At 37.2% G+C, this 138264-nt stretch overlaps 5 protein-coding genes and 1 pseudogene across 11 annotated transcripts; 3 read left to right on the top strand and 3 right to left on the bottom strand.

Moving 5' to 3' along the window:
- Positions 1 to 1848: 1848 nt before the first annotated feature.
- Positions 1849 to 19480, bottom strand: LOC103709071. The gene is made up of 9 exons (XM_039124833.1): positions 19149 to 19480; positions 18419 to 18917; positions 18249 to 18332; positions 15188 to 15297; positions 15035 to 15111; positions 4037 to 4109; positions 3286 to 3376; positions 3152 to 3214; positions 1849 to 2909 (listed from the first exon to the last, which is right to left on the bottom strand). The coding sequence occupies exons 2-9, from the start codon at positions 18476 to 18478 to the stop codon at positions 2175 to 2177; spliced, it is 1293 nt and encodes a 430-aa protein (XP_038980761.1). The 5' UTR covers positions 18479 to 18917; positions 19149 to 19480; the 3' UTR covers positions 1849 to 2174.
- Positions 19481 to 24061: 4581 nt separating this feature from the next.
- On the top strand, positions 24062 to 46033 carry LOC120110285 (annotated as a pseudogene).
- Positions 46034 to 59963: 13930 nt separating this feature from the next.
- LOC120110282 (DNA gyrase subunit A, chloroplastic/mitochondrial-like) lies at positions 59964 to 84982 on the top strand. Of its 3 annotated transcripts, none has more exons than XM_039124828.1 (20): positions 59964 to 60524; positions 61335 to 61404; positions 61570 to 61635; positions 63484 to 63585; positions 64450 to 64494; positions 64588 to 64686; positions 64827 to 64913; positions 68768 to 68838; positions 68930 to 69038; positions 69150 to 69212; positions 71901 to 71966; positions 72055 to 72143; positions 73161 to 73209; positions 74654 to 74740; positions 74814 to 74907; positions 77159 to 77229; positions 77342 to 77431; positions 80016 to 80141; positions 80292 to 80449; positions 84923 to 84982. In XM_039124828.1, the coding sequence occupies exons 1-20, from the start codon at positions 60127 to 60129 to the stop codon at positions 84966 to 84968; spliced, it is 1986 nt and encodes a 661-aa protein (XP_038980756.1). In that variant the 5' UTR covers positions 59964 to 60126; the 3' UTR covers positions 84969 to 84982. The 3 variants fall into 3 exon arrangements, with proteins under 3 accessions (XP_038980756.1, XP_038980755.1, XP_038980754.1); XM_039124827.1 differs by lacking the exon at positions 84923 to 84982 and adding an exon at positions 80767 to 81007; XM_039124826.1 differs by lacking the exon at positions 84923 to 84982 and adding an exon at positions 80756 to 81007.
- A 215-nt stretch (positions 84983 to 85197) lies between these two features.
- Positions 85198 to 91238, bottom strand: LOC120110284. Of its 3 annotated transcripts, XM_039124831.1 has the most exons (5): positions 90907 to 91238; positions 90178 to 90676; positions 90008 to 90091; positions 86947 to 87056; positions 85198 to 86870 (listed from the first exon to the last, which is right to left on the bottom strand). In XM_039124831.1, the coding sequence occupies exons 2-5, from the start codon at positions 90235 to 90237 to the stop codon at positions 86765 to 86767; spliced, it is 360 nt and encodes a 119-aa protein (XP_038980759.1). In that variant the 5' UTR covers positions 90238 to 90676; positions 90907 to 91238; the 3' UTR covers positions 85198 to 86764. The 3 variants fall into 3 exon arrangements, with proteins under 3 accessions (XP_038980759.1, XP_038980758.1, XP_038980757.1); XM_039124830.1 differs by lacking the exon at positions 85198 to 86870 and having other exon boundaries at positions 86964 to 87056; XM_039124829.1 differs by lacking the exons at positions 85198 to 86870; positions 86947 to 87056 and having other exon boundaries at positions 89539 to 90091.
- Positions 91239 to 95837: 4599 nt separating this feature from the next.
- Positions 95838 to 128228, top strand: LOC103709070 (probable DNA gyrase subunit A, chloroplastic/mitochondrial). Of its 2 annotated transcripts, XM_039124825.1 has the most exons (28): positions 95838 to 96401; positions 97212 to 97281; positions 97447 to 97512; positions 99353 to 99454; positions 100319 to 100363; positions 100457 to 100555; positions 100696 to 100782; positions 104637 to 104707; positions 104799 to 104907; positions 105019 to 105081; positions 107770 to 107835; positions 107924 to 108012; positions 109030 to 109078; positions 110523 to 110609; positions 110683 to 110776; positions 113029 to 113099; positions 113212 to 113301; positions 115886 to 116011; positions 116162 to 116319; positions 119221 to 119302; positions 119447 to 119611; positions 119708 to 119809; positions 122285 to 122418; positions 122704 to 122824; positions 123512 to 123566; positions 123671 to 123770; positions 127670 to 127775; positions 127814 to 128228. In XM_039124825.1, the coding sequence occupies exons 1-27, from the start codon at positions 96004 to 96006 to the stop codon at positions 127761 to 127763; spliced, it is 2793 nt and encodes a 930-aa protein (XP_038980753.1). In that variant the 5' UTR covers positions 95838 to 96003; the 3' UTR covers positions 127764 to 127775; positions 127814 to 128228. The 2 variants fall into 2 exon arrangements, with proteins under 2 accessions (XP_038980753.1, XP_008792474.2); XM_008794252.4 differs by having other exon boundaries at positions 95839 to 96401; positions 127670 to 128228.
- Positions 128229 to 128866: 638 nt separating this feature from the next.
- On the bottom strand, positions 128867 to 137309 carry LOC103709069 (ADP-ribosylation factor 2-like). Of its 2 annotated transcripts, none has more exons than XM_008794249.4 (7): positions 137172 to 137309; positions 136553 to 136711; positions 134918 to 134988; positions 134608 to 134727; positions 132408 to 132526; positions 129518 to 129599; positions 128867 to 129245 (listed from the first exon to the last, which is right to left on the bottom strand). In XM_008794249.4, the coding sequence occupies exons 2-7, from the start codon at positions 136698 to 136700 to the stop codon at positions 129240 to 129242; spliced, it is 546 nt and encodes a 181-aa protein (XP_008792471.1). In that variant the 5' UTR covers positions 136701 to 136711; positions 137172 to 137309; the 3' UTR covers positions 128867 to 129239. The 2 variants fall into 2 exon arrangements, with proteins under 2 accessions (XP_008792471.1, XP_008792472.1); XM_008794250.3 differs by having other exon boundaries at positions 136553 to 136708; positions 137172 to 137306.
- Positions 137310 to 138264: the final 955 nt, after the last annotated feature.

Raw genomic sequence — 138264 nt, 5'->3', positions numbered from 1 at the left:
TTTTCCGAGTTCGGTGCTGGGGCCCAACTTTCTACGGAAAAACATGTTGGGCTCCAAAAGAAATGCCAGACAAGCTTTGTTGCAGGTCTTGACAAAGTTGCCCACACACTATTCAAAATACTCCCAGTGGTACGATCTTGCTAGGTATAATGGAAGTTTTCAACAATCATTCACAATGTTTCAGAATTTCACAATAACATCAGAAATTTTTTTAATACCTCTTTGGTATCCCTTTTTGCGTCTACAAATATTTATCTTAGTTGTCTCTCTAATTGTTTATGAAATTAGAAGTTTTGCGTATTTGTCATAGGCCTCGTTTGGGATGAGCTTTTGGAGGACCAAAAAGTACTTTCTGGTCCTTCAAAAGCACCTTTAGATAAATAGGGATGTTTGGTAAAATTTTAAGAAATCTGTTTTATAAAAGTTTTTTTTTTTGACCCACTAAATACATGTTAAAGTTCCATAGCACTTTAAAAATATAGTTATCAAACAGTAAACAACTTTTTATAAAAATTCTACTTCCAAAAGCTCTACTGCCAACAGCTATTCCAAACGAGGCCAAAACAATCTCCAATGTTCTAGTAGTTTTTACACACATATCAGACAAAAAGCCTCTGAGATATATTATCTGTCTAGAGTTTGTCTAACCATCTCAATATCCAATAGAACTCCGTGCAATTTACGAGTCAACCATTACTGTGGCATTAAAGGGATGCATTGCAGGAAACATCATCATGTGGTTCTGGCTCTTCGGTCACCAGAATGTTGTAAATGTTGCAAGAATATTTGGGAGGTCGGAAGGGGATGGGAACTCCGGAGTAATACGATTCTGTAGTTCAAGAGCTTGCATGTAGCCTTAACCAAGATCAGATTTTTTAGAGTGTGTATTTGTCTAAAATTGCTGTGGATCATTTTAATATCACAGCAGTTCACTAGTTGGTAGAAAGTTCCCTATTTCAATTTTCATGCCTTGTATGAAGAGGAACGGTTACTCGAGTCCACCGCTGCCTCAGGTGCTGGCATGACTCCCAAGCACATAAGAAAAGTGATGAAAACTCCTAGAAACCTTCTGGATAAATAACTTTCAGAGCTTAAATTTGTTGGTCAAAGTATAGGATTCATATTTGCAGGCCATGTTAATTAGCTCGATCAACGAGATATCGATCGAGCTTCTACCTGACCCTCAAAGATTTTTGGATGGTCCAGTTTGTTATGAAAGGATACCAAGCTAAGCAAAGTTCTGGATGCTGGATTATTGGCCTCTGCATATCCAACTTTTAGACTCTTCTTGGCCAATTCCATCCATATGGAAGATATCAGCTACCATCCTTAACCTCTTCTTTCTGCCCAATTTTATCCATATGGAAAATATCAATTACCACCAAGTGCTTGCTCTGTTGGTATGCTCTCTCTTTGAGCAAGAGATTGGTGATTTGATTCCAAGTGGCATCGCTCCTTGCTTCAATCTCTCATTAGCAAAAAGCCCTAAACCTGCAAACTTCAACTCAATGTAGGCTCCAGTCTAGGTAGGGTTGGGCGGGCACAGGTACCAGATGGGGTTTAAGCCCCTTTGATCTCAAAAAAAATGTGAAAAATATCAGTTAGGTGACATATAACCAAGCATCCATGTAGAGCCCCTTCAGCTGCAAACTTAGCTAGCATGATATGAGACCCAAGAAGAGGAGGATGACGATAAAGCTAACAGAAAGACCATGCCTAGACTCCACTGGACATTCTTGAAACTTGCAATGCCACCATGACAAAAATTAACCATGCTCCATTCACATTTCAGACCAAAAGAGCACACAGATCCAGGCCTAAATCAAACCATACTTAAAATCCAAACAATGAATGGTAACACTCCAATGTTGTATCCATTAGTTGTCCTACACCTCTCCACCTTTGCCCACTGTGCGAAATTACATGTCATAGCTCTGTCTCCTATAAGCCTGAACGATCGTTGCCGACAGGCACCATTCTGCAACACTATCCAACAAGCTAAATAAGAATTCCACTGCAAAACTCAAGCCCTAACTTCATGGCAATTGGCATTCCATGTACCATGGCAGATGCTTCAACAGCATGAGAGGATAGGAGGAAAAAATAAAAAATAAAAACCATCTTTCCAAAACCCTAGTGCAAGATGAAAATTAAGTTATAAAATCATACATTGGCTATTCCAAACTAGGTATCGAATGACTGCATGATCTTGCTTTAATTACTGATCTCTTCTCATCCTGCTTTCCTAGTTCAATAGAATTCTCCTTGTGCATATGGTTGTAACCCACTTCATCCTCATCACTGGCACTATCACCATCATCTTCACTGGATTTGCTTTCTGCTTTGTCACCTTCGCTGGACTCACTTTCTGCCTTGTTAACTACACTCAAATCTTTTTTACATTTGATTTCCTTGATTAACAAATTCTTGTTGGCTCCGGAATCAGCAACATCCACTCTATTCAATGATGGACTCTTCTGCAAACCGATTTCACTCTCCAATCCTGCACCTTTTACGGTAATCTCTGGAAACTCCAAAGGGTTATCATACCAACCATCAAAGAAAGAATTTAAGGTCATAAATCTGAGAACTTGCAACAGCTGTCTCTTGTCTCTCTTTATCTCAGCACTCAGAAGCTTCTGCAGAAGGGTTGGTTCCCTTTTCGTAACAGTGGGAGAAGAATCAGTGAATGCCTCACTTGTCAGATTCGGCTTTTTAGCATTCCTCTTAACCTGACCATTCCTGCCCCTCTTATTATTGTATTTGTTTGGAAATCGCTCAGTCACATGCTGTGTTTTCCTCTCATTTTCATTTTCAGGTAGGTTCTCGGGTTCAGAAAGATAACTGGGAGGTATTTCAGCAACTTCGACACCCAATTCTGCCTGTTTGGCTAAAACTTCCTTCGGTTGCTGCAAAAAGCAAAAATAGGTTGTTCAGCAATAAATTGCATGCGCCCAAAAGTTGTTTGTTGAAAAATAGAAACAGCATAATCCGCATAGGAGAATGAAAATGCCAATGATCACTTCAGTTCAATGGTTGAGCACCATTCCCTAGTAGGAGTAATAAGAATTTTCTAGCTCAGTACAGTGGACTCTGGCTGGCTGAATTAATTTGGGCCACAAGAAAGGTGAAAGAAGATGCATTGGAGTACCTGGCGGCATAGTTTGGCATCACCAGCAGCATCTTCATTACTTCTGCCGCTTCCAGTTAATTGCTGCAACATAAATATACTGTCTGACTGATTGTTTATGATGAAATGCATAATGCTCACTTAGTTTATATTACCTTCTCTATGTTGGCTCTGGTTGGAAAGTTCTTTCTACGTGCTTCACGCCACTGCCGGATTTCATTTTCAGTGTAGTTTACAGGAAGGTGCCTGCAAGAGAACTCATATAGCAACAAACAATTGAGAAAAATGAAAGGAAATATGTATGGTGGTTTGCAAACCAATAAAGGCATATTGAATTGCAAAATTGAAAATGGTATAAACATTAGTCAAGAGTTTGTAATTAAAGAATCAAGGCCTAACAAATGTTTAGCCTTTTGCAAGTTTGCAAGACACACAAACATGCATGTACAGACATGCAGATTCATGCATGCATGCAGTTTGATATGCATGTTCGCACTTGCACATGTGCACAAATGCACACACGCGCACTCTGAGGGAGGGAGGGGGCAATCTATCCACAACCCTGGGAATACTACTCTAACAGAACAGAAAGTAAGAAATTTCCATCACATTTTCCAATTATTTATTGCATATGAAATAATTTTAATTGATGAGCAAGTGTATCATATAATCACATTTCCCACTTGCAACAAGCTACCAGCATCTGCATGGCAGCAAACACCACCCTCTGGTTCGTGCCTCCACCATTCCCCACAACCCCTAATTCCCCACAATCTTTTCCCACCTCAACCTTTCCCCACCCACCTCTCTCCCTCCCTCCCTCTCTGAAATGTGCTAAAACTAGCATAAACAATTCATGGACTTCTTCAGCAATACTGATGAAATTACTAGACAGAAGATTGATACCTTTGGCTTCCAGCCCTAGCTGGTGTATTATAAATTGCAAGATGAGGTTTTCTTTCTCTCCAAGTGTCCTGTCCTGTTCAAAGCAATGCAATCAACAAAAGACAAAGATTTGATGTCAGAGACACTCATAGATAACTAAAACTATCCTGAAATACACCACAATCTGAACTCTCCAAATGTACAGGAAAAGCTTTGATGCAAAATGACAAGCACCACATCTACAGATTAGAACAATATCTTGTTAATGCCTGATCACGGCAACCTGCGTCACCAAGAAATAAGAACAGCAAACAGTTTTAAGTAATTTTGTTTTGTTTGATAAAAATTTAGTTAGGAAAGCTGATATTATTTAGTCCAACAAAAACAGAAATAAAAAGGCTGATACATTAGTTCAATGCTCTTATGTAGGTATATACGGTAAATGGTATTCCAGCAATTTGTGGTCAGTATAAATTTATGATATAAAAGTTTCAATAGTCTCCAGAAAATTGCTAGAACAATTAAATTGCACAGCCTGATCTTACATTATCTCAAGACGGTTCCGGGAACCTATTGGAAAGATAATGCTTTGATCTGATTTTTGACATTCTAAACAGAGCAAGGAAATAAATAAGCAAAAATTCATGCCCCCAAATAATTGTATACCTTAAGAATTCACTTTAGTTGTTTGCACAGCATAGAACATTATTCCACCCAAATATCAGAAGCTCAAAACTTTTCTAGAACTAATATTAGTACTGTCATCTGCGAAGCCAACTAGTCTATAAATGACAGGAATATGGAGAATTATAACAAATGCCCAGAAGGCATTCAATTAAACCCCTGATGCACGCTATCTCCTCTTGTGTGTTAAATTCTTTAAGTACTCTCCAACAAATGGGAACATAAACCCAGTTAGGCTTACCAAAACAAAAATCAACATGACATAGCTAGCTGGATTTTTGAACCATACACACACATGCACACAAGCATACGCACAAAAAGGAAAAAAGTCCTTATTTCCACCACTTACCTCACATCTTAACAGATGGCATCGCAGGAGCATATACTAATATGAAGAAGCTGAACAGCAAAAAATGTTTATCATAATGCATATGTTAGCATGCAAAAATCTAGAACTAAAACTACCCAATTAATCGTCTCTCTCACCTTCATTTAAGCATGATTTAACAGAATATCAAATTAAAATAATCTGATCACCATCCATCTCCTATCATCGTATCATCAGATTTCCTGAATGCTACAAATTTAAACAGGATGTTTTCCTTCTTCAAATTGCATGTGTGCAGTTGGAATGAGAAAACCTGCAGAGTGCAGACAAGGATGTAATTTTGGAAGATTTTCCGGTACCATGCACAGGATCTTATGGGCACATTCATTATCCTTCCCCTAATATTATTTATGTAATGTCCGGACCCAGAACCTACTAGGCCCAATAAGAAATGGGCCCAGTTAAGGGTTGGGCCCAAATTTCACTGTGGGCAGTGCTGTTATCATATTTAAAAAAAAAAAAAGAAATAAAAACGAAGGGATAAGACCGACAGGGAGGGGTGACCCTCACCCCTGCTGACAGCCGCTGCCGGCGCGCCGGAGACAAGGGGAGGCGGCGGCCAGTCCCGGAGCAGGAGGGAATGGAGAGGATGGGACCTCTTAGAGGGGGGTCTCATCCTCTAAATAATCAATTAAGCCTCTGCCGGCAACCCCAAATCACAGACCCCCCTAAACACCGAACGAGAGAAAGAGAGAGAGGGTTTGCCAACCTACTTCCGTCGCCGGAGGAGAGGCTCATGACTTCTTCCAAAAGCTAGGTAAGCCCCCTGCCTTCTCTCCTCCTGATTTATTCAAGATAATAAAGAAAGAAACAAAGACAGAAAGGAAGGGGAAGAAACAGGGCTCACCGCGTGCGGCCGCTCCCTTGGTCTGCCAGCAGCCGACGCCCGCGCCGACGGGATCAGCCGCAGGCGCGGCCGTGGGCTCAGCCGCAGGCGCGGCTGTGGACGCCGCGAGCTCGGCGGTGGCACTGCCGACTGTGGCTCGGCCTTCCCAAACCCCCCTTCTTCCTTCACAGGGGAAAATGGAGAGAGGAAGAGAGAGGGTTTGGGAGTAAGAGAGAGAGAGAATATGGGGTGGTGCCGGAGGGGAAGGACCAAAGAAAAGAAAGAAAGAAAGAAAGAGAGAGGAGGAAGAGGCCGTAGATCCGGCCGGAGGAGAAGAAGAAGACCGGGGAAGCCGAGAGCTCGGCCGCGGGCTCGGCCGGGGATGCCGTGGGGCTTGGCCGCGGACGCCGCCGGTCGTGGCCCGTCCCCCTCCGCTCGCCATCCTCCCCTCCGCTCGCCGTCCGGCCATCGTCGGAGAAGAGAGGAAGGGGGAGATCGGGAGAGAAGGAAGGAAAGAGAGGAGGAGGGGAGGAAGCTTCGGGAAGGAGAAGAAAAGAAAAAGGAGAAGAGAAGAGAAGAAAAGAAAAAGAAAAAGAAAAGAAAAGAAAGAAAATGAGAAGAGAAAAGAAAAGAGTGGGTTAACGGGCCGGAATCGGGTTCGGATCCGAAACACGTTAAGCCCAAATTAAATTGGGTCCGAATCCAATTAAGCTGAGTTGGTCTCAGCATACCTAATTGATTGTAAATCAGGCCCAATTCAAGCCCAATTTAACTGACAGAAGGTCGAATTGACCTTGGGCTAATCCTGACTCAGACCCAAATGAGCCACGTTGACCAAATCAGAGGACCCAATTGGCTAGAAAAGGTTGGACCCAATTATAAACGAGGCCCAATCCTTTAATTAAAAACCCAATCAACCCAGGTGGACCCAATCTGGTTTTAAATCGAATCCCAAAGGCTTCAAATTGGACTTGGGCTAAATCCTTGGATAGGACCCAAGCAAGTAAGTTCATAGTATGATGAACTAAGAAATTTTATAATAAATGAAGGGAGAATAATGTAATCCCTATGATGTTGTTTTAGGTGATTGAGGATTAGTCACCTGGACTTGAGCAATTTGGAAAGCGAATTGAGGTAAGTAATTTGTCTTAATCCTATCGTAGATCTTGTAATACGTTTTATAAGATGAACCAGTGTTTTTTTATACAATTTGAATTGTATGCATGATTAGTGAAGAATGTAAGTAACCTGTCCTAATCCTGTTATGGATCATATTATGTTATTAATGTTTCCTAAGCATTTATTTTAAGTATATATGTTTCATGCCTGATATGTTACAATGCATAAGTAACTTGCATGATCCCAGAAGCTATGGCTATGTATGCGACATGATGATACTGATATTTTAATCATGCATGTAAGTTTATAAAGTCTTAGTTAGCCAAGAGGCACTGTAACGGGCTCAAAGATGCTACTGATCGAATGCAACTGAGCTGGCCTTGCTAGTGGCCGAGAATAACTTCGCTGGCCTTGCTAGTGGCCGAGAATGACTAGCTGGCCCCGCCAGTGGCCGAATGGACTTCGTAGTAGCATCCGAGAGAAAAAGGACCACGGCATGCCGGGGGGCACGGTTTCATATGCATATATTATGAAAATTGTTGTGATTTGCACTACTGCTTTGTTTAAATCGCATACTTATTATGCCATGATGATTATTAGATAAACATGCATGTCAGCTTCTCAAAACCCTGATTTACATGTTTAGTCTACTGGTTGATCCGTTAGGATTATGCAGGATTACTTACTGAGCCGTGTAGCTCACATCTGTTTATGTTTCGCTTTCTTTCAGATCCTCACCACTGATAGCTGCCAGAGACACGTTAATTTGGTATTAGCGCTTCTTTCTTTTGGGGTAAAGCAAGTATATACTTTTGTGTATATAAACTACGTAGAAGCTCTGTATTTGGGTACTGACCAGCATGTTGTACTAGATGAATACACATGAAAAGATTTGGTTGGTTTGACTACCCTATTTCCCAGGTATGAGGCTGCGTGCTATTGTGGGCGGTAGTCGGCAATAGTACGGCCGTGTCACGGATCCGGATCCGGGGCGTGACATTTTCGTGGTATCAGAGCAATAGGTTAACCATGAGTAAAAATTTTAAGCTTTAATAAGGAAATGGGTAGTTAAGTCTCATTTAGTGAGATTCCGCATAACCGGAAAGGAAAGAAAAGATTTTATTGGTCGCATCATCGGTCTGTCACAAAAATTGCTTGACACAAATATTTTGATAGGTGACAAGGAGCAACAAAAAGAAAGATGTTAGGGCTAATACAAAACCATTCTAGGGGCATGATTGTGACAGGTATGGTATCAGAATTTAAGATTTAAGACTACTAAGGATTTTGGTGTTTTGAATCAGAATGCTAGCAAGCCATGCCAAAATAAGAATAAATTATTTTGGAGATTTCTCGATGGAGTAATTTGTATTTTGGATTATGATTAAAGTATATTTTGACTGATATTAAGTGGAGTACTAGCCATGGAATATTAAAGTACATTGTGATTATTTATGTATCAGTATATAGGTGATATTGGAAGTTTAACTTGGTACTGGGTACTGTGGATGATACTTCTAGTTTGAAGTTAATTATTTTGATGGCAGGATAGGGTTTATTCATAAGTTGTTTCAGGCTTGGACAAGGAAAGATATTTTTAATATTCTTCGAGGATAAAATCTGTATGACAAATTATGCAGGCAACTATTATATAGAAAGAAAGTATATTTGAGAAATGAGATCTAAGAGTTTCCCCTTTGTTTACTTGGAATGTGAAATATTAGATCTTTGCAAATTATAATGCAAGATTAATATTTCGATTGGAAGTCATTTAGTAAATTCTGAGAATAATTTTCAATGTTGAAGAATATTTTAGGCTCAAATATTCTACATTGGATAAAGTGCAGTAGTTTGTGATCCTGTGATAAATCAATTAAACAAATATTAGTTGATGTTTTGATAAAAAAAAAAAAGAGAGAGAATGATGATGACATGGGGTCATTAGGAAATGCGAGTGGAATCAGCAATAGAATTGATATGGGAACATGCCCAATAGCACATGATGTTGCAGGAGTTTGTATTTAGTGATCATGTTTGTAAGATTTGAAATAAATTATTTTATCTCTAATAGAGGGGCAATTATTAAATGCTTTCATTTATCACTAAGAAGCAAGTCTAAATTGTTTTATGAGGAAGGTGAAAAAAAAAAATTATGGATGATAATTCCACATATCATCGTCTAGTGGAAAGAGTACAATAGAAGAAGATTTTTAAATAGAGATCTTACAATAAAAGTATACATCCTTTTCTTTTAACGGGGATGTGAGATCCAGAATCACCTTCTAGCAATGCTAAAGTAGGGCAGATTATTGTTCATGCAATTTAAAGATACCTAATATAAGATTGGGATATTGAGAAATAATTTTCAGAAGTTTACACAATTTCGAGCTTAAAATGTCCTAAGATGATTTGAGAGCTTATCTCGTATTAGGAAAGAAGGCTTATTTTCAATGAATGAAGTTGTTGAAAATGTAAAATTCATTTTAAAGCGTTGTCGCTTATTTAAGAGGATCTTATGTTGGGGTACCCTTTCTTTGCTCGCTCATGGAAAAGTAAAAAAAAAAAGAAGTTTTGGCTAAGTAACATACGATCTAGATGGAGGAAAGATTTGAAGTGCAAATACAGATGAGGAATTAAATAGTTCTGTTTGTAGGCAAATAGTATGTTGATCAAAAGTTATTAGTGAATTCAAAGGATTTTGATGTTTTGAATCAGAGTGCGCAGCGAAAATATAGTGGTCTGAATTATTTATCTAAGTTGGTTAGAAGTGCGATTCCTTTAATTCGGAAAGTTTTGATCTGTTTTTTGGTGTAGTAGGATTTTTTCTTGATAAATAAAAAGAGAATGTTCTGATTTTGGATAGCACGGTGCTATCCTAGATTCTCCAGTTTTATGTCGTGCTAAGAAATTCTTAGCATCTTTTGACTAGAATTAATGGATCATCGATTTTGATCTCAGATCTGAAATATGCTGATATGAACCTCCGTCCTTCTAAATGTGAAGCTTGAATTTTTTTTAATTAATATCAACTCTCCATCTGATTAAAAGAAATTGAGGTTATCAGTAGACCATGATGAATTTCAATCAAGAGTGGACTAGAGTTGTTTATGATCCAATCTTGTGATAGATCGGGTAATCGAGAGCAGTTGATACTTTGACAAAGAAACTTGATCTTCTTATTCAGAATTAAGATGTTGATTTTATGAATAATCTGGAGAGAGAGCTGTATAATCTTCACCCGTGAGTTTTTCTATTATTGGTAACTCCCGGGAGAATCTTGGCATCTTAAATTTAGTATTAACGGATTGATGGTGCCTTGGTTGGGCTTAGACCTGAAATGTTCCCTACTCCTAGCTATGACATCTTCGATCTACCTATCTAAAAGGGGTTTGAAGTTTTGCTAGGATAAAAGTTGATCATAAAATTGTAGGCAAGGTTAAGAGAAGAAAGAAGATTATAGATTATGAAAAGTATTTGATGCTAATGCTCTCACCTATTTTTGTTAAGCCGATTACGATCTTTGTGTGGACTTAATCAAAAGCAATTAATTTCTCGGGCCAAGGATTATAGCATCTAAGGTGGGAAGATTAGTCTTCTTTTGGAAGAGATCAAAAGAACTCCTATATCATAAATAGAAGGGATCAAGTTTTGAGGTGCCATGATTTTGCCAAAATCTTATCAGCAAACATTTTAAGAGGGAGACTAACCGAGAACTAGAGGGTGACTCGATGGTTGAATACTTTTAAAGCCTGAACCTTAAGGTATGACTAATTTCGAGGACGAAATTATTTTAAGGGGGGTAGGATGTAATGTCCGGGCCCAGAACCTACTAGGCCCAATAAGAAATGGGCCCAGTTAAGGGTTGGGCCCAAATTTCACTGTGGGCAGTGCTGTTATCATATTTAAAAAAAAAAAAGAAATAAAAACGAAGGGATAAGACCGACAGGGAGGGGTGACCCTCACCCCTGCTGACAGCCGCTGCCGGCGCGCCGGAGACAAGGGGAGGCGGCGGCCAGTCCCGGAGCAGGAGGGAATGGAGAGGATGGGACCTCTTAGAGGGGGGTCTCATCCTCTAAATAATCAATTAAGCCTCTGCCGGCAACCCCAAATCACAGACCCCCCTAAACACCGAACGAGAGAAAGAGAGAGAGGGTTTGCCAACCTACTTCCGTCGCCGGAGGAGAGGCTCGTGACTTCTTCCAAAAGCTAGGTAAGCCCCCTGCCTTCTCTCCTCCTGATTTATTCAAGATAATAAAGAAAGAAACAAAGACAGAAAGGAAGGGGAAGAAACAGGGCTCACCGCGTGCGGCCGCTCCCTTGGTCTGCCAGCAGCCGACGCCCGCGCCGACGGGATCAGCCGCAGGCGCGGCCGTGGGCTCAGCCGCAGGCGCGGCTGTGGACGCCGCGAGCTCGGCGGTGGCACTGCCGACTGTGGCTCGGCCTTCCCAAACCCCCCTTCTTCCTTCACAGGGGAAAATGGAGAGAGAGGAAGAGAGAGGGTTTGGGAGTAAGAGAGAGAGAGAATATGGGGTGGTGCCGGAGGGGAAGGACCAAAGAAAAGAAAGAAAGAAAGAAAGAGAGAGGAGGAAGAGGCCGTAGATCCGGCCGGAGGAGAAGAAGAAGACCGGGGAAGCCGAGAGCTCGGCCGCGGGCTCGGCCGGGGATGCCGTGGGGCTTGGCCGCGGACGCCGCCGGTCGTGGCCCGTCCCCCTCCGCTCGCCATCCTCCCCTCCGCTCGCCGTCCGGCCATCGTCGGAGAAGAGAGGAAGGGGGAGATCGGGAGAGAAGGAAGGAAAGAGAGGAGGAGGGGAGGAAGCTTCGGGAAGGAGAAGAAAAGAAAAAGGAGAAGAGAAGAGAAGAAAAGAAAAAGAAAAAGAAAAGAAAAGAAAGAAAATGAGAAGAGAAAAGAAAAGAGTGGGTTAACGGGCCGGAATCGGGTTCGGATCCGAAACACGTTAAGCCCAAATTAAATTGGGTCCGAATCCAATTAAGCTGAGTTGGTCTCAGCATACCTAATTGATTGTAAATCAGGCCCAATTCAAGCCCAATTTAACTGACAGAAGGTCGAATTGACCTTGGGCTAATCCTGACTCAGACCCAAATGAGCCACGTTGACCAAATCAGAGGACCCAATTGGCTAGAAAAGGTTGGACCCAATTATAAACGAGGCCCAATCCTTTAATTAAAAACCCAATCAACCCAGGTGGACCCAATCTGGTTTTAAATCGAATCCCAAAGGCTTCAAATTGGACTTGGGCTAAATCCTTGGATAGGACCCAAGCAAGTAAGTTCATAGTATGATGAACTAAGAAATTTTATAATAAATGAAGGGAGAATAATGTAATCCCTATGATGTTGTTTTAGGTGATTGAGGATTAGTCACCTGGACTTGAGCAATTTGGAAAGCGAATTGAGGTAAGTAATCTGTCTTAATCCTATCGTAGATCTTGTAATACGTTTTATAAGATGAACCAGTGTTTTTTTATACAATTTGAATTGTATGCATGATTAGTGAAGAATGTAAGTAACCTGTCCTAATCCTGTTATGGATCATATTATGTTATTAATGTTTCCTAAGCATTTATTTTAAGTATATATGTTTCATGCCTGATATGTTACAATGCATAAGTAACTTGCATGATCCCAGAAGCTATGGCTATGTATGCGACATGATGATACTGATATTTTAATCATGCATGTAAGTTTATAAAGTCTTAGTTAGCCAAGAGGCACTGTAACGGGCTCAAAGATGCTACTGATCGAATGCAACTGAGCTGGCCTTGCTAGTGGCCGAGAATAACTTCGCTGGCCTTGCTAGTGGCCGAGAATGACTAGCTGGCCCCGCCAGTGGCCGAATGGACTTCGTAGTAGCATCCGAGAGAAAAAGGACCACGGCATGCCGGGGGGCACGGTTTCATATGCATATATTATGAAAATTGTTGTGATTTGCACTACTGCTTTGTTTAAATCGCATACTTATTATGCCATGATGATTATTAGATAAACATGCATGTCAGCTTCTCAAAACCCTGATTTACATGTTTAGTCTACTGGTTGATCCGGTAGGATTATGCAGGATTACTTACTGAGCCGTGTAGCTCACATCTGTTTATGTTTCGCTTTCTTTCAGATCCTCACCACTGATAGCTGCCAGAGACACGTTAATTTGGTATTAGCGCTTCTTTCTTTTGGGGTAAAGCAAGTATATACTTTTGTGTATATAAACTACGTAGAAGCTCTGTATTTGGGTACTGACCAGCATGTTGTACTAGATGAATACACATGAAAAGATTTGGTTGGTTTGACTACCCTATTTCCCAGGTATGAGGCTGCGTGCTATTGTGGGCGGTAGTCGGCAATAGTACGGCCGTGTCACGGATCCGGATCCGGGGCGTGACAATTTACTTACAGAAGCAGGAAGCCAAGGATATATTATATGGACACCAGATTGGCTTTCTATCCGATGCTTAAACAAAGTTTTGAACATCCAACCTATAATGCAAAGTCAGTTCTATGGGCTGACCACTTCATTCTGGAGGGAGACTCTTCTACTCTGATTAGATGGGTGATGAGGCCGTGGCAAGCTAGAGCTCACCTTCTACTTATGGACATTTGGAGGATGGTCGGGGAATTAGCCTCCTTCCATGCAGATCACGTTTATCAAGAGGCCAACAGTGCTGCAGACTGGGTGGTGGCCTATGTTGCTGAACACACTGAGGCAGTAGTCTAGAAGGGCAACTCCGCTATTCCAGTCCAATTTAGGGATATTCTGCTGTCTGATTTTCTTAAATGAATCTACAGTAAATATGCATGAATCTCTGGCCTACCAAAAAAAAAAATCCAACCCAAAATAGTTAATGATGAGCTTATAAAAAAATCTAAAAAAGTTTACAATTTTGGGAATTAAGTTCAAAAGTTTGGTAATTATGGTTTCATATACTTACTAGAAAAATTTAAATTTTGCTACGCATCTGATATTAGCATGGCATGATAACAGAAGAATCCAAGAACAGGGATGAAAGGACAAGAATTGTAAATGTGATGGCAACCCAAAGTATAAGGTAAAGAGTGACTCTAGCAGATCAAAGAATTTGAGGCTAGTGCAGGAGGAGCAGTGCCACAAAAAAACAGGCAAGGCAAAAAATAGTAAATCAAATAAATTAGGCAGAATTTAAGAGAAGAACCACGAATTCTTGTAGCTTCCAATAGATAGTGATACAATTTAATCTCATATTCAAGAGAAACATGGTAATACAGGGACATCAAGGTTAGTGTTGCAAGTCCATGGTGACATTTCTGGAAAGGCTTAGAAGACCTTTGTTTTGGTCCTCATGATTAGGGTAAAGCTTGAGAGTCCTTCCAAAATCCAAACCATTATGAGTTTCAGTGTCTCTTCAAGGAATTCAAAAATCTTCCAAACTAACTTCCTATTTATCAAGCAGCTCATGAATTTCATCATAATGACTCATCCCACCAGGCACTACCAATCCATTTATTGGAGAACTCTTGGTCTGTAACCCAAGTGCAATTGAGAAAGAGAGGTGAAGTTTTGATCGTTTAAAAGGATCCACCAATGCTTTATGTAATGTAATTCAGGACATGTATATGAGTCCATGTAATTGCAAAAATAAACAATGGCCTGTTGCTACCTCTCGATGCTTGCTCCCCAGGTTCATACAAACTCAACAATACAGTAATTTGACGTTACATATATCATGCTTATGTGATATAACAATTTTGATCAGAAAAGTATCTCGATTAATCTATATTATACTATAAGTGCATGGTTTGAGTATTTCAACAATAGTACCATAGATTAAAAGCTTAAAAGTTTATTACTAAGGAGCATGCAGCATTGTACCATATAAAGTTTACAATCTCATTAGCCCTTCCATCATATTGCTTACACTTGATAGATATTAAAGCAGCATGCTTTGAGATTATGACAACAATTATTATAAAAAATAGCAAAATTAATGTTGCAAAATGCAATAGGAATGACCTCTTCCACCAGGCTTATTAAATGGCCTCTGACTTCCATTTGCACTTTTTGAATGATGAAATTGAGATTTCTGAAATCTGCAAATATTAAGACAAATTTCAGATGGAAGCTCTAGAAGCAACAGACTGAAATAAATCTAAAAGGCAGGTAGACCTCATATATGATGATTCTATTTCTCCATATCCACGTAGATTTCTTGTAAAGTTCTTACGAGCAGAATTTTCGGCGAGGACATTTGTTTCACCATCTTCAGCAGAATTCACCTACAATGGAAATTCACACACAAAACACAAAGATGAGGAAAAATAGAGCTGTCCTGGATATCTACTAGATTTGTCAGCAACCCGATACAGGAAAAACAAAGGCTTAATTCAGCCGAAAGTGACAGCAACAAATTCATAGCAGATTTTTTCACTTAAGAAAAAAGAAATTACAACAAATACAGTGGAGAAGTATATATTTTTTAAAGGGTATAGAAATATGATGCATCATTCCTAATTTGATTATATATATCCACAGTCTTTGTCCAAGCTCTTTGATATTAAAAAAAGATAAAAAATAAATTATGTCTCATAGTTTGTGATGTAATTTGATTATATATATCCACAGTCTTTGTCCAAGCTCTTTGATATTAAAAAAAAGATAAAAAATAAATTATGTCTCATAGTTTGTGATGTGCTCCTCTGCCTCCTTCCAAAATCTTAGGCCTCCAATTGAAATTGAGACAAAGGACATAGTGGTGAAACTCAAAACTGACAGTGGTGAAGAGATAGAGAATTTGCCTTGAAAATAATTTACACGATTGATGATCAATTCAGATTACATATCGTGGATCTCTAGTATAACAACAACTAAGGGCTTAAATCCCCATATCAGCTACCATACCAGTCTAATTCCGGGTCAATATCATGCCAAGAAGCTACTATCCCGACTCTTGGGATAGTTCGGTGTCTCAGTACGATACTAGGATGCATTTTCCATTTTTTATATATTTTTAAACCTTTTCTTCTTCTAAATGAATTTGTAATAAATATTTCAATATTTTTAGTCTTTACACAGGGGCTTGAGTCAATCGTAGGGTATACAGTGCCAAATTTGGGTAGCCTCCTCTCTCTCTCTCTCTAAGTCTAAGACCCTCCTGTGATTGAAGAAGGGGAAAGAGAGTAGCAAGGGGTCCACAAGCTCTCCTTATTTCAAAACAAAGAGACCCAAGTAGGTTCCAGTTGGTAGTGACCAAACTGACTATGGTACCTGCATGTCCTTGTTGGTACCAACTAAGCAAGCGTGATGTCTCGGTTCACACCCAAACTGGTGTCCAGCACCTATTCCATGGACTATCGGGTCCTTGATCCTTGATAACAACTCTAACGGACCTTGTCTAGCCATTCTCCTACGATGTTCGCAAGATGATGGATGATTGAAAACTGATTATGCCTTTGATCGGTTGCCCATCTAATGGTCTGAATTGCAATGGCAAATTATCATGCATTAAGACGATTCCAATATCAAAGAGATAACATTGTTAGCTTTAAACACTCTAATGGTAACTGCGGTGAAAGGATTAAGGCAATATTCAACATGAGTTGACAGTCAGCTACTAGATGAAGATGAGTTACAGGGAAGCTGAAAGCAAAGATGCAAAAGTGGAGAAACTAGAGCCACCTAAATGGCAAACCAGATTGTTGAAAGCTGGAGAAGCTACATAAGAACTGCTTAAAAATTCCAATAGCTTTCAAAAGTATTTAAGAAATGTTTTTTTAAATGAAATTCCCTTACTTTTATGAAACACGCATACAAAATAGGATAGTTGTAAATTCTTTAGGTTAAAATGAATTCATGTTATTATCCTTCATTTAGTAAACAAAAGAAAGTCATCTAAATGAAATAACACGACTAGCATCTAATACCTTGACTAGCATGACAAGCTCTGCGAAAAACAAAGCACTAGGTGATATTAGGAAGAGAGCTCTTAAAAGAAAGAAGATGGGGTCTTAGAAACTGGTTAAGCAAAGGGGATGAATTTTCAAGCCTTAGTTAGCTCTAGCTGAAACTTTTATTGATTATTTTGCTTCTTAGTCTCACTTTGGGATCATTTCTTTGTTTCTTTAAGTATATTTGGGCAACTGGCAAGGATTTAATTACAGATACGTACTGATTCATATCGACAAGTTGCCAATACTGGTATACCCAATGTACCAGTATGGTATCAGCAAATGATATTTAACCTTTACTTCCATATCTTAGCACCAAGAGGCATATGGTGCATTTGTCACTACTGCACTATACCGGTCCGAACGGCACGGATAAGGTAACGACTTTAAAGTTTTACCCTTGTTAACTGGTATTGCTTCTATATCATTTCTTTCATTTTTGAGTCCAAAGGGATCATGACTAGCATTTCTCATTTGTCTGAATTACTCATTTTAGCAATACCATAGACAATCCAAGTCTCATCATAAGTATACCCAAACAAATATTTAGGTTCCAAGTCTTAAAAGATAAGATTAGATGAAGAAAAAGACAACTTCAATACATTTTATTTGTCAATTCAGCAAAAAATCAAGAAAAAGGGAGAATGCTGGAAACATATGATTTCCACATATAGTTGGTTTCACTCTAAATTTTTAAGTACAGGATAGAAATGAAATGCATGTTTATTAAGATGTGGCAAGTAATTGCCTGGAAGAAGAAGTTAAATACTTAAAGTTCTATGTAATTTAATCAAAGAAATTAAAATAAGGTTAACTTTTCCTAGATGTCGATCTTTGGTGTGGTTGGATAAATTTTGTGCAGAGAAAGAAAAGAAAAGAGTTCAGTAACCCATTCCTTAAAGTTCTATGCAGTTTGATCGATATTCAATGTTTAAGTAACAAATTTGAAAGTTTGAATAACAAAGCAATGAACATATTACACACACAAAGAAAAACAAAAAGAAGAAAATTAATTTTATAACAAGTCATGTCACGTTAGCAGTAATATGAAGTTGAGATGGCCAAATTTTACTAGCAAAGTCTTGCAATTTCACATAAAAGGAAAGTTGAACAAAACAAAGAAAAGGGGAGTTTCTTTTCCATTCACCCGGTATTGATGACATAAGAGATAATCAACAGCACAATGAAACAAGAAATTGAGATTACCATATCAAACAACAAATACAATGCTCCTACTTTTGCATTCTTTATTCCAAAATAATCACAGGATAGACCATAACTACCTGCGGCTGCTGGTGCCCACTTTGTTGCATATCCTTCCCATTCTGATGATTCTGCATCGGGCTTCGGGTGATAGGCTTGCCAATCTAATGGACACTATCTTTCTTGGCATCAACAGATAATTTCACTTTACCGATAGTATTTGAAATATTCACAGCCATATGAAGATTACCAACAAAGCCTGGGTTGTTAGAGCCTGTAGGACGAGAGGATGGAGGAATGCTGAGAGCATTGATCCGATTCCTTTGCATCATTAGATTTTGCAAATGAACCTGCTCATTCGGCAGACCCACAATCTGGTTGATGTTCCGAGGCAGATTATTGGCCAAAAAGGTGCTGCCCGGTTGCAATGAAGCAAGAAAGTTCAGATTTTGCTGCCTGAGCAGATGCAATGCCATAACCTGATTCAAAGTTCCCACGGCCTGATTCACACCAAATGGCCCCGGTAGTGGAAGAACACCCATCTGATTATTCTGGGCCAGGGGAGGCACGTCGGTGCCATTCGACAAGGAAGGACAAGGCATCGAAAGAGGCCAGTTCCGCATGCCCATGGGGTTTCCGCTGAAATTTCCCAAATTGGAACTTTGATTATTGAAATTAGCCATCGGTGGAGTTGGAAATCGAGGGTTTAGGCCTTGAGATGGGAATTGAGTAGGGTTTAACAGCATCGCCTGTTTTAATTACAAGAAGGTTTATTGACATTAAAATAAAAGCACAAGACACATCTTTGGGCCAGATTATAGAAGGGCTGATAATTAGTTAATGCAAAAGAAAAAAAAAACACTCTTTTTTGTGATGTCTTCTTTTCTTAGTATATTCGGATAGGTTTCTCTTCCCCTTCTTCCCGCGAAACAGAGAAAAAAGAGAGAGAATGAATGAAAGAAAGACTTCAAAAAGTTTACCTGTTGGACAGGTTGATTGGCGCTTCCATGCGATTGGATTTGATTGGGGAGAGAGGGGAAGAAGGGATGCATCTCTTGTCGGGGTTTCTCTGAGGAGAGGAACAATAACCCTAGCAATGCAGAGTGGCGAAGAGGAGAGGCGAGAGGAAAGGGTAACGGAAGAGTGCTTGTCTTTTTTCTGGTAGAAACCGGAAGGATTGGAAAAAAGAGTCAGGAACTGAGGGTGGAGTTTGGTGGGGAGTTCTTCCTCTCGCGTTGTTGGAAGAGAAAAGTCTAGGACGAGGTCTCCCGCCGGCCGCCGGAGAGAAGCCACCAGGAGAGGTTTAGCGTAGGGTTTTAGAAATATATAAAATTATAAGGTGTTTTATATATAAGCTTCCAAACACTGTTACGTGGAGGTGGTGGTGATTTTAGATCATTATAACTAAATTATTTGGGATAAATTAAATATTTATAAATAATATATTTTGTATTCTACAAAAATTCAAGACCACCCATCATATAATACCCAAACTATTCTTGATAATTTCCATAAAAATATATTTATTAATCATATAAAATATATTATAATAAAATATTAACATATTTATTAATATATTAATTAGTAATATATTTCATATAAAATATTTATGAATCCTATAAATTATTAATCATATAAAACATAATTAATTGTTATCATAAAAATAAAATTTTTATTTATACTTATAGTATATTATTTTGATACTAACATATATTTTGATAAGGAAAATAGGGCAAATAGAAATGATATATTAAATAATTTCATTCATATAAATATAAAGTATAGTAATATATTTCTATTATATTTTTTAAATTATTATTAAATAATAATATGACAATAATATGATTAATAATATATTATAATATAATATATGTAATATCAAAAAAATATAATATAATGTATATAATATTGATATAATATATTAACAGTATATTGGTATACCTATTTTTTTGCTAAACTGAAGGGAATTTTAATCTAAAACCGCCATCTTGGGTGATCTTAGATACCAACTTCAAAGAGAGGTATTTTATCACTAAGTTGATCGGTGATTTAAAGAATGGAGATGATTTGGGATCACTGCCATGTAGAATTATCTACAACTAAATACAGTGGTCTTATTACATCCATCTATATCATCCTTGATCTTTGGACAGTCATCTGATACCAAATTCCCCTTCTAAATACACCGTTACTATTACATTATAATTTTACTCTTCTAATTTCTATAGATTGGAAAAAATAATACTTCCACCTAAATATCCTGCATTTTGGAGTACTTATAAACTATAGACAAATTACGATAGTATTTTTTTTTTCTTTTTTGACAAATTCTTTGTTCGAACTAGCTATCTTAATGTTGAAGGTCACTTACTACAAAAAAATATTGAAGGTCACAAGACAATGATTAGTATCCTCAGACAAGAGTACACTGTTTAAATATTTATTTCGACAGAGGCATTGTTTAAATATTTTACAATTCAAAAAGATATTATAACTGCACATTTTATTCTTTTCTCTTACTCTTTCTCAAGATTTTTAGACTAGGTAAAGGTTCCATATTCCTCGTCACCCTCGAAGCTTTTTCCCTTCCATTTGTTCCTTCTGTATGTCAAATGCTTTAAGGACTTTTAGCAGACGGATGCCCCAAATGAAAAAATATAACGGCTAGATAGATTAGAACTCATGTTCTGGAGACCTGATTTCTGGCATTTTCTTATAACAGTGTCAAGCATTGCGATGATTCTATCTGATCAATTTAAAACCAAAGTACCTATTTTCCTATTTTGAGCCTGTCTGATACAATAGATCACTTCACCAATTGCCACCCAATGACATTTGCAAAGATTTTGATAGAGAAATTCTAGCACCAATGCTTTGTGGAAGTTCAAAGTTTCTCATGCAATGCATGTACTGGCCACAGGGATGAAAACAAGCAGAAGATAAACCAAATAACAGAGTTGCTTTTGACAGCCTCGAGCTGGTTGATTTATGTGGTCAGCTTGCTTTAGTATGCATTTCACGGCAGGGCGTCTGACATTGTGGCACGCTAATCATAAGAGATAGGGAAAAAGCATAGCCTGCTATCTCTATCACAAATTTGCACCTCCTCCGGGGCCATTAACACCCCTTCCATAAGCTCTGATCAGCACTTTGACTACCACAGGTGAGATTTCTTGGATTCTTCTTCCATTCAAACCATTTTAAATCTTTGTCAGTAGTTCCGAAAATGCTTTGCCACCATCCCAACTATTAGAATAATTTTAGAGATCACGCAACAACTTACATTACTCATAATATTTTTCTTTATCAACGTGATTCTGTATAAACCTATATTAATTTCCTTTGTTAGTAGAATCTTCTTAGAGTAATTTTAGAAATTATATGACAACATATATCAACCTATATTATTTTCCATGTATGGAGCCTATACACGAGTATATATAACCCCTAAGATATACGGAATATATGAAAAAGTAATACAGAAAAATAAAATCACTTTTCTCTTTCCCGTTTTCTTTTATCTTCCTCTTCTTTTCCAAATATTTCAACACCAAAGATTGTGTCAGGAGCAAGCCAGAACCCATCAAGAAGTAGGGGCTGCGGCAGGACTTATAAAATTACTCACACCTTGGTGCAGCAATCCCATAAAATTGGCTTTAGTGCACAACTGATGCCTGTTTTTCAATGCAAGTATGACGACAATGAGATGAAGTCATTTGTCACCTCAGGATGCACCTGGAGAATGTCTTCACCAGCACTTCCTCATGCAAAAGTATTGCCACGAAAAGGTGCAACAGGGCCCTGGGAAGGTAAATTCCTGCCAAGATCACTATATCACTTCAGATTTCAGCAAACAGAATTGCTGTTATATAAACCATAAGGATGTCAAGACAGCTTACAGCAACTGAGAACTTGGTGCTTGCCCCGCCACGTATGCCAGCCCTCCTGGAAATGGTGGAAAACCAAGTGATGTTAGAAGCATGATATGCCGCGATTAAAAAGCAGCACTAGAAACTTACCTTCAGCCCAGGAAGGTTCGTAATGTCATGGCAGAATTCTGACTTCTGAGGTAACCGTGGTTGAGCTAAGCCATCGATGTAATCAGTAGGTAACCATGGATTTGGTAAGGCTGCTTCTAAAGAGCTTATGTCCAAGAACTATAAAAGAAACTTTGTTAGGTCCAAGCCTGAATTACTCGTGATGCATTCCACGAGCTCACGTTCAGGACAAGCTTCAGTAACTTAAGTAGTATGTGCATGTAATCAGCCTATGCTGGAACACAGCACTACAGCTGCTGCAATTAAAATCATCGAAGCTGGATTGGTTCTTCTGGATTGGGCATCAGACTGTTGAGTAACTAGAGACGATCTAACACAAGTCTAAGTGAGGACAAATATTCACTAAGAAGTGGTGTATTGAATGAATACTGAGCAGAGAGCACAAAATACAATAAGCTGGTTGGCAATCATTAGAAACGAACAAACAATGGCAAAAATAATTGAAAAAACATCTGCAACAAATTCAAAATTGCATTCAGGAAAACTACTACATCCAAACAAACAAATAAAGGCAAGCAATCAATAAAATACCATAAAATGACCTACGGCCACTACAAACAAGCAATTTGCATTCAAAAACAATAAATCATTTTTTGAGGACAACCTTATAAGGCATTCAGGAGAATCAGCACCGATAGTGACAAAAAAGAAACAAATAAGTAGAAATTTAGAACTTCCTGGATTTTGCTCTTGATTGAGATCTTCTAAAACACTTCCAAGTTCCAACCCCCATGAAAAATAAAAACAAATCCAAAAAAGTTGAAAACTCTCGATGTGGAAAACTAACAATACTAATATATATTTTTTAAAAAAAACTGAAAGTGAAGTTCAAGCATAAGATTGCTGTGATTACAGTTAATCATTATAGAAGCTTAGGATCTAATTATGTCCCTTTGGTGTTTCATGAAAAGCTAATGATATTGTCCATGATATTGCTAAGGTTTGGGTTCGCACTACGGGTCGTGTTTCTCAGGGGTCACCTTTAGGTTGACTAGCACTTGCTACTCTATCTTTGTGATCCTTAATTTCAATCATCTTTCTTTTTTAGATGATATGTACTCTTAAGCACATACTAAGAAATAGGATAAAACGGTTACAAAGAATTCTATATATCTAGCATTAGTATCTACAAACGAAATTCGCCAATATTCAACAAACCGAATTGTTGACTTCCAATTTTGTTTACATGGGAGATCGAAAGGATTTACTGGTTTTTTTGCATGCCTCTCCTTGTAAAACATGGGGAAACAACTTATAACACAGAGCAACATGTGTGGGTATTTACCTCTTATACTAAGCATCCATGTGCCTGTCACCACACGTGTATGAGCACGTTTGAAATTTTATACTAGGTTCGCAACTTGCACATCTGCAATACCTTTGCCGATGTCCTTCATGCTTCATAAGCAAGGGAGGAAAAAACAAGTGAATCTTTCTATTCTCGAGTATGTGTATGCAAGCAAGCAGGCACATACTACATGCATATATACATATACATATACACACATAATGTATATGTGTATGTCTACGCACATATAATGTATGTGTGTGATTGTTGAATGCCTGTTTTTTTGATCTACCAGGAAGAGGAGATCGTCAATATAAAGGTCCTATGGCTAAAGAATGGGGATCAACATACTTTATTTTGCTAGTTTTGTGATTTTTGCGAATACTTATCTAGCTTTAGCTGCTTCTCAGCACAAAAAATTTCCTCCCATTGAATTACATCTCACACGTGCGCGTCGCACGCGAGCAAACAAAAGCCATCCAAAGTAAAACTTGGCGCGCACCCCAAAACCCTAGGGTCTAGTGGGCGCCCCTTACGGATTTCCCCCTCTATTTTGTTCTTTTTTTTTTAAGGACAACGCGCCGCGAAAATCCACGGTAACGCCGCTCGTTGCCCGTTTTCCTCCCAATCTTTCCCTCTCTTGCGTTACAAGAACCCTCTCAAAACCCTCTCCAATGGCGGACGGCTTCTGAGAAAAAAACAGAAAAAACTAGGGTTTCCGTCCCCAAGAATGGCTCTCTCCACGGTGCTCCGCCTCACCTCCTCTTCTCTGGCGCGCTACCGCCCGCCCTTTCCCTCCCTCCGCGCCTCTATCTCTTTCTCCCGTAGCGGCTTCTCCGAGCTCCGGTTCCTCTCCACCGCCCCTGGGCGCTCCGTCCGGGTCGCGAGATCGAAGCGGAGGGATGGAGACGATGAGGTCGGGAGGGCGAAGGAGGAGAAGCGGGAGGAAGGGGGCAATGGGGGCTTGATGGTGAAGGAGAGGAGCAGCGCGCGAGATGGGAGGATCGTCCCCGCTGAGCTCCACAAGGAAGCGACCGAGGCCTACATGGCCTATGCCATGTCAGTTTTGCTCGGCCGCGCCTTGCCGGACGTTAGGGATGGGTTGAAGCCCGTGCACCGGAGGATACTGTTAAGTGTAGCTATTGGCTTTTACTGTTGGTTTTCTATTTTCTTGGGTATTAATTTTGTAAAGTTTATTTTTTTTTGCCGTTGTTTAATTTGATTCACTTCTTTGGCCATTCAAGAAAACTTTCAAAAAGACTAATTTTGACTTGCGATTGCATGTTTCTTGCTGAAAATATTGTGTTCTGTCATATAATGGAGTGTGAGGGTTGAGATTTATATTGCGTTCTGTTTGACGGTTCGTCTGAGATACACGAGGCGATGCAACAATTTTACATCGTGAATTTCAATAATTGCAATTTTTTCAGTAAAGAATAAGGTAAAACTAATTTAAAATTGCTCATAAAGTGTTGTGCAGATGGAATATCACACAGTTTGATGTGCAATATATGAAAAATTTACTTTAATTGTTCTGTTACCTTGTACCTGTTATGAGATGCTGCAGGTGTATATAACTGTTTACTGTTACATATCAGATAAAATATAATGTCATTGAGCATCTCTTTACTCAAGCTATAGACTAAGCAGCTCCTAACACATGTCTTGAATATGATAAACATTGGAGAATTGTTTTAATTTCTACTTCCACTAATTCATCTAGTAGCAAATGTGATGCTGGTACTAATCTACAAGCAAACTATTCTGTGTCCTACCTTGCTGAATTTTGTTAAATTTTCACATAATAATTTCAATTGATCTTTTACTTGAGTTTTTGTTTCCTTAACTTTCACGAAACAATGTTTACAAATGTTCTTCATACCTCTTTGATAGGATTGATATAAATGCATGTGTTTATATCCTTAAATTCAATTACAGGTTTGCAATGCATGAGCTGGGCCTTTCATCTCGTAAGCCTTTCAAGAAATGTGCGAGGGTTGTTGGCGAGGCAAGATCCATAGCTTCGTACTTTCCCAGACTTCATAGAAGTTGCAATCCTTTTAATTATTTTAGTTGTCCATGATTTTCCTCTATATTGCGTAAAGGTTTTCATTGGGCTCTCTTCTTGTTTATTCTTTAGTAATTACTATTTAGAAATTGTATCACTTGCAGGTCTTAGGTAAGTATCATCCCCATGGAGATACTGCTGTTTATGAATCTTTAGTGCGGATGGCACAGGTAATCATAATTTCTCAACCTATTTATTCCGTTCTCATCAATGTTTTGTATGCTTGTGCTTGGTGCTATATAAGAAAATGTTCAAAAGAAACCCTTAGTGATTAGATATAGTGTCTTCATGCAATCTTATATATGCCTAAGGAACATATCTTTTATAGTTTACTATAACAAGTTAGCCATACTTAATGTGGTCATATAAATTGCTGTAATTCTTAACAGAAAGTTCGCCTGAGATGCAAGAAGCTCTACAAGAGCTACAGTTATTTGACCTTAGTTATCAATTTTAAACAGACAAAGGTTTTAATCTTCTTCAGATCTTTTTCCTTGCAGTATTTGAACAATCAAGGTATTTATTAAGATAGGTCCAATTTGACAACAATGGAATGATGTGGCTTTTGTGGCCCTGCAAGTTTTAGTGGGTTTTTTTTCTTTTCTTCCAATTCCTAGGGACAACCTTATTCAAAATGATGTTTTTTTTGACATTATACATAGTTGTGAATATGCAAATAGCCTGCGTTACCTGGGTACTCGCATTTGGCTCCAAAAATCCGTGTTGGTTACATAGCTGAGTTGGATATGTATTAGACGCGTGGATACTTATGAAGTTCTATGGTTGCCCCTATTAGAGATTTGTGGAGAGTTGAACTCTTTCAAAAATGAGTTTGACCCTTTTCATGTTAGAAGTAAGTATTTTAGTGACTGGCCAAGAATATATATATATATATATATATATATATATATATATATATATATATATATATATATATATATATATATATATATATATTGAAATAACTTTGCAAAATGTTATTTTTCTTATTTTCTTAAGTTAAGTTTGAATAAGAACATGTATATTAAAAGATCTTAGCAAACAATACCTTTTTAATGTCTATTTATACTGTTTAAACAAACAATATCTAAAGGTATAAATGTATAATCTAGTCAAAATTGTAACTTATCTCATGTATCCCATATTTCCTTTCCCCCTTTCTGTCTTAGACACTTGGATATGCATTCAAATCTCATTCTCATACATGGAACACTACAAATAACATGCCTTATGTTACTGAAGTTTTTTAAATCACATCACTTATATGGTGAAAGAGATTGGAGAAAGCAAATCTAAATGATTTTTCATGGTAATATTTAATTATCATCTGTATATTGTGTACTTCTATTTGCTCTGTCGAATGTTGATGAAGAGTCTGCTCTTCATGATCTCTGAAGAATCCTATAGATGGTATGGACATTGTTCACCAAATTTGGCCCATGTTCATTTACAACATTACTTTTTTCTCTACTCACTGGATCCAATCTTCCCTAGCCACTACAGTAGGTTGGAGGTACAGTTGGATAGTTATTTCCTGCAAATGGTTGTATTCTAGTATTAAATTCCTAAATATGCGGTAATTTAGTCACCTTCTACACGGGGAAGGGATCATATATGTCCTACAAGAGCTTCCTTCAAAAGCTTCACAGGCACAAAGTGATTTGAAGCAACAATTACTTGTAGGCATGCTTGACTTGCCAAATTGCAATGGCATTCCATGGTCTTTTGCTTGACTTGTCATGTAACTAATCTAATTTTGTTTAGTTCCTTCGCATAAAAAAGTCTGTTGCTTTTTTTTTTTATGGTGAAAGTGGCTCATTCTGTTCCATGAAATCTTATGCTTCTTCTTCACTAACATTGAATAACTGTTATAAGCTCCTTATGCCATTGTTGTTATTGTTCATTTTTTCCTGAGAGAATGCTGGCTTAAGCAAAGTAGCTTTTCACTTATCTATCCTTAAATCAAATATTTGGTTGTGTTATATTGCATTTCCCCCTATTTATTGCTTCTGAATTGTTGCAGGACTTCTCCATGCGATGTCCTCTTATTCGAGGACATGGAACTTTGGATCAATTGATGCCGATCCTCCTGCCGCTATGCGTTACACTGAGTGCAGATTGGACGTATGTTTGAGAGATTCTTTAATTATCATATTTACATCTGATTGTTTGGTTTCAGCTGCCATAAAAAAATATGAGCCCTTCTTTGTGTTTTCGTTGTGGTGTCCAGTGATTCCTTTTTCTTCTTCTCCTTTTTTCCTAATGAACTTTTGTATAAGCACAAGTCCTGCATGCTTATGAAGGCTTTAGCTATCCCTTGTATATGTTATACACCATTCAAGCAGAATGTTTCGATTGCCTTCTTCGTGCCTAGTGACATGATGTTCCTGGAATTTCTTTTGGGAAATATTCTAGTGTTTTTGTAAATTTCTTTTGCTATTTCAATACCAACATACTTTTTAAATTTTGGTGACTTTTAACAAAGCATGATTTTTGTCAATATTTCTTCAAATAACGAAATTCCTGATTTTTGTTGAGTTCTGTTGGGATGTTTCAGAAATTCTTTAATTGTTTAACTCTATATTCCTATGATAGGCTCCTGAAGCTTTGCTGAATTATAAACTTTTGCCCTCAACTAGCTATCCCTTGGCATATTGTCATCATGTTTTTGTGGCTACATAATTCTGTCAGCTATCACTGGTCTAGAATTCCTCTCTGCTGCTACATGATGCATTTAGTATTATATATACTAAACTTAAATTATACATGATGCAGTTTTATAAACTTAAATTATATATACTTTTTAATCTGGGGATTTTAATGAAGTGCCCCCTGATAAACATAGAGTGCAACCCTATAGTAATAGCTTTCTAACAAGGAATTTTTTCGGGCTTACATTTGTATGCATGGAGTGTATTTCTTGTTGTATTCTTATATAATCCTTAATTTCATTGAGGAGTTTGCATTTGTTCTTTTGCCATGTCGCAGGCACTTACTGAAGCCATGCTCTTAACTGATTTAGAACTGAATACGGTTGGTGTTACAGTTCTCTGTATTTCATAGCCACACGTACATGCATTTTTCTTTCTTATCTTTTGATTTTATATTTGGATAATTTATTGACAGGTTGACTTTGTTCCAAATTTTGACAATTCACAAAAAGAGCCATCTCTTTTGCCGGCTCGTATCCCAATTTTATTGTTGAATGGTTCTTCTGGAATTGCGGTATGACCGATTTAAAAATATATATTACAATTATAAGCATTAATTACTATTTTCTTAATTGTAAAGAACTTTCACGTGGTTGACATAAACTATTGTGTGGTACAAAGTTGATATGATATATGCAACTCTTGTACAACCAGGTTGGAATGGCAACAAATATTCCTCCTCATAATCTTGGGGAGCTTGTGGATGCACTTTCTGCTTTGATCCATAATCCTGAGGCTACAGTAAGTATGCTAAGCTCTTTCTTTTTTGAATCTGTATAGGAACATAGGATTTGAATCATTTTTTCCTCCCTTCATGGCCTTCAAGCTTTATATGCTTAATTTGGATTAGGTCTTTGGGCTGTGCATGTCACTGTGATTATTGTTTGCTTGAAAATATTCAACCTGGGCCACATTTAAGCCTTGTAGAATTAGGTTTTATGGTGTCCAGAATGTCAATTTCCAGAAATTAGCAGTTATTTTTAAATAATAAATGTGTTGCCAAATGAGTTGTTTATTGATGTGTGGAAGGAAACCTATGGAAATTTCCATGTGATATTCCCTCCTCCTATTAAGGTTAGATAACGAAATATTTTGCTGGTATCTATCATTTTCAAAACTAACACGTGCCTATCTTTTGTTTTTTGCTGCTGAGTAATACTGCGTCTCGTGCTTTACTGTTTTCCTAAAATGTCTAGAATTTATTGAACACTGTAGATAAGTCATGGTGGGCTCAAGCAATGCTGGTTGCTCTATGCTGGGGTTTGGACCCCAAACACTGCCCCCTCGTCTTTCACATTGTTCAACACATCTTATTTGATCCAAGAGTTTGCTGTTTGTCATGCATTAATATATTCCCTTTAGTCTTAATTCCTATTCCAGCAAGAGGTTTTGCTGGATCATTGACACTAGATGGCACAAAGATCACTGAAAATGCCTGCCCTAACTCCTTGATGTGATAACTTACACACATGAATGCATGCTTGTTGTATTGTATTGTCTTAAAAATCTACAAAATATTTTATAGAAGATTAGGAAAATAATGTTATATGAGATAAAAAATGATTTTCAAGAGAAGCAATATCTCTGACTTTTAAATATGTTAGATGATTAGGTGCTAATGATACTTTACGGAAAATTGTTTTTCAAGAAGAAAAAAAGCATTGATAGATTTGAATGATTTTGAGGTAATAATACTAAAATAAAACAATGTCCTCTTCATTTGGGTAACATTTCAAGGTTTTGTCTCAATATTGAGCTATGTAGTCATACCTTATTGGCATGGTATGGTAAGGTATGGTACAATACTGGAATCAGCAGAACACTTGTTCCTTCTTTTGGTACAGGACGTACCAAGACCCCATGTGAATACTGCAATTTTGCTAGGTCACTATGGGTGGCTACTTTAAAACCTTTTAACATTCACCTATAGTTACTCAAACAATTTATGACAAGTCAGGCATATCTAGACAGGGTAAAGATTTTGACCTTTTAAAGTGAACCTCATATGAAAACTAAATCAAATATCTAATTTCTTTAAATAATTGACAATAGCTTATAAATTTGATAATACACTGTCGTAAACCATAGCATAATATTTTCAAATGATTTGATCATAGAACTTGATGTATATGTTCAATTTTATCTCAGTATTTGTCTACAAATTTAGTTAAGAACCTTTATTTTTGTTACATACTTCAAGTATTGTTCATTCGGGTAAACATTCATGTATATGCTAAAGATTTATAGATTCATGATGGTTGGACAAAGTTTTTTTTTCCTTTAATATGAAATTTGTGGGGGGCAGGAGTGCAAAGGCAGAGCTTTGACTTTTGAAAATTATTGGTGAACAAGTATTTATGGTTTGTTTATGCTTTATTTATATCTGAATTACGTTTTGCTTCATCATAGTTGATAAAACTTAGCACATGATGCTATCAGTTGCCAGCATATCCGTATTATAGCATGTCACACCTAAGACATTAGAGGGGTTTACCATGCACATAAGCTTTAAAGATCCTTGGGTTTTGTACCTACCTTAGCAAAATTGTTTTCTTAAACAAAATTGTATCCGTAATGCCTTGTTGATTCAAAGACGGATGTCAATCGAAGGCACACTTTCGCTTTGTTTGGAAAACTTCTAGAGGTTAATGGTGTGTAGCCTTCTTGCACAAACAAATAGTCACCCATGTACATCTTAAGCATTGCCCTTTTTTAGTCCCCTAAGGGATCAGAAATCTGCCTTTCTAGGCTGGGTAAGTAGTGATCCTTGAGGGTGGATGAGGAGATTCATAATTATTTTATTTATAATATTAATCTTGTTAAGCTTGTTCTGCAAGAGAAGGCTTTTGTTATATAAGTTCATTATCCAGCAAATTCAAGAACCTGTTGTTAATTGACCCTATGATTGAGAAATATTTGGTTAAGAGACTTTATTCAAGCGCCAAAAAAGCAGGAAACTGGTGTTCATTAGTGCTAACCTGTTCTCTACTTTGTTTGAGCTGGGGAAAATCTCTAATCTACATTACTTTTGGCAATAAAGAAACTTAGATACATGTGTATGGGAGAGTAGGGTGATGAGATTCTGTTTGGAGGAGAGGTCCCCTTTGAGTTGATCCTCAGGTAGCCAAGAGCTTCAGGAATTGGATGTCCATGTCGGAGTCCGTTTTGAAACTTATTTATTTATTTCTTTTTCATGTAATTAACCAGCTTAGGGACTTTGAGGTCTCTTTAAATCTGACTTGTTTATTTTCATCTTCTGTTTTGTTTTTAATTTGTTCAGGGGCTTGTAGTTCCAATGGACTTTAGGAACTACTATGGATTTGATTTGATTGGGTTTATAGGGCATTTTTGATTTAGTTATGTTCAAGGACCAAGACCAGCTTGTTCTCCTAACCAATTTCATTAATATGACCCTCTTCTTCTATGTTTTCTATGCTGCTTGCTTGACTTCATGGCCCTTTTAGCCCTTTAACTAATTTGAGCTAGGCTATGCTGTGGGAGACTTGGCCTGATCTTGGCCCATTGCCTTACCTTTTGAGATTTTGGAGAGTTCTAACTCTACTATGGAGTGGCACAGACTCAGGTAGAAGCTTAAAGTTCCATATTAAATCCTGATATTCTGCTGAGAGAGCACCTAAAGCTCTGTACTGATTTGAGGTGGCCCATATCATGAGCAGGAAAAATGGGTGGGGGCTTTATGAAGGAAAAGCTTTGAAAGCTCTGTATGAAAAGCCTTAGGTCTCTTTAAAAGAGCTTTAGATCTGTGAGAAGAGCCCCGAGGCTTTGTAATGAAGAGGAGGAAGAGGTGGGGAGAAGTACCATTCTCTCTATATTAAGCATGAACAACATTTCTTCTCTGCTTGAGTAGTAAGGGGCTTAAGATCAATCAATTCATTGGCAAAAACCTCTTCTTCTATGTTTTCTATGCTGCTTGCTTGACTTCATGGCCCTTTTAGCCCTTTGACTAATTTGAGCTAGGCTATGCTTGGGGAGACTTGGCCTGATCTTGGCCCATTGCCTTACCTTTTGAGATTTTGGAGAGTTCTAACTCTACTATGGAGTGGCACAGATTCAGGTAGAAGCTTAAAGTTCCATATAAATCCTGATATTCTGCTGAGAGAGCACCTAAAGCTCTGTACTGATTTGAGGTGGCCCATATCATGAGCAGGAAAAATGGGTGGGGGCTTTATGAAGGAAAAGCTTTGAAAGCTCTGTATGAAAGCCTTAGGTCTCTTTAAAAGAGCTTTAGATCTGTGAGAAGAGCCCCGAGGCTTTGTAATGAAGAGGAGGAAGAGGTGGGGAGAAGTACCATTCTCTCTATATTAAGCATGAACAACATGTCTTCTCTGCTTGAGTAGTAAGGGGCTTAAGATCAATTCAATTCATTGGGCAAAAACCTCTTCTGTTGTATCTTGATGAGGTTGCTTTGGGGGATTTTATTTGCATCCCCAGAGCACAAATAATTTTGTCATGTGTTGGTCAAAGATAAATTAATTGCCTGATCTTGATGTTTGTTAAAATTGAATATGTTTTTTCATGCTCCTGGCATTTGCTTTAATTCACTGTTTCTATATGGCCTTGATTTTTTTTTTTCCAATGTGCACAAGCTCCAAGAACTGCTGGAATACATGCCTGGACCTGATTTCCCAACTGGAGGAATGATCATGGGGAATGCTGGGTATGAAAAATTTCTTTATTTTTTTCTTGTATTTATTACCAGTTATGTGAGACTTAGTTGTGGCATATATCTTTCTTTGCTTCTTCCAAAGAATCTTGGAGGCGTATAGAACTGGAAGAGGACGCATAATAGTTAGAGGAAAGACTGACATGGAAGTGCTTGATGAAAAACCAAACGCACTGCCATAATAATAAAGGAGGTTCTATCTTCTTCTTTTAGCAATTTTTTTATAGGTCTATGTGATGCTATTTTTTTTCTGATTACTCTTTAACAAACTCAAAATTCATCAATATTATTCACTATATTGCAGATCCCTTACCAAACAAACAAAATCTGCTCTGGTGGAGAAAATTGCTGAACTTGTGGAAGACAAGGTATTTTGATTTGGGTACAGATGACAGGGCTTTGCATTCACTGTATATCCATGCTTTTTTCGTACATTCTAACTCTGTCCAACAATTACCTCCTGAGTTACATTGGGCAAAGTTTGGTGCATACAGTATGATGGCTGAGGGCCACCGATTTTTGAGGCTGTTGCTCATCCTTTTAGCCACCAAAATGTTGAGCTTGTAAGCTTGTAGAATCACATTCTTTGAAGTAGAGCTTTGGTTATTGTAAGTTTTTAGGGATAAACTTAGGGTCGTCACTGCTGGAATCTACAAAGGTCAACTGGGATGGTGTGGCATTCTATAGTTCAGATCACTTTCAAGGATATTTGTTTCTTTTGTGCATCTGGACCATTCATCACACAAGGCACCTTAAAGTCTAAAACTACACTACATCTAAAGGCATCTAACTGTTTTATATATCATAGCTAATTTCTCTTTTTATTGACGTTGAAGATCATTTGGAAGAGCTTTTCAGGCAACCATTCCTTTCATTTTTTAAAGTAAGATCTGTGTTCTATACTCACTAACATATTTTTGATTTGACCTAAATAATAAATAATAAAGGCATCCAAAACAAACTCAGAAACATTAAGCTTATTTCTTCTGATTTGACCTAAATAATAAATAATAAAGCATCCAAAAACAAACTCAGAAACATTAAGCTTATTCTTCCAGGTTCTCATGCATCAAGTACCATTGTCAACTAGATGCTTGCTTCTTTGGACTTCACGCACGATAAAATAAAAAGGGATGAGGTTTGGACTGGCTGGAAATACAAAATCATTTTGTTAAAGAACATAATTATAATGGGTGGACATCTCTGTATAATTATCTCCATATTTTTGGGAATGATGAAGGATCATTTAGTTAAAACTATAGTTGGCAGAACCGTTCTAAACCGAGCGGGTTCCGGCTATTCTAAGCCATACCGGCAGCTCACTGGTACGGTTTTCGGCAACGGAAACGAAAACGTTGCTGAAGGTGGATAAGGAGAAGGAAAGAGAGGAAGAGAGAGAGCGAGCGGAAGAGGGAGAGGGAGAGGAAGCCCATAGTGGGTGGCGGACGCCAATGGAGGGATAATTGGTCAAATTGCATGCCACCCTCTGCTGGCCTCTTCTCTCCCTCCCTCTCTCCCCCTTCTCTCTCTCCCCCACGGTTTGCGTCGGTCTCTCCTCTGTCAGTACAGGTCCGACACGGTACGGCACGGTCCGTACCGACTCGTACCGCCGAAAAACTGGTATGGTGCCCGGAACCGGTTCCATCGACCCTGGTTGAAACTAGTTCAAAGTAGTTAAATTGCATGCACAAACAATTCGCTAACAGTCACTTGCCTATTTGGAGCAGAGTGTAAATGTTCCTCTACCCTGTATCGATTTCCAAATAACATGTTATCCATTCACTACTCTAATTCTTGTTCATATCTATTTATTTGTTTTCTCCAGTGGATGTAAGATAAGATATGAAGTCTTACATCTCTGTAGAATATCTTACCTTATGCTTGACCAACAAGCCTTGTGGCTGTACCATTTTCATTGTTGGCTTCTGGATTAAAAAAATGATAACATCATGCTTGAAGAACTTATTACTGGTGGACTTTAACTTGACATTAGTTCGTTGTGACTTTTGCTGAATCTGTTGAAATGACAACTCTAGACAAGAGAGGTCCTAAACTGAATCCTGAAAAACTAATTGGCAGAATCTTGCTATGCAGTTTTTAAGCTTATGGTAATTTGGCGAAACCCTCTTAGGTTGCCCTGGACTTAAAATGGTCTTGGTAACAAGGTAGATAGTTTATATCTATCGGAGAAAGACTAGATGTATAGTATAAATAGCAGAAGATTGCAAATAAATTACCAATGGAAGCCCAACTAAAGACGCTAACTAGAATTTTTTTTTAACATGCATGGACACATTTACATAAAAGTGTTCCAACACATGTGAACATGCAATAATTCAAGTAAATTGCAGGAATGGCTAATAACTAGAAAAGTAGCTATCTAATATCGAGTAACTCCATGTACTTATAAAATCATTGTGCACTCACGTGTGTGCATGTGCACACACAGACTCTCCTCCATGCACACAGTTTTGCACCCAAACCAGTAGACATGGAGTACATGCATTCTCCCACAATGCGCCTACATATTGACATGATTATTCTGTATCTCAGGTTTTTGGATTTGCTTTTTCTTGTTCTTTTCAATGTTTAACTTGTAAATGGTGAGCATGCCATCAAAAAATATGTATTTATGTCATGTGCTTTGGAAAAAAAAGACTTGTACTACTTGATTTGCCTGTGATAATAACACAAGGTCTTCTGATCAATATGCATGTCATTAGTGGTTTTTTTGCAGTCTACATATGCAATGGCTACTTAATTTCCGTAAAGGTTTTTAGACTTACACTAGTCTAGCTTAACAACTGTGGTACTCCTTTTAGTCTCTCTTTTTCTTATTTATGAAACTCGTAGCTGTTCTAGTCCTCTATCCTTTGTAGGCCACTCAAGACCCATATATCAACCACACATCTTTTTATAAGCAAGAATAAGATCTTCAATCACCTGTCTCTTTTATCATGAAAGTTGTGGTTGTTTGACTGAATGAAATGTATTCTAAGCTTTTTATTTTTATAACAATCTTGGTACAGATTTTAGAAGGCATAAGTGATATTCGTGATGAAAGTGACCGATCTGGGATGCGTATAGTGATAGAGGTTTGTTTGTACCATTCTAATTGTAACATTAATATTTGGACTATAGGGAATTGTAATAATGCTTACTTTACTTCATTCTTCCTATCAGCTGAAAAGAGGGTCAGATCCAGCCATATTCTCAACAACCTTTTCCGTCTTACTGCTCTTCAGTCTAGCTTCAGCTGCAACATGGTAGGGTGAGTATATTCCAACCTATATCTATGTAAGTGCGTAATATTAATACATAGTAGGGCAACATGTTATTGAATCTTCATTAATTAATATCAAATTTGCTGAATAGCAAACGTTCTCTTTTTTGTCAGTGACTCCTGTTCTTAGAGAAAAGTTTCCATTCTTGTGTCTAACATGCTTCTTTTATTTATCATGTCTTCCTCTGTCTTCTACTCGTATATCTGTAATTTCACTCTATGTGTTTGACAAAATTTCATTTCATACTTTGCTTCTGCTTGCTGCTTAGAAGCAGGTTACCAAGATTATGGTGCTTAACTGATTAACCAATTGAGCTCCTGTTTGTTCTTTTGCTCCCCCTGCTGCTGTTGTTTCTAAATTGCTTTGAAGTATATCATTGTTTTTCTTCATATATGGACATGCACTGATGTTGTAGCAGTTGCTGGCAGATTCATGTAAATTACAGCTCAAAACAAAGATGTACACGCATCTGACATCTTGGCGGGTATCATTATATTTATGTCCTATGTCTCAAATTAAGACTTAAACTGATTTATGACATTAGCTGATGTCACACTGATGCTGGTGATCAGAGACCATTCTGGCCTGTGTCTAATATGAGATGCAGTGCCCTGCAGCACTTGAACTGGTCTCAATGCTGTCTTAGGCTGTGCCATTCCTGAAGCTCTTCTGCTTTTGCTGATGAAAGCTGCAGAATTTATGGCAGTGTTGAAGCATGATTGTAAAATGACCTCAAGCCTGGTGCTGTTTGTTTAACTCCGTCCTGCAGCAGTTTCAACAATTATTAGTGGAAGATCCTTAGTTTAGCTGCACTGTGGGTTGTTAGCATCTTATGAGCATTTGATTCGATTTCTGTGCCTTTGATTGGCTTTTAAGTTGCAGATAAGATAGGCTGTTTTCCTTGATTTTATGATTTTACTGTTGTTTGCTTATGGTGACATTATTGCGTACAAAGTTTCTGGCTTAATTCTCTTTGCATTTTTTGTCAGGATTCTTGATGGGAGCCAAAGCTAATGGGATTGAAAGAGTTGCTTCAGGTATCCAAGATCTCATTCATGTTCAGTCATTTTTGAGTAACACTGAACTTTTTGCCATTTCAAGCATCCAACTCCCGTTGTTCTTGCCAGCATTTTCAAGGACCATTAATGACATGAAACAAGACATTAAAGTTTGGCTTTTAGACCTTAAATACAATATATGCCGGTGTTCGGAAGATATATTATTAAATGCAAACTTGATAGACACTGATCCAAATTCTTATTTTGTAAAACTATAGAGGTTAAAAAAGAAAATGAGAAAAGTCACTTGAATTAGTTGTGCTATATCATGTTGTGTATCAATTTTGTGCTGAGAAATGAACGTTGGATAGAGTTAGAGTACTTGGATTTGTTGGTTGATGCAGAATACTCTGCTATGAGAATGGCCTCCTCACTTCATGCTTATTTGTTTTGTTCCTTCAAATGAGAATCAGGATGACGAGCTTTTGAAGGAACGGTGCTAGTATGCTAACTTGCCGAGCAGAGGAATATGCCTTCGCTATATTAGGGTTGGTTGGTATCCTTTAGGGAAGCCAGTAATGTAAGTTTGGTGCCTTGTGGTGGAGACATTCAGTAGGAGGTTGGACAAGTACAATGCTACCGTTTGGGGTAAGATATTGTTGTTTTAGCCATGTGGTGCAGGCGTAAGCCTCTGTTATTTGCCCATTCTTAGCTTACGTTCTGTGGCGGTTGCTAAGGTTAGTAGAGTTGCCGTGACTTTTTGTTGACTGGAGGCTGAGGGATTTAGCGATTCCTTGAGAACTAGAAGCATCAATTTAATAGGCCAAGTTCCTATTTGTCAACCTAAGGCATTAATTTGGTGCAATGGTTCTGACAGATACTTCTATTGTTCTGTATATGTATGTATCTTGTCTTTAAGGTTGATAAGTGTTTCCTGGTCTAGATCAAGGAGCATCATGAAATGCATAATTGTGGATTGTGTATTTGAGTTGGAACTATTAATTACTACTACTATATCTTCATAGTTCATAACATGTGAGTGTGTCTGTGTGTGGTGGGTGGGTATGCGTGTTGCAGGCGAGCTTGCATTAGTGCGCGCGCGCATGTCTGTATAAACTCTAAAATCACTTGAGATGCATTTTTCTTTCTCGTCCTGTATTGTGCTGCCGTATGAAACTTAGCCCCTTGATCTTAGTTGCAATTTAGCTGATTATAGGTTGTAGGGTACTGTTTTTGTGATGTTTTTTCCCTGTTGTTCATTGCTTGAAATTGCAAACACGATGAGGTAAGGGAAACTTATATACTGCTGCATGCATGGCTTGTTTCTTTGATGATATATAAATTGTATTTGCCTTTTCTCTACAAGGGGCTATTAGTGTTCATATCAGCCTCATGGAACAACATGACTATGAATATAATGTTTTTATATTGATCTACTGGTATTAGAGCAATATAATATATAACAACAATGTTTTTTTCTGGTGTGTGTGATGTTCCAGCATTCCTTGACTTCAGATGTTCTATTATTGAAAGGACGTGCAAATTAGCTTTCTCAAGCACAAGAGAGGAAGCATATTAATAAGGTACATTAGCAATTTGTAGAAATTAAGGTGCTTTAAAATGTCTATAATTTATGTTTTCCAATATTTTTTTCAGGGCATCATTGTGGGCCTCGACAATTTGGATGCTGTAATTAATATAATTAAGGAAACCTCAAGTAAGCAATTGCTAAAGCTGCATTAATGAAGGGTAGGAATCGCATCCTTTAATTGATATTCAGTAAACCCATACTGGTATATCTGTCACCAGAGGTTTCTATATTTGATGTTGGCAGCCATGTCACGGTTTATTTTTTCCCCTTTAATCAGTTACTTTTTAAAAAAGGAAAAATGTCTGCCACTTTGACAGCTAACTAAAGTAAACCCATCAATTAATTTGACTGACATATCCTTCTTTTGTTATTTGATCCTATTGAAGCCATTAATTTCTAGAAACTTTAAAGCCTTTCCTCTCAACATCCAAGATTTCTTCTCATTTGCAAATTGCATTGTAGAATCCAAGCTGCCTCCTTCCATGGCCAGTGTCTTGTACTACATGTGACTTCTGTCACTTGGACTTTTATTAGGAGTGTGGGGTTTTCATATATGGACTCGTAAACTGTGTGTCATGCGGTCATGCCTATACCCATGACATGTCATGATATTGCCATATGGACACAGTACCTATTCTATAAGTTCAAATTTGTTCCACTATAATTTTCCTGGCACATGAAATATGTTGAGAGAATTCCTCTTTTGCTAAAAGTCCTACAATTTAAGTTATGCATTGAGGTTTTGTTAATGGTTTCATTTCCCTCGAATCTTAACCTCTTTTTTTTGTGCTTTATGTCAGTTTATACTTATAGTAACAATAGTGCCTGTTCCATCTTCTTCTTTCTCATGTGGTGGTCTCTTTTTTTTTTTTACCCCCACTCCCATGCTGGATTTTGTAATAACCAACTTTTTGGAGGAAATAATTTATTACTTATTTTTTTCTTAGGCTTCTTTGGGTGCATATGCTAGAATTACTAAAGGATTTAAAAGAATGTAGGAATAGAATGATGCTACAAAAGGATTTCATTAAAAAAACTCATCATGATTTTCTCATTTAGTTGCTGTTTGGTCGATTGTCAGAATAGGCAGGAAAATGTTCTACAGCCACAAATAGATAAAAGCTATGTCATAGGAACTAACTTTTTTTATCATTCTATTATAAAAAATATCTCGCTTTTCATCTGCTAAAGTATTTTCTTTTTAGAGAGAGACTTATCCTAAAACATTACAGAGCAACCAGAAAGAATTAAAAGATACAATATTGTGATATAAAATTATGATTTTGTAGATGCTCAATGCACGTTCATGAAAAGATACTAAAAACTTGGTGCCTCCCAATAATGAAGTTCTCGGAGTTTGTTTTTGACCATTATAATAAAAATTACAGCTGTTTATTTACTCGATCAAACCTTTAGTTCAATTTTTTGGTTATAATTAGATAACACTTATAAGGATCATTATAAGTTGTTTAATGAAATACGATGGTTAAACAACAGAATATTTTGGTCATGGTTTATTAGGGAAAAAGGAGGTGTTATAGGTGAGGCTTTACAATATGGTCCTTGCACAGTTCGCAAACCAATAGCGGTTTCTAAGCAAGGTATGTTGAGATAAAGGTGAGCTTACAAACACTAGAGGAAGAGTACTGAATGGAGGCAAGCAAGCTATTCTTGGATTATATTGATATCAAAATGCAAAATAATTACTTGCTTCTCAAAGAGTGAGGGAAGAGCGAGAGATGAGTTCATCTGTTTTGCGCCTTGAGACATCACCCACCGCAAGCACTTGTCCCACACTCCTTCACCATTATCGGGGCCATGGACAGTCTTGACAAGTGGTTTGAGTCCACCCTTAGGCCCTTCATCTCCACACCTTTCCTTCCCCCTCAATGTCAGTCCCTCCTTCCATTATCTCTTCAATCACTATTGTTGCCCACTGTCTTTGATGACCTTGACACGTTTCATCTCTCCACTAACTTCCACAGCCCCATAATAGTCTACCTCATGGATGCTTTCTACAACCAAGGCTACAGGACAATCTGAGTAGAGGAGGGGTGGTTCATAGAGACATTGGAAATGATGAAGGCATGGGTAGGCAGGGGTTTAGAGAGACATTGTGAAGAGCTGAGGCTGAGCTTCATGTGCCTGATGGGAAGGCATATAATTGGAAAATGAAGAAATGGCAAGGGTGAGTTCTTCTGTGAAAGAGGGGGAGGGATGAGGGGACATCTCTCATGCAGAACGTTGGTAAGAAAAAAACACAAGAATTAGTAGATTTTGTTCCCCCAGGGAATCCTCCATTTTCCATGTTATTTTGGTCATTTTTCTCATATTGGTTCCAGTGCACCCAATGCTTATTATATTCTTCATGGCAGCATATGGTTTATCACCTAAATGGCTATTATATTCTTCTTAGCAGCATATTGTTTATCTGAAAAGCAAGCTGAAGCTTTATTGGGACATAACCTTGGAGAAAACTCACTTTACTTGAGGTATAATTTGTATTTCTTGGATTGCACATTTTAAGTTACATATAACAAATTTCCCTTTTGCTTTGGGTTTATCTTCCTGATCATAGTAAGATGCTCTTCCCTGTTTTTGTAGAGAAAGAAGTTTATAGATGAAGCTGAATCCTTATCAGCACAGATTTCTAAGCTGAATGAGCTCTTGTCAAGTAAGAAGCTCATGTTTCAGGTAATCTATTATTTTTAAATGGTAAGAAAATACAAATGACACGTTCTTATGTGTATAGGGATTCTTTTGTTGATGTAGTAATATTTTCTGTACCTCTTTTTTTGAATTATTTTACTTATTAACATTTTTTGACTGCTTTGTGGAAAATTTTTACACCGAAGATCCTTCTTATAAGGCAAGTTTTTTCTTGTCTGGTTTTGTGTGGCAAAGGTTTATTATTAAAAAATGGAGTAGCATGACCCTAGGTGTAAATGAATATGAATTCTGAAGTGGAAAAGTTACCAAGAAGTATGATATGGTCATCTAAATTGGGGAAAAATCTTAGCCAACAACAAACCAAACAGCATAAAGATAACATTATAAAATTTTGAATCAGATTTAATCTGCTAAGTTAGTTCATTCAACATACTGAAACAATTAAAATAGAAACTTCAGCTGAAATCAGTGCTCTATTTGATTTGAGACATTGACTGTGTAGAAGAAAAACCTATATAAAGGAAACAAAGCAGAAAACTGATGCAAAGTTCTTGGTTTGAGTATCAAGAGTCCTTATTTGTTCTCATGGAAGAGAAGGCCTGCTATATGGTTACATTGGTTGTGCTGACAGCTCACCTGATCAGGGACAAGATTATGAACCTTTGTGGGAAGAATAAGTATTTTCTGGTGACATAAATTGAGACCTCGTACATACAATTTATGTGAATGATTTGTTGATGTCCATGTGTGGGGCCCTTTAGTGCTGTTAGATGTTGTGGGAGGACGATGTCAAGTTGACAGTTTGGAAGTGCCAAAAATAAAGTTTTATTATTAAAAAAAACTTATGAGAAAGATACAGCATGATTATTTTTTTGGCAATTCTAGTCAAAGTACAGGGGTAAGGAATGTAAACCAGAAACTGTGGATGAAGAGATTTGCAAATAGAAATGGTGAACAAGATATAACGAAACAACATTCTTCTACTACATTGGCTCTAGTGCACAAGAGGAGCAGCAGATGGATGAGGGCATTGCCTTGTAAGGTGGATGAAGTGGATGCAACGGTTCAGTATCATAGCAATAAAATGGTTATATGACCTGCTTAATTGTATGAGCCAATGTTGGGGAGCAAGGCAGCATAAGTGGGGCTTAAAGAGGGGAGGATACTAAGGTGAATTGATGGTGAAAAAAGAGGGGTATGGTAAGAATAAATACGTCAAAGAAGTTGAGTAGTAGCACTAACATCACATAGTCAGGTCAAACTATTATGATGGTTTTTGAATTGTTTAATGCTTGCTGTAAATACTTTCATGAGGAGGGGATCTTGAATCCAGGTTGGAGGTTCTGAAAAGAAGGGAGACGAAATAATACTTAATCAAGGTAGTGCGAATTCTGGTCCTTCAATTTCAATTGATGAAGCATGTTTCCTAAAGTTAAACCAAAATGTTAAAAAAATAGACTTGTTGCTGTGTACATGCTTCAATTTAAGCCTGCCATACCATGCAACCATACTTTACTGATATATCTATTGCCATATATTTAGCGTACTATGAATATTAATTGAAGAATCATCATTGTAAATGCAGTTTTTACTAGTGCCATGCTAGGCTTCAAATGCTGTGGTATGTGGCATGTCAATCATGAACTGATATAGTATGTCCCATGGCATTTCATCATTTCTACTCATGATTTGATAATGCAGCTAACTCACCATGTTATGGTTGGCTTTTCAAACCTGAGTATTGTGCAATTTTTCAATATGTTTTGCACATCATTCTGGCAAATATGTTTGGTTTTACAACTTGTAGCTAATGTAAAATATGTTTTGCTATGTAATCACTTGACCCTTTATGCATCCAAAGGGATAAACAAGCTGAGACATGAGAGGGATTTAAAAGCCCATAACATCCAGCAACCCTAGCTTTTGAATCGACTGGGAGGATTTAAAAGCCCATAACATCCAGCAACCCTAGCTTTTGATACCATATGAAAATTCACTTGACTCAAAAACAATTTAAGCTGTTAGGAAACGGGTCAACAGTGTATATCAGGTTTAACACGTTTTCCTTTTTGATTTGGTACATGTAGTAGCTGCATTTTCTTCCCTAATCTTTTCATTGTTTTTTCTTATTTTATTTTGTCTATTTATTTTTCAAATGCAATTCTTTTAATTTTTAATTCTGCATTATTTGTATGGGGATGATATGAATTTTTATTCCCTGATCTTTGCATTGTTTTTTTCCCATTTTATTTGTTATCTTATTTTTTTTTACATTTATGCTTCTTTCTCTTAATTTTTTAATTTCTGCATGTTTTATTCAGTGATGGTATGACTATTGATGTACCTTTGGTGCTACAAGATTTTTTTAAAAAATAATACAGCCGTTATAACAGGTTATTTTATGTAGTTTTATAGCATGAAAATGTCGTCCATTCTTCACCCCCTTATTTCCGTTATTGTTTTCGCTTCAGATCTAGGAATTATTTGCATAAGTTAATAATCTGTATAAAAAATCTTATTGCTTTAAGTCTATACTACTATTGCTGTCACTCTATCTTATATACTATCTATAATATATTATCTATAGTATACTGGTTTTCTTATTTCAGCTTATTGAACAAGAAGCAGTTGAGCTAAGGAATAAATTTGGAACTCCAAGGCGTTCTTCATTGGAAGATGCAGGAAGTAGTCAACTTGAAGAAATAGATGTGATTCCTAACGAAGAAATGCTTTTGGTATGAAAAAACAGATCCATTCTTTATGCATATGGTTCTCTTTTCATTGTCTTCTCATATTGGTGTTTGTTTAGCCTGTCCAAACTAGATTCCTTTTGCTTATCTCTGCCTGTTACATCATACGCTAACAAAATTGGTTCCTTTTGGCAGAGTCTCAGTGAGAAAGGTTATGTTAAGCGGATGAAATCTAACACCTTTAATCTACAACATCGGGGTACTATTGGAAAATCTGTTGGAACGATGCGATTGAATGATACAATGTCTGACTTCATTGTCTGTCATACGCATGATCACATCCTTTATTTCAGGTATTATCAATATGACCAAAATACAGATGTCATTTTTATCTTTTACTTTGCTTCAGTGCAACATTATTGCTATTTGCTATATTATTCTCATACTTGAAATATGCAACATTATTACAATATAATTCTTCTCATATTCAAGATATGATCTTTTCATTGATGGTCTTTTTTGTCGGTTTATACAATATATTTGTAGGCCTCATAATAACAAGATCTGCGATATCATTCTTTGCAGCAGTTCTTTTATTAAGGATTGTTATTAAGGATTACTTAATCTATATATAAGCTATCTCAAATTCTTATTTTTAGCTTTCATGCAGATCCCATCCAGAGTTATGTGGCCTTTGCTGTACTTTATTTTACCTTCATGTTTTGCTTCAAGATAAATCTTGAAAGCATAGGTTAAGAAGGGAGTGGTTTTACAATACTGTGCAGTAGTTTCAATCGTTTTTGTTTGCATTGTGAATAAGCCTGTCTCTGCTTTATATAATTCAGCAGGCTTGGGGGAAACTGCCATAGGACTATTGTAACTTTATAAATGCATTCCCCTTTTTTAATTGGAAGACTTCTTATCGATTCCTTTACATAATATTTTGATTGAAAAAAAATCAGCCTCTAAAATAAAATGGAAAAAGAAAAGGTAAAGCACCGAATTAAGAGACCTTTGTTTGAATCAGGCATTGGCATTGCTCCATCACGTACTCCTTTGTCTTGGATCAACCATTTTGCATCATGCATGCTGATTCGCATTTGTCAAGAGGAAAAATATGATGACAGGATAACCTATATGAAAAATTTCAATGGTTGATGGAATCACAATCATTTACCAAATACCCTTTCCACTAAGGGCTGCAAGAGTGTATAGGAGACTGACTAGAGTTCAACCTGTACCCTTGTGCAACCATATCCATCCACAGTATGGGATTTGTCCCACTAAAAATGAACCGGCTTCATCTTAAGTAGTATCCCATTCATTAGATGAGATTGAGTTGGACAGGCAGTGCATTATAGGGACATAAATAGTAATCCTAACTCTTGTTATATCAAATTATATGAGAAGAAAATATACTTTTATATATGCATGCACACATAGATAGACATGCATTTGCAAATCCAGTCAAGCGGAACCAGAAGACAGGTGTCCACAACCGAGCCGTTGAATGCAATCTACTACCTCTAAACTGCTTACATTACCAAAAATCATGTAATTTGGGGACTCATAGCCTATGCATCATGTGGCTAAAAGTGGGCATTGTATCGTGTTAAAGTGTTATTTATGATCTGTAAGTAGTTTTGAGGTGGTAGATCACATTTAACACATGATTGAATCCGACTTAAAATCTGGTCGACTGGATCCTAATCTAGTCTAGATAGATATCTTGGATCGGGTGAGTTGGTCATAGGCTCACAGCCATCTATTAATGATCCTTCCTTCCAAATTAGTCACACATGTGGGTAAAGCATGCAATTCTGTTCTTGGCTAATCTATGCTCAACATCAAGTTCCAAATTACATCAATCCTTCCTTCCAAATTAGTCAACAAATGCCCAGAAGGCATTCAATTAAACCCCTGATGCACGCTATCTCCTCTTGTGTGTTAAATTCTTTAAGTACTCTCCAACAAATGGGAACATAAACCCAGTTAGGCTTACCAAAACAAAAATCAACATGACATAGCTAGCTGGATTTTTGAACCATACACACACATGCACACAAGCATACGCACAAAAAGGAAAAAAGTCCTTATTTCCACCACTTACCTCACATCTTAACAGATGGCATCGCAGGAGCATATACTAATATGAAGAAGCTGAACAGCAAAAAATGTTTATCATAATGCATATGTTAGCATGCAAAAATCTAGAACTAAAACTACCCAATTAATCGTCTCTCTCACCTTCATTTAAGCATGATTTAACAGAATATCAAATTAAAATAATCTGATCACCATCCATCTCCTATCATCGTATCATCAGATTTCCTGAATGCTACAAATTTAAACAGGATGTTTTCCTTCTTCAAATTGCATGTGTGCAGTTGGAATGAGAAAACCTGCAGAGTGCAGACAAGGATGTAATTTTGGAAGATTTTCCGGTACCATGCACAGGATCTTATGGGCACATTCATTATCCTTCCCCTAATATTATTTATGTAATGTCCGGACCCAGAACCTACTAGGCCCCAATAAGAAATGGGCCCAGTTAAGGGTTGGGCCCAAATTTCACTGTGGGCAGTGCTGTTATCATATTTAAAAAAAAAAAAAGAAATAAAAACGAAGGGATAAGACCGACAGGGAGGGGGTGACCCTCACCCCTGCTGACAGCCGCTGCCGGCGCGCCGGAGACAAGGGGAGGCGGCGGCCAGTCCCGGAGCAGGAGGGAATGGAGAGGATGGGACCTCTTAGAGGGGGGTCTCATCCTCTAAATAATCAATTAAGCCTCTGCCGGCAACCCCAAATCACAGACCCCCCTAAACACCGAACGAGAGAAAGAGAGAGAGGGTTTGCCAACCTACTTCCGTCGCCGGAGGAGAGGCTCATGACTTCTTCCAAAAGCTAGGTAAGCCCCCTGCCTTCTCTCCTCCTGATTTATTCAAGATAATAAAGAAAGAAACAAAGACAGAAAGGAAGGGAAAGAAACAGGGCTCACCGCGTGCGGCCGCTCCCTTGGTCTGCCAGCAGCCGACGCCCGCGCCGACGGGATCAGCCGCAGGCGCGGCCGTGGGCTCAGCCGCAGGCGCGGCTGTGGACGCCGCGAGCTCGGCGGTGGCACTGCCGACTGTGGCTCGGCCTTCCCAAACCCCCCTTCTTCCTTCACAGGGGAAAATGGAGAGAGAGGAAGAGAGAGGGTTTGGGAGTAAGAGAGAGAGAGAATATGGGGTGGTGCCGGAGGGGAAGGACCAAAGAAAAGAAAGAAAGAAAGAAAGAGAGAGGAGGAAGAGGCCGTAGATCCGGCCGGAGGAGAAGAAGAAGACCGGGGAAGCCGAGAGCTCGGCCGCGGGCTCGGCCGGGGATGCCGTGGGGCTTGGCCGCGGACGCCGCCGGTCGTGGCCCGTCCCCCTCCGCTCGCCATCCTCCCCTCCGCTCGCCGTCCGGCCATCGTCGGAGAAGAGAGGAAGGGGGAGATCGGGAGAGAAGGAAGGAAAGAGAGGAGGAGGGAGGAAGCTTCGGGAAGGAGAAGAAAAGAAAAAGGAGAAGAGAAGAGAAGAAAAGAAAAAGAAAAAGAAAAGAAAAGAAAGAAAATGAGAAGAGAAAAGAAAAGAGTGGGTTAACGGGCCGGAATCGGGTTCGGATCCGAAACACGTTAAGCCCAAATTAAATTGGGTCCGAATCCAATTAAGCTGAGTTGGTCTCAGCATACCTAATTGATTGTAAATCAGGCCCAATTCAAGCCCAATTTAACTGACAGAAGGTCGAATTGACCTTGGGCTAATCCTGACTCAGACCCAAATGAGCCACGTTGACCAAATCAGAGGACCCAATTGGCTAGAAAAGGTTGGACCCAATTATAAACGAGGCCCAATCCTTTAATTAAAAACCCAATCAACCCAGGTGGACCCAATCTGGTTTTAAATCGAATCCCAAAGGCTTCAAATTGGACTTGGGCTAAATCCTTGGATAGGACCCAAGCAAGTAAGTTCATAGTATGATGAACTAAGAAATTTTATAATAAATGAAGGGAGAATAATGTAATCCCTATGATGTTGTTTTAGGTGATTGAGGATTAGTCACCTGGACTTGAGCAATTTGGAAAGCGAATTGAGGTAAGTAATCTGTCTTAATCCTATCGTAGATCTTGTAATACGTTTTATAAGATGAACCAGTGTTTTTTTATACAATTTGAATTGTATGCATGATTAGTGAAGAATGTAAGTAACCTGTCCTAATCCTGTTATGGATCATATTATGTTATTAATGTTTCCTAAGCATTTATTTTAAGTATATATGTTTCATGCCTGATATGTTACAATGCATAAGTAACTTGCATGATCCCAGAAGCTATGGCTATGTATGCGACATGATGATACTGATATTTTAATCATGCATGTAAGTTTATAAAGTCTTAGTTAGCCAAGAGGCACTGTAACGGGCTCAAAGATGCTACTGATCGAATGCAACTGAGCTGGCCTTGCTAGTGGCCGAGAATAACTTCGCTGGCCTTGCTAGTGGCCGAGAATGACTAGCTGGCCCCGCCAGTGGCCGAATGGACTTCGTAGTAGCATCCGAGAGAAAAAGGACCACGGCATGCCGGGGGGCACGGTTTCATATGCATATATTATGAAAATTGTTGTGATTTGCACTACTGCTTTGTTTAAATCGCATACTTATTATGCCATGATGATTATTAGATAAACATGCATGTCAGCTTCTCAAAACCCTGATTTACATGTTTAGTCTACTGGTTGATCCGGTAGGATTATGCAGGATTACTTACTGAGCCGTGTAGCTCACATCTGTTTATGTTTCGCTTTCTTTCAGATCCTCACCACTGATAGCTGCCAGAGACACGTTAATTTGGTATTAGCGCTTCTTTCTTTTGGGGTAAAGCAAGTATATACTTTTGTGTATATAAACTACGTAGAAGCTCTGTATTTGGGTACTGACCAGCATGTTGTACTAGATGAATACACATGAAAAGATTTGGTTGGTTTGACTACCCTATTTCCCAGGTATGAGGCTGCGTGCTATTGTGGGCGGTAGTCGGCAATAGTACGGCCGTGTCACGGATCCGGATCCGGGGCGTGACAATTTACTTACAGAAGCAGGAAGCCAAGGATATATTATATGGACACCAGATTGGCTTTCTATCCGATGCTTAAACAAAGTTTTGAACATCCAACCTATAATGCAAAGTCAGTTCTATGGGCTGACCACTTCATTCTGGAGGGAGACTCTTCTACTCTGATTAGATGGGTGATGAGGCCGTGGCAAGCTAGAGCTCACCTTCTACTTATGGACATTTGGAGGATGGTCGGGGAATTAGCCTCCTTCCATGCAGATCACGTTTATCAAGAGGCCAACAGTGCTGCAGACTGGGTGGTGGCCTATGTTGCTGAACACACTGAGGCAGTAGTCTAGAAGGGCAACTCCGCTATTCCAGTCCAATTAGGGATATTCTGCTGTCTGATTTTCTTAAATGAATCTACAGTAAATATGCATGAATCTCTGGCCTACCAAAAAAAAAAATCCAACCCAAAATAGTTAATGATGAGCTTATAAAAAAATCTAAAAAAGTTTACAATTTTGGGAATTAAGTTCAAAAGTTTGGTAATTATGGTTTCATATACTTACTAGAAAAATTTAAATTTTGCTACGCATCTGATATTAGCATGGCATGATAACAGAAGAATCCAAGAACAGGGATGAAAGGACAAGAATTGTAAATGTGATGGCAACCCAAAGTATAAGGTAAAGAGTGACTCTAGCAGATCAAAGAATTTGAGGCTAGTGCAGGAGGAGCAGTGCCACAAAAAAACAGGCAAGGCAAAAAATAGTAAATCAAATAAATTAGGCAGAATTTAAGAGAAGAACCACGAATTCTTGTAGCTTCCAATAGATAGTGATACAATTTAATCTCATATTCAAGAGAAACATGGTAATACAGGGACATCAAGGTTAGTGTTGCAAGTCCATGGTGACATTTCTGGAAAGGCTTAGAAGACCTTTGTTTTGGTCCTCATGATTAGGGTAAAGCTTGAGAGTCCTTCCAAAATCCAAACCATTATGAGTTTCAGTGTCTCTTCAAGGAATTCAAAAATCTTCCAAACTAACTTCCTATTTATCAAGCAGCTCATGAATTTCATCATAATGACTCATCCCACCAGGCACTACCAATCCATTTATTGGAGAACTCTTGGTCTGTAACCCAAGTGCAATTGAGAAAGAGAGGTGAAGTTTTGATCGTTTAAAAGGATCCACCAATGCTTTATGTAATGTAATTCAGGACATGTATATGAGTCCATGTAATTGCAAAAATAAACAATGGCCTGTTGCTACCTCTCGATGCTTGCTCCCCAGGTTCATACAAACTCAACAATACAGTAATTTGACGTTACATATATCATGCTTATGTGATATAACAATTTTGATCAGAAAAGTATCTCGATTAATCTATATTATACTATAAGTGCATGGTTTGAGTATTTCAACAATAGTACCATAGATTAAAAGCTTAAAAGTTTATTACTAAGGAGCATGCAGCATTGTACCATATAAAGTTTACAATCTCATTAGCCCCTTCCATCATATTGCTTACACTTGATAGATATTAAAGCAGCATGCTTTGAGATTATGACAACAATTATTATAAAAAATAGCAAAATTAATGTTGCAAAATGCAATAGGAATGACCTCTTCCACCAGGCTTATTAAATGGCCTCTGACTTCCATTTGCACTTTTTGAATGATGAAATTGAGATTTCTGAAATCTGCAAATATTTAAGACAAATTTCAGATGGGAAGCTCTAGAAGCAACAGACTGAAATAAATCTAAAAGGCAGGTAGACCTCATATATGATGATTCTATTTCTCCATATCCACGTAGATTTCTTGTAAAGTTCTTACGAGCAGAATTTTCGGCGAGGACATTTGTTTCACCATCTCAGCAGAATTCACCTACAATGGAAATTCACACACAAAACACAAAGATGAGGAAAAATAGAGCTGTCCTGGATATCTACTAGATTTGTCAGCAACCCGATACAGGAAAACAAAGGCTTAATTCAGCCGAAAGTGACAGCAACAAATTCATAGCAGATTTTTTCACTTAAGAAAAAAGAAATTACAACAAATACAGTGGAGAAGTATATATTTTTTAAAGGGTATAGAAATATGATGCATCATTCCTAATTTGATTATATATATCCACAGTCTTTGTCCAAGCTCTTTGATATTAAAAAAAGATAAAAAAATAAATTATGTCTCATAGTTTGTGATGTAATTTGATTATATATATCCACAGTCTTTGTCCAAGCTCTTTGATATTAAAAAAAAGATAAAAAATAAATTATGTCTCATAGTTTGTGATGTGCTCCTCTGCCTCCTTCCAAAATCTTAGGCCTCCAATTGAAATTGAGACAAAGGACATAGTGGTGAAACTCAAAACTGACAGTGGTGAAGAGATAGAGAATTTGCCTTGAAAATAATTTACACGATTGATGATCAATTCAGATTACATATCGTGGATCTCTAGTATAACAACAACTAAGGGCTTAAATCCCCATATCAGCTACCATACCAGTCTAAATTCCGGGTCAATATCATGCCAAGAAGCTACTATCCCGACTCTTGGGATAGTTCGGTGTCTCAGTACGATACTAGGGATGCATTTTCCATTTTTTATATATTTTTAAACCTTTTCTTCTTCTAAATGAATTGTAATAAATATTTCAATATTTTTAGTCTTTACACAGGGGCTTGAGTCAATCGTAGGGTATACAGTGCCAAATTTGGGTAGCCTCCTCTCTCTCTCTCTCTAAGTCTAAGACCCTCTGTGATTGAAAGAAGGGGAAAGAGAGTAGCAAGGGGTCCACAAGCTCTCCTTATTTCAAAACAAAGAGACCCAAGTAGGTTCCAGTTGGTAGTGACCAAACTGACTATGGTACCTGCATGTCCTTGTTGGTACCAACTAAGCAAGCGTGATGTCTCGGTTCACACCCAAACTGGTGTCCAGCACCTATTCCATGGACTATCGGGTCCTTGATCCTTGATAACAACTCTAACGGACCTTGTCTAGCCATTCTCCTACGATGTTCGCAAGATGATGGATGATTGAAAACTGATTATGCCTTTGATCGGTTGCCCATCTAATGGTCTGAATTGCAATGGCAAATTATCATGCATTAAGACGATTCCAATATCAAAGAGATAACATTGTTAGCTTTAAACACTCTAATGGTAACTGCGGTGAAAGGATTAAGGCCAATATTCAACATGAGTTGACAGTCAGCTACTAGATGAAGATGAGTTACAGGGAAGCTGAAAGCAAAAGATGCAAAAGTGGAGAAACTAGAGCCACCTAAATGGCAAACCAGATTGTTGAAAGCTGGAGAAGCTACATAAGAACTGCTTAAAAATTCCAATAGCTTTCAAAAGTATTTAAGAAATGTTTTTTTAAATGAAATTCCCTTACTTTTATGAAACACGCATACAAAATAGGATAGTTGTAAATTCTTTAGGTTAAAATGAATTCATGTTATTATCCTTCATTTAGTAAACAAAAGAAAGTCATCTAAATGAAATAACACGACTAGCATCTAATACCTTGACTAGCATGACAAGCTCTGCGAAAAACAAAGCACTAGGGTGATATTAGGAAAGAGCTCTTAAAAGAAAGAAGATGGGGGTCTTAGAAACTGGTTAAGCAAAGGGGATGAATTTTCAAGCCTTAGTTAGCTCTAGCTGAAACTTTTATTGATTATTTTGCTTCTTAGTCTCACTTTGGGATCATTTCTTTGTTTCTTTAAGTATATTTGGGCAACTGGCAAGGATTTAATTACAGATACGTACTGATTCATATCGACAAGTTGCCAATACTGGATATACCCAATGTACCAGTATGGTATCAGCAAATGATATTTAACCTTTACTTCCATATCTTAGCACCAAGAGGCATATGGTGCATTTGTCACTACTGCACTATACCGGTCCGAACGGCACGGATAAGGTAACGACTTTAAAGTTTTACCCTTGTTAACTGGTATTGCTTCTATATCATTTCTTTCATTTTTGAGTCCAAAGGGATCATGACTAGCATTTCTCATTTGTCTGAATTACTCATTTTAGCAATACCATAGACAATCCAAGTCTCATCATAAGTATACCCAAACAAATATTTAGGTTCCAAGTCTTAAAAGATAAGATTAGATGAAGAAAAAGACAACTTCAATACATTTTATTTGTCAATTCAGCAAAAAATCAAGAAAAAGGGAGAATGCTGGAAACATATGATTTCCACATATAGTTGGTTTCACTCTAAATTTTTAAGTACAGGATAGAAATGAAATGCATGTTTATTAAGATGTGGCAAGTAATTGCCTGGAAGAAGAAGTTAAATACTTAAAGTTCTATGTAATTTAATCAAAGAAATTAAAATAAGGTTAACTTTTCCTAGATGTCGATCTTTGGTGTGGTTGGATAAATTTTGTGCAGAGAAAGAAAAGAAAGAGTTCAGTAACCCATTCCTTAAAGTTCTATGCAGTTTGATCGATATTCAATGTTTAAGTAACAAATTTGAAAGTTTGAATAACAAAGCAATGAACATATTACACACACAAAGAAAAACAAAAAGAAGAAAATTAATTTTATAACAAGTCATGTCACGTTAGCAGTAATATGAAGTTGAGATGGCCAAATTTTACTAGCAAAGTCTTGCAATTTCACATAAAAGGAAAGTTGAACAAAACAAAGAAAAGGGGAGTTTCTTTTCCATTCACCCGGTATTGATGACATAAGAGATAATCAACAGCACAATGAAACAAGAAATTGAGATTACCATATCAAACAACAAATACAATGCTCCTACTTTTGCATTCTTTATTCCAAAATAATCACAGGATAGACCATAACTACCTGCGGCTGCTGGTGCCCACTTTGTTGCATATCCTTCCCATTCTGATGATTCTGCATCGGGCTTCGGGTGATAGGCTTGCCAATCTAATGGACACTATCTTTCTTGGCATCAACAGATAATTTCACTTTACCGATAGTATTTGAAATATTCACAGCCATATGAAGATTACCAACAAAGCCTGGGTTGTTAGAGCCTGTAGGGACGAGAGGATGGAGGAATGCTGAGAGCATTGATCCGATTCCTTTGCATCATTAGATTTTGCAAATGAACCTGCTCATTCGGCAGACCCACAATCTGGTTGATGTTCCGAGGCAGATTATTGGCCAAAAAGGTGCTGCCCGGTTGCAATGAAGCAAGAAAGTTCAGATTTTGCTGCCTGAGCAGATGCAATGCCATAACCTGATTCAAAGTTCCCACGGCCTGATTCACACCAAATGGCCCCGGTAGTGGAAGAACACCCATCTGATTATTCTGGGCCAGGGGAGGCACGTCGGTGCCATTCGACAAGGAAGGACAAGGCATCGAAAGAGGCCAGTTTCCGCATGCCCATGGGGTTTCCGCTGAAATTTCCCAAATTGGAACTTTGATTATTGAAATTAGCCATCGGTGGAGTTGGAAATCGAGGGTTTAGGCCTTGAGATGGGAATTGAGTAGGGTTTAACAGCATCGCCTGTTTTAATTACAAGAAGGTTTATTGACATTAAAATAAAAGCACAAGACACATCTTTGGGCCAGATTATAGAAGGGCTGATAATTAGTTAATGCAAAAGAAAAAAAAAACACTCTTTTTTGTGATGTCTTCTTTTCTTAGTATATTCGGATAGGTTTCTCTTCCCCTTCTTCCCGCGAAACAGAGAAAAAAGAGAGAGAATGAATGAAAGAAAGACTTCAAAAAGTTTACCTGTTGGACAGGTTTGATTGGCGCTTCCATGCGATTGGATTTGATTGGGGAGAGAGGGGAAGAAGGGATGCATCTCTTGTCGGGGTTTCTCTGAGGAGAGGAACAATAACCCTAGCAATGCAGAGTGGCGAAGAGGAGAGGCGAGAGGAAAGGGTAACGGAAGAGTGCTTGTCTTTTTCTGGTAGAAACCGGAAGGATTGGAAAAAAGAGTCAGGAACTGAGGGTGGAGTTTGGTGGGGAGTTCTTCCTCTCGCGTTGTTGGAAGAGAAAAGTCTAGGACGAGGTCTCCCGCCGGCCGCCGGAGAGAAGCCACCAGGAGAGGTTTAGCGTAGGGTTTTAGAAATATATAAAATTATAAGGTGTTTTATATATAAGCTCCAAACACTGTTACGTGGAGGTGGTGGTGATTTTAGATCATTATAACTAAATTATTTGGGATAAATTAAATATTTATAAATAATATATTTTGTATTCTACAAAAATTCAAGACCACCCATCATATAATACCCAAACTATTCTTGATAATTTCCATAAAAATATATTTATTAATCATATAAAATATATTATAATAAAATATTAACATATTTATTAATATATTAATTAGTAATATATTTCATATAAAATATTTATGAATCCTATAAATTATTAATCATATAAAACATAATTAATTGTTATCATAAAAATAAAATTTTTATTTATACTTATAGTATATTATTTTGATACTAACATATATTTTGATAAGGAAAATAGGGCAAATAGAAATGATATATTAAATAATTTCATTCATATAAATATAAAGTATAGTAATATATTTCTATTATATTTTTTAAATTATTATTAAATAATAATATGACAATAATATGATTAATAATATATTATAATATAATATATGTAATATCAAAAAAATATAATATAATGTATATATATTGATATAATATATTAACAGTATATTGGTATACCTATTTTTTTGCTAAACTGAAGGGAATTTAATCTAAAACCGCCATCTTGGGTGATCTTAGATACCAACTTCAAAGAGAGGTATTTTATCACTAAGTTGATCGGTGATTTAAAGAATGGAGATGATTTGGGATCACTGCCATGTAGAATTATCTACAACTAAATACAGTGGTCTTATTACATCCATCTATATCATCCTTGATCTTTGGACAGTCATCTGATACCAAATTCCCCTTCTAAATACACCGTTACTATTACATTATAATTTTACTCTTCTAATTTCTATAGATTGGAAAAAATAATACTTCCACCTAAATATCCTGCATTTTGGAGTACTTATAAACTATAGACAAATTACGATAGTATTTTTTTTTTCTTTTTTGACAAATTCTTTGTTCGAACTAGCTATCTTAATGTTGAAGGTCACTTACTACAAAAAAATATTGAAGGTCACAAGACAATGATTAGTATCCTCAGACAAGAGTACACTGTTTAAATATTTATTTCGACAGAGGCATTGTTTAAATATTTTACAATTCAAAAAGATATTATAACTGCACATTTTATTCTTTTCTCTTACTCTTTCTCAAGATTTTTAGACTAGGTAAAGGTTCCATATTCCTCGTCACCCTCGAAGCTTTTTCCCTTCCATTTGTTCCTTCTGTATGTCAAATGCTTTAAGGACTTTTAGCAGACGGATGCCCCAAATGAAAAAATATAACGGCTAGATAGATTAGAACTCATGTTCTGGAGACCTGATTTCTGGCATTTTCTTATAACAGTGTCAAGCATTGCGATGATTCTATCTGATCAATTTAAAACCAAAGTACCTATTTTCCTATTTTGAGCCTGTCTGATACAATAGATCACTTCACCAATTGCCACCCAATGACATTTGCAAAGATTTTGATAGAGAAATTCTAGCACCAATGCTTTGTGGAAGTTCAAAGTTTCTCATGCAATGCATGTACTGGCCACAGGGATGAAAACAAGCAGAAGATAAACCAAATAACAGAGTTGCTTTTGACAGCCTCGAGCTGGTTGATTTATGTGGTCAGCTTGCTTTAGTATGCATTTCACGGCAGGGCGTCTGACATTGTGGCACGCTAATCATAAGAGATAGGGAAAAAGCATAGCCTGCTATCTCTATCACAAATTTGCACCTCCTCCGGGGCCATTAACACCCCTTCCATAAGCTCTGATCAGCACTTTGACTACCACAGGTGAGATTTCTTGGATTCTTCTTCCATTCAAACCATTTTAAATCTTTGTCAGTAGTTCCGAAAATGCTTTGCCACCATCCCAACTATTAGAATAATTTTAGAGATCACGCAACAACTTACATTACTCATAATATTTTTCTTTATCAACGTGATTCTGTATAAACCTATATTAATTTCCTTTGTTAGTAGAATCTTCTTAGAGTAATTTTAGAAATTATATGACAACATATATCAACCTATATTATTTTCCATGTATGGAGCCTATACACGAGTATATATAACCCCTAAGATATACGGAATATATGAAAAAGTAATACAGAAAAATAAAATCACTTTTCTCTTTCCCGTTTTCTTTTATCTTCCTCTTCTTTTCCAAATATTTCAACACCAAAGATTGTGTCAGGAGCAAGCCAGAACCCATCAAGAAGTAGGGGCTGCGGCAGGACTTATAAAATTACTCACACCTTGGTGCAGCAATCCCATAAAATTGGCTTTAGTGCACAACTGATGCCTGTTTTTCAATGCAAGTATGACGACAATGAGATGAAGTCATTTGTCACCTCAGGATGCACCTGGAGAATGTCTTCACCAGCACTTCCTCATGCAAAAGTATTGCCACGAAAAGGTGCAACAGGGCCCTGGGAAGGTAAATTCCTGCCAAGATCACTATATCACTTCAGATTTCAGCAAACAGAATTGCTGTTATATAAACCATAAGGATGTCAAGACAGCTTACAGCAACTGAGAACTTGGTGCTTGCCCCGCCACGTATGCCAGCCCTCCTGGAAATGGTGGAAAACCAAGTGATGTTAGAAGCATGATATGCCGCGATTAAAAAGCAGCACTAGAAACTTACCTTCAGCCCAGGAAGGTTCGTAATGTCATGGCAGAATTCTGACTTCTGAGGTAACCGTGGTTGAGCTAAGCCATCGATGTAATCAGTAGGTAACCATGGATTTGGTAAGGCTGCTTCTAAAGAGCTTATGTCCAAGAACTATAAAAGAAACTTTGTTAGGTCCAAGCCTGAATTACTCGTGATGCATTCCACGAGCTCACGTTCAGGACAAGCTTCAGTAACTTAAGTAGTATGTGCATGTAATCAGCCTATGCTGGAACACAGCACTACAGCTGCTGCAATTAAAATCATCGAAGCTGGATTGGTTCTTCTGGATTGGGCATCAGACTGTTGAGTAACTAGAGACGATCTAACACAAGTCTAAGTGAGGACAAATATTCACTAAGAAGTGGTGTATTGAATGAATACTGAGCAGAGAGCACAAAATACAATAAGCTGGTTGGCAATCATTAGAAACGAACAAACAATGGCAAAAATAATTGAAAAAACATCTGCAACAAATTCAAAATTGCATTCAGGAAAACTACTACATCCAAACAAACAAATAAAGGCAAGCAATCAATAAAATACCATAAAATGACCTACGGCCACTACAAACAAGCAATTTGCATTCAAAAACAATAAATCATTTTTTGAGGACAACCTTATAAGGCATTCAGGAGAATCAGCACCGATAGTGACAAAAAAAGAAACAAATAAGTAGAAATTTAGAACTTCCTGGATTTTGCTCTTGATTGAGATCTTCTAAAACACTTCCAAGTTCCAACCCCCATGAAAAATAAAAACAAATCCAAAAAAGTTGAAAACTCTCGATGTGGAAAACTAACAATACTAATATATATTTTTTAAAAAAAACTGAAAGTGAAGTTCAAGCATAAGATTGCTGTGATTACAGTTAATCATTATAGAAGCTTAGGATCTAATTATGTCCCTTTGGTGTTTCATGAAAAGCTAATGATATTGTCCATGATATTGCTAAGGTTTGGGTTCGCACTACGGGTCGTGTTTCTCAGGGGTCACCTTTAGGTTGACTAGCACTTGCTACTCTATCTTTGTGATCCTTAATTTCAATCATCTTTCTTTTTTAGATGATATGTACTCTTAAGCACATACTAAGAAATAGGATAAAACGGTTACAAAGAATTCTATATATCTAGCATTAGTATCTACAAACGAAATTCGCCAATATTCAACAAACCGAATTGTTGACTTCCAAATTTTGTTTACATGGGAGATCGAAAGGATTTACTGGTTTTTTTGCATGCCTCTCCTTGTAAAACATGGGGAAACAACTTATAACACAGAGCAACATGTGTGGGTATTTACCTCTTATACTAAGCATCCATGTGCCTGTCACCACACGTGTATGAGCACGTTTGAAATTTTATACTAGGTTCGCAACTTGCACATCTGCAATACCTTTGCCGATGTCCTTCATGCTTCATAAGCAAGGGAGGAAAAAACAAGTGAATCTTTCTATTCTCGAGTATGTGTATGCAAGCAAGCAGGCACATACTACATGCATATATACATATACATATACACACATAATGTATATGTGTATGTCTACGCACATATAATGTATGTGTGTGATTGTTGAATGCCTGTTTTTTTTGATCTACCAGGAAGAGGAGATCGTCAATATAAAGGTCCTATGGCTAAAGAATGGGGATCAACATACTTTATTTTGCTAGTTTTGTGATTTTTGCGAATACTTATCTAGCTTTAGCTGCTTCTCAGCACAAAAAATTTCCTCCCATTGAATTACATCTCACACGTGCGCGTCGCACGCGAGCAAACAAAAGCCATCCAAAGTAAAACTTGGCGCGCACCCCAAAACCCTAGGGTCTAGTGGGCGCCCCTTACGGATTTCCCCCTCTATTTTGTTCTTTTTTTTTAAGGACAACGCGCCGCGAAAATCCACGGTAACGCCGCTCGTTGCCCGTTTTCCTCCCAATCTTTCCCTCTCTTGCGTTACAAGAACCCTCTCAAAACCCTCTCCAATGGCGGACGGCTTCTGAGAAAAAAACAGAAAAAACTAGGGTTTCCGTCCCCCAAGAATGGCTCTCTCCACGGTGCTCCGCCTCACCTCCTCTTCTCTGGCGCGCTACCGCCCGCCCTTTCCCTCCCTCCGCGCCTCTATCTCTTTCTCCCGTAGCGGCTTCTCCGAGCTCCGGTTCCTCTCCACCGCCCCTGGGCGCTCCGTCCGGGTCGCGAGATCGAAGCGGAGGGATGGAGACGATGAGGTCGGGAGGGCGAAGGAGGAGAAGCGGGAGGAAGGGGGCAATGGGGGCTTGATGGTGAAGGAGAGGAGCAGCGCGCGAGATGGGAGGATCGTCCCCGCTGAGCTCCACAAGGAAGCGACCGAGGCCTACATGGCCTATGCCATGTCAGTTTTGCTCGGCCGCGCCTTGCCGGACGTTAGGGATGGGTTGAAGCCCGTGCACCGGAGGATACTGTTAAGTGTAGCTATTGGCTTTTACTGTTGGTTTTCTATTTTCTTGGGTATTAATTTTGTAAAGTTTATTTTTTTTTGCCGTTGTTTAATTTGATTCACTTCTTTGGCCATTCAAGAAAACTTTCAAAAAGACTAATTTTGACTTGCGATTGCATGTTTCTTGCTGAAAATATTGTGTTCTGTCATATAATGGAGTGTGAGGGTTGAGATTTATATTGCGTTCTGTTTGACGGTTCGTCTGAGATACACGAGGCGATGCAACAATTTTACATCGTGAATTTCAATAATTGCAATTTTTTCAGTAAAGAATAAGGTAAAACTAATTTAAAATTGCTCATAAAGTGTTGTGCAGATGGAATATCACACAGTTTGATGTGCAATATATGAAAAATTTACTTTAATTGTTCTGTTACCTTGTACCTGTTATGAGATGCTGCAGGTGTATATAACTGTTTACTGTTACATATCAGATAAAATATAATGTCATTGAGCATCTCTTTACTCAAGCTATAGACTAAGCAGCTCCTAACACATGTCTTGAATATGATAAACATTGGAGAATTGTTTTAATTTCTACTTCCACTAATTCATCTAGTAGCAAATGTGATGCTGGTACTAATCTACAAGCAAACTATTCTGTGTCCTACCTTGCTGAATTTTGTTAAATTTTCACATAATAATTTCAATTGATCTTTTACTTGAGTTTTTGTTTCCTTAACTTTCACGAAACAATGTTTACAAATGTTCTTCATACCTCTTTGATAGGATTGATATAAATGCATGTGTTTATATCCTTAAATTCAATTACAGGTTTGCAATGCATGAGCTGGGCCTTTCATCTCGTAAGCCTTTCAAGAAATGTGCGAGGGTTGTTGGCGAGGCAAGATCCATAGCTTCGTACTTTCCCAGACTTCATAGAAGTTGCAATCCTTTTAATTATTTTAGTTGTCCATGATTTTCCTCTATATTGCGTAAAGGTTTTCATTGGGCTCTCTTCTTGTTTATTCTTTAGTAATTACTATTTAGAAATTTGTATCACTTGCAGGTCTTAGGTAAGTATCATCCCCATGGAGATACTGCTGTTTATGAATCTTTAGTGCGGATGGCACAGGTAATCATAATTTCTCAACCTATTTATTCCGTTCTCATCAATGTTTTGTATGCTTGTGCTTGGTGCTATATAAGAAAATGTTCAAAAGAAACCCTTAGTGATTAGATATAGTGTCTTCATGCAATCTTATATATGCCTAAGGAACATATCTTTTATAGTTTACTATAACAAGTTAGCCATACTTAATGTGGTCATATAAATTGCTGTAATTCTTAACAGAAAGTTCGCCTGAGATGCAAGAAGCTCTACAAGAGCTACAGTTATTTGACCTTAGTTATCAATTTTAAACAGACAAAGGTTTTAATCTTCTTCAGATCTTTTTCCTTGCAGTATTTGAACAATCAAGGTATTTATTAAGATAGGTCCAATTTGACAACAATGGAATGATGTGGCTTTTGTGGCCCTGCAAGTTTTAGTGGGTTTTTTTTCTTTTCTTCCAATTCCTAGGGACAACCTTATTCAAAATGATGTTTTTTTTGACATTATACATAGTTGTGAATATGCAAATAGCCTGCGTTACCTGGGTACTCGCATTTGGCTCCAAAAATCCGTGTTGGTTACATAGCTGAGTTGGATATGTATTAGACGCGTGGATACTTATGAAGTTCTATGGTTGCCCCTATTAGAGATTTGTGGAGAGTTGAACTCTTTCAAAAATGAGTTTGACCCTTTTCATGTTAGAAGTAAGTATTTTAGTGACTGGCCAAGAATATATATATATATATATATATATATATATATATATATATATATATATATATATATATATATATATATATATTGAAATAACTTTGCAAAATGTTATTTTTCTTATTTTCTTAAGTTAAGTTTGAATAAGAAACATGTATATTAAAAGATCTTAGCAAACAATACCTTTTTAATGTCTATTTATACTGTTTAAACAAACAATATCTAAAGGTATAAATGTATAATCTAGTCAAAATTGTAACTTATCTCATGTATCCCATATTTCCTTTCCCCCTTTCTGTCTTAGACACTTGGATATGCATTCAAATCTCATTCTCATACATGGAACACTACAAATAACATGCCTTATGTTACTGAAGTTTTTTAAATCACATCACTTATATGGTGAAAGAGATTGGAGAAAGCAAATCTAAATGATTTTTCATGGTAATATTTAATTATCATCTGTATATTGTGTACTTCTATTTGCTCTGTCGAATGTTGATGAAGAGTCTGCTCTTCATGATCTCTGAAGAATCCTATAGATGGTATGGACATTGTTCACCAAATTTGGCCCATGTTCATTTACAACATTACTTTTTTCTCTACTCACTGGATCCAATCTTCCCTAGCCACTACAGTAGGTTGGAGGTACAGTTGGATAGTTATTTCCTGCAAATGGTTGTATTCTAGTATTAAATTCCTAAATATGCGGTAATTTAGTCACCTTCTACACGGGGAAGGGATCATATATGTCCTACAAGAGCTTCCTTCAAAAGCTTCACAGGCACAAAGTGATTTGAAGCAACAATTACTTGTAGGCATGCTTGACTTGCCAAATTGCAATGGCATTCCATGGTCTTTTGCTTGACTTGTCATGTAACTAATCTAATTTTGTTTAGTTCCTTCGCATAAAAAAGTCTGTTGCTTTTTTTTTTTATGGTGAAAGTGGCTCATTCTGTTCCATGAAATCTTATGCTTCTTCTTCACTAACATTGAATAACTGTTATAAGCTCCTTATGCCATTGTTGTTATTGTTCATTTTTTCCTGAGAGAATGCTGGCTTAAGCAAAGTAGCTTTTCACTTATCTATCCTTAAATCAAATATTTGGTTGTGTTATATTGCATTTCCCCCTATTTATTGCTTCTGAATTGTTGCAGGACTTCTCCATGCGATGTCCTCTTATTCGAGGACATGGAAACTTTGGATCAATTGATGCCGATCCTCCTGCCGCTATGCGTTACACTGAGTGCAGATTGGACGTATGTTTGAGAGATTCTTTAATTATCATATTTACATCTGATTGTTTGGTTTCAGCTGCCATAAAAAAATATGAGCCCTTCTTTGTGTTTTCGTTGTGGTGTCCAGTGATTCCTTTTTCTTCTTCTCCTTTTTTCCTAATGAACTTTTGTATAAGCACAAGTCCTGCATGCTTATGAAGGCTTTAGCTATCCCTTGTATATGTTATACACCATTCAAGCAGAATGTTTCGATTGCCTTCTTCGTGCCTAGTGACATGATGTTCCTGGAATTTCTTTTGGGAAATATTCTAGTGTTTTTGTAAATTTCTTTTGCTATTTCAATACCAACATACTTTTTAAATTTTGGTGACTTTTAACAAAGCATGATTTTTGTCAATATTTCTTCAAATAACGAAATTCCTGATTTTTGTTGAGTTCTGTTGGGATGTTTCAGAAATTCTTTAATTGTTTAACTCTATATTCCTATGATAGGCTCCTGAAGCTTTGCTGAATTATAAACTTTTGCCCTCAACTAGCTATCCCTTGGCATATTGTCATCATGTTTTTGTGGCTACATAATTCTGTCAGCTATCACTGGTCTAGAATTCCTCTCTGCTGCTACATGATGCATTTAGTATTATATATACTAAACTTAAATTATACATGATGCAGTTTTATAAACTTAAATTATATATACTTTTTAATCTGGGGATTTTAATGAAGTGCCCCCTGATAAACATAGAGTGCAACCCTATAGTAATAGCTTTCTAACAAGGAATTTTTTCGGGCTTACATTTGTATGCATGGAGTGTATTTCTTGTTGTATTCTTATATAATCCTTAATTTCATTGAGGAGTTTGCATTTGTTCTTTTGCCATGTCGCAGGCACTTACTGAAGCCATGCTCTTAACTGATTTAGAACTGAATACGGTTGGTGTTACAGTTCTCTGTATTTCATAGCCACACGTACATGCATTTTTCTTTCTTATCTTTTGATTTTATATTTGGATAATTTATTGACAGGTTGACTTTGTTCCAAATTTTGACAATTCACAAAAAGAGCCATCTCTTTTGCCGGCTCGTATCCCAATTTTATTGTTGAATGGTTCTTCTGGAATTGCGGTATGACCGATTTAAAAATATATATTACAATTATAAGCATTAATTACTATTTTCTTAATTGTAAAGAACTTTCACGTGGTTGACATAAACTATTGTGTGGTACAAAGTTGATATGATATATGCAACTCTTGTACAACCAGGTTGGAATGGCAACAAATATTCCTCCTCATAATCTTGGGGAGCTTGTGGATGCACTTTCTGCTTTGATCCATAATCCTGAGGCTACAGTAAGTATGCTAAGCTCTTTCTTTTTTGAATCTGTATAGGAACATAGGATTTGAATCATTTTTTCCTCCCTTCATGGCCTTCAAGCTTTATATGCTTAATTTGGATTAGGTCTTTGGGCTGTGCATGTCACTGTGATTATTGTTTGCTTGAAAATATTCAACCTGGGCCACATTTAAGCCTTGTAGAATTAGGTTTTATGGTGTCCAGAATGTCAATTTCCAGAAATTAGCAGTTATTTTTAAATAATAAATGTGTTGCCAAATGAGTTGTTTATTGATGTGTGGAAGGAAACCTATGGAAATTTCCATGTGATATTCCCTCCTCCTATTAAGGTTAGATAACGAAATATTTTGCTGGTATCTATCATTTTCAAAACTAACACGTGCCTATCTTTTGTTTTTTGCTGCTGAGTAATACTGCGTCTCGTGCTTTACTGTTTTCCTAAAATGTCTAGAATTTATTGAACACTGTAGATAAGTCATGGTGGGCTCAAGCAATGCTGGTTGCTCTATGCTGGGGTTTGGACCCCAAACACTGCCCCCTCGTCTTTCACATTGTTCAACACATCTTATTTGATCCAAGAGTTTGCTGTTTGTCATGCATTAATATATTCCCTTTAGTCTTAATTCCTATTCCAGCAAGAGGTTTTGCTGGATCATTGACACTAGATGGCACAAAGATCACTGAAAATGCCTGCCTAACTCCTTGATGTGATAACTTACACACATGAATGCATGCTTGTTGTATTGTATTGTCTTAAAAATCTACAAAATATTTTATAGAAGATTAGGAAAATAATGTTATATGAGATAAAAAATGATTTTCAAGAGAAGCAATATCTCTGACTTTTAAATATGTTAGATGATTAGGTGCTAATGATACTTTACGGAAAATTGTTTTTCAAGAAGAAAAAAAGCATTGATAGATTTGAATGATTTTGAGGTAATAATACTAAAATAAAACAATGTCCTCTTCATTTGGTAACATTTCAAGGTTTTGTCTCAATATTGAGCTATGTAGTCATACCTTATTGGCATGGTATGGTAAGGTATGGTACAATACTGGAATCAGCAGAACACTTGTTCCTTCTTTTGGTACAGGACGTACCAAGACCCCATGTGATACTGCAATTTTGCTAGGTCACTATGGGTGGCTACTTAAAACCTTTTAACATTCACCTATAGTTACTCAAACAATTTATGACAAGTCAGGCATATCTAGACAGGGTAAAGATTTTGACCTTTTAAAGTGAACCTCATATGAAAACTAAATCAAATATCTAATTTCTTTAAATAATTGACAATAGCTTATAAATTTGATAATACACTGTCGTAAACCATAGCATAATATTTTCAAATGATTTGATCATAGAACTTGATGTATATGTTCAATTTTATCTCAGTATTTGTCTACAAATTTAGTTAAGAACCTTTATTTTTGTTACATACTTCAAGTATTGTTCATTCGGGTAAACATTCATGTATATGCTAAAGATTTATAGATTCATGATGGTTGGACAAAGTTTTTTTTTCCTTTAATATGAAATTTGTGGGGGGCAGGAGTGCAAAGGCAGAGCTTTGACTTTTGAAAATTATTGTGAACAAGTATTTATGGTTTGTTTATGCTTTATTTATATCTGAATTACGTTTTGCTTCATCATAGTTGATAAAACTTAGCACATGATGCTATCAGTTGCAGCATATCCGTATTATAGCATGTCACACCTAAGACATTAGAGGGGTTTTACCATGCACATAAGCTTTAAAGATCCTTGGGTTTTGTACCTACCTTAGCAAAATTGTTTTCTTAAACAAAATTGTATCCGTAATGCCTTGTTGATTCAAAGACGGATGTCAATCGAAGGCACACTTTCGCTTTTGTTTGGAAAACTTCTAGAGGTTAATGGTGTGGTAGCCTTCTTGCACAAACAAATAGTCACCCATGTACATCTTAAGCATTGCCCTTTTTTAGTCCCCTAAGGGATCAGAAATCTGCCTTTCTAGGCTGGGTAAGTAGTGATCCTTGAGGGTGGATGAGAGATTCATAATTATTTTATTTATAATATTAATCTTGTTAAGCTTGTTCTGCAAGAGAAGGCTTTTGTTATATAAGTTCATTATCCAGCAAATTCAAGAACCTGTTGTTAATTGACCCTATGATTGAGAAATATTTGGTTAAGAGACTTTATTCAAGCGCCAAAAAGCAGGAAACTGTGTTCATTAGTGCTAACCTGTTCTCTACTTTGTTTGAGCTGGGGAAAATCTCTAATCTACATTACTTTTGGCAATAAAGAAACTTAGATACATGTGTATGGGAGAGTAGGGTGATGAGATTCTGTTTGGAGGAGAGGTCCCCTTTGAGTTGATCCTCAGGTAGCCAAGAGCTTCAGGAATTGGATGTCCATGTCGAGTCCGTTTTGAAACTTATTTATTTATTTCTTTTTCATGTAATTAACCAGCTTAGGGACTTTGAGGTCTCTTTAAATCTGACTTGTTTATTTTCATCTTCTGTTTGTTTTAATTTGTTCAGGGGCTTGTAGTTCCAATGGACTTTAGGAACTACTATGGATTTGATTTGATTGGGTTTATAGGGCATTTTTGATTTAGTTATGTTCAAGGACCAAGACCAGCTTGTTCTCCTAACCAATTTCATTAATATGACCCTCTTCTTCTATGTTTTCTATGCTGCTTGCTTGACTTCATGGCCCTTTTAGCCCTTTAACTAATTTGAGCTAGGCTATGCTTGGGGAGACTTGGCCTGATCTTGGCCCATTGCCTTACCTTTTGAGATTTTGGAGAGTTCTAACTCTACTATGGAGTGGCACAGACTCAGGTAGAAGCTTAAAGTTCCATATAAATCCTGATATTCTGCTGAGAGAGCACCTAAAGCTCTGTACTGATTTGAGGTGGCCCATATCATGAGCAGGAAAAATGGGTGGGGGCTTTATGAAGGAAAAGCTTTGAAAGCTCTGTATGAAAAGCCTTAGGTCTCTTTAAAAGAGCTTTAGATCTGTGAGAAGAGCCCCGAGGCTTTGTAATGAAGAGGAGGAAGAGGTGGGGAGAAGTACCATTCTCTCTATATTAAGCATGAACAACATTTCTTCTCTGCTTGAGTAGTAAGGGGCTTAAGATCAATCAATTCATTGGCAAAAACCTCTTCTTCTATGTTTTCTATGCTGCTTGCTTGACTTCATGGCCCTTTTAGCCCTTTGACTAATTTGAGCTAGGCTATGCTTGGGGAGACTTGGCCTGATCTTGGCCCATTGCCTTACCTTTTGAGATTTTGGAGAGTTCTAACTCTACTATGGAGTGGCACAGATTCAGGTAGAAGCTTAAAGTTCCATATAAATCCTGATATTCTGCTGAGAGAGCACCTAAAGCTCTGTACTGATTTGAGGTGGCCCATATCATGAGCAGGAAAAATGGGTGGGGGCTTTATGAAGGAAAAGCTTTGAAAGCTCTGTATGAAAAGCCTTAGGTCTCTTTAAAAGAGCTTTAGATCTGTGAGAAGAGCCCCGAGGCTTTGTAATGAAGAGGAGGAAGAGGTGGGGAGAAGTACCATTCTCTCTATATTAAGCATGAACAACATGTCTTCTCTGCTTGAGTAGTAAGGGGCTTAAGATCAATCAATTCATTGGCAAAAACCTCTTCTGTTGTATCTTGATGAGGTTGCTTTGGGGGATTTTATTTGCATCCCCAGAGCACAAATAATTTTGTCATGTGTTGGTCAAAGATAAATTAATTGCCTGATCTTGATGTTTGTTAAAATTGAATATGTTTTTTCATGCTCCTGGCATTTGCTTTAATTCACTGTTTCTATATGGCCTTGATTTTTTTTTTCCAATGTGCACAAGCTCCAAGAACTGCTGGAATACATGCCTGGACCTGATTTCCCAACTGGAGGAATGATCATGGGGAATGCTGGGTATGAAAAATTTCTTTATTTTTTTCTTGTATTTATTACCAGTTATGTGAGACTTAGTTGTGGCATATATCTTTCTTTGCTTCTTCCAAAGAATCTTGGAGGCGTATAGAACTGGAAGAGGACGCATAATAGTTAGAGGAAAGACTGACATGGAAGTGCTTGATGAAAAAACCAAACGCACTGCCATAATAATAAAGGAGGTTCTATCTTCTTCTTTTAGCAATTTTTTTATAGGTCTATGTGATGCTATTTTTTTTCTGATTACTCTTTAACAAACTCAAAATTCATCAATATTATTCACTATATTGCAGATCCCTTACCAAACAAACAAATCTGCTCTGGTGGAGAAAATTGCTGAACTTGTGGAAGACAAGGTATTTTGATTTGGGTACAGATGACAGGGCTTTGCATTCACTGTATATCCATGCTTTTTTCGTACATTCTAACTCTGTCCAACAATTACCTCCTGAGTTACATTGGCAAAGTTTGGTGCATACAGTATGATGGCTGAGGCACCGATTTTGAGGCTGTTGCTCATCCTTTTAGCACCAAAATGTTGAGCTTGTAAGCTTGTAGAATCACATTCTTTGAAGTAGAGCTTTGGTTATTGTAAGTTTTTAGGGATAAACTTAGGGTCGTCACTGCTGGAATCTACAAAGGTCAACTGGATGGTGTGGCATTCTATAGTCAGATCACTTTCCAAGGATATTTGTTTCTTTTGTGCATCTGGACCATTCATCACACAAGGCACCTTAAAGTCTAAAACTACACTACATCTAAAGGCATCTAACTGTTTTATATATCATAGCTAATTTCTCTTTTTATTGACGTTGAAGATCATTTGAAGAGCTTTTCAGCAACCATTCCTTTCATTTTTTAAGTAAGATTCTGTGTTCTATACTCACTAACATATTTTTGATTTGACCTAAATAATAAATAATAAAGGCATCCAAAAACAAACTCAGAAACATTAAGCTTATTTCTTCTGATTTGACCTAAATAATAAATAATAAAGGCATCCAAAAACAAACTCAGAAACATTAAGCTTATTTCTTCCAGGTTCTCATGCATCAAGGTACTCATTGTCAACTAGATGCTTGCTTCTTTGACTTCACGCACGATAAAATAAAAAAGGGATGAGGTTTGACTGGCTGGAAATACAAAATCATTTTGTTAAAGAACATAATTATAATGGTGGACATCTCTGTATAATTATCTCCATATTTTTGGGAATGATGAAGGATCATTTAGTTAAAACTATAGTTGGCAGAACCGTTCTAAACCGAGCGGTTCCGGCTATTCTAAGCCATACCGGCAGCTCACTGGTACGGTTTCGGCAACGGAAACGAAAATCGTTGCTGAAGGTGGATAAGGAGAAGGAAAGAGAGGAAGAGAGAGAGCGAGCGGAAGAGGGAGAGGGAGAGGAAGCCCATAGTGGGTGGCGGACGCCAATGGAGGGATAATTTGGTCAAATTGCATGCCACCCTCTGCTGGCCTCTTCTCTCCCTCCCTCTCTCCCCCTTCTCTCTCTCTCCCCCACGGTTTGCGTCGGTCTCTCCTCTGTCAGTACAGGTCCGACACGGTACGGCACGGGTCCGTACCGACTCGTACCGCCGAAAAACTGGTATGGTGCCCGGAACCGGTTCCATCGACCCTGGTTGAAACTAGTTCAAAGTAGTTAAATTGCATGCACAAACAATTCGCTAACAGTCACTTGCCTATTTGGAGCAGAGTGTAAATGTTCCTCTACCCTGTATCGATTTCCAAAATAACATGTGTATCCATGTCACTACTCTAATTCTTGTTCATATCTATTTATTTGTTTTCTCCAGTGGATTGTAAGGAATAAGATATGAAGTCTTACATCTCTGTAGAATATCTTTACCTTATGCTTGACCAACAAGCCTTGTGGCTTGTACCATTTTCATGTGTTGGCTTCTGGATTAAAAAAATGATAACATCATGCTTGAAGAACTTATTACTGGTGGACTTTAACTTGACATTAGTTCGTTGTGACTTTTGCTGAATCTGTTGAAATGACAACTCTAGACAAGAGAGGGTCCTAAACTGAATCCTGAAAAACTAATTGGCAGAATCTTGCTATGCAGTTTTTAAGCTTATGGTAATTTGGCGAAACCCTCTTAGGTTGCCCTGGACTTAAAATGGTCTTGGTAACAAGGTAGATAGTTTGATATCTATCGGAGAAAGACTAGATGTATAGTATAAATAGCAGAAGATTGCAAATAAATTACCAATGGAAGCCCAACTAAAGACGCTAACTAGAATTTTTTTTTTAACATGCATGGACACATTTACATAAAAGTGTTCCAACACATGTGAACATGCAATAATTCAAGTAAATTGCAGGAATGCGTAATAACTAGAAAAGTAGCTATCTTAATATCGAGTAACTCCATGGTACTTATAAAATCATTGTGCACTCACGTGTGTGCATGTGCACACACAGACTCTCCTCCATGCACACAGTTTTGCACCCAAACCAGTAGACATGGAGGTACATGCATTCTCCCACAATGCGCCTACATATTGACATGATTATTCTGTATCTCAGGGTTTTTGGATTTTGCTTTTTCTTGTTCTTTTTCAATGTTTAACTTGTAAATGGTGAGCATGCCATCAAAAAATATGTATTTTATGTCATGTGCTTTTGGAAAAAAAAGACTTGTACTACTTGATTTTTGCCTGTTGGATAATAACACAAGGTCTTCTGATCAATATGCATGTCATTATAGTGGTTTTTTTGGCAGTCTACATATGCAATGGCTACTTAATTTCCGTAAAGGTTTTTAGACTTACACTAGTCTAGCTTAACAACTGTGGTACTCCTTTTAGTCTCTCTTGTTTTCTTATTTATGAAACTCGTAGCTGTTCTAGTCCTCTATCCTTTGTAGGCCACTCAAGACCCATATATCAACCACACATCTTTTTATAAGCAAGAATAAGATCTTCAATCACCTGTCTCTTTTATCATGAAAGTTGTGGTTGTTTGACTGAATGAAATGTATTCTAAGCTTTTTATTTTTATAACAATCTTGGTACAGATTTTAGAAGGCATAAGTGATATTCGTGATGAAAGTGACCGATCTGGGATGCGTATAGTGATAGAGGTTTGTTTGTACCATTCTAATTGTAACATTAATATTTGGACTATAGGGAATTGTAATAATGCTTACTTTACTTCATTCTTCCTATCAGCTGAAAAGAGGGTCAGATCCAGCCATAGTTCTCAACAACCTTTTCCGTCTTACTGCTCTTCAGTCTAGCTTCAGCTGCAACATGGTAGGGTGAGTATATTCCAACCTATATCTATGTAAGTGCGTAATATTAATACATAGTAGGGCAACATGTTATATGAATCTTCATTAATTAATATCAAATTTGCTGAATAGCAAACGTTCTCTTTTTTGTCAGTGACTCCTGTTCTTAGAGAAAAGTTTCCATTCTTGTGTCTAACATGCTTCTTTTATTTATCATGTCTTCCTCTGTCTTCTACTCGTATATCTGTAATTTCACTCTATGTTGTTTGACAAAATTTCATTTCATACTTTGCTTCTGGCTTGCTGCTTAGAAGCAGGGTTACCAAGATTATGGTGCTTAACTGATTAACCAATTGAGCTCCTGTTTGTTCTTTTGCTCCCCCTGCTGCTGTTGTTTCTAAATTGCTTTGAAGTATATCATTGTTTTTCTTCATATATGGACATGCACTGATGTTGTAGCAGTTGCTGGCAGATTCATGTAAATTACAGGCTCAAAACAAAGATGTACACGCATCTGACATCTTGGCTGGGTATCATTATATTTATTGTCCTATGTCTCAAATTAAGACTTTAAACTGATTTTATGACATTAGCTGATGTCACACTGATGCTGGGTGATCAGAGACCATTCTGGCCTGTGTCTAATATGAGATGCAGTGCCCTGCAGCACTTGAACTGGTCTCAATGCTGTCTTAGGCTGTGCCATTCCTGAAGCTCTTCTGCTTTTGCTGATGAAAGCTGCAGAATTTATGGCAGTGTTGAAGCATGATTGTAAAATGACCTCAAGCCTGGTGCTGTTTGGTTTAACTCCGTCCTGCAGCAGTTTCAACAATTATTAGTGGAAGATCCTTAGTTTAGCTGCACTGTGGGTTGTTAGGCATCTTATGAGCATTTGATTCGATTTCTGTGCCTTTGATTGGCTTTTTAAGTTGCAGATAAGATAGGCTGTTTTCCTTGATTTTATGATTTTACTGTTGTTTGCTTATGGTGACATTATTTGCGTACAAAGTTTCTGGCTTAATTCTCTTTGCATTTTTTTGTCAGGATTCTTGATGGGGAGCCAAAGCTAATGGGATTGAAAGAGTTGCTTCAGGTATCCAAGATCTCATTCATGTTCAGTCATTTTTGAGTAACACTTGAACTTTTGCATTCAAGCATCCAACTTTGTTCTTGCCAGCATTTTCAAGGACCATTAATGACATGAAACAAGACATTAAAGTTTGGCTTTTAGACCTTAAATACAATATATGCCGTGTTCGGAAGATATATTATTAAATGCAAACTTGATAGACACTGATCAAATTCTTATTTTGTAAACTATAGAGGTAAAAAAGAAAATGAGAAAAGTCACTTGAATTAGTTGTGCTATATCATGTTTGTATCAATTTTTGTGCTGAGAAATGAACGTTGGATAGAGTTAGATACTTGGATTTGTTGGTTGATGCAGAATACTCTGCTATGAGAATGGCCTCCTCACTTCATGCTTATTTGTTTTGTTCCTTCAAATGAGAATCATGGATGACGAGCTTTTGAGGAACGGTGCTAGTATGCTAACTTGCCGAGCAGAGAATATGCCTTCGCTATATTAGGTTGGTTGGTATCCTTAGGGAAGCCAGTAATGTAAGGTTGGTGCCTTGTGGTGGAGACATTCAGTAGGAGGTTGGACAAGTACAATGCTACCGTTTGGGGTAAGATATTGTTGTTTTAGCCATGTGGTGCAGGCGTAAGCTCTGTTATTTGCCCATTCTTAGCTTACGTTCTGTGGCGGTTGCTAAGGTTAGTAGAGTTGCCGTGACTTTTTGTTGACTGGAGGCTGAGGATTTTAGCGATTCCTTGAGAACTAGAAGCATCAATTTAATAGGCCAAGTTCCTATTTGTCAACCTAAGGCATTAATTTGGTGGCAATGGTTCTGACAGATACTTCTATTGTTCTGTATATGTATGTATCTTGTCTTTAAGGTTGATAAGTGTTTCCTGGTCTAGATCAAGGAGCATCATGAAATGCATAATTGTGGATTGTGTATTTGAGTTGGAACTATAATTACTACTACTATATCTTCATAGTTCATAACATGTGAGTGTGTCTGTGTGGTGGGTGGGTATGCGTGTGCAGGCGAGCTTGCATTAGTGCGCGCGCGCATGTGTCTGTATAAACTCTAAAATCACTTGAGATTGCATTTTTCTTTCTCGTCCTGTATTGTGCTGCCGTATGAAACTTAGCCCCTTGATCTTAGTTGCAATTTAGCTGATTATAGGTTGTAGGGTACTGTTTTTGTGATGTTTTTTCCCTGTTGTTCATGCTTGAAATTGCAAACACGATGAGGTAAGGGAAACTTATATACTGCTGCATGCATGGCTTGTTTCTTTGATGATATATAAATTGTATTTTGCCTTTTCTCTACAAGGGGCTATTAGGTGTTCATATCAGCCTCATGAACAACATGACTATGAATATAATGTTTTTATATTGATCTACTGGTATTAGAGCAATATAATATATAACAACAATGTTTTTTTCTGTGTGTGTGATGTTCCAGGCATTCCTTGACTTCAGATGTTCTATTATTGAAAGACGTGCAAGATTTAAGCTTTCTCAAGCACAAGAGAGGAAGCATATTATAGAGGTACATTAGCAATTTGTAGAAATTAAGGTGCTTAAAATGTCTATAATTTATGTTTTCCAATATTTTTTTTCAGGGCATCATTGTGGGCCTCGACAATTTGGATGCTGTAATTAATATAATTAAGGAAACCTCAAGTAATGCAATTGCTAAAGCTGCATTAATGAAGGGTAGGAATCTGCATCCTTTAATTGATATTCAGTAAACCCATACTGGTATATCTGTCACCAGAGGTTTTCTATATTTGATGTTGGCAGCCATGTCACGGTTATTTTTTCCCCTTTTATCAGTTACTTTTAAAAAAGGAAAAATGTCTGCCACTTTGACAGCTAACTAAAGTAAACCCATCAATTAATTTGACTGACATATCCTTCTTTTGTTATTTGATCCTATTGAAGCCATAATTTCTAGAAACTTTAAAGCCTTTCCTCTCAACATCCAAGATTTCTTCTCATTTGCAAATTGCATGTAGAATCCAAGCTGCCTCCTTCCATGGCCAGTGTCTGTACTACATGTGACTTCTGTCACTTGGACTTTTATAGGAGTGCTGGGTTTTCATATATGGACTCGTAACTGTGTGTCATGCGGTCATGCCTATACCCATGACATGTCATGATATGCCATATGGACACAGTACCTATCTATAAGTTCAAATTTGTTCCACCTATAATTTTCCTGGCACATGAAATATGTTGAGAGAATTCCTCTTTTGCTAAAAGTCCTACAATTTAAGTTATGCATTGAGGTTTTGTTAATGTTCATTTCCCCTCGAATCTTAACCTCTTTTTTTTGTGCTTTATGTCAGTTTATACTTTATAGTAACAATAGTGCCTGTTCCATCTTCTTCTTTCTCATGTGGTGGTCTCTTTTTTTTTTACCCCCACTCCCATGCTGGATTTTGTAATAACCAACTTTTTGGAGGAAATAATTTATTACTTATTTTTTCTTAGGGCTTCTTTGGGTGCATATGCTAGAATTACTAAAGGATTTAAAAGAATGTAGGAATAGAATGATGCTACAAAAGGATTTCATTAAAAAAACTCATCATGATTTTCTCATTTAGTTGCTGTTTGGTCGATTGTCAGAATAGGCAGGAAAAATGTTCTACAGCCACAAATAGATAAAAGCTATGTCATAGGAACTAACTTTTTTTATCATTCTATTATAAAAAATATCTCGCTTTTCATCTGCTAAAGTATTTTCTTTTTAGAGAGAGACTTATCCTAAAACATTACAGAGCAACAGAAAGAATTAAAAGATACAATATTGTGATATAAATTATGATTTTGTAGATGCTCAATGCACGTTCATGAAAAGATACTAAAAACTTGGTGCCTCCCAATAATGAAGTTCTCGGAGTTTGTTTTTGACCATTATAATAAAAATTACAGCTGTTTATTTACTCGATCAAACCTTTAGTTCAATTTTTTGGTTATAATTAGATAACACTTATAAGGATCATTATAAGTTGTTTTAATGAAATACGATGGTTAAACAACAGAATATTTTGGTCATGGTTTATTAGGGAAAAAGGAGGTGTTATAGGTGAGGCTTTACAATATGGTCCTTGCACAGTTCGCAAACCAATAGCGGTTTCTAAGCAAGGTATGTTGAGATAAAGGTGAGCTTACAAACACTAGAGGAAGAGTACTGAATGGAGGCAAGCAAGCTATTCTTGGATTATATTGATATCAAAATGCAAATAATTACTTGCTTCTCAAAGAGTGAGGGAAGAGCGAGAGATGAGTTCATCTGTTTTGCGCCTTGAGACATCACCCACCGCAAGCACTTGTCCCACACTCCTTCACCATTATCGGGGCCATGGACAGTCTTGACAAGTGGTTTGAGTCCACCCTTAGGCCCTTCATCTCCACACCTTTCCTTCCCCCTCAATGTCAGTCCCTCCTTCCATTATCTCTTCAATCACTATTGTTGCCCACTGTCTTTGATGACCTTGACACGTTTCATCTCTCCACTAACTTCCACAGCCCCATAATAGTCTACCTCATGGATGCTTTCTACAACCAAGGCTACAGGACAATCTGAGTAGAGGAGGGGTGGTTCATAGAGACATTGGAAATGATGAAGGCATGGGTAGGCAGGGGTTTAGAGAGACATTGTGAAGAGCTGAGGCTGAGCTTCATGTGCCTGATGGGAAGGCATATAATTGGAAAATGAAGAAATGGCAAGGGTGAGTTCTTCTGTGAAAGAGGGGGAGGGATGAGGGGACATCTCTCATGCAGAACGTTGGTAAGAAAAAAACACAAGAATTAGTAGATTTTGTTCCCCCAGGGAATCCTCCATTTTCCATGTTATTTTGGTCATTTTTCTCATATTGGTTCCAGTGCACCCAATGCTTATTATATTCTTCATGGCAGCATATGGTTTATCACCTAATGGCTATTATATTCTTCTTAGCAGCATATTGTTTATCTGAAAAGCAAGCTGAAGCTTTATTGGACATAACCTTGAGAAAACTCACTTTACTTGAGGTATAATTTGTATTTCTTGGATTGCACATTTTAAGTTACATATAACAAATTTCCCTTTTGCTTTGGGTTTATCTTCCTGATCATAGTAAGATGCTCTTCCCTGTTTTTGTAGAGAAAGAAGTTTATAGATGAAGCTGAATCCTTATCAGCACAGATTTCTAAGCTGAATGAGCTCTTGTCAAGTAAGAAGCTCATGTTTCAGGTAATCTATTATTTTTAAATGGTAAGAAAATACAAATGACACGTTCTTATGTGTATAGGGATTCTTTTGTTGATGTAGTAATATTTTCTGTACCTCTTTTTTTGAATTATTTTACTTATTAACATTTTTTGACTGCTTTGTGGAAAATTTTTACACCGAAGATCCTTCTTATAAGGCAAGTTTTTTCTTGTCTGGTTTTGTGTGGCAAAGGTTTATTATTAAAAAATGGAGTAGCATGACCCTAGGTGTAAATGAATATGAATTCTGAAGTGGAAAAGTTACCAAGAAGTATGATATGGTCATCTAAATTGGGAAAAATCTTAGCCAACAACAAACCAAACAGCATAAAGATAAACATTATAAAATTTTGAATCAGATTTAATCTGCTAAGTTAGTTCATTCAACATACTGAAACAATTAAAATAGAAACTTCAGCTGAAATCAGTGCTCTATTTGATTTGAGACATTGACTGTGTAGAAGAAAAACCTATATAAAGGAAACAAAGCAGAAAACTGATGCAAAGTTCTTGGTTTGAGTATCAAGAGTCCTTATTTGTTCTCATGGAAGAGAAGGCCTGCTATATGGTTACATTGGTTGTGCTGACAGCTCACCTGATCAGGGACAAGATTATGAACCTTTGTGGGAAGAATAAGTATTTTCTGGTGACATAAATTGAGACCTCGTACATACAATTTATGTGAATGATTTGTTGATGTCCATGTGTGGGGCCCTTTAGTGCTGTAGATGTTGTGGGAGGACGATGTCAAGTTGACAGTTTGGAAGTGCCAAAAATAAAGTTTTATTATTAAAAAAAACTTATGAGAAAGATACAGCATGATTATTTTTTTGGCAATTCTAGTCAAAGTACAGGGGTAAGGAATGTAAACCAGAAACTGTGGATGAAGAGATTTGCAAATAGAAATGGTGAACAAGATATAACGAAACAACATTCTTCTACTACATTGGCTCTAGTGCACAAGAGGAGCAGCAGATGGATGAGGGCATTGCCTTGTAAGGTGGATGAAGTGGATGCAACGGTCAAGTATCATAGCAATAAAATGGTTATATGACCTGCTTAATTGTATGAGCCAATGTTGGGGAGCAAGGCAGCATAAGTGGGGCTTAAAAGAGGGGAGGATACTAAGGTGAATTGATGGTGAAAAAAGAGGGGTATGGTAAGAATAAATACGTCAAAGAAGTTGAGTAGTAGCACTAACATCACATAGTCAGGTCAAACTATTATGATGGTTTTGAATTGTTTAATGCTTGCTGTAAATACTTTCATGAGGAGGGGATCTTGAATCCAGGTTGGAGGTTCTGAAAAGAAGGGAGACGAAATAATACTTAATCAAGGTAGTGCGAATTCTGGTCCTTCAATTTCAATTGATGAAGCATGTTTCCTAAAGTTAAACCAAAATGTTAAAAAAATAGACTTGTTGCTGTGTACATGCTTCAATTTAAGCCTGCCATACCATGCAACCATACTTTACTGATATATCTATTGCCATATATTTAGCGTACTATGAATATTAATTGAAGAATCATCATTGTAAATGCAGTTTTTACTAGTGCCATGCTAGGCTTCAAATGCTGTGGTATGTGGCATGTCAATCATGAACTGATATAGTATGTCCCATGGCATTTCATCATTTCTACTCATGATTTGATAATGCAGCTAACTCACCATGTTATGGTTGGCTTTTCAAACCTGAGTATTGTGCAATTTTTCAATATGTTTTGCACATCATTCTGGCAAATATGTTTGGTTTTACAACTTGTAGCTAATGTAAAATATGTTTTGCTATGTAATCACTTGACCCTTTATGCATCCAAAGGGATAAACAAGCTGAGACATGAGAGGGATTTAAAAGCCCATAACATCCAGCAACCCTAGCTTTTGAATCGACTGGGAGGGATTTAAAAGCCCATAACATCCAGCAACCCTAGCTTTTGATACCATATGAAAATTCACTTGACTCAAAAACAATTTAAGCTGTTAGGAAACGGGTCAACAGTGTATATCAGGTTTAACACGTTTTCCTTTTTGATTTGGTACATGTAGTAGCTGCATTTTCTTCCCTAATCTTTTCATTGTTTTTTCTTATTTTATTTTGTCTATTTATTTTTCAAATGCAATTCTTTTAATTTTTAATTCTGCATTATTTGTATGGGGATGATATGAATTTTTATTCCCTGATCTTTGCATTGTTTTTTCCCATTTTATTTGTTATCTTATTTTTTTTTACATTTATGCTTCTTTCTCTTAATTTTTTAATTTCTGCATGTTTTATTCAGTGATGGTATGACTATTGATGTACCTTTGGTGCTACAAGATTTTTTTAAAAAATAATACAGCCGTTATAACAGGTTATTTTATGTAGTTTTATAGCATGAAAATGTCGTCCATTCTTCACCCCCTTATTTCCGTTATTGTTTTCGCTTCAGATCTAGGAATTATTTGCATAAGTTAATAATCTGTATAAAAAATCTTATTGCTTTAAGTCTATACTACTATTGCTGTCACTCTATCTTATATACTATCTATAATATATTATCTATAGTATACTGGTTTTCTTATTTCAGCTTATTGAACAAGAAGCAGTTGAGCTAAGGAATAAATTTGGAACTCCAAGGCGTTCTTCATTGGAAGATGCAGGAAGTAGTCAACTTGAAGAAATAGATGTGATTCCTAACGAAGAAATGCTTTTGGTATGAAAAAACAGATCCATTCTTTATGCATATGGTTCTCTTTTCATTGTCTTCTCATATTGGTGTTTGTTTAGCCTGTCCAAACTAGATTCCTTTTGCTTATCTCTGCCTGTTACATCATACGCTAACAAAATTGGTTCCTTTTGGCAGAGTCTCAGTGAGAAAGGTTATGTTAAGCGGATGAAATCTAACACCTTTAATCTACAACATCGGGGTACTATTGGAAAATCTGTTGGAACGATGCGATTGAATGATACAATGTCTGACTTCATTGTCTGTCATACGCATGATCACATCCTTTATTTCAGGTATTATCAATATGACCAAAATACAGATGTCATTTTTATCTTTTACTTTGCTTCAGTGCAACATTATTGCTATTTGCTATATTATTCTCATACTTGAAATATGCAACATTATTACAATATAATTCTTCTCATATTCAAGATATGATCTTTTCATTGATGGTCTTTTTTGTCGGTTTATACAATATATTTGTAGGCCTCATAATAACAAGATCTGCGATATCATTCTTTGCAGCAGTTCTTTTATTAAGGATTGTTATTAAGGATTACTTAATCTATATATAAGCTATCTCAAATTCTTATTTTTAGCTTTCATGCAGATCCCATCCAGAGTTATGTGGCCTTTGCTGTACTTTATTTTACCTTCATGTTTTGCTTCAAGATAAATCTTGAAAGCATAGGTTAAGAAGGGAGTGGTTTTACAATACTGTGCAGTAGTTTCAATCGTTTTTGTTTGCATTGTGAATAAGCCTGTCTCTGCTTTATATAATTCAGCAGGCTTGGGGGAAACTGCCATAGGACTATTGTAACTTTATAAATGCATTCCCCTTTTTTAATTGGAAGACTTCTTATCGATTCCTTTACATAATATTTTGATTGAAAAAAAATCAGCCTCTAAAATAAAATGGAAAAAGAAAAGGTAAAGCACCGAATTAAGAGACCTTTGTTTGAATCAGGCATTGGCATTGCTCCATCACGTACTCCTTTGTCTTGGATCAACCATTTTGCATCATGCATGCTGATTCGCATTTGTCAAGAGGAAAAATATGATGACAGGATAACCTATATGAAAAATTTCAATGGTTGATGGAATCACAATCATTTACCAAATACCCTTTCCACTAAGGGCTGCAAGAGTGTATAGGAGACTGACTAGAGTTCAACCTGTACCCTTGTGCAACCATATCCATCCACAGTATGGGATTTGTCCCACTAAAAATGAACCGGCTTCATCTTAAGTAGTATCCCATTCATTAGATGAGATTGAGTTGGACAGGCAGTGCATTATAGGGACATAAATAGTAATCCTAACTCTTGTTATATCAAATTATATGAGAAGAAAATATACTTTTATATATGCATGCACACATAGATAGACATGCATTTGCAAATCCAGTCAAGCGGAACCAGAAGACAGGTGTCCACAACCGAGCCGTTGAATGCAATCTACTACCTCTAAACTGCTTACATTACCAAAAATCATGTAATTTGGGGACTCATAGCCTATGCATCATGTGGCTAAAAGTGGGCATTGTATCGTGTTAAAGTGTTATTTATGATCTGTAAGTAGTTTTGAGGTGGTAGATCACATTTAACACATGATTGAATCCGACTTAAAATCTGGTCGACTGGATCCTAATCTAGTCTAGATAGATATCTTGGATCGGGTGAGTTGGTCATAGGCTCACAGCCATCTATTAATGATCCTTCCTTCCAAATTAGTCACACATGTGGGTAAAGCATGCAATTCTGTTCTTGGCTAATCTATGCTCAACATCAAGTTCCAAATTACATCAATCCTTCCTTCCAAATTAGTCAACAAATGCCCAGAAGGCATTCAATTAAACCCCTGATGCACGCTATCTCCTCTTGTGTGTTAAATTCTTTAAGTACTCTCCAACAAATGGGAACATAAACCCAGTTAGGCTTACCAAAACAAAAATCAACATGACATAGCTAGCTGGATTTTTGAACCATACACACACATGCACACAAGCATACGCACAAAAAGGAAAAAAGTCCTTATTTCCACCACTTACCTCACATCTTAACAGATGGCATCGCAGGAGCATATACTAATATGAAGAAGCTGAACAGCAAAAAATGTTTATCATAATGCATATGTTAGCATGCAAAAATCTAGAACTAAAACTACCCAATTAATCGTCTCTCTCACCTTCATTTAAGCATGATTTAACAGAATATCAAATTAAAATAATCTGATCACCATCCATCTCCTATCATCGTATCATCAGATTTCCTGAATGCTACAAATTTAAACAGGATGTTTTCCTTCTTCAAATTGCATGTGTGCAGTTGGAATGAGAAAACCTGCAGAGTGCAGACAAGGATGTAATTTTGGAAGATTTTCCGGTACCATGCACAGGATCTTATGGGCACATTCATTATCCTTCCCCTAATATTATTTATGTAATGTCCGGACCCAGAACCTACTAGGCCCAATAAGAAATGGGCCCAGTTAAGGGTTGGGCCCAAATTTCACTGTGGGCAGTGCTGTTATCATATTTAAAAAAAAAAAAAGAAATAAAAACGAAGGGATAAGACCGACAGGGAGGGGTGACCCTCACCCCTGCTGACAGCCGCTGCCGGCGCGCCGGAGACAAGGGGAGGCGGCGGCCAGTCCCGGAGCAGGAGGGAATGGAGAGGATGGGACCTCTTAGAGGGGGGTCTCATCCTCTAAATAATCAATTAAGCCTCTGCCGGCAACCCCAAATCACAGACCCCCCTAAACACCGAACGAGAGAAAGAGAGAGAGGGTTTGCCAACCTACTTCCGTCGCCGGAGGAGAGGCTCATGACTTCTTCCAAAAGCTAGGTAAGCCCCCTGCCTTCTCTCCTCCTGATTTATTCAAGATAATAAAGAAAGAAACAAAGACAGAAAGGAAGGGAAAGAAACAGGGCTCACCGCGTGCGGCCGCTCCCTTGGTCTGCCAGCAGCCGACGCCCGCGCCGACGGGATCAGCCGCAGGCGCGGCCGTGGGCTCAGCCGCAGGCGCGGCTGTGGACGCCGCGAGCTCGGCGGTGGCACTGCCGACTGTGGCTCGGCCTTCCCAAACCCCCCTTCTTCCTTCACAGGGGAAAATGGAGAGAGAGGAAGAGAGAGGGTTTGGGAGTAAGAGAGAGAGAGAATATGGGGTGGTGCCGGAGGGGAAGGACCAAAGAAAAGAAAGAAAGAAAGAAAGAGAGAGGAGGAAGAGGCCGTAGATCCGGCCGGAGGAGAAGAAGAAGACCGGGGAAGCCGAGAGCTCGGCCGCGGGCTCGGCCGGGGATGCCGTGGGGCTTGGCCGCGGACGCCGCCGGTCGTGGCCCGTCCCCCTCCGCTCGCCATCCTCCCCTCCGCTCGCCGTCCGGCCATCGTCGGAGAAGAGAGGAAGGGGGAGATCGGGAGAGAAGGAAGGAAAGAGAGGAGGAGGGGAGGAAGCTTCGGGAAGGAGAAGAAAAGAAAAAGGAGAAGAGAAGAGAAGAAAAGAAAAAGAAAAAGAAAAGAAAAGAAAGAAAATGAGAAGAGAAAAGAAAAGAGTGGGTTAACGGGCCGGAATCGGGTTCGGATCCGAAACACGTTAAGCCCAAATTAAATTGGGTCCGAATCCAATTAAGCTGAGTTGGTCTCAGCATACCTAATTGATTGTAAATCAGGCCCAATTCAAGCCCAATTTAACTGACAGAAGGTCGAATTGACCTTGGGCTAATCCTGACTCAGACCCAAATGAGCCACGTTGACCAAATCAGAGGACCCAATTGGCTAGAAAAGGTTGGACCCAATTATAAACGAGGCCCAATCCTTTAATTAAAAACCCAATCAACCCAGGTGGACCCAATCTGGTTTTAAATCGAATCCCAAAGGCTTCAAATTGGACTTGGGCTAAATCCTTGGATAGGACCCAAGCAAGTAAGTTCATAGTATGATGAACTAAGAAATTTTATAATAAATGAAGGGAGAATAATGTAATCCCTATGATGTTGTTTTAGGTGATTGAGGATTAGTCACCTGGACTTGAGCAATTTGGAAAGCGAATTGAGGTAAGTAATCTGTCTTAATCCTATCGTAGATCTTGTAATACGTTTTATAAGATGAACCAGTGTTTTTTTATACAATTTGAATTGTATGCATGATTAGTGAAGAATGTAAGTAACCTGTCCTAATCCTGTTATGGATCATATTATGTTATTAATGTTTCCTAAGCATTTATTTTAAGTATATATGTTTCATGCCTGATATGTTACAATGCATAAGTAACTTGCATGATCCCAGAAGCTATGGCTATGTATGCGACATGATGATACTGATATTTTAATCATGCATGTAAGTTTATAAAGTCTTAGTTAGCCAAGAGGCACTGTAACGGGCTCAAAGATGCTACTGATCGAATGCAACTGAGCTGGCCTTGCTAGTGGCCGAGAATAACTTCGCTGGCCTTGCTAGTGGCCGAGAATGACTAGCTGGCCCCGCCAGTGGCCGAATGGACTTCGTAGTAGCATCCGAGAGAAAAAGGACCACGGCATGCCGGGGGGCACGGTTTCATATGCATATATTATGAAAATTGTTGTGATTTGCACTACTGCTTTGTTTAAATCGCATACTTATTATGCCATGATGATTATTAGATAAACATGCATGTCAGCTTCTCAAAACCCTGATTTACATGTTTAGTCTACTGGTTGATCCGGTAGGATTATGCAGGATTACTTACTGAGCCGTGTAGCTCACATCTGTTTATGTTTCGCTTTCTTTCAGATCCTCACCACTGATAGCTGCCAGAGACACGTTAATTTGGTATTAGCGCTTCTTTCTTTTGGGGTAAAGCAAGTATATACTTTTGTGTATATAAACTACGTAGAAGCTCTGTATTTGGGTACTGACCAGCATGTTGTACTAGATGAATACACATGAAAAGATTTGGTTGGTTTGACTACCCTATTTCCCAGGTATGAGGCTGCGTGCTATTGTGGGCGGTAGTCGGCAATAGTACGGCCGTGTCACGGATCCGGATCCGGGGCGTGACAATTTACTTACAGAAGCAGGAAGCCAAGGATATATTATATGGACACCAGATTGGCTTTCTATCCGATGCTTAAACAAAGTTTTGAACATCCAACCTATAATGCAAAGTCAGTTCTATGGGCTGACCACTTCATTCTGGAGGGAGACTCTTCTACTCTGATTAGATGGGTGATGAGGCCGTGGCAAGCTAGAGCTCACCTTCTACTTATGGACATTTGGAGGATGGTCGGGGAATTAGCCTCCTTCCATGCAGATCACGTTTATCAAGAGGCCAACAGTGCTGCAGACTGGGTGGTGGCCTATGTTGCTGAACACACTGAGGCAGTAGTCTAGAAGGGCAACTCCGCTATTCCAGTCCAATTTAGGGATATTCTGCTGTCTGATTTTCTTAAATGAATCTACAGTAAATATGCATGAATCTCTGGCCTACCAAAAAAAAAATCCAACCCAAAATAGTTAATGATGAGCTTATAAAAAAATCTAAAAAAGTTTACAATTTTGGGAATTAAGTTCAAAAGTTTGGTAATTATGGTTTCATATACTTACTAGAAAAATTTAAATTTTGCTACGCATCTGATATTAGCATGGCATGATAACAGAAGAATCCAAGAACAGGGATGAAAGGACAAGAATTGTAAATGTGATGGCAACCCAAAGTATAAGGTAAAGAGTGACTCTAGCAGATCAAAGAATTTGAGGCTAGTGCAGGAGGAGCAGTGCCACAAAAAAACAGGCAAGGCAAAAAATAGTAAATCAAATAAATTAGGCAGAATTTAAGAGAAGAACCACGAATTCTTGTAGCTTCCAATAGATAGTGATACAATTTAATCTCATATTCAAGAGAAACATGGTAATACAGGGACATCAAGGTTAGTGTTGCAAGTCCATGGTGACATTTCTGGAAAGGCTTAGAAGACCTTTGTTTTGGTCCTCATGATTAGGGTAAAGCTTGAGAGTCCTTCCAAAATCCAAACCATTATGAGTTTCAGTGTCTCTTCAAGGAATTCAAAAATCTTCCAAACTAACTTCCTATTTATCAAGCAGCTCATGAATTTCATCATAATGACTCATCCCACCAGGCACTACCAATCCATTTATTGGAGAACTCTTGGTCTGTAACCCAAGTGCAATTGAGAAAGAGAGGTGAAGTTTTGATCGTTTAAAAGGATCCACCAATGCTTTATGTAATGTAATTCAGGACATGTATATGAGTCCATGTAATTGCAAAAATAAACAATGGCCTGTTGCTACCTCTCGATGCTTGCTCCCCAGGTTCATACAAACTCAACAATACAGTAATTTGACGTTACATATATCATGCTTATGTGATATAACAATTTTGATCAGAAAAGTATCTCGATTAATCTATATTATACTATAAGTGCATGGTTTGAGTATTTCAACAATAGTACCATAGATTAAAAGCTTAAAAGTTTATTACTAAGGAGCATGCAGCATTGTACCATATAAAGTTTACAATCTCATTAGCCCTTCCATCATATTGCTTACACTTGATAGATATTAAAGCAGCATGCTTTGAGATTATGACAACAATTATTATAAAAAATAGCAAAATTAATGTTGCAAAATGCAATAGGAATGACCTCTTCCACCAGGCTTATTAAATGGCCTCTGACTTCCATTTGCACTTTTTGAATGATGAAATTGAGATTTCTGAAATCTGCAAATATTAAGACAAATTTCAGATGGAAGCTCTAGAAGCAACAGACTGAAATAAATCTAAAAGGCAGGTAGACCTCATATATGATGATTCTATTTCTCCATATCCACGTAGATTTCTTGTAAAGTTCTTACGAGCAGAATTTTCGGCGAGGACATTTGTTTCACCATCTTCAGCAGAATTCACCTACAATGGAAATTCACACACAAAACACAAAGATGAGGAAAAATAGAGCTGTCCTGGATATCTACTAGATTTGTCAGCAACCCGATACAGGAAAAACAAAGGCTTAATTCAGCCGAAAGTGACAGCAACAAATTCATAGCAGATTTTTTCACTTAAGAAAAAAGAAATTACAACAAATACAGTGGAGAAGTATATATTTTTTAAAGGGTATAGAAATATGATGCATCATTCCTAATTTGATTATATATATCCACAGTCTTTGTCCAAGCTCTTTGATATTAAAAAAAGATAAAAAATAAATTATGTCTCATAGTTTGTGATGTAATTTGATTATATATATCCACAGTCTTTGTCCAAGCTCTTTGATATTAAAAAAAAGATAAAAAATAAATTATGTCTCATAGTTTGTGATGTGCTCCTCTGCCTCCTTCCAAAATCTTAGGCCTCCAATTGAAATTGAGACAAAGGACATAGTGGTGAAACTCAAAACTGACAGTGGTGAAGAGATAGAGAATTTGCCTTGAAAATAATTTACACGATTGATGATCAATTCAGATTACATATCGTGGATCTCTAGTATAACAACAACTAAGGGCTTAAATCCCCATATCAGCTACCATACCAGTCTAATTCCGGGTCAATATCATGCCAAGAAGCTACTATCCCGACTCTTGGGATAGTTCGGTGTCTCAGTACGATACTAGGATGCATTTTCCATTTTTTATATATTTTTAAACCTTTTCTTCTTCTAAATGAATTTGTAATAAATATTTCAATATTTTTAGTCTTTACACAGGGGCTTGAGTCAATCGTAGGGTATACAGTGCCAAATTTGGGTAGCCTCCTCTCTCTCTCTCTCTAAGTCTAAGACCCTCCTGTGATTGAAGAAGGGGAAAGAGAGTAGCAAGGGGTCCACAAGCTCTCCTTATTTCAAAACAAAGAGACCCAAGTAGGTTCCAGTTGGTAGTGACCAAACTGACTATGGTACCTGCATGTCCTTGTTGGTACCAACTAAGCAAGCGTGATGTCTCGGTTCACACCCAAACTGGTGTCCAGCACCTATTCCATGGACTATCGGGTCCTTGATCCTTGATAACAACTCTAACGGACCTTGTCTAGCCATTCTCCTACGATGTTCGCAAGATGATGGATGATTGAAAACTGATTATGCCTTTGATCGGTTGCCCATCTAATGGTCTGAATTGCAATGGCAAATTATCATGCATTAAGACGATTCCAATATCAAAGAGATAACATTGTTAGCTTTAAACACTCTAATGGTAACTGCGGTGAAAGGATTAAGGCAATATTCAACATGAGTTGACAGTCAGCTACTAGATGAAGATGAGTTACAGGGAAGCTGAAAGCAAAGATGCAAAAGTGGAGAAACTAGAGCCACCTAAATGGCAAACCAGATTGTTGAAAGCTGGAGAAGCTACATAAGAACTGCTTAAAAATTCCAATAGCTTTCAAAAGTATTTAAGAAATGTTTTTTTAAATGAAATTCCCTTACTTTTATGAAACACGCATACAAAATAGGATAGTTGTAAATTCTTTAGGTTAAAATGAATTCATGTTATTATCCTTCATTTAGTAAACAAAAGAAAGTCATCTAAATGAAATAACACGACTAGCATCTAATACCTTGACTAGCATGACAAGCTCTGCGAAAAACAAAGCACTAGGTGATATTAGGAAGAGAGCTCTTAAAAGAAAGAAGATGGGGTCTTAGAAACTGGTTAAGCAAAGGGGATGAATTTTCAAGCCTTAGTTAGCTCTAGCTGAAACTTTTATTGATTATTTTGCTTCTTAGTCTCACTTTGGGATCATTTCTTTGTTTCTTTAAGTATATTTGGGCAACTGGCAAGGATTTAATTACAGATACGTACTGATTCATATCGACAAGTTGCCAATACTGGTATACCCAATGTACCAGTATGGTATCAGCAAATGATATTTAACCTTTACTTCCATATCTTAGCACCAAGAGGCATATGGTGCATTTGTCACTACTGCACTATACCGGTCCGAACGGCACGGATAAGGTAACGACTTTAAAGTTTTACCCTTGTTAACTGGTATTGCTTCTATATCATTTCTTTCATTTTTGAGTCCAAAGGGATCATGACTAGCATTTCTCATTTGTCTGAATTACTCATTTTAGCAATACCATAGACAATCCAAGTCTCATCATAAGTATACCCAAACAAATATTTAGGTTCCAAGTCTTAAAAGATAAGATTAGATGAAGAAAAAGACAACTTCAATACATTTTATTTGTCAATTCAGCAAAAAATCAAGAAAAAGGGAGAATGCTGGAAACATATGATTTCCACATATAGTTGGTTTCACTCTAAATTTTTAAGTACAGGATAGAAATGAAATGCATGTTTATTAAGATGTGGCAAGTAATTGCCTGGAAGAAGAAGTTAAATACTTAAAGTTCTATGTAATTTAATCAAAGAAATTAAAATAAGGTTAACTTTTCCTAGATGTCGATCTTTGGTGTGGTTGGATAAATTTTGTGCAGAGAAAGAAAAGAAAAGAGTTCAGTAACCCATTCCTTAAAGTTCTATGCAGTTTGATCGATATTCAATGTTTAAGTAACAAATTTGAAAGTTTGAATAACAAAGCAATGAACATATTACACACACAAAGAAAAACAAAAAGAAGAAAATTAATTTTATAACAAGTCATGTCACGTTAGCAGTAATATGAAGTTGAGATGGCCAAATTTTACTAGCAAAGTCTTGCAATTTCACATAAAAGGAAAGTTGAACAAAACAAAGAAAAGGGGAGTTTCTTTTCCATTCACCCGGTATTGATGACATAAGAGATAATCAACAGCACAATGAAACAAGAAATTGAGATTACCATATCAAACAACAAATACAATGCTCCTACTTTTGCATTCTTTATTCCAAAATAATCACAGGATAGACCATAACTACCTGCGGCTGCTGGTGCCCACTTTGTTGCATATCCTTCCCATTCTGATGATTCTGCATCGGGCTTCGGGTGATAGGCTTGCCAATCTAATGGACACTATCTTTCTTGGCATCAACAGATAATTTCACTTTACCGATAGTATTTGAAATATTCACAGCCATATGAAGATTACCAACAAAGCCTGGGTTGTTAGAGCCTGTAGGACGAGAGGATGGAGGAATGCTGAGAGCATTGATCCGATTCCTTTGCATCATTAGATTTTGCAAATGAACCTGCTCATTCGGCAGACCCACAATCTGGTTGATGTTCCGAGGCAGATTATTGGCCAAAAAGGTGCTGCCCGGTTGCAATGAAGCAAGAAAGTTCAGATTTTGCTGCCTGAGCAGATGCAATGCCATAACCTGATTCAAAGTTCCCACGGCCTGATTCACACCAAATGGCCCCGGTAGTGGAAGAACACCCATCTGATTATTCTGGGCCAGGGGAGGCACGTCGGTGCCATTCGACAAGGAAGGACAAGGCATCGAAAGAGGCCAGTTCCGCATGCCCATGGGGTTTCCGCTGAAATTTCCCAAATTGGAACTTTGATTATTGAAATTAGCCATCGGTGGAGTTGGAAATCGAGGGTTTAGGCCTTGAGATGGGAATTGAGTAGGGTTTAACAGCATCGCCTGTTTTAATTACAAGAAGGTTTATTGACATTAAAATAAAAGCACAAGACACATCTTTGGGCCAGATTATAGAAGGGCTGATAATTAGTTAATGCAAAAGAAAAAAAAAACACTCTTTTTGTGATGTCTTCTTTTCTTAGTATATTCGGATAGGTTTCTCTTCCCCTTCTTCCCGCGAAACAGAGAAAAAAGAGAGAGAATGAATGAAAGAAAGACTTCAAAAAGTTTACCTGTTGGACAGGTTGATTGGCGCTTCCATGCGATTGGATTTGATTGGGGAGAGAGGGGAAGAAGGGATGCATCTCTTGTCGGGGTTTCTCTGAGGAGAGGAACAATAACCCTAGCAATGCAGAGTGGCGAAGAGGAGAGGCGAGAGGAAAGGGTAACGGAAGAGTGCTTGTCTTTTTTCTGGTAGAAACCGGAAGGATTGGAAAAAAGAGTCAGGAACTGAGGGTGGAGTTTGGTGGGGAGTTCTTCCTCTCGCGTTGTTGGAAGAGAAAAGTCTAGGACGAGGTCTCCCGCCGGCCGCCGGAGAGAAGCCACCAGGAGAGGTTTAGCGTAGGGTTTTAGAAATATATAAAATTATAAGGTGTTTTATATATAAGCTTCCAAACACTGTTACGTGGAGGTGGTGGTGATTTTAGATCATTATAACTAAATTATTTGGGATAAATTAAATATTTATAAATAATATATTTTGTATTCTACAAAAATTCAAGACCACCCATCATATAATACCCAAACTATTCTTGATAATTTCCATAAAAATATATTTATTAATCATATAAAATATATTATAATAAAATATTAACATATTTATTAATATATTAATTAGTAATATATTTCATATAAAATATTTATGAATCCTATAAATTATTAATCATATAAAACATAATTAATTGTTATCATAAAAATAAAATTTTTATTTATACTTATAGTATATTATTTTGATACTAACATATATTTTGATAAGGAAAATAGGGCAAATAGAAATGATATATTAAATAATTTCATTCATATAAATATAAAGTATAGTAATATATTTCTATTATATTTTTTAAATTATTATTAAATAATAATATGACAATAATATGATTAATAATATATTATAATATAATATATGTAATATCAAAAAAATATAATATAATGTATATAATATTGATATAATATATTAACAGTATATTGGTATACCTATTTTTTTGCTAAACTGAAGGGAATTTAATCTAAAACCGCCATCTTGGGTGATCTTAGATACCAACTTCAAAGAGAGGTATTTTATCACTAAGTTGATCGGTGATTTAAAGAATGGAGATGATTTGGGATCACTGCCATGTAGAATTATCTACAACTAAATACAGTGGTCTTATTACATCCATCTATATCATCCTTGATCTTTGGACAGTCATCTGATACCAAATTCCCCTTCTAAATACACCGTTACTATTACATTATAATTTTACTCTTCTAATTTCTATAGATTGGAAAAAATAATACTTCCACCTAAATATCCTGCATTTTGGAGTACTTATAAACTATAGACAAATTACGATAGTATTTTTTTTTTCTTTTTTGACAAATTCTTTGTTCGAACTAGCTATCTTAATGTTGAAGGTCACTTACTACAAAAAAATATTGAAGGTCACAAGACAATGATTAGTATCCTCAGACAAGAGTACACTGTTTAAATATTTATTTCGACAGAGGCATTGTTTAAATATTTTACAATTCAAAAAGATATTATAACTGCACATTTTATTCTTTTCTCTTACTCTTTCTCAAGATTTTTAGACTAGGTAAAGGTTCCATATTCCTCGTCACCCTCGAAGCTTTTTCCCTTCCATTTGTTCCTTCTGTATGTCAAATGCTTTAAGGACTTTTAGCAGACGGATGCCCCAAATGAAAAAATATAACGGCTAGATAGATTAGAACTCATGTTCTGGAGACCTGATTTCTGGCATTTTCTTATAACAGTGTCAAGCATTGCGATGATTCTATCTGATCAATTTAAAACCAAAGTACCTATTTTCCTATTTTGAGCCTGTCTGATACAATAGATCACTTCACCAATTGCCACCCAATGACATTTGCAAAGATTTTGATAGAGAAATTCTAGCACCAATGCTTTGTGGAAGTTCAAAGTTTCTCATGCAATGCATGTACTGGCCACAGGGATGAAAACAAGCAGAAGATAAACCAAATAACAGAGTTGCTTTTGACAGCCTCGAGCTGGTTGATTTATGTGGTCAGCTTGCTTTAGTATGCATTTCACGGCAGGGCGTCTGACATTGTGGCACGCTAATCATAAGAGATAGGGAAAAAGCATAGCCTGCTATCTCTATCACAAATTTGCACCTCCTCCGGGGCCATTAACACCCCTTCCATAAGCTCTGATCAGCACTTTGACTACCACAGGTGAGATTTCTTGGATTCTTCTTCCATTCAAACCATTTTAAATCTTTGTCAGTAGTTCCGAAAATGCTTTGCCACCATCCCAACTATTAGAATAATTTTAGAGATCACGCAACAACTTACATTACTCATAATATTTTTCTTTATCAACGTGATTCTGTATAAACCTATATTAATTTCCTTTGTTAGTAGAATCTTCTTAGAGTAATTTTAGAAATTATATGACAACATATATCAACCTATATTATTTTCCATGTATGGAGCCTATACACGAGTATATATAACCCCTAAGATATACGGAATATATGAAAAAGTAATACAGAAAAATAAAATCACTTTTCTCTTTCCCGTTTTCTTTTATCTTCCTCTTCTTTTCCAAATATTTCAACACCAAAGATTGTGTCAGGAGCAAGCCAGAACCCATCAAGAAGTAGGGGCTGCGGCAGGACTTATAAAATTACTCACACCTTGGTGCAGCAATCCCATAAAATTGGCTTTAGTGCACAACTGATGCCTGTTTTTCAATGCAAGTATGACGACAATGAGATGAAGTCATTTGTCACCTCAGGATGCACCTGGAGAATGTCTTCACCAGCACTTCCTCATGCAAAAGTATTGCCACGAAAAGGTGCAACAGGGCCCTGGGAAGGTAAATTCCTGCCAAGATCACTATATCACTTCAGATTTCAGCAAACAGAATTGCTGTTATATAAACCATAAGGATGTCAAGACAGCTTACAGCAACTGAGAACTTGGTGCTTGCCCCGCCACGTATGCCAGCCCTCCTGGAAATGGTGGAAAACCAAGTGATGTTAGAAGCATGATATGCCGCGATTAAAAAGCAGCACTAGAAACTTACCTTCAGCCCAGGAAGGTTCGTAATGTCATGGCAGAATTCTGACTTCTGAGGTAACCGTGGTTGAGCTAAGCCATCGATGTAATCAGTAGGTAACCATGGATTTGGTAAGGCTGCTTCTAAAGAGCTTATGTCCAAGAACTATAAAAGAAACTTTGTTAGGTCCAAGCCTGAATTACTCGTGATGCATTCCACGAGCTCACGTTCAGGACAAGCTTCAGTAACTTAAGTAGTATGTGCATGTAATCAGCCTATGCTGGAACACAGCACTACAGCTGCTGCAATTAAAATCATCGAAGCTGGATTGGTTCTTCTGGATTGGGCATCAGACTGTTGAGTAACTAGAGACGATCTAACACAAGTCTAAGTGAGGACAAATATTCACTAAGAAGTGGTGTATTGAATGAATACTGAGCAGAGAGCACAAAATACAATAAGCTGGTTGGCAATCATTAGAAACGAACAAACAATGGCAAAAATAATTGAAAAAACATCTGCAACAAATTCAAAATTGCATTCAGGAAAACTACTACATCCAAACAAACAAATAAAGGCAAGCAATCAATAAAATACCATAAAATGACCTACGGCCACTACAAACAAGCAATTTGCATTCAAAAACAATAAATCATTTTTTGAGGACAACCTTATAAGGCATTCAGGAGAATCAGCACCGATAGTGACAAAAAAGAAACAAATAAGTAGAAATTTAGAACTTCCTGGATTTTGCTCTTGATTGAGATCTTCTAAAACACTTCCAAGTTCCAACCCCCATGAAAAATAAAAACAAATCCAAAAAAGTTGAAAACTCTCGATGTGGAAAACTAACAATACTAATATATATTTTTTAAAAAAAACTGAAAGTGAAGTTCAAGCATAAGATTGCTGTGATTACAGTTAATCATTATAGAAGCTTAGGATCTAATTATGTCCCTTTGGTGTTTCATGAAAAGCTAATGATATTGTCCATGATATTGCTAAGGTTTGGGTTCGCACTACGGGTCGTGTTTCTCAGGGGTCACCTTTAGGTTGACTAGCACTTGCTACTCTATCTTTGTGATCCTTAATTTCAATCATCTTTCTTTTTTAGATGATATGTACTCTTAAGCACATACTAAGAAATAGGATAAAACGGTTACAAAGAATTCTATATATCTAGCATTAGTATCTACAAACGAAATTCGCCAATATTCAACAAACCGAATTGTTGACTTCCAAATTTTGTTTACATGGGAGATCGAAAGGATTTACTGGTTTTTTTGCATGCCTCTCCTTGTAAAACATGGGGAAACAACTTATAACACAGAGCAACATGTGTGGGTATTTACCTCTTATACTAAGCATCCATGTGCCTGTCACCACACGTGTATGAGCACGTTTGAAATTTTATACTAGGTTCGCAACTTGCACATCTGCAATACCTTTGCCGATGTCCTTCATGCTTCATAAGCAAGGGAGGAAAAAACAAGTGAATCTTTCTATTCTCGAGTATGTGTATGCAAGCAAGCAGGCACATACTACATGCATATATACATATACATATACACACATAATGTATATGTGTATGTCTACGCACATATAATGTATGTGTGTGATTGTTGAATGCCTGTTTTTTTGATCTACCAGGAAGAGGAGATCGTCAATATAAAGGTCCTATGGCTAAAGAATGGGGATCAACATACTTTATTTTGCTAGTTTTGTGATTTTTGCGAATACTTATCTAGCTTTAGCTGCTTCTCAGCACAAAAAATTTCCTCCCATTGAATTACATCTCACACGTGCGCGTCGCACGCGAGCAAACAAAAGCCATCCAAAGTAAAACTTGGCGCGCACCCCAAAACCCTAGGGTCTAGTGGGCGCCCCTTACGGATTTCCCCCTCTATTTTGTTCTTTTTTTTTTAAGGACAACGCGCCGCGAAAATCCACGGTAACGCCGCTCGTTGCCCGTTTTCCTCCCAATCTTTCCCTCTCTTGCGTTACAAGAACCCTCTCAAAACCCTCTCCAATGGCGGACGGCTTCTGAGAAAAAAACAGAAAAAACTAGGGTTTCCGTCCCCCAAGAATGGCTCTCTCCACGGTGCTCCGCCTCACCTCCTCTTCTCTGGCGCGCTACCGCCCGCCCTTTCCCTCCCTCCGCGCCTCTATCTCTTTCTCCCGTAGCGGCTTCTCCGAGCTCCGGTTCCTCTCCACCGCCCCTGGGCGCTCCGTCCGGGTCGCGAGATCGAAGCGGAGGGATGGAGACGATGAGGTCGGGAGGGCGAAGGAGGAGAAGCGGGAGGAAGGGGGCAATGGGGGCTTGATGGTGAAGGAGAGGAGCAGCGCGCGAGATGGGAGGATCGTCCCCGCTGAGCTCCACAAGGAAGCGACCGAGGCCTACATGGCCTATGCCATGTCAGTTTTGCTCGGCCGCGCCTTGCCGGACGTTAGGGATGGGTTGAAGCCCGTGCACCGGAGGATACTGTTAAGTGTAGCTATTGGCTTTTACTGTTGGTTTTCTATTTTCTTGGGTATTAATTTTGTAAAGTTTATTTTTTTTTGCCGTTGTTTAATTTGATTCACTTCTTTGGCCATTCAAGAAAACTTTCAAAAAGACTAATTTTGACTTGCGATTGCATGTTTCTTGCTGAAAATATTGTGTTCTGTCATATAATGGAGTGTGAGGGTTGAGATTTATATTGCGTTCTGTTTGACGGTTCGTCTGAGATACACGAGGCGATGCAACAATTTTACATCGTGAATTTCAATAATTGCAATTTTTTCAGTAAAGAATAAGGTAAAACTAATTTAAAATTGCTCATAAAGTGTTGTGCAGATGGAATATCACACAGTTTGATGTGCAATATATGAAAAATTTACTTTAATTGTTCTGTTACCTTGTACCTGTTATGAGATGCTGCAGGTGTATATAACTGTTTACTGTTACATATCAGATAAAATATAATGTCATTGAGCATCTCTTTACTCAAGCTATAGACTAAGCAGCTCCTAACACATGTCTTGAATATGATAAACATTGGAGAATTGTTTTAATTTCTACTTCCACTAATTCATCTAGTAGCAAATGTGATGCTGGTACTAATCTACAAGCAAACTATTCTGTGTCCTACCTTGCTGAATTTTGTTAAATTTTCACATAATAATTTCAATTGATCTTTTACTTGAGTTTTTGTTTCCTTAACTTTCACGAAACAATGTTTACAAATGTTCTTCATACCTCTTTGATAGGATTGATATAAATGCATGTGTTTATATCCTTAAATTCAATTACAGGTTTGCAATGCATGAGCTGGGCCTTTCATCTCGTAAGCCTTTCAAGAAATGTGCGAGGGTTGTTGGCGAGGCAAGATCCATAGCTTCGTACTTTCCCAGACTTCATAGAAGTTGCAATCCTTTTAATTATTTTAGTTGTCCATGATTTTCCTCTATATTGCGTAAAGGTTTTCATTGGGCTCTCTTCTTGTTTATTCTTTAGTAATTACTATTTAGAAATTTGTATCACTTGCAGGTCTTAGGTAAGTATCATCCCCATGGAGATACTGCTGTTTATGAATCTTTAGTGCGGATGGCACAGGTAATCATAATTTCTCAACCTATTTATTCCGTTCTCATCAATGTTTTGTATGCTTGTGCTTGGTGCTATATAAGAAAATGTTCAAAAGAAACCCTTAGTGATTAGATATAGTGTCTTCATGCAATCTTATATATGCCTAAGGAACATATCTTTTATAGTTTACTATAACAAGTTAGCCATACTTAATGTGGTCATATAAATTGCTGTAATTCTTAACAGAAAGTTCGCCTGAGATGCAAGAAGCTCTACAAGAGCTACAGTTATTTGACCTTAGTTATCAATTTTAAACAGACAAAGGTTTTAATCTTCTTCAGATCTTTTTCCTTGCAGTATTTGAACAATCAAGGTATTTATTAAGATAGGTCCAATTTGACAACAATGGAATGATGTGGCTTTTGTGGCCCTGCAAGTTTTAGTGGGTTTTTTTTCTTTTCTTCCAATTCCTAGGGACAACCTTATTCAAAATGATGTTTTTTTTGACATTATACATAGTTGTGAATATGCAAATAGCCTGCGTTACCTGGGTACTCGCATTTGGCTCCAAAAATCCGTGTTGGTTACATAGCTGAGTTGGATATGTATTAGACGCGTGGATACTTATGAAGTTCTATGGTTGCCCCTATTAGAGATTTGTGGAGAGTTGAACTCTTTCAAAAATGAGTTTGACCCTTTTCATGTTAGAAGTAAGTATTTTAGTGACTGGCCAAGAATATATATATATATATATATATATATATATATATATATATATATATATATATATATATATATATTGAAATAACTTTGCAAAATGTTATTTTTCTTATTTTCTTAAGTTAAGTTTGAATAAGAAACATGTATATTAAAAGATCTTAGCAAACAATACCTTTTTAATGTCTATTTATACTGTTTAAACAAACAATATCTAAAGGTATAAATGTATAATCTAGTCAAAATTGTAACTTATCTCATGTATCCCATATTTCCTTTCCCCCTTTCTGTCTTAGACACTTGGATATGCATTCAAATCTCATTCTCATACATGGAACACTACAAATAACATGCCTTATGTTACTGAAGTTTTTTAAATCACATCACTTATATGGTGAAAGAGATTGGAGAAAGCAAATCTAAATGATTTTTCATGGTAATATTTAATTATCATCTGTATATTGTGTACTTCTATTTGCTCTGTCGAATGTTGATGAAGAGTCTGCTCTTCATGATCTCTGAAGAATCCTATAGATGGTATGGACATTGTTCACCAAATTTGGCCCATGTTCATTTACAACATTACTTTTTTCTCTACTCACTGGATCCAATCTTCCCTAGCCACTACAGTAGGTTGGAGGTACAGTTGGATAGTTATTTCCTGCAAATGGTTGTATTCTAGTATTAAATTCCTAAATATGCGGTAATTTAGTCACCTTCTACACGGGGAAGGGATCATATATGTCCTACAAGAGCTTCCTTCAAAAGCTTCACAGGCACAAAGTGATTTGAAGCAACAATTACTTGTAGGCATGCTTGACTTGCCAAATTGCAATGGCATTCCATGGTCTTTTGCTTGACTTGTCATGTAACTAATCTAATTTTGTTTAGTTCCTTCGCATAAAAAAGTCTGTTGCTTTTTTTTTTTATGGTGAAAGTGGCTCATTCTGTTCCATGAAATCTTATGCTTCTTCTTCACTAACATTGAATAACTGTTATAAGCTCCTTATGCCATTGTTGTTATTGTTCATTTTTTCCTGAGAGAATGCTGGCTTAAGCAAAGTAGCTTTTCACTTATCTATCCTTAAATCAAATATTTGGTTGTGTTATATTGCATTTCCCCCTATTTATTGCTTCTGAATTGTTGCAGGACTTCTCCATGCGATGTCCTCTTATTCGAGGACATGGAAACTTTGGATCAATTGATGCCGATCCTCCTGCCGCTATGCGTTACACTGAGTGCAGATTGGACGTATGTTTGAGAGATTCTTTAATTATCATATTTACATCTGATTGTTTGGTTTCAGCTGCCATAAAAAAATATGAGCCCTTCTTTGTGTTTTCGTTGTGGTGTCCAGTGATTCCTTTTTCTTCTTCTCCTTTTTTCCTAATGAACTTTTGTATAAGCACAAGTCCTGCATGCTTATGAAGGCTTTAGCTATCCCTTGTATATGTTATACACCATTCAAGCAGAATGTTTCGATTGCCTTCTTCGTGCCTAGTGACATGATGTTCCTGGAATTTCTTTTGGGAAATATTCTAGTGTTTTTGTAAATTTCTTTTGCTATTTCAATACCAACATACTTTTTAAATTTTGGTGACTTTTAACAAAGCATGATTTTTGTCAATATTTCTTCAAATAACGAAATTCCTGATTTTTGTTGAGTTCTGTTGGGATGTTTCAGAAATTCTTTAATTGTTTAACTCTATATTCCTATGATAGGCTCCTGAAGCTTTGCTGAATTATAAACTTTTGCCCTCAACTAGCTATCCCTTGGCATATTGTCATCATGTTTTTGTGGCTACATAATTCTGTCAGCTATCACTGGTCTAGAATTCCTCTCTGCTGCTACATGATGCATTTAGTATTATATATACTAAACTTAAATTATACATGATGCAGTTTTATAAACTTAAATTATATATACTTTTTAATCTGGGGATTTTAATGAAGTGCCCCCTGATAAACATAGAGTGCAACCCTATAGTAATAGCTTTCTAACAAGGAATTTTTTCGGGCTTACATTTGTATGCATGGAGTGTATTTCTTGTTGTATTCTTATATAATCCTTAATTTCATTGAGGAGTTTGCATTTGTTCTTTTGCCATGTCGCAGGCACTTACTGAAGCCATGCTCTTAACTGATTTAGAACTGAATACGGTTGGTGTTACAGTTCTCTGTATTTCATAGCCACACGTACATGCATTTTTCTTTCTTATCTTTTGATTTTATATTTGGATAATTTATTGACAGGTTGACTTTGTTCCAAATTTTGACAATTCACAAAAAGAGCCATCTCTTTTGCCGGCTCGTATCCCAATTTTATTGTTGAATGGTTCTTCTGGAATTGCGGTATGACCGATTTAAAAATATATATTACAATTATAAGCATTAATTACTATTTTCTTAATTGTAAAGAACTTTCACGTGGTTGACATAAACTATTGTGTGGTACAAAGTTGATATGATATATGCAACTCTTGTACAACCAGGTTGGAATGGCAACAAATATTCCTCCTCATAATCTTGGGGAGCTTGTGGATGCACTTTCTGCTTTGATCCATAATCCTGAGGCTACAGTAAGTATGCTAAGCTCTTTCTTTTTTGAATCTGTATAGGAACATAGGATTTGAATCATTTTTTCCTCCCTTCATGGCCTTCAAGCTTTATATGCTTAATTTGGATTAGGTCTTTGGGCTGTGCATGTCACTGTGATTATTGTTTGCTTGAAAATATTCAACCTGGGCCACATTTAAGCCTTGTAGAATTAGGTTTTATGGTGTCCAGAATGTCAATTTCCAGAAATTAGCAGTTATTTTTAAATAATAAATGTGTTGCCAAATGAGTTGTTTATTGATGTGTGGAAGGAAACCTATGGAAATTTCCATGTGATATTCCCTCCTCCTATTAAGGTTAGATAACGAAATATTTTGCTGGTATCTATCATTTTCAAAACTAACACGTGCCTATCTTTTGTTTTTTGCTGCTGAGTAATACTGCGTCTCGTGCTTTACTGTTTTCCTAAAATGTCTAGAATTTATTGAACACTGTAGATAAGTCATGGTGGGCTCAAGCAATGCTGGTTGCTCTATGCTGGGGTTTGGACCCCAAACACTGCCCCCTCGTCTTTCACATTGTTCAACACATCTTATTTGATCCAAGAGTTTGCTGTTTGTCATGCATTAATATATTCCCTTTAGTCTTAATTCCTATTCCAGCAAGAGGTTTTGCTGGATCATTGACACTAGATGGCACAAAGATCACTGAAAATGCCTGCCTAACTCCTTGATGTGATAACTTACACACATGAATGCATGCTTGTTGTATTGTATTGTCTTAAAAATCTACAAAATATTTTATAGAAGATTAGGAAAATAATGTTATATGAGATAAAAAATGATTTTCAAGAGAAGCAATATCTCTGACTTTTAAATATGTTAGATGATTAGGTGCTAATGATACTTTACGGAAAATTGTTTTTCAAGAAGAAAAAAAGCATTGATAGATTTGAATGATTTTGAGGTAATAATACTAAAATAAAACAATGTCCTCTTCATTTGGTAACATTTCAAGGTTTTGTCTCAATATTGAGCTATGTAGTCATACCTTATTGGCATGGTATGGTAAGGTATGGTACAATACTGGAATCAGCAGAACACTTGTTCCTTCTTTTGGTACAGGACGTACCAAGACCCCATGTGATACTGCAATTTTGCTAGGTCACTATGGGTGGCTACTTAAAACCTTTTAACATTCACCTATAGTTACTCAAACAATTTATGACAAGTCAGGCATATCTAGACAGGGTAAAGATTTTGACCTTTTAAAGTGAACCTCATATGAAAACTAAATCAAATATCTAATTTCTTTAAATAATTGACAATAGCTTATAAATTTGATAATACACTGTCGTAAACCATAGCATAATATTTTCAAATGATTTGATCATAGAACTTGATGTATATGTTCAATTTTATCTCAGTATTTGTCTACAAATTTAGTTAAGAACCTTTATTTTTGTTACATACTTCAAGTATTGTTCATTCGGGTAAACATTCATGTATATGCTAAAGATTTATAGATTCATGATGGTTGGACAAAGTTTTTTTTTCCTTTAATATGAAATTTGTGGGGGGCAGGAGTGCAAAGGCAGAGCTTTGACTTTTGAAAATTATTGTGAACAAGTATTTATGGTTTGTTTATGCTTTATTTATATCTGAATTACGTTTTGCTTCATCATAGTTGATAAAACTTAGCACATGATGCTATCAGTTGCAGCATATCCGTATTATAGCATGTCACACCTAAGACATTAGAGGGGTTTTACCATGCACATAAGCTTTAAAGATCCTTGGGTTTTGTACCTACCTTAGCAAAATTGTTTTCTTAAACAAAATTGTATCCGTAATGCCTTGTTGATTCAAAGACGGATGTCAATCGAAGGCACACTTTCGCTTTTGTTTGGAAAACTTCTAGAGGTTAATGGTGTGGTAGCCTTCTTGCACAAACAAATAGTCACCCATGTACATCTTAAGCATTGCCCTTTTTTAGTCCCCTAAGGGATCAGAAATCTGCCTTTCTAGGCTGGGTAAGTAGTGATCCTTGAGGGTGGATGAGAGATTCATAATTATTTTATTTATAATATTAATCTTGTTAAGCTTGTTCTGCAAGAGAAGGCTTTTGTTATATAAGTTCATTATCCAGCAAATTCAAGAACCTGTTGTTAATTGACCCTATGATTGAGAAATATTTGGTTAAGAGACTTTATTCAAGCGCCAAAAAGCAGGAAACTGTGTTCATTAGTGCTAACCTGTTCTCTACTTTGTTTGAGCTGGGGAAAATCTCTAATCTACATTACTTTTGGCAATAAAGAAACTTAGATACATGTGTATGGGAGAGTAGGGTGATGAGATTCTGTTTGGAGGAGAGGTCCCCTTTGAGTTGATCCTCAGGTAGCCAAGAGCTTCAGGAATTGGATGTCCATGTCGAGTCCGTTTTGAAACTTATTTATTTATTTCTTTTTCATGTAATTAACCAGCTTAGGGACTTTGAGGTCTCTTTAAATCTGACTTGTTTATTTTCATCTTCTGTTTGTTTTAATTTGTTCAGGGGCTTGTAGTTCCAATGGACTTTAGGAACTACTATGGATTTGATTTGATTGGGTTTATAGGGCATTTTTGATTTAGTTATGTTCAAGGACCAAGACCAGCTTGTTCTCCTAACCAATTTCATTAATATGACCCTCTTCTTCTATGTTTTCTATGCTGCTTGCTTGACTTCATGGCCCTTTTAGCCCTTTAACTAATTTGAGCTAGGCTATGCTTGGGGAGACTTGGCCTGATCTTGGCCCATTGCCTTACCTTTTGAGATTTTGGAGAGTTCTAACTCTACTATGGAGTGGCACAGACTCAGGTAGAAGCTTAAAGTTCCATATAAATCCTGATATTCTGCTGAGAGAGCACCTAAAGCTCTGTACTGATTTGAGGTGGCCCATATCATGAGCAGGAAAAATGGGTGGGGGCTTTATGAAGGAAAAGCTTTGAAAGCTCTGTATGAAAAGCCTTAGGTCTCTTTAAAAGAGCTTTAGATCTGTGAGAAGAGCCCCGAGGCTTTGTAATGAAGAGGAGGAAGAGGTGGGGAGAAGTACCATTCTCTCTATATTAAGCATGAACAACATTTCTTCTCTGCTTGAGTAGTAAGGGGCTTAAGATCAATCAATTCATTGGCAAAAACCTCTTCTTCTATGTTTTCTATGCTGCTTGCTTGACTTCATGGCCCTTTTAGCCCTTTGACTAATTTGAGCTAGGCTATGCTTGGGGAGACTTGGCCTGATCTTGGCCCATTGCCTTACCTTTTGAGATTTTGGAGAGTTCTAACTCTACTATGGAGTGGCACAGATTCAGGTAGAAGCTTAAAGTTCCATATAAATCCTGATATTCTGCTGAGAGAGCACCTAAAGCTCTGTACTGATTTGAGGTGGCCCATATCATGAGCAGGAAAAATGGGTGGGGGCTTTATGAAGGAAAAGCTTTGAAAGCTCTGTATGAAAAGCCTTAGGTCTCTTTAAAAGAGCTTTAGATCTGTGAGAAGAGCCCCGAGGCTTTGTAATGAAGAGGAGGAAGAGGTGGGGAGAAGTACCATTCTCTCTATATTAAGCATGAACAACATGTCTTCTCTGCTTGAGTAGTAAGGGGCTTAAGATCAATCAATTCATTGGCAAAAACCTCTTCTGTTGTATCTTGATGAGGTTGCTTTGGGGGATTTTATTTGCATCCCCAGAGCACAAATAATTTTGTCATGTGTTGGTCAAAGATAAATTAATTGCCTGATCTTGATGTTTGTTAAAATTGAATATGTTTTTTCATGCTCCTGGCATTTGCTTTAATTCACTGTTTCTATATGGCCTTGATTTTTTTTTTCCAATGTGCACAAGCTCCAAGAACTGCTGGAATACATGCCTGGACCTGATTTCCCAACTGGAGGAATGATCATGGGGAATGCTGGGTATGAAAAATTTCTTTATTTTTTTCTTGTATTTATTACCAGTTATGTGAGACTTAGTTGTGGCATATATCTTTCTTTGCTTCTTCCAAAGAATCTTGGAGGCGTATAGAACTGGAAGAGGACGCATAATAGTTAGAGGAAAGACTGACATGGAAGTGCTTGATGAAAAAACCAAACGCACTGCCATAATAATAAAGGAGGTTCTATCTTCTTCTTTTAGCAATTTTTTTATAGGTCTATGTGATGCTATTTTTTTTCTGATTACTCTTTAACAAACTCAAAATTCATCAATATTATTCACTATATTGCAGATCCCTTACCAAACAAACAAATCTGCTCTGGTGGAGAAAATTGCTGAACTTGTGGAAGACAAGGTATTTTGATTTGGGTACAGATGACAGGGCTTTGCATTCACTGTATATCCATGCTTTTTTCGTACATTCTAACTCTGTCCAACAATTACCTCCTGAGTTACATTGGCAAAGTTTGGTGCATACAGTATGATGGCTGAGGCACCGATTTTGAGGCTGTTGCTCATCCTTTTAGCACCAAAATGTTGAGCTTGTAAGCTTGTAGAATCACATTCTTTGAAGTAGAGCTTTGGTTATTGTAAGTTTTTAGGGATAAACTTAGGGTCGTCACTGCTGGAATCTACAAAGGTCAACTGGATGGTGTGGCATTCTATAGTCAGATCACTTTCCAAGGATATTTGTTTCTTTTGTGCATCTGGACCATTCATCACACAAGGCACCTTAAAGTCTAAAACTACACTACATCTAAAGGCATCTAACTGTTTTATATATCATAGCTAATTTCTCTTTTTATTGACGTTGAAGATCATTTGAAGAGCTTTTCAGCAACCATTCCTTTCATTTTTTAAGTAAGATTCTGTGTTCTATACTCACTAACATATTTTTGATTTGACCTAAATAATAAATAATAAAGGCATCCAAAAACAAACTCAGAAACATTAAGCTTATTTCTTCTGATTTGACCTAAATAATAAATAATAAAGGCATCCAAAAACAAACTCAGAAACATTAAGCTTATTTCTTCCAGGTTCTCATGCATCAAGGTACTCATTGTCAACTAGATGCTTGCTTCTTTGACTTCACGCACGATAAAATAAAAAAGGGATGAGGTTTGACTGGCTGGAAATACAAAATCATTTTGTTAAAGAACATAATTATAATGGTGGACATCTCTGTATAATTATCTCCATATTTTTGGGAATGATGAAGGATCATTTAGTTAAAACTATAGTTGGCAGAACCGTTCTAAACCGAGCGGTTCCGGCTATTCTAAGCCATACCGGCAGCTCACTGGTACGGTTTCGGCAACGGAAACGAAAATCGTTGCTGAAGGTGGATAAGGAGAAGGAAAGAGAGGAAGAGAGAGAGCGAGCGGAAGAGGGAGAGGGAGAGGAAGCCCATAGTGGGTGGCGGACGCCAATGGAGGGATAATTTGGTCAAATTGCATGCCACCCTCTGCTGGCCTCTTCTCTCCCTCCCTCTCTCCCCCTTCTCTCTCTCTCCCCCACGGTTTGCGTCGGTCTCTCCTCTGTCAGTACAGGTCCGACACGGTACGGCACGGGTCCGTACCGACTCGTACCGCCGAAAAACTGGTATGGTGCCCGGAACCGGTTCCATCGACCCTGGTTGAAACTAGTTCAAAGTAGTTAAATTGCATGCACAAACAATTCGCTAACAGTCACTTGCCTATTTGGAGCAGAGTGTAAATGTTCCTCTACCCTGTATCGATTTCCAAAATAACATGTGTATCCATGTCACTACTCTAATTCTTGTTCATATCTATTTATTTGTTTTCTCCAGTGGATTGTAAGGAATAAGATATGAAGTCTTACATCTCTGTAGAATATCTTTACCTTATGCTTGACCAACAAGCCTTGTGGCTTGTACCATTTTCATGTGTTGGCTTCTGGATTAAAAAAATGATAACATCATGCTTGAAGAACTTATTACTGGTGGACTTTAACTTGACATTAGTTCGTTGTGACTTTTGCTGAATCTGTTGAAATGACAACTCTAGACAAGAGAGGGTCCTAAACTGAATCCTGAAAAACTAATTGGCAGAATCTTGCTATGCAGTTTTTAAGCTTATGGTAATTTGGCGAAACCCTCTTAGGTTGCCCTGGACTTAAAATGGTCTTGGTAACAAGGTAGATAGTTTGATATCTATCGGAGAAAGACTAGATGTATAGTATAAATAGCAGAAGATTGCAAATAAATTACCAATGGAAGCCCAACTAAAGACGCTAACTAGAATTTTTTTTTTAACATGCATGGACACATTTACATAAAAGTGTTCCAACACATGTGAACATGCAATAATTCAAGTAAATTGCAGGAATGCGTAATAACTAGAAAAGTAGCTATCTTAATATCGAGTAACTCCATGGTACTTATAAAATCATTGTGCACTCACGTGTGTGCATGTGCACACACAGACTCTCCTCCATGCACACAGTTTTGCACCCAAACCAGTAGACATGGAGGTACATGCATTCTCCCACAATGCGCCTACATATTGACATGATTATTCTGTATCTCAGGGTTTTTGGATTTTGCTTTTTCTTGTTCTTTTTCAATGTTTAACTTGTAAATGGTGAGCATGCCATCAAAAAATATGTATTTTATGTCATGTGCTTTTGGAAAAAAAAGACTTGTACTACTTGATTTTTGCCTGTTGGATAATAACACAAGGTCTTCTGATCAATATGCATGTCATTATAGTGGTTTTTTTGGCAGTCTACATATGCAATGGCTACTTAATTTCCGTAAAGGTTTTTAGACTTACACTAGTCTAGCTTAACAACTGTGGTACTCCTTTTAGTCTCTCTTGTTTTCTTATTTATGAAACTCGTAGCTGTTCTAGTCCTCTATCCTTTGTAGGCCACTCAAGACCCATATATCAACCACACATCTTTTTATAAGCAAGAATAAGATCTTCAATCACCTGTCTCTTTTATCATGAAAGTTGTGGTTGTTTGACTGAATGAAATGTATTCTAAGCTTTTTATTTTTATAACAATCTTGGTACAGATTTTAGAAGGCATAAGTGATATTCGTGATGAAAGTGACCGATCTGGGATGCGTATAGTGATAGAGGTTTGTTTGTACCATTCTAATTGTAACATTAATATTTGGACTATAGGGAATTGTAATAATGCTTACTTTACTTCATTCTTCCTATCAGCTGAAAAGAGGGTCAGATCCAGCCATAGTTCTCAACAACCTTTTCCGTCTTACTGCTCTTCAGTCTAGCTTCAGCTGCAACATGGTAGGGTGAGTATATTCCAACCTATATCTATGTAAGTGCGTAATATTAATACATAGTAGGGCAACATGTTATATGAATCTTCATTAATTAATATCAAATTTGCTGAATAGCAAACGTTCTCTTTTTTGTCAGTGACTCCTGTTCTTAGAGAAAAGTTTCCATTCTTGTGTCTAACATGCTTCTTTTATTTATCATGTCTTCCTCTGTCTTCTACTCGTATATCTGTAATTTCACTCTATGTTGTTTGACAAAATTTCATTTCATACTTTGCTTCTGGCTTGCTGCTTAGAAGCAGGGTTACCAAGATTATGGTGCTTAACTGATTAACCAATTGAGCTCCTGTTTGTTCTTTTGCTCCCCCTGCTGCTGTTGTTTCTAAATTGCTTTGAAGTATATCATTGTTTTTCTTCATATATGGACATGCACTGATGTTGTAGCAGTTGCTGGCAGATTCATGTAAATTACAGGCTCAAAACAAAGATGTACACGCATCTGACATCTTGGCTGGGTATCATTATATTTATTGTCCTATGTCTCAAATTAAGACTTTAAACTGATTTTATGACATTAGCTGATGTCACACTGATGCTGGGTGATCAGAGACCATTCTGGCCTGTGTCTAATATGAGATGCAGTGCCCTGCAGCACTTGAACTGGTCTCAATGCTGTCTTAGGCTGTGCCATTCCTGAAGCTCTTCTGCTTTTGCTGATGAAAGCTGCAGAATTTATGGCAGTGTTGAAGCATGATTGTAAAATGACCTCAAGCCTGGTGCTGTTTGGTTTAACTCCGTCCTGCAGCAGTTTCAACAATTATTAGTGGAAGATCCTTAGTTTAGCTGCACTGTGGGTTGTTAGGCATCTTATGAGCATTTGATTCGATTTCTGTGCCTTTGATTGGCTTTTTAAGTTGCAGATAAGATAGGCTGTTTTCCTTGATTTTATGATTTTACTGTTGTTTGCTTATGGTGACATTATTTGCGTACAAAGTTTCTGGCTTAATTCTCTTTGCATTTTTTTGTCAGGATTCTTGATGGGGAGCCAAAGCTAATGGGATTGAAAGAGTTGCTTCAGGTATCCAAGATCTCATTCATGTTCAGTCATTTTTGAGTAACACTTGAACTTTTGCATTCAAGCATCCAACTTTGTTCTTGCCAGCATTTTCAAGGACCATTAATGACATGAAACAAGACATTAAAGTTTGGCTTTTAGACCTTAAATACAATATATGCCGTGTTCGGAAGATATATTATTAAATGCAAACTTGATAGACACTGATCAAATTCTTATTTTGTAAACTATAGAGGTAAAAAAGAAAATGAGAAAAGTCACTTGAATTAGTTGTGCTATATCATGTTTGTATCAATTTTTGTGCTGAGAAATGAACGTTGGATAGAGTTAGATACTTGGATTTGTTGGTTGATGCAGAATACTCTGCTATGAGAATGGCCTCCTCACTTCATGCTTATTTGTTTTGTTCCTTCAAATGAGAATCATGGATGACGAGCTTTTGAGGAACGGTGCTAGTATGCTAACTTGCCGAGCAGAGAATATGCCTTCGCTATATTAGGTTGGTTGGTATCCTTAGGGAAGCCAGTAATGTAAGGTTGGTGCCTTGTGGTGGAGACATTCAGTAGGAGGTTGGACAAGTACAATGCTACCGTTTGGGGTAAGATATTGTTGTTTTAGCCATGTGGTGCAGGCGTAAGCTCTGTTATTTGCCCATTCTTAGCTTACGTTCTGTGGCGGTTGCTAAGGTTAGTAGAGTTGCCGTGACTTTTTGTTGACTGGAGGCTGAGGATTTTAGCGATTCCTTGAGAACTAGAAGCATCAATTTAATAGGCCAAGTTCCTATTTGTCAACCTAAGGCATTAATTTGGTGGCAATGGTTCTGACAGATACTTCTATTGTTCTGTATATGTATGTATCTTGTCTTTAAGGTTGATAAGTGTTTCCTGGTCTAGATCAAGGAGCATCATGAAATGCATAATTGTGGATTGTGTATTTGAGTTGGAACTATAATTACTACTACTATATCTTCATAGTTCATAACATGTGAGTGTGTCTGTGTGGTGGGTGGGTATGCGTGTGCAGGCGAGCTTGCATTAGTGCGCGCGCGCATGTGTCTGTATAAACTCTAAAATCACTTGAGATTGCATTTTTCTTTCTCGTCCTGTATTGTGCTGCCGTATGAAACTTAGCCCCTTGATCTTAGTTGCAATTTAGCTGATTATAGGTTGTAGGGTACTGTTTTTGTGATGTTTTTTCCCTGTTGTTCATGCTTGAAATTGCAAACACGATGAGGTAAGGGAAACTTATATACTGCTGCATGCATGGCTTGTTTCTTTGATGATATATAAATTGTATTTTGCCTTTTCTCTACAAGGGGCTATTAGGTGTTCATATCAGCCTCATGAACAACATGACTATGAATATAATGTTTTTATATTGATCTACTGGTATTAGAGCAATATAATATATAACAACAATGTTTTTTTCTGTGTGTGTGATGTTCCAGGCATTCCTTGACTTCAGATGTTCTATTATTGAAAGACGTGCAAGATTTAAGCTTTCTCAAGCACAAGAGAGGAAGCATATTATAGAGGTACATTAGCAATTTGTAGAAATTAAGGTGCTTAAAATGTCTATAATTTATGTTTTCCAATATTTTTTTTCAGGGCATCATTGTGGGCCTCGACAATTTGGATGCTGTAATTAATATAATTAAGGAAACCTCAAGTAATGCAATTGCTAAAGCTGCATTAATGAAGGGTAGGAATCTGCATCCTTTAATTGATATTCAGTAAACCCATACTGGTATATCTGTCACCAGAGGTTTTCTATATTTGATGTTGGCAGCCATGTCACGGTTATTTTTTCCCCTTTTATCAGTTACTTTTAAAAAAGGAAAAATGTCTGCCACTTTGACAGCTAACTAAAGTAAACCCATCAATTAATTTGACTGACATATCCTTCTTTTGTTATTTGATCCTATTGAAGCCATAATTTCTAGAAACTTTAAAGCCTTTCCTCTCAACATCCAAGATTTCTTCTCATTTGCAAATTGCATGTAGAATCCAAGCTGCCTCCTTCCATGGCCAGTGTCTGTACTACATGTGACTTCTGTCACTTGGACTTTTATAGGAGTGCTGGGTTTTCATATATGGACTCGTAACTGTGTGTCATGCGGTCATGCCTATACCCATGACATGTCATGATATGCCATATGGACACAGTACCTATCTATAAGTTCAAATTTGTTCCACCTATAATTTTCCTGGCACATGAAATATGTTGAGAGAATTCCTCTTTTGCTAAAAGTCCTACAATTTAAGTTATGCATTGAGGTTTTGTTAATGTTCATTTCCCCTCGAATCTTAACCTCTTTTTTTTGTGCTTTATGTCAGTTTATACTTTATAGTAACAATAGTGCCTGTTCCATCTTCTTCTTTCTCATGTGGTGGTCTCTTTTTTTTTTTACCCCCACTCCCATGCTGGATTTTGTAATAACCAACTTTTTGGAGGAAATAATTTATTACTTATTTTTTCTTAGGGCTTCTTTGGGTGCATATGCTAGAATTACTAAAGGATTTAAAAGAATGTAGGAATAGAATGATGCTACAAAAGGATTTCATTAAAAAAACTCATCATGATTTTCTCATTTAGTTGCTGTTTGGTCGATTGTCAGAATAGGCAGGAAAAATGTTCTACAGCCACAAATAGATAAAAGCTATGTCATAGGAACTAACTTTTTTTATCATTCTATTATAAAAAATATCTCGCTTTTCATCTGCTAAAGTATTTTCTTTTTAGAGAGAGACTTATCCTAAAACATTACAGAGCAACAGAAAGAATTAAAAGATACAATATTGTGATATAAATTATGATTTTGTAGATGCTCAATGCACGTTCATGAAAAGATACTAAAAACTTGGTGCCTCCCAATAATGAAGTTCTCGGAGTTTGTTTTTGACCATTATAATAAAAATTACAGCTGTTTATTTACTCGATCAAACCTTTAGTTCAATTTTTTGGTTATAATTAGATAACACTTATAAGGATCATTATAAGTTGTTTTAATGAAATACGATGGTTAAACAACAGAATATTTTGGTCATGGTTTATTAGGGAAAAAGGAGGTGTTATAGGTGAGGCTTTACAATATGGTCCTTGCACAGTTCGCAAACCAATAGCGGTTTCTAAGCAAGGTATGTTGAGATAAAGGTGAGCTTACAAACACTAGAGGAAGAGTACTGAATGGAGGCAAGCAAGCTATTCTTGGATTATATTGATATCAAAATGCAAATAATTACTTGCTTCTCAAAGAGTGAGGGAAGAGCGAGAGATGAGTTCATCTGTTTTGCGCCTTGAGACATCACCCACCGCAAGCACTTGTCCCACACTCCTTCACCATTATCGGGGCCATGGACAGTCTTGACAAGTGGTTTGAGTCCACCCTTAGGCCCTTCATCTCCACACCTTTCCTTCCCCCTCAATGTCAGTCCCTCCTTCCATTATCTCTTCAATCACTATTGTTGCCCACTGTCTTTGATGACCTTGACACGTTTCATCTCTCCACTAACTTCCACAGCCCCATAATAGTCTACCTCATGGATGCTTTCTACAACCAAGGCTACAGGACAATCTGAGTAGAGGAGGGGTGGTTCATAGAGACATTGGAAATGATGAAGGCATGGGTAGGCAGGGGTTTAGAGAGACATTGTGAAGAGCTGAGGCTGAGCTTCATGTGCCTGATGGGAAGGCATATAATTGGAAAATGAAGAAATGGCAAGGGTGAGTTCTTCTGTGAAAGAGGGGGAGGGATGAGGGGACATCTCTCATGCAGAACGTTGGTAAGAAAAAAACACAAGAATTAGTAGATTTTGTTCCCCCAGGGAATCCTCCATTTTCCATGTTATTTTGGTCATTTTTCTCATATTGGTTCCAGTGCACCCAATGCTTATTATATTCTTCATGGCAGCATATGGTTTATCACCTAATGGCTATTATATTCTTCTTAGCAGCATATTGTTTATCTGAAAAGCAAGCTGAAGCTTTATTGGACATAACCTTGAGAAAACTCACTTTACTTGAGGTATAATTTGTATTTCTTGGATTGCACATTTTAAGTTACATATAACAAATTTCCCTTTTGCTTTGGGTTTATCTTCCTGATCATAGTAAGATGCTCTTCCCTGTTTTTGTAGAGAAAGAAGTTTATAGATGAAGCTGAATCCTTATCAGCACAGATTTCTAAGCTGAATGAGCTCTTGTCAAGTAAGAAGCTCATGTTTCAGGTAATCTATTATTTTTAAATGGTAAGAAAATACAAATGACACGTTCTTATGTGTATAGGGATTCTTTTGTTGATGTAGTAATATTTTCTGTACCTCTTTTTTTGAATTATTTTACTTATTAACATTTTTTGACTGCTTTGTGGAAAATTTTTACACCGAAGATCCTTCTTATAAGGCAAGTTTTTTCTTGTCTGGTTTTGTGTGGCAAAGGTTTATTATTAAAAAATGGAGTAGCATGACCCTAGGTGTAAATGAATATGAATTCTGAAGTGGAAAAGTTACCAAGAAGTATGATATGGTCATCTAAATTGGGAAAAATCTTAGCCAACAACAAACCAAACAGCATAAAGATAAACATTATAAAATTTTGAATCAGATTTAATCTGCTAAGTTAGTTCATTCAACATACTGAAACAATTAAAATAGAAACTTCAGCTGAAATCAGTGCTCTATTTGATTTGAGACATTGACTGTGTAGAAGAAAAACCTATATAAAGGAAACAAAGCAGAAAACTGATGCAAAGTTCTTGGTTTGAGTATCAAGAGTCCTTATTTGTTCTCATGGAAGAGAAGGCCTGCTATATGGTTACATTGGTTGTGCTGACAGCTCACCTGATCAGGGACAAGATTATGAACCTTTGTGGGAAGAATAAGTATTTTCTGGTGACATAAATTGAGACCTCGTACATACAATTTATGTGAATGATTTGTTGATGTCCATGTGTGGGGCCCTTTAGTGCTGTAGATGTTGTGGGAGGACGATGTCAAGTTGACAGTTTGGAAGTGCCAAAAATAAAGTTTTATTATTAAAAAAAACTTATGAGAAAGATACAGCATGATTATTTTTTTGGCAATTCTAGTCAAAGTACAGGGGTAAGGAATGTAAACCAGAAACTGTGGATGAAGAGATTTGCAAATAGAAATGGTGAACAAGATATAACGAAACAACATTCTTCTACTACATTGGCTCTAGTGCACAAGAGGAGCAGCAGATGGATGAGGGCATTGCCTTGTAAGGTGGATGAAGTGGATGCAACGGTCAAGTATCATAGCAATAAAATGGTTATATGACCTGCTTAATTGTATGAGCCAATGTTGGGGAGCAAGGCAGCATAAGTGGGGCTTAAAAGAGGGGAGGATACTAAGGTGAATTGATGGTGAAAAAAGAGGGGTATGGTAAGAATAAATACGTCAAAGAAGTTGAGTAGTAGCACTAACATCACATAGTCAGGTCAAACTATTATGATGGTTTTGAATTGTTTAATGCTTGCTGTAAATACTTTCATGAGGAGGGGATCTTGAATCCAGGTTGGAGGTTCTGAAAAGAAGGGAGACGAAATAATACTTAATCAAGGTAGTGCGAATTCTGGTCCTTCAATTTCAATTGATGAAGCATGTTTCCTAAAGTTAAACCAAAATGTTAAAAAAATAGACTTGTTGCTGTGTACATGCTTCAATTTAAGCCTGCCATACCATGCAACCATACTTTACTGATATATCTATTGCCATATATTTAGCGTACTATGAATATTAATTGAAGAATCATCATTGTAAATGCAGTTTTTACTAGTGCCATGCTAGGCTTCAAATGCTGTGGTATGTGGCATGTCAATCATGAACTGATATAGTATGTCCCATGGCATTTCATCATTTCTACTCATGATTTGATAATGCAGCTAACTCACCATGTTATGGTTGGCTTTTCAAACCTGAGTATTGTGCAATTTTTCAATATGTTTTGCACATCATTCTGGCAAATATGTTTGGTTTTACAACTTGTAGCTAATGTAAAATATGTTTTGCTATGTAATCACTTGACCCTTTATGCATCCAAAGGGATAAACAAGCTGAGACATGAGAGGGATTTAAAAGCCCATAACATCCAGCAACCCTAGCTTTTGAATCGACTGGGAGGGATTTAAAAGCCCATAACATCCAGCAACCCTAGCTTTTGATACCATATGAAAATTCACTTGACTCAAAAACAATTTAAGCTGTTAGGAAACGGGTCAACAGTGTATATCAGGTTTAACACGTTTTCCTTTTTGATTTGGTACATGTAGTAGCTGCATTTTCTTCCCTAATCTTTTCATTGTTTTTTCTTATTTTATTTTGTCTATTTATTTTTCAAATGCAATTCTTTTAATTTTTAATTCTGCATTATTTGTATGGGGATGATATGAATTTTTATTCCCTGATCTTTGCATTGTTTTTTCCCATTTTATTTGTTATCTTATTTTTTTTTACATTTATGCTTCTTTCTCTTAATTTTTTAATTTCTGCATGTTTTATTCAGTGATGGTATGACTATTGATGTACCTTTGGTGCTACAAGATTTTTTTAAAAAATAATACAGCCGTTATAACAGGTTATTTTATGTAGTTTTATAGCATGAAAATGTCGTCCATTCTTCACCCCCTTATTTCCGTTATTGTTTTCGCTTCAGATCTAGGAATTATTTGCATAAGTTAATAATCTGTATAAAAAATCTTATTGCTTTAAGTCTATACTACTATTGCTGTCACTCTATCTTATATACTATCTATAATATATTATCTATAGTATACTGGTTTTCTTATTTCAGCTTATTGAACAAGAAGCAGTTGAGCTAAGGAATAAATTTGGAACTCCAAGGCGTTCTTCATTGGAAGATGCAGGAAGTAGTCAACTTGAAGAAATAGATGTGATTCCTAACGAAGAAATGCTTTTGGTATGAAAAAACAGATCCATTCTTTATGCATATGGTTCTCTTTTCATTGTCTTCTCATATTGGTGTTTGTTTAGCCTGTCCAAACTAGATTCCTTTTGCTTATCTCTGCCTGTTACATCATACGCTAACAAAATTGGTTCCTTTTGGCAGAGTCTCAGTGAGAAAGGTTATGTTAAGCGGATGAAATCTAACACCTTTAATCTACAACATCGGGGTACTATTGGAAAATCTGTTGGAACGATGCGATTGAATGATACAATGTCTGACTTCATTGTCTGTCATACGCATGATCACATCCTTTATTTCAGGTATTATCAATATGACCAAAATACAGATGTCATTTTTATCTTTTACTTTGCTTCAGTGCAACATTATTGCTATTTGCTATATTATTCTCATACTTGAAATATGCAACATTATTACAATATAATTCTTCTCATATTCAAGATATGATCTTTTCATTGATGGTCTTTTTTGTCGGTTTATACAATATATTTGTAGGCCTCATAATAACAAGATCTGCGATATCATTCTTTGCAGCAGTTCTTTTATTAAGGATTGTTATTAAGGATTACTTAATCTATATATAAGCTATCTCAAATTCTTATTTTTAGCTTTCATGCAGATCCCATCCAGAGTTATGTGGCCTTTGCTGTACTTTATTTTACCTTCATGTTTTGCTTCAAGATAAATCTTGAAAGCATAGGTTAAGAAGGGAGTGGTTTTACAATACTGTGCAGTAGTTTCAATCGTTTTTGTTTGCATTGTGAATAAGCCTGTCTCTGCTTTATATAATTCAGCAGGCTTGGGGGAAACTGCCATAGGACTATTGTAACTTTATAAATGCATTCCCCTTTTTTAATTGGAAGACTTCTTATCGATTCCTTTACATAATATTTTGATTGAAAAAAAATCAGCCTCTAAAATAAAATGGAAAAAGAAAAGGTAAAGCACCGAATTAAGAGACCTTTGTTTGAATCAGGCATTGGCATTGCTCCATCACGTACTCCTTTGTCTTGGATCAACCATTTTGCATCATGCATGCTGATTCGCATTTGTCAAGAGGAAAAATATGATGACAGGATAACCTATATGAAAAATTTCAATGGTTGATGGAATCACAATCATTTACCAAATACCCTTTCCACTAAGGGCTGCAAGAGTGTATAGGAGACTGACTAGAGTTCAACCTGTACCCTTGTGCAACCATATCCATCCACAGTATGGGATTTGTCCCACTAAAAATGAACCGGCTTCATCTTAAGTAGTATCCCATTCATTAGATGAGATTGAGTTGGACAGGCAGTGCATTATAGGGACATAAATAGTAATCCTAACTCTTGTTATATCAAATTATATGAGAAGAAAATATACTTTTATATATGCATGCACACATAGATAGACATGCATTTGCAAATCCAGTCAAGCGGAACCAGAAGACAGGTGTCCACAACCGAGCCGTTGAATGCAATCTACTACCTCTAAACTGCTTACATTACCAAAAATCATGTAATTTGGGGACTCATAGCCTATGCATCATGTGGCTAAAAGTGGGCATTGTATCGTGTTAAAGTGTTATTTATGATCTGTAAGTAGTTTTGAGGTGGTAGATCACATTTAACACATGATTGAATCCGACTTAAAATCTGGTCGACTGGATCCTAATCTAGTCTAGATAGATATCTTGGATCGGGTGAGTTGGTCATAGGCTCACAGCCATCTATTAATGATCCTTCCTTCCAAATTAGTCACACATGTGGGTAAAGCATGCAATTCTGTTCTTGGCTAATCTATGCTCAACATCAAGTTCATGTTTTACATTTAATAGCATTAAAATAGTCGAATGTTATGGTTTTCTGCAGTGAATTTTGGGAGATGCTTTCATGGTTTGTTTTCATTCTGGAAGCGTTATATTATTTCTTTTCATTTTTAGAAGTATTTTTTGTCCATATGAATTCTCATTATGTACTTTGGATCGAGGGTTCTGTAAAATTTACAGATGTTCGTATTATGAAGTAGTCAACTCAACTTTATCATGATGTTATGGATGTATTTGCACCTTTTGAGTTGACTTGAAGACGTGAATCCTGTTTTTCATTGATGAGGTGTCCATTGTGCTGCTTATACATAAGTTTGTTGAAAACTACTATAGATTGCCATTAATATTTGGATTATGAATTAGTTCTTACCAAGACATCAATAACTACATTGTGATTCTAAATTCATTACTAATTTAAAATATACAAGTAACTTACCTCTTTTTCTGCCAGTTTTATGGCAGACTGAGATATTTGTGTGATAACATCTTAGCCTTTTCTGTTGGCATGAATTTATGCAGCTTATGCAACTTGAATGAAATTATGCTCTTAATTTTCTGGACAAATTCTCTCCTCTTAGTTATTTAATTTATCCTTCACTTATCAAGGTTGCATTGAATATGCTATAGCAAGGTTCTCCATACTAGATGGTACCATAACATGCCAAGCACACTATACCATACCAATATCGAACCGGTATGTAGTCTCGCACCATGCCGATAGTCAATATGCCTTGCCCTCTCGTACCGTACTGTGTACCGACACTGTAATAGGATGGTACTGATGTAGGGTCTGGTACTGAGATGGCGAAGGCAGCTATAACATGTCCTTTGTTTTTTGCATGCCTCCTATACCAATGGATTTGAAAATTGGATACCTTCATTGCAGAACTGAGTAGAATTTGTAACTCTTTGCTTCCTGCCTCTTTTAACTCCTGCTGTCTATATGTGTGCAAATACTCAAAGATGCTATAATTTTTTATCGGACAGTGTTTGCCACTTGCTGCTGTTTCTATCTTGCCACTGTAGATCTCCAAAATTCTGTCGAAACTTTCTAATCCTTGAATTCAAGTGGCTGCTCAATTAGCAGAATAGGAGATGCACTCAAAATCATATTTAGAAAGTTTTGTGCTTGTTCTCTCATCTAACATTTTTGTCCATATATATAGGAGTTCAATGGATAGCATGTATTGGACTATTTAATTATGCATCATCAATATTTTTTATGGCATGTTAAAAACCCTTAATGGTTGTCAATGATACAAATAAATGGAACTCACTCTTTTTCTTATGGTGCATATCTAGGAACTTTGCATTTGAATGTAACTCAAATTCCACTAATAATAAGGCTGTATCTTAGGCAAGTATGTAACTGATGTGATGCATACTGCAGTGATCAGGGAATAGTTTACTCGGCTCGTGCTTACAAGATACCAGAGTGCACTAGGAGTGCTGCTGGCACTCCATTGGTCCGGGTATCCATATCTATATTCTATTGCTTGTTCATGTTTTTTTTTTAATTCTCTGAATTCCATATCTCTATAATTTATTTAAATCTATAATTGCGGTTATTCATTTTATCTCTCACTCTCTCTCTCTGTGTGTCTGTGTTGCGCTAGCTACTATCATTATCTGAGGGAGAGAGAATAACCTCCATCATTCCTGTCAGCGAATTTGCTGAAGATCAGTACCTAATAATGCTTACTGTGAATGGGTATATTAAGAAAGTTCCTTTAAATGCTTTCTCAGCAATCAGAGCAACAGGAATTATTGCAATACAGCTGGTATATCTTGTTACTGATCCACATGCCATTTATGCATCATTTACCTTTAAATAATCTTTCATATTTCTCTCAATTTACCCTTTTTTAATTTTGCAGATCCCTGGTGATGAGCTGAAATGGGTTCGTCGCTGTGCGGATGATGACCTTGTTGCAATAGCTTCCCAGAATGCAAGGATTATTGTAAATTCCTGTAACAAGGTTCGATACCTAATATTCGAGTCAATGATGCAAGTTTAAGCTAATTTACTTAAAGTGGCAGCATGTGACACCTTAAAACATCTTAAACTATGGACAGGGCGAAAGTAGGTCTGGATTCCATGTATCAACTGAGAATGCCAGAAATTCATTTATAACTATAGAATTAGAACAGGCAAATTTTAATAGTGTATAACTTATAATAGGAAGGAGAATTAGAGCAACATGATATCTGGCCCAAATTTTATTATCATGCTTTAATAATTGATTTATTATTTAGCCACAATTTTCTGGGTGTTATGACAAAGCATAATCCTGCAGTAGTTCATGATAATCAATAAAAAATGTATGCGTAATTTGAGACATGACAATAATATGTGATTATTATAATAATCTTGGAAGCGTATAAGCAGTTAAATATTGAATTTCTTAATATACAGGTTATGAAATGAAAATTTGAAAGTTCGAAGTCTTAATGTAAATGACTATGGGCTATCGCTATTAAAGCTAACATGGATTAAGGACTATACATATAATGACAAGCCTTATCCAATATATTTGAGATTCACAAGCAACCTACTCTCTGATGATGAGCCTTATTGCTTCAAGTGTTTGCATCTCTCTATCTCTCTCATTGATGTTGCTGGTAACATTAGAAGACAAATCAAAGGAATGGAGGCTAATTATTGAAAAATTCAGCAAGAAATTGTCTTTCCAAAAGGAGGCTTCTCTCAGTTAAAATAGCTTTTCCTTTTTTGGGTATTCTGAGAGTGATATGCCTTTTCCTGCTCCTATTGTGCCATGACATATTAATTGTTATCTTGGTGAAGAAATGGGGAAAAAATGAAATGACTTTCTTTAGAGTAGCTACAAATATGTCGCAAAGGCTCTGCACGTGGTTGATTGGTAAGCTTGCCAGCTAATGGAGGTTGGTGATTGTGCTCAATTGTTTGATAGGTTCTCTCCATTGTAATTTCCAAAATGAGTGGATTCAGGGGTATGGTTATTTGGGAGGTTTTGCATTCAAAATTATAGGTAAACGGTGCTGCTCACAGACATTGGCCTTTGACAGTTTGATGTCATGATCAGAGTTCAGGAGTTGGGATGCATTACAAGTATAATCCTTTTTTCAAACTGAAAAACATACATCTATTTGTGGTCTCCCAGAAGTCAAAATGCAGAATGGTCTCTTGAACCCAAGCTTCTTTGACGTGAACTATGATCCTTTGGGTTTGCTAACCCACAGATACAGTGAAGTTGTATTTATTTTTGCAATGATGAATTAATTGCATCCACAACGTTCAGTCCCCATGGTAGGTACGGCATAGTTCATTTGATGTCAGACAATTTAGCACAAGATATTGTGCATCTTGGTTTGATAGTTAAGATTTGTATTGTACATTAGGTTGTGATACATTATTAAGATGGATCATGTGATAAAGCCTCCAAGGTGATGAAGATGCAGTTTTCTCTGCACTCTTTTTTTTTTTTTTTGAAATTTTTGTGTATACATGTTTGTGGAACCATACACAAAATAAGAAAGAAAAAAGAAATCAAAACCTGACTGTCTATTGTTTGCAATATTTGAAATCTAGGACTTGGTATGAAGTAGTTGTTTGAGTTTTAAGGATGTAGGTTGTTGGTTGGTCATATGAGAAGTTGTTTGGGAGCAAGGATTTAAGTAATGGTGTATACCAGCTGTACCTGTGCATACCAGTTGTACCATACCATACCAGTAAGATACTGGTATTAGTATGCCTTTTGGTACTGTATGGTAATGATATATGTTATGCACCTCACTTTTGCTGTGTTGGCACCAGCAGGCAGCTTCTGTGTTAGTACCATACTGTACCGTATAGATAAGGTATCAGTACAGATGATGGTACTAGTACTTCAACCCTTATTTAAGAGCAAGCCTTCGTAATCCTGTTTAGGATTAGTTTTTTCAAAAAATATAACCATCTTCTGTTGGCTTAACTGATTGTGGAAACTTCTAAATATTTGTGAGTTTGTCAAGGTGCCGTCAGGCTATGCCATTGCATGCAGACTTAGAAGCCAAAACTATGAATTTGATGATATATCGTAATGCAGTTCTTTTAATTATCTCAAAGCAAGTTGGTACATAGTTGGAGCAAATCACCTTCCAAAACAGCCTTCAGATATATCTGAAATATGCGGCAGTGTATCCTTGATTGTGACATTTCAGCTACTGGGTCTGCAAACATTAATTGTCTTTAATGTATCTGCTATCTGATCATCTTAGGAGATCCTTTTTGAATGCAATTAGCAGTCATTTTAAACTCAGTTTAGTTGCCTGATCTCCTTGTTTACGTCAGAAGATTAGGCCTGAAGTTCACTTGACAGCTCTGTTTCTAGCTCTTACATTTCTTTGTATTTTGCCAAAATTCGAGGGATTGTTGACTGTCTGTTTATTAATCATATTCTCTGTTTATGGATGTTTGCCCATCATTGATCCAGCTTCGTGCGCTAGGAAGAAAAACAAGGGGTGTAATATCGATGAAACTGAAAGGAGACAAAATTGCATCAATGGACATAATACCTGCAGATTGGCAGAGAGACATGCAAAAAATGCCTGTTAGTTCTGGCAGCAGGTAACTTTAATATTTGACTGGATTTCCTCTGTTGGCGATTTCATGATTATATACACACAAACTCATGCAAACAATCTCTCCACACAAATAGCAAGACTATATATGAAAACTATCATTTCTTTTTTAAAAAAGCAGTTAGACTACCATTCATTTGCATAAGCTTGTAATAATAATTAAAACATATCAGTGTCTGTAATATGGGTTCCCAACATCTGCTCATGTCAATTTTCTATTTTGGTACACTGAATGTTTATTGATGTGCTTATGTAAATATATCATTGGCAGGGGTAGAGATTTAGGACCCCCATGGCTGCTTGTTGTGTCTGAAACTGGTCTTGGTAAGCGTGTGCCTCTAGGTGCATTTCGACTGTCAAGTTTTAATAGAGTGGGCTTGCTCGGTTACAAGGTATATCCTAGCTCTATCATCTCTTTTTTTAATGGACATTTATCGAGAAAATTGTGAGCTAAACCTTTCTTATCTCAACCTAGGACCCCTCATAAATAAAGCTATCTCTGCATTGCACATTGTCAAACTACGCATTCTCTCTCTTCATTAGTATTACTCCTAAGCATTCTGTCCATGTATCTGAATGCATACTTCACATTCATTGCCATGCATCGTTGGTTCCATCATCTTTCCTAAACTTTATTTCTTTTGCTCCTGTTTAATGCTCATCATCCATGCTCTGAAAACTTTGACAGCTCAAGAATTTTCTTTACAATTTTTTAAGATCAAACATATTGATCTGGCTAATTTGCATGAGAGCTTGCAATTTGTGGTTTATTCAATGTAGTAATAATTACATAAAATTATGAGGGTGTATGCCTTGAGTGGTATATCAAAATCAAAGCACTGAGGAAGCTTGTCCTTTAATCATAGATGCCTTGTTGAGTCTCAACTCAACACGAGTCTCACTACTGTGCATTCTATAACTTGTCCAGCTAATAACTTTGTTAACTTTTTTAATAGCATTCAGCCTTCCTCATGTTTCACTACCTCATCTCAAACTTCTCTAGATTCTAAACAGTTGCCAGAACAGCATGCATAGGAAAATTGGTCTAGTCTTGCTTATCATTTATTATTTGATTGCAGCTTCCCCCCGGTCATCGTCTCGCTGCAGTATTTGTAGTTGGGTTTTCATTGGCAGGTATTTTCTTTTGCTTTGATCTGTTTATTATGACCAGTTATGTAGATACTTATTTTCGGAACCCAAGTTTGTTTACTGGAAAAAGAAAATGTTCTATTATACAGAAGATGGCGAAAGTGATGAACAAGTAGTTCTAGTTAGTCAAAGTGGGACTGTAAACAGAATCAAGGTTCGGGATATATCTATCAAGTCACGCTCTGCAAGGTACTTGTTATATATTGAGTTTCATTTTTTTTGTTCCTCCCATTAACTGATTAATAATTGCTGGATTTTAAATATGATGTCATTATTTGCAACAATACACAATCACATTTTGTGGAATTTATGATTTTTGTTATTTGCAGGAAATTGAGTGTTGATTGATGAGATAAGAAAAAAATAAATGCTGAATTGAATTATAAAAAGAGACTGGGAGGATAAGGGCCTATAAGTTAACAGAAGGAAACTTAGCATATAAATGTGATTTTAGTGAAAATAGAAACAAAGATGAGAACCCAGTGAAGGTTGATGGAGAAGAGTATATAGTGATTGAATTTGTTATTTGGAATATATCACATAGAATAATGGGGAGATAGATCAAGGCATCTGTAAGAGAACTAGATCATACTCATGGTAAGAGTCCAATCAAGGTCGGTGGAATCGTTCCAAATCGCCCGGTTCGGGGCGTCCCCAGTCGTACCAGCCACGGACCGGGACGGTTCCAGTGACGAAAATGAGACCGGCGTCGAAGGGGGAGAAGATGAAGGAAAGAGAGAGAGGGAGAGGGAGAGGGAGAGGAAGGAAGAGAGAGGAAGGTCGAGGCCGGTCGGCGGAGGCAGGGGAGCTGCCGCACGGAGGAGGGAGCTACGGAAGAGGGGCTCGCTCCAGTTCCGTGTTCCGTTTGAAATAAGAGGCTGGAGCGACCCTTTTTATTTTTGGTGTTTTAAGTGAAAGTCGGCATAACTCATTGACGACTTTCACTTAAAAACCTCAAAAATAAAAAGGGCCCTCTGGCTCCTATTTTGTTTGAAACAGGGGATTGAAGGGGGCTCTTCTTCCGCAGCTTCTCGACGGCTCTCCGGGCTCCGCCTCCTCCGCTCAGCGGCTCCCCAGCCCTCCACTGGCTCTCCGTTGGCCTCCCCCTTGTCTCTCTCTTTTTCTCTCTCATTCTACCTCCCCCAGCTTTTTCTACTGTGTCGGTACCGGCCCGGCACGGGCCCATACCGACTCGTCCCGCTGGACAACCAGTACGGTGCCCGGTACTGGGTCCAATTCTTTGAGGAATGAAATAATGCAAATGATTGTGGATGAAAATCCTACAAAATTTCATTTATGTAGATTTTGACGATTTTAAGAAAAATGTAGAAATTTGTATTGCTAAGGCTGTAATTAGTGTCTCTTTGCTAATACAAATACAATAGAGGAATTATGAATGCTATTTGACGATGTGTTGATGAAAATTCATTATGTAAGGGAGTTCAATATGTTTGTACATGGTGTTCCTGGTTACATGTAATGCCTGTTCCACTTCCTCCGTCCCAGCTCTATGCCTTCTATCAAACAAATATTCGATCCTAGAATAGCTCATCTGGTACCCACATGGTCTAAAGTAGCAGTGCCAATAGGTTAGTTTGGATTTGGTGAGGTCTTATACCTGCCATAATTCTCAGCTTGTCTGATTTGCATGCCATTAGCACTGGAACCCAACAACAAGACAAGTAACTTACCTTCAGTTTGGTGGATAAGATTTGCGGGTCAATCAAAAAATGCCACTCATATAGAAACAATTTATCTACCTTTTACATTGCATCAATATCATAATATTTTTAAGTTGATATCCTATCTGAGTCTTTGAATTTGTTAGAACATTTCATGGACTAGATTTGGCAAGTGGCATGGTACTGTTCACATGCTAAGGCTCATTTGAAGAAAATAGAGGTCCATGCCAATCTGTATTGGTCGGTGTTAGCCCATGCCTAACAGCACGGACCACCAGACGGTAACTCTGCACACACTCATATTACATTCATATTTACTAGCATTGGTGCTTACCACACAATATGGACCAGCATGTGTTGACACTTAGCTTGAGAATTTTAAGAGAATGCCTTGGATGAGGTTTCAGAGGTTCAGTAGTACATGGGCCAGTTCATGTTTGGTCCAAAGCATGGATTTAAGTGCCAATCAACACGGCATGGCATGCACAATATGTACCATGCCAGTGCCTTACTTGCATGCAGCACTAGTGTGATGCCTGTTGTGCGAAGTGCTAGCGTCGCTCAGTGTGGCATGATATGTACCATGCTAGTGCCAACCCAGCATGACATCAGCATACAAAAATTAAAGCTTAAAAAAAATTATATGTTTAATTCTCTGTATGGAAAAACATCACAAACATCATCAGTATTCTAGTGTTAATGGTGTTCTAGCATTTACACCAAAAGTTTTGCTACAAGCAAGACACATTTTGCCACTGATAGATGCTCAAAAGATAAAGCAAATGTTATTCTGTATCAATTCTGTTAATAACTAAAGATAACACTTATCAAAATTAATTAACAAAGAAGTAAGATATCAAAACTTGATTCCAGTCTCAACAAAAGAAGAACGAACAAGTCTAAGAAAGGAAAAACAAATTCCGGAGAGTTTCAAGAAAATATATAAGAAATTCTCAAATCATGAAGTTCACTGGTATTTCAATTGATGTGGTAATGTGTCACATTCTAATGCGAAATATTGGCTTTTCTTGCCAGTTATTTACTAAACCCCCCTTATTGGTGAACAACTTGGGAAAATGGCTGAAATGCTGGAGACTTAAATTGAAAGGAATTACATGCAAGTCAAAGGGACAATAGACAGAACCTTGTAAGGTATCACAAACAACTCGAAAAAAATGTGAAGCTGTCATATATCACACATGATTCACAAAAGATTACTGTTGACCACTAATACAGGATGAATTTGGAAGAGATTCTAAATGGGTAGTCTGTTGATTTTTTCATTAAATACGAAACACGACCAAATAATTACTGAATATGAAGACTCTGAAGGATTTCTATTTTCTTGCCTTGCAAACATTGGATTTTCTGATTATTAAAAATTAAACTAAAAATTGTTTCTTCATGGCATTTAACACCATAAATGCAAAATGAACCATTGAAGTTTGAGGTTAATCACTGATTGCACTATGTACTCAAGTGAGATATTAATTGCTGTTAGTGCCTCATTTACACCCAAGAATGAAAAAGCACTCTTTCATCTAGTGATCATGGAAATTTAGCCATCCAAAACCTTTGGAAAATGTTAAAGATATAATTACTTAGCTGCATTCTTAAGATTTCTTGAAACTATTTGAGTAATCAGGCTATGATTTGTTCTTGTAAGGATCCGTGCGGGCGTGTGTTTAATCCCACATCGGTTATTTGCTGGATAGATCTTGGATACTTATACAGGATCAAGGAACTAAATAATACTTTATGGCTAGCCATTTTGAGTAAGATCCTGGGATGTTACAAATGGTATCGAGTGGACACGTCTCATAACTTATGTGGACTAGGAAACATTGCAGCTAGGATCATGGAGGCTGACCATGGGCCTATAGTGGTGTTTGTGATTAGATTTAAATGGATTTGAACCCTTAGGTTGACGAGGACGTTAGGGCTTAAATGAGGAGAGTATGTAAGGACCCGTGCGGTCGTGTTTAGTCCCACATTGGTTATTTATTGGGTAGATTTTGGATAATTATACAGGATCAAGGAATCCAAATGCTACCTTCCGGCTAGCCATTTTGGGTGAGATCCTAAGTTGTTACAGTTCTTCACCTTTCTTTATATCAAGCTGCGGCTCAATTGGGGCCTAATGCCTGATAACATCACAACCACCCCTACCTCCCCACCTGCACAGAACTCCTAAATGAATGGCATTCAAAATTTGACAGGAAGTGTGCCCCTGCAAGGGTGCATCAGGTGTGGCATTCAAACTATCCTCCCACTAGCCGTTGGGTTATGAAATTATTGTTTAATTTGCTTGTTTAACTTTTGGACTAAAAGTTTAGTTACATCAGATATATTATATTTTTTTTCTTGGTCTTTTGTTTGTGACCATGTCTGTTATGAATGTCATAGGGGAGTTATTCTTATGAGACTGGAGCATGCCGGAAAGATCCAGTCCGCTTCATTAATATCTGCAGCAGCTGATGAAATCGCCGTGGATTATTGACTGCAGCTGTAAGAAAAAAAAAATTGGTTCATCATACAGCTTAGACACAGGAAACAAGTTTGGTGCCTACAGCACCAGACGACAGAAAAGAGTTTTGGATGATGCAGAGTTGTGCATTTGGAGCCAACCCTTGACGTACACCGGGGAAGACTTGGCTCTGGCAAAAATCATTTTCCGTTCCGAAACTCTGCAAGAGGTAGAGAATGTAGGCGCAGATCTACCATGTAGATTCTTTCAGAAGTGTAGGATGCATAGTTACCGGATGGACATTATCAACAATTGTTTGTATGCTGTCAGTTCTTTGTGATGACCGGTTTCTGTGACAAGCTGGTTTAATTATGACACAGATATCAAGCGTCGTGTGAAACATTTGTCGGAGACTTCCTACAACTATTAACAGAATTTGTAGTCCATATATTTTATGTTGTCATGTGTGTCTGCCATATTATGCTAGCACGCTACAAATGATGGATCCAACTCGTGGACTTGTGATAATTGTGATGGGAGCAGGAGCTCGTCAAAATTATAAAGAGCAAGTGCACAGATGCAGGAGAGAGAACATCATTTAAACTGTTGATACTCGTTAGCTTAAGATGCATGCAATCACCCTTTTGTTTTGATATGTAAATAAAATTCATACTCCAACCAAGAATGGTATTGCTGAGATTTGGTAAGGCTGTTCCGTTAAATGGCCTGTCAAAATTCTAGCTCGAGTTGCTCTCCAATCTCTTATGCGTCCACAGGAAACAAGCCAACAAAATTGTATCCAGAATATTGTTTTACTAGTATGCATAGCTTCTTAATAGGCTTTATAGGGTCGATAAGGTCTGAAAATAGGCCTCTTCTGTATCAACTCTGAAGCGGTCGTATTTCATCCCTCAGAATCTGGCTTCAATTGTACATTAACCTTAACGCCAAAAACAGCCGCAAGAACCTATAAACAGCGTGGTTGCTGGAGGGGGCAAACATGAAGATTTTGAGATGCAGCTTGAGCATCAAATCCATCAAATTTAGGATGATAAATTTCAATAAATAGGTGAAAAACCCTTGACGAATTCTGATGGAAACAGACGACAACATGGTAGCAACACATGGACGAAACAGACATTTGTGAAAAGCAGCATATATCAATATCATTCGTCTGCTTAGATGCTATGATAAGGCAAACAACAGCAGGGTTAACATCCCCAACTATTAACTACACAGCTTCTCACCAACCCAAAGCAGAACACAACCCTGTACAATAACCACTGAAATGTAAATAGATCATATTCTACCCTGTAGACTGCATAAGTCAAATGCTCCAAAGCTCGGTGACAAAAGGTTCTGAACAGTACAACAGAAGCGAAAGAAACTTAGAAAAAAGATGGTAAACTGACGGCTCAAAGTGTCACTACAGCAAGCACCACCACAACTGCACGAGGTATATATAAGCCAGAAATATATTGAAATGCTTTACCCAGCATGTTGAAAATTTTAGGCCTGGAAAAGAAAACAAAACAGCATGAGTGGAACGTTATGGCTTCAAAAAGACAATGTTGATATGCCTGATCAGGCCCCAAAATTCGTATTTTATGCAAACATTAAAATTATAGCATTGTGCTAATAAAGGAACAAAGGTACAAAGACTGAAAGCACTCCCAATGTATACAGGGATATACCAGCAACCCTATTATTTAAGTTAAAAAGTCAAACAACACGATTCAAATTAAAATAAATAAATAAATAAATAAATAAAGGGAATAGACGCGCACCTTGTTGGCGATGTTGTTGGAGAGCCAATCAAGCCCCTCATACAACCCCTCACCCGATGTAGCACAAGTGCTCTGTATGTACCTGCAACCAAATCATACATCTCCTGGATAAGTGGCTGATTACCTCCTTTATGCAGAAGGAAGGTAGAAGAGCAAAATCAAAATGTACAAGAAAAGCTCAGGTAATAAAGTAATAAACAGGAGATTTAACAAGCTCGAACTTGTCATTAACTAAACATGCTCTAAAGTATGTCAAAGTGTACATAGTCCCTACTTAGAGCCAACTTGCACTGGGAATCCCCTCATAAATTTCAGTACGTTCTAATTCTTAGCATGCCCTACAACAGTTGAATGAAGTCATGAAGTCCAGAATGCTCCCACCATCCGCGATCAAAGAATCATTCACTATGAAGTCCTCTCAGTCAAAATGTTGATACCATCATTCTGCCCAGTATCGGACTATGCATTTTAGCATACCAAGAAATACAATACAACACGCAAAATCCATTCCAGATGATCAATATGAAGGAGACAGAACTGTAAAACAGAAAATCCTCCACAAATCCAGTCTAGACGTAAAAAGGAAAACAGACCTTAACTGAGAGAAAACAAAGCAATACTATCAATGAATCATTTAAAATGATAAGCACCGATTCAGCTTATTTTATTTTCACTTTATGAACAAGGCCTCTTTTATATTGATATCAAGCCTTATGCACAAAAAAAAAAAAGAAAGCTGAGAAAGATTAAATTTTTGGATACAAAAATATTCCTGATACGGCCTTTTTTGGCCTCCAAATAATAATATAAAATTATAAGATATAGTCACTCAAATAACAAAACAACCAAAAAATTGTATTGGCAAAGATTTATAATAAAATAATATAGTCACCATTGCAAAATAAGAGAAATTTAAACTACGAACAAGACTCAAGTTTGAAAGGTTATTGAGACTGCATGTTGAACTACATCTAATAAAGATCACAATGAAGATCAATAAAAGAAAGCTACAAACCCAATAAAAAGAGAACCCTATCAAAGAGGGAATTAACTTGAGCAAGAAAAAAACTGTAGCAGCATCAAATTGCAACCTAACAGGAAAAAACTATTTATACTGATCCGAAAAAGGAAGATCTCTATTTTTTAAGCAATACACGTGCAATGAAACAATGTAACGAGGCATGAAATATAATATTTTTAACCCCTTAAAATATCCTGCTCCCAAAATTTGAGTGCTAACATCACGATCATAACAAAAAATACAAAATCCCAGTAAACAATTTTTTGAGACGGAACACAATAGAAAAAGGAGGAGAAAGGAGGAGGAGGGAGGGGGAATCATCTTCAAAAATTTCATTTTTGATGCCAAATTAAAACTGGACCTGGCTCCCAAACAACCTGCCCTCTTCCATTAATATCTGCTGCAATAGAGAGGACAAGAAGGCCGGGAGGGTTCCCACTCCTAAAAACAGGGCTAAAGAGGGATAAGAAAGGGTACTGATCGTTAAATAAGTAGTCCCGACTTTGAACCAGCCAGTTCGGGCGCACACTGACGACGATTTGGATGTGGTTCGCCCCTAACCTGTGCAGTTCCGCTTCCATGCAAACTGAGACTGCGTTGGTTCAGTCTGAACTACCAACAGGGTGGTTTCCAAAGCCTTGAGCTGAGCTATATGTTATGTTTTGCTACTGAACTCATGAATGCTTTCTTTAATTCACTGATATTTTATAATCAAGGTGATATATGGGACACGAGATGACATGTTAGGTTAATTGAACAATTACAGATCCTTCTTCTAAAGCTCACTATCAAATCAACTGTGGAAGTCCACTAGTGATCATTCACAAAGTATACTTATCATCCACGTCTATGGAATTCAGAGAAAGAAAAATGACCAAATACAAGCAGATACTAATTTCTATATTAGATGGAGAAAAGTAAGAGACACCAAGGTCAAAATAAGAAATCAGAAGGATTAATCTTGTAGGATCTATTGGGCATTCAATGCCTAGCATGAAGTCAGATTCACATGACCGACATCAACAACCAGGAATCTTGATTTGTTTACGAGACAAAAACATATGTGATACCCACCAGAAAGCAAGAATTAAAAAACCTCATCCACAATAAAACCATATGGAAATACCAGCATTCTTGGGGATATGGATAAAACAGGAAAACAAGAGCATGTATCTAAGTTCCTTCCCCATTTGGAACCTTGCAAAGCAAATATCCCTTGTCTCAACCAATCATATGGAACACCTTAATTAGGTGAAAAAAGGCATATTTTCTACCAAACTGGAGCTACAATTATACGTGAATATCTTCTAATTTAAAAGTTTTAAAAATTTAATATTCTTATTCTATTATTCTTAAATCTGATGAATTTGTCTTTGAAATTATGAACACACCTATCTCCATCAAATGACAAAAACAGCTCATTAAAAAAATTAGTTACAACCAATCATCATCCTATACAGAACTAAAATTTGTTCCAAAAAAAAATCTCAGTACTCATTGTTATGTTTATCAAGGACCAAAAGCAAATTCTTTAACCAAGAAAACCAAGGCTGGCACTCAGTTCTTTTTAAATGCAACAGATACATCAAATTCCCTTAGTACAGAATGCAACAGATATATCTTAGCCGCCTACAATTTAATAGACCTTCCAGAACAAGCTCATGGTCATATAAGTAATGATAATTATTTCTAGGGTCACTTGTCTCAATTTTCCTATACCAAAGTTATCATAATGCCTTGTCATCTAAGACTACATATGATCCTCCTAACAGGAACTCTATAAACACAAACAATACCAGTTTAATTTGCATAACAAGAAAAAGAAATTGGAAACACAAAACATTATGATAAAATGGACAAGTGCTGCACCAGTGTCGTTGACGCAGAGAATGAAGGCCAAGCTTATCAGTAATCTCAGCAGCATTCATTGCATTAGGAAGGTCTTGTTTGTTTGCAAACACAAGCAGCACAGCATCACGTAACTCATCCTGCAATCATCCCCAAAAGAAAACCAGTCGCCACTTACACAATTTCATATCAATTGAAAATATTAAGTAAATGAGACAGTAGTCTCAAAGCAACTTAAGTAACATGATCATAGTATCATAAAGTATGAATAAAGAAACAACATATCAAAAAAGTCGATTTTTTAAAAAAGATAAATAAATAAGAGGTTACAGTAAAATATAAATTAAATGTTTCCACAACAGGCTCAGAAAAAGACATCCACTTGAGCTGTTGCAGTTAGCAACACCTCCTTCCGGAACACCAAGTGGAGCCAATAAAAATCAACCTTGTATGATCAGACTATGAATCTATTTGAGTCTTACCTGAAAAATTTGGTCTGTTTCTGTAAAGGTCCTGTCATTTCTAAATCCTAGGTTATTTATGTCATGATATCTATCACAAACCAAACATTTATTAGGACCTCTCATATAAATTCAAGATACGGCTCAGAGTTTCAGCTGTGCGCATAGAGACAAAGTGACAGCCATGTTGCATTATTTGTCACATTAAGGTGCAGTTTTTAAAGAGGTTTACCTAATTCAATGGGTTACTTTGTAATTCTGCAAACTGGTAAGTTTGAAACCAATTTCCCCTACATTTCCACCTAATACAGTAAAAACAACAATTCTAATTTCAAGGTTATGAGAAATCAAACGATCTAGTGCAAAATGGATGTTGGGGCCAAGAATCCAATTCAACAGAAGCACATCAAATCATCGTACACAATCCCACAAAACATTAGAGCTTGGTGCATGCCAAAAAATGTAGCTGACAGGAATGGGACAATGATTATGCCAAAAAATAAGTATGGATGGTAGCTGTCACTTATCTAAGGAGCTCTATGCAAGTCACATAGAGTCGAGTCATGTATAACATGAAAATTCAGAACATATAATTTATTTTTCTAATCCAAGTCCTAAATAAAGCCTAGTGTCCATTGGCAGGCAAGAAATTTCAAAGAATCCAAAGCCAAAGCAACAATTTCAGTAACATATCATTTAACATTCATTTTATAGTGTTAATATGAAAATATCTAGACTATTATTTTTCAAGACACATAACCAAGAAAACAGTATTTACTTGAGACTACATTTTCTGATGAATCTACCCAATTAAGATAATTACTATTTGTTAGACATTCTCTTGTTACCAATCACTCGAAGACATAGTTATTTCGTGCCTAATTTTTAGGAATCAATAAATCAGAAACTGTTAATTCACGATATTACTACTTAAAATTAGAAACAATCACCTGGATTAGAACTTAGTTAAGAAAAAACCACATGACATCAAATAAAGCCTAGTGTCCATTGGCAGGCAAGAAATTTCAAAGAATCCAAAGCCAAAGCAACAATTTCAGTAACATATCATTTAACATTCATTTTATGGTGTTAATATGAAAATATCAAGACTACTATTTTTCAAGACACATAACAAAGAAAATAGTATTTACTTGAGACTACATTTTCTGATGAATCTACCCAATTAAGATAATTACTATTTGTTAGACATTCTCTTGTTAACAATCGCTCGAAGACATAGTTATTTGGTGCCTAATTTTTAGGAATCAATAAATCAGAAACTGTTAATTCACGATATTACTACTTAAAATTAGAAACAATCACCTGGATTAGAACTTAGTTAAGAAAAACCACATATGACATCCAATTCAGTAGCAGGTTAGTGCACAGTTTTAATGGGGCTCAAGAAAACATCAAGACTAGCAAATTGACAAATCCTTAACATTGTCGCCCGCTCAACAATACCAATTAATTACATGAAGGTGTAATTTTCAAATATTTTGAAAACGATATATCTCAAGAGATTCAAACAAGTTGCTCTCGTTACCTCGACAATTGTATTCTTGTGCTTGAAGGATTGTGAGTTTGTGCACTAGGTACACTGAATTAAATACTATTGCACATCAATCCATACGAATTCATGCATATGCGTGCATACATGCATGTCCAAGGTCAAATTCCAGGAGACAGATATGGAGGGCCCTTAGCCACACAATAATGAAGTCATCTTAATGGATTGTCAATAAAGAAACTAAACCTACCTCATTTAGCATCCGATGGAGCTCATCCCTTGCCTCAACAATACGATCTCTGTCATTGCTATCAACAACAAATATCAGCCCCTGAGTGTTCTGGAAGTAGTGCCTCCATAAAGGCCTGATCTGTTTTTTGTCACGCATCCAGATTATCAAAACATCAGTCAACAACTATTAGGAATATAACTAATTAGGTTAGCAATAATAACCAACTCTTTAATCTATAGAATCATGCTTATAGTTTGATTGGATCTAATTAGGTATGAACTAGAAGCATGCATTACCAATCAAAACAAGCTTTCATTATGCACATTACCTTATCCTGACCACCAACATCCCAAACAGTGAAGCTAATGTTCTTGTACTCCACAGTCTCCACATTGAATCCTGCATAAATTCAGATATCAATATAAGAATATATATGCATTTGTGAGCACAGCTAGCTCAGCCGCAACATTTTTTTCCCTGAAACACAGGATACATGTTTTTATGAACATTTAATCAAATATATTACCAAAGCTTGCAGACTAAAAAATCTGAGAAGGCAGACAGATAATGAAAGTGCATAATACAAAAGAAGGGAGAGATAGAGGGGAACAAAGTGAGGGGAAAAGGGAGATAGAACTTTTACCACAACTTTTTAAAACCCCATACAAGCTTATTCTCAACCACTATATATGACTATCTAAATACCTCATCTACAAAAGTATCGGTCACTCCTATTAACCTTGTTTTTTTTTTCATTAAGTGCCTGAGATAGAAAAATCTAGCCTACATAAGCATCAGCCTCTGTTACCTAATATAGTCGCACAGGAAGCTGAAAGTGAATACGAATGCGATTGCACATAAGAAAATATTATATCATATGCGAAATCTAAACCAATTGATAAAACGAAATAATAACAATCAGAAGTGTGCAGTAGTAAGTCATTGGTGACAAGAATAGAATGGAATATCATTTTCACACCAAACATTAGGGGCACAAAAGAGCCAATCTAAGCCGAGCTGAACCAAGTTGGTGTCAAACCGGTTGCTACGGTGTATCAGGGAGCTTCTCAAGGACAGCTCGACCTGAAGCTGACCTTGACATATCCTGTTCAACCGGTTACGAGCCAAGCCAAACAGCCCTTTGGTTCTCTAATCCAACTCTGTGAGCTCCAAAAACTATTTGATCTTGGCAATTGACCCCAGCCTAAAACAAGTCTCAGTCAAGCTGATCCCAAGCAGCTCAGATTGTTTGCAGCTCTAAAGCAGAAAGCTGCTTTTGCCAAAATGCACAATTTGTTGGTGTCAAACCTAGATCCCTCCTTGCATAAGTCTCTAAACAGGTAATGACACCACTAATTTATGTATAAAGAACAAATATGCATTCCATAGTGTAATTTCCCACATCATAGCCTTCCTTATGCCCTCAAACTATTCCTTCCTAACATCTATGTGTCTCACTTTTGGGATAAACCAGCCTTGATAGATACTATCAAGAGGTTGTTCTTTTTGTTCCTCCTAGTTTTCAATTTCATAGGCTGACTAAATCACATTTATCTAAAATAACAAATACATACAAATTTGCGTCCATGCGGGCATGCATGTAATATAGCAATCAGGTAAATCAAACATGGAGAAAATGCATCAACTAAATTTAAGGGATCCCAGAAATTTCTGAAAAGCCTCCAAAAAGTGAAAACCGCAGGTCAGATCGAACATGAAGATGGCCCAACATAATATATCATCAGTACATCACAATTCAACGATTGAAAGTTCTAAAGCGAGGGGGGGAGGAGTTACAATCATACAGATGACGAATCGGTTTAGCCAAGAAAAAATAATAAAATCACCTAACCTTTAGAAAAATCAATCATCTTCCTTTCCATCTACACGAAGCCAGAAACAGAACCGGCAACGGACAAACTGGGAAAAAAGAAAAAATAGCGACAAGGAATTAAACGCTCACCGATTGTGGGTATGGTGGTGACTATCTCTCCAAGCTTGAGCTTGTAGAGGATGGTCGTTTTACCAGCTGCATCAAGCCCGACCATCAAGATCCTCATCTCCTTTTTCGCAAATAAACGGCTGAAGAGTTTCGTGAAGGTCAGCCCCATTTTTCTCCCTGCTGAAACGCAAAAAACTCACATCTCAAATCCAAAATACAGAAAAATAAAAAAGCAAAATGAAATAGATCGCCCAAGATCTTAACTCCGCCATAACAAACAACGGATCTGTAACAAAGATCGTAAGATATAATAATGATCCGCGAATCTGAGAGAGAATCTAGGGATTCATCTGTCGAAAAATAGAGACGGTACCACGATCTAATACATACACGGAGAAACAAATCCAAGATCTACGAGAAAAAAAGAAACCAATCCAAGATCTACAAGATAGAGGAAAAAACACTTCAAGATCTACAAAACGATAAGCAAAAGATAAAAATCGATCAACATGAACAGAGACGACTCAAGAAACACCGATCTATGACATGCAAAAGCGAAAAGGAATCAAAGATAAGTAGAACGCGAAGAACAAGGAATTGATCTCGGATCAGTGCGTGAAAACGGAGATCGAGATGTTACCAGAGAATCCTCTCCGAAGAATCTGTGAGAGAGAGATGGAAGTCTTTCTTCGTCTCTTCCCCGGCCTTCCTCTCCCCCTTCCTCTCGGTTAAAAAACAGACGGAAGAGACAAGTAGCGGTGGTTATGTTGCTCCGCCCCCTCCTTTTATAGCGGCGAGCGGCGAAGAATGGGATCCGGCGTCAAGCTCACGCCAACGTGGGGCTGGAACCGGGCCGGGCCGACCCCATTCCTGAGCCCGGACCGACATACTTTTCGGGCTTCGGGCCAGGTTTAGGCTCGGATATCGTTTCAGCCCGAGCCCGGCTTGAAATGCAACAAACGCCCCTTCGTTCCTCTCCGCACCCCAATGTCACGTGACCGTCGGATCAATTTAAAGAATTTTAGACTGCATTGTCCGGTTTGTGGCTTTGGCCGCATTCAGGCTGGTCACATCCCAACGCACTCAAAGTGGATGAGTCCAGTCCGGTTCGACCCAGTTGGCTTCTAGTGGATTTTTTTTTTTTTCTGTAGAAAGAGGAGCAGCAGCTTGAATACAAATAGTAGTGAATGGGAAAGATACAATATAGCCACTGTTGGGGGAATAAGGTTTTTCCCCCAAATGACACGAATGCCCCAGAGAAGCCGCACAATCGTCGACCCTGGAAGGCCGAAGTCGGCACCCGAACTCGGAACCTCCGACCTAAGAGAAACCCCAATGCCCGAGGCCTACTTTTGTCAGCCACCTACTACGGCTATACGTCTCCGAGGTCCGGCCAGAGACCGTACTATGACGCCCCTCCGGCATTTATTGCGCATGACCGCTGTGATCCTCCGGCACACTCCACAATGAATGCGGATCTCCGGCTTACTCCACAATAAATGCGGATCTCCGGCTTACTCCACAATAAATGCGGATCTCCGGCTCACTCAACAATTAATGCACGTGACTCCTGTCATCTACGGACTCCCAGCTCTCCACGGCAAATAAGCCTAGCAGAGTCTAGTCAACTGTGATAAGTCTCTGATCTCGGCCATACCTCCGACGCTGATGCAATAAATTCGCCTGGTAGCGTGCTAGTTCGGGTTGTACAACGCCCTCATCGCCGACATCAG

This window comes from Phoenix dactylifera, chromosome 3 (assembly GCF_009389715.1).
Source record: "Phoenix dactylifera cultivar Barhee BC4 chromosome 3, palm_55x_up_171113_PBpolish2nd_filt_p, whole genome shotgun sequence".
NCBI classification, from domain to species: Eukaryota; Viridiplantae; Streptophyta; class Magnoliopsida; order Arecales; family Arecaceae; genus Phoenix; species Phoenix dactylifera.
The sequence above is the reverse complement of the archived record's forward strand: the minus strand, read 5'-3'. Positions and strand labels throughout refer to the sequence as shown.

Bases quoted from the DNA above. Each gene is read 5' to 3' on its own strand.
- LOC120110282 (XM_039124826.1), top strand. From the start codon at position 60,127: ATGGCTCTCTCCACGGTGCTCCGCCTCACCTCCTCTTCTCTGGCGCGC. The intron at 61,405-61,569 runs GCAAGATCCATA...TATCACTTGCAG, and splicing joins GTGCGAGGGTTGTTGGCGAG to GTCTTAGGTAAGTATCATCC. The intron at 71,967-72,054 runs GTTTGTTTGTAC...TCTTCCTATCAG, and splicing joins GGATGCGTATAGTGATAGAG to CTGAAAAGAGGGTCAGATCC.
- LOC103709069 (XM_008794249.4), bottom strand. From the start codon at position 136,700: ATGGGGCTGACCTTCACGAAACTCTTCAGCCGTTTATTTGCGAAAAAG. The intron at 134,728-134,917 runs GTAATGTGCATA...GACAAAAAACAG, and splicing joins ATGTTGGTGGTCAGGATAAG to ATCAGGCCTTTATGGAGGCA. The intron at 132,527-134,607 runs GTAGGTTTAGTT...GGATGATTGCAG, and splicing joins TCCATCGGATGCTAAATGAG to GATGAGTTACGTGATGCTGT.
- LOC103709070 (XM_039124825.1), top strand. From the start codon at position 96,004: ATGGCTCTCTCCACGGTGCTCCGCCTCACCTCCTCTTCTCTGGCGCGC. The intron at 100,556-100,695 runs GTATGACCGATT...TTGTACAACCAG, and splicing joins ATGGTTCTTCTGGAATTGCG to GTTGGAATGGCAACAAATAT. The intron at 123,771-127,669 runs GTACTTGTTATA...TGAATGTCATAG, and splicing joins ATCAAGTCACGCTCTGCAAG to GGGAGTTATTCTTATGAGAC.
- LOC120110284 (XM_039124829.1), bottom strand. From the start codon at position 90,978: ATGCATCCCTTCTTCCCCTCTCTCCCCAATCAAATCCAATCGCATGGA. The intron at 90,677-90,906 runs GTAAACTTTTTG...TAATTAAAACAG, and splicing joins CCAATCAACCTGTCCAACAG to GCGATGCTGTTAAACCCTAC. The intron at 90,092-90,177 runs GTAATCTTCATA...AGTGTCCATTAG, and splicing joins TAACAACCCAGGCTTTGTTG to ATTGGCAAGCCTATCACCCG.
- LOC103709071 (XM_039124833.1), bottom strand. From the start codon at position 18,478: ATGCTCTCAGCATTCCTCCATCCTCTCGTCCTACAGGCTCTAACAACC. The intron at 4,110-15,034 runs GTCATTCCTATT...TGCTTTGAACAG, and splicing joins TAATAAGCCTGGTGGAAGAG to GACAGGACACTTGGAGAGAA. The intron at 3,377-4,036 runs GTATCAATCTTC...GTTCTCTTGCAG, and splicing joins GCTAGGGCTGGAAGCCAAAG to GCACCTTCCTGTAAACTACA.